General features: G+C 44.4%; 2 protein-coding genes across 2 annotated transcripts; one reads left to right on the forward strand and one right to left on the reverse strand.

Moving 5' to 3' along the window:
• The first annotated feature begins 26,405 nt into the window (after window positions 1–26,405).
• LOC146062678 (albumin-like) lies at window positions 26,406–47,220 on the forward strand. Its single transcript, XM_083174747.1, has 15 exons — window positions 26,406–26,561; window positions 27,369–27,432; window positions 28,003–28,135; window positions 30,913–31,118; window positions 31,321–31,453; window positions 34,672–34,769; window positions 35,736–35,865; window positions 36,921–37,135; window positions 38,790–38,922; window positions 39,035–39,132; window positions 41,112–41,250; window positions 42,019–42,242; window positions 43,438–43,570; window positions 44,786–44,840; window positions 47,092–47,220. The coding sequence occupies exons 1-14, from the start codon at window positions 26,483–26,485 to the stop codon at window positions 44,828–44,830; spliced, it is 1,830 nt and encodes a 609-aa protein (XP_083030873.1). The 5' UTR covers window positions 26,406–26,482; the 3' UTR covers window positions 44,831–44,840; window positions 47,092–47,220.
• A 7,062-nt stretch (window positions 47,221–54,282) lies between these two features.
• Window positions 54,283–103,745, reverse strand: RASSF6 (Ras association domain family member 6). Its single transcript, XM_083174751.1, has 11 exons — window positions 103,602–103,745; window positions 100,214–100,307; window positions 88,784–88,862; window positions 82,959–83,107; window positions 79,075–79,172; window positions 70,149–70,342; window positions 67,808–67,909; window positions 67,239–67,290; window positions 58,242–58,360; window positions 58,046–58,143; window positions 54,283–55,207 (listed from the first exon to the last, which is right to left on the reverse strand). The coding sequence occupies exons 2-11, from the start codon at window positions 100,276–100,278 to the stop codon at window positions 55,132–55,134; spliced, it is 1,032 nt and encodes a 343-aa protein (XP_083030877.1). The 5' UTR covers window positions 100,279–100,307; window positions 103,602–103,745; the 3' UTR covers window positions 54,283–55,131.
• Between the last annotated feature and the right edge of the window lie 40,434 nt (window positions 103,746–144,179).

Genomic DNA, 144,179 nt, shown 5'->3' on the forward strand with positions numbered 1-144,179 from the left:
GTAAGTAGGTAACTGCCGCTGTGAAACTAAACAAGTACCCAAAAACCTTTCGGACAAGGTGCCAATACCAGATTTTCAGCTTAACCAACTAGTTGGATAGTTGGATGAAAGTTGTTTTAGTGTATGGCCAGCATAATACAATAGAGCAATTTAAACATGCTTGGAATTGACATAGGGCCATCCTTCCAAATAAAAAAAGGATTATATAGGGTTTGAGGTAACAATGGGGCAGATGTATTATAGCGGCGCTTAGCGTGCCGCTATAATACTTTCTGCTTCGCCTCATTAACGAAGCTAAGCAGGAGGGGAGACCGACAAGATGTATTAACATCTTGTCTGCTGAAGCAAGCAGCACTAACTCCCCCTCCGGCAATGTCCCCTCCTGGAGATAGCGCATCTCCTTCCCCTCGGCTGGCTGGACTGGGGTGGGATGCTGACCGTTCATACATTCGGCCTGCTGTCATTTAGATAGCAGCGCCAATATGGACAATAGGGGCGCATAGTCCTTTACTGCACGCTGGCTAGGTCATACACAGGTGAGAAGCTGAATCAGTGCACATAACGTACGCTGATATCCCTTCTCCCACATAACGCCCTGTCATACATCTGCCCTTATATGCTTAAAAAAAGGGCAGAGTGAATGAGCCAAATGGTTCTTGTATGTTGGCAAAATGACCACCTTCAAAGTTGGCAAATATGATTGCACAGTAAAATTGCTTTCCAATGCTGAAGATACTCCACATACTTCTATATCCAATATACTGTAACTGTACCATGGGTAAAATGATCATTAGAAATGGTCCCAAATGAAGCATTACATTTATAGGCATTATAGATGTGTGAACCATTGTATTTGTCTAGACCTAGATGCAAAGTAAATATAATATATTGTTTACAATTGCATTCTCTTTGTATAGTTTAGCAATTCAGGGCAAAGAACAGGCAGTGATATCTAAGAATAAACATGGACCCTGTATTTCAAAACTGTCATATTTACTCTGCAAGAACTGACTTTGTATTTTAGCAGTGCCAACTCAGTATAGGTTATTTTAGGTAAAACTTAATTTAAGCAATATTCTTGAGTTCATACATTATACAAGAGCAGATTTTATATTATCTTATTATATTCAGTGGTCGAAGTGGGGCGGTATACGGGGGTATGGCATACCCCCACTTTAATCTGAAGATAAAAAAAAAAAGTTTTTTTTCCCCCTCAGGATGCTCTCTGATCACTCAGCAGCACATATTGTGCTTTTGTAATACCCCTGTACATCGGGGCAGTCTGGCAGGGGACGTTGATGGACAGGGGGGTGTCCGAAGGTGCGCACTATATTCACTCTTTACTTTTCCATACCCCCACTTCAAAATTTCCATACCCCCACTTCAAAATTTCCACTTCGACCACTGATTATATTCATATCACATTTAAAATAAAACTTTAATCCAATTGAAAATATCAGTGTTACTTAGAGTTGACAGTGCATCAGAAGCAAAGTGACTGTAATAACCATACAGCATTATTGCCTACTCTCCATCAAGGCTTCAGAAATTCTGATAGCACTCCCGGACACCCATAAAAGTGGGAAAGTCTCCCGCAACCACCTACCCCCCACCTCCAGCATGCCTCTCACCATGTTCATTGTCGCTCACTGAACAAAAGTAATTGGGGCGATGACATGATTTGCGCTAAATTGCATCATTTTAGCCCTGCCATCCGCTTTACAATCAGCGGTGTAGCTAGGTGCCATGGTGCCCGGAGCAAGGGCATATTTCGCGCCCCCCCCTACCCCGGTAATGAATTGGGGGCGTGGCTAACATGTGTTTGCATGTTACATTTGAAAAGAAAAAACTTAAAAAATAAGACACTATATAAGACGCTGTAACGGAATCTGCTGCGCTATATAAGACACTGTAACGGAATCTGCTGCGCTATATAAGACGCTGTAACGGAATCTGCTGCGCTGTATAAGACGCTGTAACGGAAACTGCTGCGCTATATAAGACGCTGTAACGGAATCTGCTGCGCTGTATAAGATGCTGTAACGGAATCTGCTGCGCTATATAAGACGCTGTAACGGAATCTGCTGCTCTATATAAGTCGCTGTAACGGAATCTGCTGCACTATATAAGACACTGTAACGGAATCTGCTGCGCTATATAAGACGCTGTAACGGAATCTGCTGCGCTATATAAGACGCTGTAACGGAATCTGCTGCGCTATATAAGTCGCTGTAACGGAATCTGCTGCGCTGTATAAGACACTGTAACGGAATCTGCTGCACTATATAAGACACTGTAACGGAATCTGCTGCGCTATATAAGACACTGTAATGGAATCTGCTGCGCTATATAAGACACTGTAACGGAATCTGCTGTGCTATATAAGACGCTGTAACGGAATCTGCTGCGCTGTATAAGACACTGTAATGGAATCTGCTGCGCTATATAAGACACTTTAACGGAATCTGCTGCGCTATATAAGACGCTGTAACTGAATCTGCTGCACTATATAAGACACTGTAACGGAATCTTTTACGCTATATAAGATGCTGTAACGGAATCTGCTGCACTATATAAGACGCTGTAATGGAATCTGCTGCGCTATATAAGACACTGTAACGGAATCTGCTGCGCTATATAAGACACTGTAACGGAATCTTTTACGCTATATAAGATGCTGTAACGGAATCTGCTGCGCTATATAAGACGCTGTAATGGAATCTGCTGCGCTATATAAGACACTGTAACGGAATCTGCTGCGCTATATAAGACGCTGTAACGGAATCTGCTGCTCTATATAAGACACTGTAACGGAATCTGCTGCGCTATATAAGACGCTGTAACGGAATCTGCTGCGCTATATAAGACACTGTAATGGAATCTGCTGCGCTATATAAGACACTGTAATGGAATCTGCTGCGCTAAGACACTGTAAAGGAAGCTGCTGCGCTATATATAACATGCTGACAGCTGTAAATAAAGATAAATGAATAAAGATAGCTAAATATATATACAGCAGAAATAAAGATATATACAGCACAGCAGGCCAGGGCAGCAGCAGAAGCCAGAGATTCACTAACACCCCCCCCACCCACCCACCACCACTGTCAGCCCGCCGCCCAGCCTCACCGCCCGTGACGCTTGGCGGCGGGGACCGGGCGAGCAGCCTGGGCAGGACTGGAGGGGAGGCAGGAGCCGGGCAGGGCAGCCGCAGGCGCTGCCCGCCCCGGGCGTACGCGTACCCGCCACACTAGTAGTAGCAGGGACCATTTGCGGAGGGGGGGCGGGCCGGCGGCGCCAGCCAACCAATCGGCGCCCGGAGCAGGAGCTCCGGTGGCTCCGCCCTCCCTACGCCTCTGTTTACAATGCCAGTAATATGGCATTGACGGGGGGGGGGGTGAGACCTCAATGATGCAATCACGTCTCCCCACCTCCCTGGACTGCATCCCATCATGCCACCCTGCTGTGTGTCTTGGCTGCTCCATCCCGGGAGGTTGAGCCGCATGTAGGCAAGTATGTTATTCAGTAGATAGATAGATAGAATTCCTTTATTCGTCTCACAATGGAGAAATTTCAGTGTTACAGCAAGGTTCAAGCACAGATAAGAGTAGTAGCATAATAATAAGAACACACATAATAACATAAGATCCAAACAATATAACTAAAGAATCTAGGAACATGCAGGTCTTCTTCAGAACATGACAGTTGTACATTCTAATTGCAGCCGGAAGGAACGATCTGCGATATCTCTCCGTTGAGCATCTAGGGTGAAACAACCTATCACTGAAAGTGCTACACAGATCTGTCAAAACGTTTTGAGCGGGTGTGAAGCATTATCCAATAATGATGTCATCTTGTTGATCATTCTCCTCTCACCCACAATCTCTACAGAATCCAAAGGCATTCCTAGGACAGAACTGGCCTTCCTTACCAGTCTGTTTAGTCTCTTACTGTCAGCTGTTGAAACACTGCTGCCCCAGCAGACCACTCCATAGAATATGGCTGATGCCACTACACAGTTGAAGAAGGTCTTCAGGAGCACTCTCTGCACTCCAAGGGATCTCAGTCTCCTCAGCAGATAGAGTCTATTCTGCCCCTTCCTATACAGAGCAGCAGAATTATCAGACCAGTCCAGTTTATTGTTAAGGTGAAAACCCAGATACTTGTAAGTTCTTACGATCTCCATATCCATTCCCTGAATGCTCACAGGAGTTGGGGGGGTATGCTGACGTTTCCTGAAATCAACTACCAGCTCCCTAGTTTTCCTCGTATTAAGTTGAAGATGGTTCCCCACACACCAGGTAGAAAAGTTCTGCACAAGTTCTCTGTACTCCCTATCGTCCCCATCTACGATAAGGCCCACAATAGCAGAGTCATCAGAGAACTTCTGTAGATGACAGGTTGATGAATTGTATGTGAAATCTGCAGTATAGAGAGTAAAGAGAAATGGTGCCAATACTGTTCCCTGCGGCGCCCCTGTACCACAGATAATAGTATCGGACTGGCACTCCTTGGTCCTCACATACTGTGGAAGGTTTGTAAGGTAATCCAGGATCCAGGTGATTAGATGATGATCCACCCCCGAGTCAACCATTGCTCCCCCAGGAGCATGGGCTGAATGGTATTAAAAGCACTGGAGAAGTCAAAGAACATTATTCTCACGGTGGCCCCAGCTCTCTCCAGATGAGGCAGGGCCCTCTGCATCAGATGTATGACAGCATCATCCACACCAATTCCAGGCTCATAAGCAAACTGCAATGGGTCCATAGAAGATCTCACTAGAGGTCGAAGATAGCCAAGGACCAGCCTCTCCAGGGACTTCATCAGCTGAGATGTCAATGTTGTAAAGGACAGGGTGGAGGTGGAACTATGCCCAGGCTTTGGTGATAGAGGGCCCCGCTGTTGGTGGTGACAGTTTACCGGTGGTGAGGTAACAGTCTGATCAACACTGTATACACAGAACACTAAATATAAAGCAATGCCGAGATGGTGCCTGTGACATAACACTTTTGGGGAATGTATCAAGCAGCAATGGATGCAAATTGTCTGTTTTTGTTGTGAAGTTAGGTTATTGTACAATTACCAGATTCAAAGCAATACAAACAAAAAAATTATAACAAAATGCTATTTCCAAAACTAACCCGCGTTAAAGCACAATACTCATTAATAAATAAAATATAAAAATATATAGCAATATACAGTAACCTCCCATAAAACAGTCCTACAACTGCATCCAAATAACCCCCAGTGTTCCTTTATATTACTATTTGAGATACCTGAAACAGTAGTTATCTTGACTGTAAAAAATAACACATAATGCTTGTGAGGATTCATAAAAATACAACATGCGGCAGCAGGCTGTGGGGGAGGGTGGGCCCATCAGCACATCACTATTGTGTGAGCTACTAACACAGTGAAGCGCTTGCACATTACCTGCTGCGCCCTAGCTGTGCAGCCTAGTTGCAAAGTCAAGTGTGGGACGGCTATTTTTTGGGGCTCAGCGGCTGTGTGTGATGTCATGCAGCCGTGGTGGCCCTCCAATTCTGAATAGATCCATGCCCAAAAATGCTTTGTTGCCATTCTGAAATGGTCGGTTGCTTCCCAACCGTCGAGCCGGGTGTTGTATGGCGGTCCGACAGGGGGGATTCGGGCTGGAGGGGGGTGCAGTGGTGGCAGTGACAGTGTACTCTGTTCACAGCCACCACTGCACATCACTGACTGATTTATGTGGCCATGGTCTGGGAACTTCTGCTACTTTGCGATAAATTATGTTCTCCATGATCATAAACATTTTTGGGACTTATTACAGTTCCATATCATGCCTATGTACTTTTTCAGCTATATTGCTGGCCTCCACACCAACTTTGCACTAAGATTATTGCTTCTTATATCACTTGGGTGCCGGACGGCTCCCCGACAGTCAGGATTCCGACAGTCATTCCTCCGACATCGGAATCCCGACTGCTCCCTCGTGGGGGCCCACGACCCCCATAGAGGGAGAATAAAATCGGTGGCAAGAGCAGCTCGCCACCGTGCCCGCAAAGGGCTTCATTGCGCTCCCCACGCTGTGCAGTCGGAATTCCGACGTCGGAGTACTGACTGTCGGAATCCCGACTGTCGGGGTAATATACCACACCCATATCACTTAGCCATCACTAGTGGGTGCGACTAGCACAGCTTTGTGTACTTCTATATGCTTTTCTGTATTTGTGGTCGATGTTTATTACTATATTAACCTATCAATTAAGGTCACCCTCTGATTTGAGTAGCTTTATGGACAAAATATGGGGTTGGTTGTTTTTGCGCTTCAACACAAGCAGATAAATTCCTGCGGATCACCACCGGCACTAATACAACATGAACCAAAAAAAAATGAATTTGGAAGATGCGCTTTCAATTGGGATACGTATGGGAAATGAAAGAGTCTGTTGTAGTCCTGCAAACACAGAGAATTCCAATGTATTCAACTGTCCTTGTACCTCAAAAATAAAATGAAGAATCTTATGGTGCAGTATTTCTCATAAACTTTCTTTGGTTCATGTTGAGCAGCTTTATGGCTTTCTCTTTGCAGGTAGGTGTGCATTGTAAGATACATGGCAAGCGAGAGAACAAAGGTTGGCTCTATCATTCCCAACTTTGACCTGCTCACGGGTGTGGATAATTTAGTCAACAGTGTCTAGGTCGACAGTCAACAGGTTGGCCATTATTGGTCAACAAGCAGACGGTCGACACATTAAAAAGGTAGAAGTGGTCAAAAAAGTCGACACATGGAAAATGTCGACATGTATCAGATCGACATGAGAAATAGTCTAAATTTTCATTTTGTTGGGGACTATGTCGATATACTGTAGGTCGACATGGACATTGTATTAGTGTACCGCGTCCCCTCTCATGGCTCACTGAGCTCGGCACACTATTAAATTCTCCCTGTATGCCCAATGGAATAGTAAAGTATGAACAAGTCCTTTAAAAAACAAAATTCCATGTTGACCTTTTGCTTGTGTTGACATTTTGACCATGTTGATCTTTTGCATGTGATGACCTTCTGCCTGTTGACCAATAGTGGTTAACCTTTTGAAAGTCGAACTTCTGACTGCATACCCCTTCTGACTGCATACCCTATTCACTGGGGCTGGTTTGGGTGCCCACTGTCCTTTTAATCCATTCTATTGTTTCCCAAAGTGGGCTAGATGCTGTAGTGTACTCCCTAGATGACATCGCAAATGATGTGATGTTGTCAATTTCCCTTGAAATGCCCTGATAAACTATACAGTGCATAAACACTTAACAATGTTACAAACAATATAATTCAGTGGCAACATCCAGGAGCATGCTGTCATTGTCGTAGCGGCTAATTCGGCATGGATCGCTAATCAGAGAAGTCACAATTCGGTACTGTGCATGCATACTGTATACATCACACATGGGCTAGAATAATTAGCTAAATAAAAAATCAGTTTCAGCATGGCCACATAGCAAAACTAATGCAAAGCATCCTGGGATGTGTAGTTCATTAACATCTGGAGGGCCGGTGTTGCCCAGCCCTGGTCTAATGAGTACCCAACTTTAGACAATGTCCAGGTTAAAAGATCCATTAAGTGGAATCGGTACATCTGTCAGACCACACTTAGGTCTACAGTCATTAGGTCGACCCCACTAGGTCGACTGGCAGGAAGGTCGACCTGACTTAAGGTCGACATGGGCCAAGGTCGACATGAGTTAAGGTCGAATTTGCATAAAGGTCGACATGAGGAAGGTCGACTGGTCATAAGGTCGACATGGGTTTTTCACTGTTTTTTGACCCGAATGTCGACACAGTCTACATGGACACAGTTGGCAATGAGAATCGGACCCTCGCATTGCTCGCTTCGCTCGCAATGCTTCGGGCACGGTGGCTCGCTTCGCTCGCCACAGCTTTAATAACCTCCTCCACGCCCTAGTGGATGGTAGGGCATGAAATACCGCCTGTTGGCACATGTCGGCTCAAAAAACAGTGAAAAACCCCACGTCGACCTTATGACCAGTCGACCTTCCTTATGTCGACCTTTATGCAAATTCGACCTTAAGTCATGTCCACCTTGGCCCATGTCGACCTTAAGTCAGGTCGACCTTCCTGCCAGTCGACCTAGTGGGGTCGACCTAATGACTGTAGACCTAAGTTCATTCTAATAGATGACCGCTTCCCCATTAAGTTTGTGGGCCAAATGCAGTAGGGTGTGAGAATTAGAAATTGAGAGATTTAGGGGGAGTTACATTGACAAACCAGGTTGATTTTGCCATGTAAATGATTGCCGCTTTAAAAAACTGTGAAAACTCTCCCAAATTCTTTCTGATTTTCACACCCCATTACATCTGGCCCTCTATGTTACAATGTGAAGGGTTTATATACTTCTATTTAACCCCTTCATGACAGAGCCAGTTTGTGCCTTCATGACAGAGCCCTTTTTTTCAAATCTGACATGTCTCACTTAAGTGGGGATAACTTTTTTTTGCTTTTACTTATCCCAGTGATTTTGAGATTGTTTTCTCGTGACACATTGTACTTCAAGTTAGTGGTAAATTTTCGTCGATACAGTATGTGTTTTTTTGTGAAAAATACCAAAATATCGTGAAAAAATGGAAAATTTAGCAATTTGCAAAATGTTAAATTTTCTGCTTGTGAGACAAATAATCATACCACTCAAAATAGTTAATAACTAACATAGACCATATGTCTACTTTATGTTTCCATCATTATTTCAACTTCCTTTTAATTTTTTTGGACACTAGGAGGCTTACAATATGAATAGCAAATTCTCAAATTTTCATGAAAATTTCAAACACTGATTTTTTTAGGGACCAGTTCAGTTCTGATGTGACTTTGAGGGACTTGTATGTGAGACACCCCCATAAATGATGCCATTTCAAAAACTGCACCCCTCACAGTATTCAAAACAGCATTTTGGAAGTTTGTTAACCCTTTAGGTGTTTCACAGGAATTAAAACAAAGTGTAGGTGAAATTTCAAAATTTCTTTTTTTTTGCAGAGTTTCAATTTTAATACATTTTTCTAACGAATACAGTAGATTTTACTAGAGAAATGTGACTAAAAATTGATTCCCCCAATTCTTTTTTTTTTTTAAATATCCTATATGTGGCCCTAGTGTGCACGTTGACCAAACCACAGGCTTCATAATAGAAGGAGCACCTACTTGATTTTGGAGCCTCCTTTTTATGAGATTTTTTTTTAGGCACCATGTAGGTTTCTAGGCACCATAAGTGCTAAAAGTTAGGAACCTCCCCCACAAGTCACCACATTTTGCAATCTACACCCCTCAGGGAATTCATCTAGGGGTATAGTGTACATTTCAAACCCCCAGGGGTTTCACCAATTTTGGTACAACTGGGATGTGAAAATGGAAAATTACATTTTTTTACACAAACATGCAGTTCTGGCTCAAAATTTTTCATTTTCACAAGGAATGAAGGAGACAAAGCACCCCAAAATCTGTGCCCCAATTTCTCCCGAGTACGGCAATGCCTCACATGTGACCAAAAAATACCAGTTGGGTGCATGGCAGGACTTAGAAGGGAAGGAGTGATTTTTGGATTTTGCAGCTCAGATTCTGGTGGAATTTTGGTGGGTGCTATGTCGCATTAGCAAGACCCCCCAAGCACCAATACAGTGGAACCCCCCCACAAGTGACCCCATTTTGCAAACTACACCCCTCAGGGAATTCATCTAGGGGTATAGTGTACATTTCAAACCCCCAGGGGTTTCACCAATTTTGGTATAACTGGGATGTGAAAATGGAAAATTACATTTTTTTACACAAACATGCAGTTCTGGCTCAAAATTTTTCATTTTCACAAGGAATGAAGGAGACAAAGCACCCCAAAATCTGTGCCCCAATTTCTCCCGAGTACGGCAATGCCTCACATGTGACCAAAAAATACCAGTTGGGTGCATGGCAGGACTCAGAAGGGAAGGAGTGATTTTTGGATTTTGCAGCAAAGATTTTGGTGGAATGAATGGTGGGTGCTATGTTGCATTAGCAAGACTCCCAAAGCACCAATACAGTGGAACCCCCCCACAAGTCACCCCATTTTGCAAAGTACACCCCTCAGGGAATTCATCTAGGGGTATAGTGTACATTTCAAACCCCCAGGGGTTTCACCAATTTTGGTACAACTGGGATGTGAAAATGGAAAATTACATTTTTTTACACAAACATGCAGTTCTGGCTCAAAATTTTTCATTTTCACAAGGAATGAAGGAGACAAAGCACCCCAAAATCTGTGCCCCAATTTCTCCCGAGTACGGCAATGCCTCACATGTGACCAAAAAATACCAGTTGGGTGCATGGCAGGACTCAGAAGGGAAGGAGTGATTTTTGGATTTTGCAGCAAAGATTTTGGTGGAATGAATGGTGGGTGCTATGTTGCATTAGCAAGACTCCCAAAGCACCAATACAGTGGAACCCCCCCACAAGTGACCCCATTTTGCAAACTACACCCCTCAGGGAATTCATCTAGGGGTATAGTGTACATTTCAAACCCCCAGGGGTTTCACCAATTTTGGTATAACTGGGATGTGAAAATGAAAAAAATACATTTTTTTACACAAAAATGTACTTCTGGCTCAAAATTTTTCATTTTCACAAGGAATGAAGGAGACAAAGCACCCCAAAATCTGTGCCCCCATTTCTCCAGAGTACGGCAATGCCTCACATGTGACCAAAAAATACCAGTTGGGTGCATGGCAGGACTCAGAAGGGAAGGAGTGATTTTTGGATTTTGCAGCAAAGATTTTGGTGGAATGAATGGTGGGTGCTATGTTGCATTAGCAAGACTCCCAAAGCACCAATACAGTGGAACCCCCCCACAAGTCACCCCATTTTGCAAAGTACACCCCTCAGGGAATTCATCTAGGGGTATAGTGTACATTTCAAACCCCCAGGGGTTTCACCAATTTTGGTACAACTGGGATGTGAAAATGGAAAATTACATTTTTTTACACAAACATGCAGTTCTGGCTCAAAATTTTTCATTTTCACAAGGAATGAAGGAGACAAAGCACCCCAAATCTGTGCCCCAATTTCTCCCGAGTACGGCAATGCCTCACATGTGACCAAAAAATACCAGTTGGGTGCATGGCAGGACTTAGAAGGGAAGGAGTGATTTTTGGATTTTGCAGCTCAGATTCTGGTGGAATTTTGGTGGGTGCTATGTCGCATTAGCAAGACCCCCCAAGCACCAATACAGTGGAACCCCCCCACAAGTGACCCCATTTTGCAAACTACACCCCTCAGGGAATTCATCTAGGGGTATAGTGTACATTTCAAACCCCCAGGGGTTTCACCAATTTTGGTATAACTGGGATGTGAAAATGAAAAAAATACATTTTTTTACACAAAAATGTACTTCTGGCTCAAAATTTTTCATTTTCACAAGGAATGAAGGAGACAAAGCACCCCAAAATCTGTGCCCCCATTTCTCCAGAGTACGGCAATGCCTCACATGTGACCAAAAAATACCAGTTGGGTGCATGGCAGGACTCAGAAGGGAAGGAGTGATTTTTGGATTTTGCAGCACAGATTTTGGTGGAATGAATGGTGGGTGCTATGTTGCATTACCAATACAGTGGAACCCCCCCACAAGTGACCCCATTTTGCAAACTACACCCCTCAGGGAATTCATCTAGGGGTATAGTGTACATTTCAAACCCCCAGGGGTTTCATCAATTTTGGTACAACTGGGCAGTGAAAATGAAAAAAATACATTTTTTTACACAAAAATGTACTTCTGGCTCAAAATTTTTCATTTTCACAAGGAATGAAGGAGACAAAGCACCCCAAAATCTGTGCCCCCATTTCTCCAGAGTACGGCAATGCCTCACATGTGACCAAAAAATACCAGTTGGGTGCATGGCAGGACTCAGAAGGGAAGGAGTGATTTTTGGATTTTGCAGCACAGATTTTGGTGGAATGAATGGTGGGTGCTATGTTGCATTACCAATACAGTGGAACCCCCCCACAAGTGACCCCATTTTGCAAACTACACCCCTCAGGGAATTCATCTAGGGGTATAGTGTACATTTCAAACCCCCAGGGGTTTCATCAATTTTGGTACAACTGGGCAGTGAAAATGAAAAAAATACATTTTTTTACACAAAAATGTACTTCTGGCTCAAAATTTTTCATTTTCACAAGGAATGAAGGAGACAAAGCACCCCAAAATCTGTGCCCCCATTTCTCCAGAGTACGGCAATGCCTCACATGTGACCAAAAAATACCAGTTGGGTGCATGGCAGGACTCAGAAGGGAAGGAGTGATTTTTGGTTTTTGCAGCTCAGATTCTGGTGGAATGAATGGTGGGTGCTATGTGGCATTAGCAAGACCCCCGAAGCACGGTGAAATGATGAACCTAATAATCCATAGATGTGTGGTATATTTTGAAACACTCCTTTATACATAGGCCGGGTTTGTCGGGGCAAGTTTCACAGTGGAAAATAGTTTCCTTTCTTATTCCCTTTTTATAGCAAACTTTGCACCTTTTTTGTGTCCTGCCCTTTCTTGCAGTGGAGGGGATTTCGTTGGGAAAATGCTGCCCTGGTACAATACGGGGGCCAGTACTAGAAGTACTGGGGCCCTCTGCCTGCTGATTCCCAAATGTTAGGCTCTTTATGACTTCCTCTTGAAAGTGCATAAATGTCCCCCTCTGGCCGGTAGAACGGAATAGCACGTAAGCGTTATACAGTGCCATCTGGATGATATACACGGCCAGCTTCTTGTACCAGATATTTGTTTTCCGCAGGGCACTGTACGGCTTCAGTACCTGATCTGAAAGATCCACTCCGCCCATGTACTTATTGTAATCTAGGATACAATTTGGTTTTGAGGTGTGGGTACTGGTACCTCGTACAGGGATGGAGGTGGTACTGTCTCCATGAATTGTTGTCAGTATAAGGACATCCCTCTTGTCCCTATATTTGACCAACAACATATTTTCGGTGCATATTCCCCTGCTTTCACCCCTTCTCATTACTTGGGCAATGTGCGTTTTGGGGAGGCCTCTTTGGTTCTTGCGCACAGTACCGCAAGCTGCTGTACCTCTTGAACCAAGGGCCTTAAACAGGGGGATGCTGGTGTAAAAGTTATCCACATAGAGGTGATAACCCTTATCCAGGAAGGGGTGCATTAAATCCCAGACAATTTTTCCACTAACACCTACGAGGGAGGGGGGGCATTCTGGTGGTTCAATTCTTGAATCCTTCCCTTCATATACCCTAAACTTGTGGGTGTACCCTGTGGTGCTTTCACACAGCTTATACATTTTTAGGCCATACCTTGCCCTCTTACTGGGAAGGTACTGGCGGAATTTAACCCTTCCTTTAAAATGTATAAGGGACTCGTCGATACTAATACATTTATCAGGGATGTATAGCTCTGCAAATTTGGCACTGAAATGATCAATGACCGGCCTGACTTTGAATAGCCTGTCAAAGGTGGGATCATCTCTGGGTGGGCACTGTGCATTATCGGTGTAATGTATAAATTTATGGATTGCCTCAAAACGAGCCCGGGGCATGGCCATACGGTGAAATGGGGTGCTGTACAGAACATCTGTACTCCAATATTGCCTAATTTGTGGCTTTTTTACTATGCCCATATGTAACACCAGACCCCAAAACGTCATCATCTCTACTGCATCTACAGGGGTCCACCTAGCAAATGATGACGTGGGGTTTTGAGCAATAAACTGCTGGGCATATAAATTAGTTTGGTCCACCATTAAATTTATAAAATCATCAGAGAAAAATAATTTGAAAAAGTCAATTTCTCTGAGACCTGTTGAATCAAATTGGATTCCTGGGATGGCCAAAAACTCAGGAACCTGGGGCTCAAAATTGTCTGGTGGTGGGGTCCATACGAGATCAATTATTGGGGGGGGGGTCTCAGCTGCTCTACGGGGGCGTCTTTGAGGGGGTCCCTCATCATCAGAGGAGGAAGAGGAGCTTAAGACAAATCCTTCAAATTCCCCGCTTGCCTCACTGGCTGTGTCAGAGTCAGAGGCAAGCATGGCATATGCCTCCTCCACCGAATACATTCTCCTGGATGACTGGGACGACATTTGGGATGACATTTGGGATGCCATTTATATTTTTGTGTTACTGGTAGTGAAATGTTTCAACACGTGTATAGTGTAGGGGGGGGGGTACAAACTTTATTTCAACCCGGGGGGTATGTAGTGTGTAGTGTGTATGTAGTGCAGAAAAAAAAAAATACAAAAAAAAAAAAATTGAAGGGTTCAAAAAAAAAAAATGGAAGGGGTTCAAAAAAAATGGAAGGGGTTAAAAAAAAAAAATGGAAGGGGTTAAAAAAAAAAAAAATGGAAGGGGTTAAAAAAAAAAAAAGGTCCTGCGCCAAAAATTGAGCACAGATGTTGGTCAGTAACGTCCGTCACTGAACAGCGCTCAAAGGCAACAGGAATTTGATCCAAAAAAAAAAAAAAATAGATCAACCCTGTGCCGAAAAAGCTGATCAGTGATGTACGTCACTGATCAGCGCACAGTGGCCACAGGACACACACAAAATCACAGTGTGTGTAAAAAAAAAAATGTAAAAAAGACCCCACAGCACTCACAAAAAATAAAAAAAGGTGATCAGTGATGCGACACTGATTACCAGTGAGGGGCAGCAGGTGCACAACCTTTGGTGGTACTGACAGGTATATATATAAAAAAAAAACCTCTGTACCCCCGAAAAGTTGCTGATCACCTCAGATATAGTGATCAGCACAAAAGGCGGGGGCAGCAGACACAAAATTTAGCACTCTCTATCACTCTCTGTCACTATCTCTCTCTATCTCTCTATCTCTCACTATCTATCACTCTATGACACTGCAGCAGCAGCACTGACAGGTATATCTATATATAAAAAAAAACCTGCGCCCCCAAAAAGTTGCTGATCAGTTAATTTATACTGATCAGCACAAAAGGGGGGGCAGCAGTCAGTTATATAAAAAATATATAGCACAATCTGTCACTATCTCTCTATCTCTCTCTCTCTATCTCTCTCTATCTCTCTCTATCTATCTATAGCTCTATCACACTGCAGCAGCACAAAATATAGCACTAGGCCTCTCTATCTCTCTCTATCTCTCTCTATCTCTTTCAGTTATATAAAAAATATATAACACAATCTGTCACTATCTCTCTCTCTATCTCTCTCTCTCTATCTCTCTCTATCTCTCTCTATCTCTCTATCTATAGCTCTATCACACTGCAGCAGCACAAAATATAGCACTAGGCCTCTCTATCTCTCTCTATCTCTCTCTATCTCTCTCTCTCTAACTCTCTCTCTATCTAATAAATCGCAGCAGCACAAGATGTCACAGGATGTCACAAGATGTCACAAGCATAAGCAATATCAATGATCAGGTAAGTATTTTGGATGGGTTCTGGTCAGTATAGGCGGCAGCTGGGCACGGTGACCGCACTGCACGCTATTCCAGACCGGAATGGCGTCTGCAGTGCAGTCACCGTTAGTTTAAACCCCCCTCCATGGCTGTGATTGGTCCGTCGGTCCGACGAACCAATCACGGCCTTTGGGGGCGGGAGGGGTGAGGTGGGGTGACACCAGTGTCACCCTTACACCCCGCGGTGATTGGTGCTGTACTTTACAGCACCAATCACCTCCGATCCCGTGTCACCGGCGAACGTTATTCGCCGGTGACACAGAAAACGCTGTGAATGGCTGTTCACAATGAACAGCCAATCACAGCGATCGCCGACGGGGGGGCGGCATCGCCGCCCCCCCTGGGCATGCACGGACATGTCTGCTGTCAGGGACAGCAGACATCGTCCCTCTGTCACTGCGTCTCTAGACGCAGTGACAGTTTTAAGCCATGACGTATATATACGTCAACGGTCGGGAAGTACTTCCCGGCCATGACGTATATATACGTCAAATGTCGTGAAGGGGTTAAAGACATCAAATCATGCAACTATTGAAGAAGATCCATCCAGACATAACTTTCCTATCATTGGAAGGCTTTTAAAAATGTTTTGAAGGGAAACTGGGTTGGAGCCTTTAAAGGGTCTTCTTCCACACCAAAAACAAGGGGAGTACTTATATTTTTTAATAAGTCTATTCAACATGAAATGCTATAATTAATTCTTAAATTGATACTTGATAGGGAGAAACTCCTAATAGCTAATGTTCTCCTGGGAGGTGATTTTAATATAGAAGTGTCTCCCTCATTAGACATGTGCGGAAGTTCAGAAATGTCTGAGATCTGTGCAACTTATATTTCCTTATGACTGACTAATTACAACTGATAGACCCTTGGAGATTTCAGCAGCCCCTGCACAGGAATATTCTTTTTACCCATTCCCTCTTGATACCAGAATAAATCCACGGCTGAAATTTCCACAATCACTTCACAGAATGTTAGATTCAGGCATCTGTAATATAATGGGTACTTGTTTCCTAGCATGGCGCCAGCGCTAAAAATGTATCCATCGGGTCCTAAAAAATTGCTTCGATCGCGTCGCATGCAACCAAATCGCATGCGATGCGATCGACGCAATTTTTACATTGGAACCAATGTAAAATGGTCCCTGAGACCCGATTTTACATTGGCCTCAATGTGAAAGGCACCCCAGACCCCAATTTTTATTGTATCCCCACCCTGATGGGTAAAATGCCCCCCCATTGTTAACGCCACCCCACGATGAACGCCAACCCGAAGCGTGGCGAGCGCAGCGAGCCCCTGAGGTGCGGCATTACGCGTCCTCCGACCTTTTTATACCCCCACTATCCACATCGGCGTGGAGTTGATCTTATATAGTGTGGCGAACACAGCGAGCCACCGAGCCCGAAGCGTGGCGAGTAATGCGAGCCCCGCGAGGGGACGCGCATTACTTCACAGGTATTAACTTAAGGTATGCCATGACCCACGATAGGCGCCGTGCTAGGAAACAAGTACCCTATAATGATCTTAGACTACACCCCTATTTGGTTAAACTTTAAAGTGCAATAAGACCCCCCACCCCCTAAGAGCCCTTCTAATTGGTAACTCCCCTCCTATCTAAGAGGCTCGGAAGAATTACAAACAAAAAATTTACTAATTATACAAACCAACTCTGAATCTTTAATCTACCACTTTAAGCACCTAAATTGTTTTTATTACTAATGTAACACTTTTTACGCTCTAATTATTACCTGTCAATTACAGTATGTAACATTCCTAATACATATCTGCTGCTTCTTACTAATGTAGCACTTCCACCGCTTTAAATGGTAATTCTCATTAGTGTGATTCATTTGGGGTGGATGGAATGTGTGTAGATGCCCCATGCTCTGGACTTGATCCTTAGGAATGTTAGAGACCCGCATGAAGAGGATACCTAGTTGCAGTATTATTATTATTGTTCTGAGAGAGAGATAGAGAGAGAGAGAGAGAGAGAGAGAGAGAGTATGTGAGGTTTGGCAGGGACTCCTAATAGTCATTTTAAAAGATTTCTAACATAATATACTGTATGACACCCTTATACCCCTTTCCCACTGCAGCCTTTACACGTAATTTGCCATTTTTTTAGGCTTTTTAAACGGGTACAGCTGCAGTGGGAAAGCTCCAGGTTGCTGTACCCGCTTAAAAATACTGTGTTTTTTTAAACGTGTAAAAAGCAGTGTTTTACCCGCTTAAAAGCCCTTTTACCCGTTAAAAAAAAAACGGCATGGGGTCCCCCCCCACTGCCGTAACCAGCACCAGGCTGAAGGAGCCGGGGCTGGTATTAAAAAAATCAGGAAACCCGACAAATAGGGGTTCCCTGATTTTTTACAACCAGCCCCAGGCTCCAGGTCCGGGGCTGGTTCCCAAAATACGGGGGACAAAATGAGTAGGGGTCCCCCGTATTTTAAGAACCAGCCCCAGGCCAAACCAGCCAGCAGGGTAATGCCACAGCCGGGGGACACTTATGATATAAGTTCCCGCAGCCAAAGCATCACCCTACTGACCAGTCAGCCTGGCCAGGGGCCCTGGGGGATGTGGGGACCCCCCCAATGAAGGGGTCCCCCCCTCCAGGACTTACCTGACCAGGCTGAAGCCTGGTGCTGTCCCCGATGCCCCTGTGCGGTGGGCATCGGGCTGATTAAAGTGTAAAAAAATAGAATAAACTAGCTGGTTTAATGTCCAGCCTGCTGGACATTAAAGGGCCCGCTGGAACTTGTAGTTCCACAGTAAAAGAAATAGTACAATAAACACACTGACACACATGAAAAATAAAAGTTTAATACATCCACAGCCCACACATACTGATACTTACCTATCTTGAGCCCGTAGGTAGCCCTCGGTCCTGGTCCGGGGGTCCGGTGTCCTGGTCCGGGGCTCCAGGGGTCCGGTGTCCGCGATCCGACGAAATCCATGGTGGAAGCTGTGGAAGGAAACTATACTCACCTGTCCCAGGGCGACGTAGTCCAGGGAAGGGGTCTTTGCAAAATAACAATCGACACGCGAACCAAGCGAACAGCTGAGAGCCGCACGGTGTTTGTGTACATCGTGCGTCTCCGCCTCCCGAATGCCGCTATTGGCCGCCTTGCAGCCTAGTGGCCAATCAGGAGCCGCTAGGCCGCAAGGCGGCCAATAGCGGCATTTGGGAGGCGGAGCCGCACGATGTACACAAACACAGTGCGGCTCTCAGCTGTTCGCTTGGTTCGCGTGTCGGTTTGTTATTTTGCTTTATTGGGGGGGTCCCCACTCCCCCAGGGCCCCTGGCCAGGCTGACTGGTCAGTAGGGTGATGCTTTGGCCGCAGGAACTTATATCATAAGTGTCCCCCGGCTGTGGCATCACCCTGCTGGCTGGTTTGGCCTGGGGCTGATTCTTAAAATACGGGGGACCCCTACTCATTTTGTCCCCCGTATTTTGGGAACCAGCCCCGGACCTGGAGCCTGGGGCTGGTTTAAAAAAATCAGGGAACCCCTATTTGCCGGGTTTCCTGATTTTTTATTACCAGCCATGGCTCTTTCAGCCTGGTGCTGGTTACGGCAGTGGGGGGGGGGGGGGGCACGCCATTTTTTTAATCCCCCCCCCCCATCTTTACACTGCTTAAACGGGTTTTTAAACGGGTAAGTGTGAATGTGACAAAAACAGCTTTTAAACTGTAATTTACCGTTTAAAAGCTGCAGTGGGAAAGGGTCTTTATGGCTCTTACCCGTTTAAAGACCCGTTTAAAAAAAACGGGTCATTAACCGTGTAGGCAGTGGAAAAGCAGCATTATAAAAACAAAATGGTATTTATTTTATAAACCACTTGCACTTAGTTTAAGAAGCACAATTTACAATCAATAAATGAAACATAAAAGAATACTGGAACTGAGCATGTACAGGTCACCCTTTTGCTGGGGTCAATTTACACATTTTCATATTTTTAGAGTGGGTACTGTGAACAGTTACCCTACATGTTTCGTCTCCAAGATACATCTTCAGGGGTTAATCTCAATTTGGTTACATGCTGCAGACTATTGTCAATCAAATTGCAATTTATGCAGTAATATCCTGAACACATATAGCAGTGATTTTCAACCTTTTTACCTTGCGGCACACTAAATAGGACTTTAAAATTGCCAAGGCACACCATGAGATCCCCACAGGGCAAAACACATTGGCCACCACAGGGAAAAAACAAACCTATTGGCCCCCACATTAAAAACAATCACACTGATCCCCATAGGTAACAAAAATAAAATACATTGGTCCTTTACATGAAAAGAAGAGACCAGTAAATAACATTTGAACTGGTGGTGGCTGTAAATGGGTTTGGGCATCTCTAGATCTGGGGGCACACTTGAGAACAGCTCAAGGCACACTAGTGTGCCACGGCACACTGGTTGAAAAACACTGACATATAGTCTCACATAAAATACTGCTGATACAAACAAATTGGAGGGCATTATACTTCGGCAGTTGGCAATTTGCAGCGTATTGTTAAAGCGTGATATTCCTCCTAAACCATTATAGATGTTCGAAGGAAGCAAGAAAATCTCTGACCTTCCCATTCATGGATATTACTGCACAATTTGCACTTTGATCCACCACTCATCCTACCCACAAAAGTACTCTCAGCATTTAAATCCTTTAATTCCTCCCATTGATATATCTATAATGGTTGCATGGCTTTCAGTAAACATGGGCTCCTGGGACTAGGGGAGCCCACAATGCATACCCTGCATCCATATTATTATACTTATAACTTCTGTGGTCCAATTGTAGCTGCCATCGCAGAAGACATAAATCAGTGGTAAGTTGGTGCAGTGGCCATTTTCATGGTGATTTGTGCATATGCAGTAGAGGTGTCCTACTGGGGACACACAAGACACAAGTGCCATGTTCCTGGAGCATTGCACTTGTGCAGTAGACCCTTGCACAAAGCCAGCTGCCAGAGTCTACAGTGCTGCTGTCAGAGAGGATAGGGTAAGCATGGAGCATGCACACAGGCCCTCTCTTACTTAAACTGCCCCTGCTTTCTCCCATAGTATACATTGGCTGCTGAGACCACAGAAGAGCTATGGGAGAGGGGCAATGAAGTTGTACAGAAAAGTGGCCTACCATCGTGTTTCATCAGGGGCGTAACTAGTACTTTGAAGGCCCCATAGCAAAGTCTTGAAACGGGCCCGTTCCCCCATTGTTACTACAGGAGAGTGAGGGAAATGAGCAAAGTGGTCTATGTAATTCAGCACGCTGTGAATAATGATGTGAGGGCTTTCCCGGGGCTATTCAAAAGGGGAGAGGGGACGGGAGGGTAGAGCAGGGGATTGAAAGCTTGTAACAGCCACAAATATTCACTTTGTCCCATCTAATCCACCCCACCTTCCCCAAGTACAGGGGGAGTGTGTAGCTGCATGTACCTCTCAGTCCAAGCAGGCAGTGCAGGGAATCAGCTCTTCCTCTCTCTGGCATGGCCTTTCCTGCTCCTGCTCAACATGCCTCCTTCTCCCTAGTGCAGTGTTTCCTGGTGCCGCTCACATGCCCGTCCTTCCTCTCCCACACGCGGTATTACCTGTTTTAGGTCAGTCACCATGCTAGTCTTCCTCTCCTTGCCACGGCTATCCATGCTCCCTCCAGCGACTCCCTCTCTATGGTGCAGTAACCTTGCGTCACTCACCACGCCGGGTCTTCCTCTCCCCGGCGTGGCCTTTCCTGCTCTGTCCAGTGACTCCCTCTCTACGACGCAGTCCCCTTATGTCACTTACTGCATCGGGTCTTCCTCTACCCAGCACGGCCTTTCCTGCTCTGTCCCTCTCCTCCTGCTCTGTCCCCCTCCTACACCTCCCTCTCTGGTGCCGCTCACCATACTGGGCTTCATCTCCCCCGCGTTGCCTTTCCTGCACCATCCCACTCTCAGTGTCTCTCTCCATGGTGCAGTCTCCTGATGTCGCTATCTGCGCTGGACTTCCTCTCCCCGGTGCGGTGTCTCCTCCATTGCTCACCAGGGCTGCAGGCATGTTAAATGCACAGCTGGGGGGAAAATAATCAAAAGGGTGCAGGGGATTGCCTTGGGCCCCCCCCAAGCCGCCGAGCCCCATAGCAATTGCACCCCCTGCACCCTCCATAGTTCCGCCACTGTGTTTCATACATAAATGTATATGAAATGATTGCCATACACAGGGCTGGTACAAAGTTTCTTGGCACCCTAGGCAAAACTTCTGCAAATGCGCCCCGCCCCCCACCCCAACGCCGCTAATTACCCCTTTTCTCAGTCAGTCAGGAGAAAGTACATAGGATGTAGGCTGTGTCATATATATATATACATTTTCCCATAATAAAGTCTTGAAAGGGCCTTACATATATTAGAGAAATAAAAAACACATATGCCCCCACATAAAAAAACAATTAATACCCAGCACATCAGGTCCAACCCCTTACCACCACAATGTAGAATATTCATTAGCTTCTGGAGGGGCTAGAGAGGCAGAATGTAGAGAGGTGAGGTATAGGGGCCCATTTATCACGGAGCACATTTACAATGCAATCTGGGCGGAATGTTACCACCCAGGATCGCATTGTAAAATGCAAACCTAATGGCGGGATGTATCATCCCTGACACGCAGGGACAGGGCTCCAAAAGGAGCATGTCCCTGCAATGTGCTGAGCCGGGCCTGGGGGCTCTGCACATGTGCGGTTAACGCTGACCCCCTGCTGACCCTGCCCCGGCAACAGTTGATCTGTAGCACATTGTACCGCCCAGGGACCCAAAGTGATGCTGCCCGATGTTGATACTGTACATCGGGCAATAGGGAGGGGATAGAGAGAAACAGGGCGGTAGGGAGGGGATAGAGAGAAGCAGGGCGGTAGGGAGGGGATAGAGAGGCACAGGGCGTAAGAGAGGGGATAGAGAGGCGTAGGGCGGTAGGGAGGGGATAGAGAGGTGCAGGGTGGTAGGAAGGGGATAGAGAGGTGCAGGGCGGTAGGGAGGGGATAGAGGAGCAGGGCAGTAGGGAGGGGATAGAGAGGCGCAGGGCGGTAGGGAGGGGATAGAGAGGTTCAGGGTGGTAGGAAGGGGATAGAGAGGTGCAGGGCGGTAGGGAGGGGATAGAGGAGCAGGGCAGTAGGGAGGGGATAGAGAGGTGCAGGGTGGTAGGAAGGGGATAGAGAGGTGCAGGGCAGTAGGGAGGAGATAGAGAGGTGCAGGGTGGTAGGGAGGTGATAGAGAGGTACAGGGCGGTAGGGAGGGGATAGAGAGAAGCAGGGAGGTAGCGAGGGGGAAATAGAGAGGCATGGGGCATTAGTGAGGAAATAAGACACCAGGCAGCAGGGAGTTGACAGAGATGTAGAGCTGCAGGAAGGGAATAGAGAGAAGTGGGAGATAGGGAGGGGAGACACCACAGGTACCACAGCACATTTGAATAAATGCAGTGACAGTGAAAAAAGGCACATAAAGTATCAGCAGAAACAGCAGCTGGTTAATAAGCCTAACATGAAAGCCTGCTGCTTACTATATAGCGACAATGACATCAAGGAACTTTTAAATACTGTAACTCTCCAATAAGAGGTCGGCTGAAAGGTAGGTACAGAGGCACCAATGTGTTGTCCTGCCCCTGCAGGTGGCTGTGCCCAGGCTATGGGCACCATGTGGGCCCTCACCTGCTGGTTTCCCTGCATACAGGAAATACAGTACATTTATCCATCTATCTATACACTGCCTGCCTCATAGAGTGGGCTGTATTCAATGAGAAATATTCTCCGTGCATGGCGAGAGATTTTTTCTCTCACCATGCACTCGCCCTGTTCCGGAGGGCTCGCTGCCACTCCTGCTCCCACTATTCAATGTGGTTAAGACTCTTAACCCCTGCAGCGGAGGAGCGTTCGCGGCAGGGAGCTGGCAGGGAGCCGGGGGACGGTAGCAGCCAGGGAGATTAAAGTCTCCCTGGCTGCCCCAGAACATATGTGGAGGGGAGGAGGGCTCCCCGGGACCCAGGCAGCACAAGCTGTCCCCCCTATAGCCTGCGGGGGACCCAGTATTCACTGCACCCGATCGTGCATATGTAATGATCGGGTGCAGTGAATATATGAATATCTAATGAGCGGCTCGAGAGCTCCGGCCCCCTGCTGGCTGCTCTGTGAAAAAAAATATATATATATTTTTTAAATTAAATATATATTTTTTAAATTAAATATATATTCATGTGCTATAAGCACATGAATAAAAATAACATGCCACTTCACAGAAAAAAATTCCTGATTTTTTTTACACCAAAATTAAAAAAAAAAAACCTTTTAGTTTAAAAGTTTACATTGCAGTTCTCCATGATAAGATGGAGAATTGCTACACGGAGAGACGCGGCGAAAATCACTTAAAAAGACGGCGAAAATAAATATCACATTGAATAGGGTGGCTCACTTTTGGAGAGCAAAATGCTCCTTCCAACGTGAAAATAGCACAAACTCGCCATAAAACATGGCAAATTTTTCTCATTGAATATGGCCCATAAACTGCCTCCCTTATACATACATACACACACACATACAGTACATACACTGCTATACATGTGCATACATCAATACATACAGTGCTTACATACATACACACATACAGTACATCAATCAATCTTACCGCTGCCCGGCATGGCGTAGAAGATTACTGCACCCCGCTGCTGACAACATCGCCCGGTCCCGGTAAGCTTTGAGAGGTTACTGCAAAGGAAATGATGGGGAATCACTGTCTGCTGATGCTGCCGCCAGCAGAGGGTTACTGCACCTGCATGGCCGTGTGGCTGAGGAGTTATTGCACAGCGGCCACTGATTTTGCTGTTGCTGGTGGGGAAGCCCTACTCTGTCCATGATGCTGCCGCCGGCAGAATGCACAGCCACTGCCTCTGCTGATGGGGAAGCCCTGCTCCGTCCCTGATGTTGCCGCTGGCTCCATAGCACAGTTAGCGCTATTGCTGATGAGGGCCAGACGGCTGCTGTTTGATTGCTGGGCACTTGTCCTCAATTTCCCCACCCTGAAATGACTTCAAAAAGTGGCGGTCGCTTAGCCACAAAGAAATATAGTTCGTTTAAATGTTGTGCTGAAATAGGGGCGCCCTCCAGTGGACGGCACCCTAGGCAGCTGCCTAAAGCTGCCTAGTGATAGCGCCGGCCCTGCCCATACATTTACAGAGCTGGAAACATTAATTATAAGCTTTTAGGACATGAACTGTGAGGGTTCTAACACTGAACCGATGTTAGTAACTTAGGGAAGGCAGGGCCGGCGCCACCACTAGGCAGCCTTAGGCATTTGGAGGGTGTAAGTTGGAGAAGCTGTCCCCCCTCCACCCCTGTCACTGCCGCATCGCCCATTGCTGCCCCCCGTGGAGTGACACTCTCCAGGCTGGGGTGAGTTCGCAAGCAGAGCATCCCCCCCGTTTAGAAGACGCCTGACAACCCCCCTCCCCCGGATACTGTGTAGCACAGTAGCTGGGTCTGACAAACTCCTGGCACCCCCCCTACCCCTCTGTGTAGCAGCCGCCCGGCACCCGGCCAGAATACGTAACGATCTGCGGTACGAATGGATACGACCGGGATTGCCCATATTCCGGCGAAAATACGAATCGTGAATAGGGCAAATTTACTAATCTGCCCTATTCATCTGATTCTTATTTTCTGATGTCGTAACGGCTGCCAAATACATACAATGTGGCAGCATCGAACATAGTCAGATCCATGCAATACAGCCCTGTGTAAAAAAAATAGAACCAATAAATAAATAAATAAAAAAACGCCTAGTCCTGGTTACAGGAATACAGGGAGAAAAAAAGGATGGACTCCCTGTATTTCTATAGCACCAGGCTCATGACCCGGTCCTGGTTCTCAGAATATGAGGGACAAACAGAGTAGGGGTCCTCCATATTTTAAAAACCAGCCAGCAGGCTAATGCCACAGCCGAGGGATACTTTTTATAGAAGTTCCCCCGGCCACAGCATTAACCCGTGACTGGTCAGCCCAGGCCAGGAACCTAGGGAAGTGGGACCCCCCCCCCCCCCCCTTCCCCACAATAAAGTTGTCTGGGAGCTGTCCCCAGTGCCCCTGGGTGGTGGGCCATAACTGTGTAAAAAATAGAATAATAAACTATTGGGGTAAATTGTGGAATTATGGGGGGGGGGGGTCAACTTTGTTCCTCCTGTATTTCTGCAACCAGGACAAGGCTCAATGAGCCCACGGCTGATAATTGCTTGAATCATTTTTTCTATTTTATTACACATAAAAGCCTGCACAGATCTGTCTGATCCATGCAGGCTTCAGCCAAATATGCCTGAAAAATTAGGAGTATTTTCCAGGCGTATTTTTGGGACAATTACCGGCTTTAAATAGCATACGGCCCTATAGTAAATTTAGATTCACCATTCCAATAAATGTAAAATTCATATTCTTTCGATGCTGTATTCATTCATATTTTTGAAATGCTAATGAATATATGTATATATCCTTTGTAAATTCGGAAATTTGGAATTTACCACCGTATATAGCTACGAATAGCTACGAATACGGGCACCTGTTGCCATTCGTCCTTAGTAAATGTCCCCCATTGTGTGTGATAATAATATACACAGCAAAACCAACATAATACAGTAGTTTAGTTTTTCACTGTTTGACCTATGCATGCATTTGGAAACTGTTCAGACTAGGAACACAGACTATAATGCTGACATATCAAGGATCACTTTGCTTAACCTTTTGTTCATAGCCTAATTACCAAAGACTCATCTGTAAAATCCTATCTGATACACAAGGACTTTCAAGGACTTTCAATGAGATCATCGCCAGCACTAAGATCATTTACATTGATTAAACAAATGTGTTTTGCCATCCCTCCATTTAACGGCAAGGTAAATATTAATTAATTATAAAAAATAGACTGGTTAATTATTACTAACTGTGATGCAGAAAACTCATATAAATTCACTGGATTTTCTTACCTTCTGTAGGCTCCCAAGAGGTCCTCCCCAAAACACCTACAGCCATGAAGTGGGTCATTCTGATTTGTCTGTTCCTCTGCTCCACTCTTACTGAGTCAAGACATCTGCAAAAGCGAGATGAAGGTAAGAGAAGCAAAACAATCTAGGATAACATTCATTCATGTAATTGTGTTGGAAGCAGTAGCTGTAAACCTTTCATGTCTCTTTATCCCTATTGACATCTCTGAATAGAGGATGGAGGAAGAATGGAAACAGAGAGGCATAAAGTATTTTTCTTTATTTCTTTTATTTCTATTTAATGCAGCCATGTCCAAACTATGGCCCTACAAGTCTCATCATGCCTTGCCACAGTTTTGCTATTAGGGAATGCTAAAACTATGGCAAGGCATGCTGGGATGTGTAGTTTCTCAACAGCTGGAGGGCCATAGTTTGGACATGCCTGATTTAATGCCTCAAATAACATGACAAATAAAAAACTAATACATCTGTCAAAAGTAGAGATATTTGAAAACTTGATGACAGTTTAAAAATGTTATTGAACCAATCAGAATAGAGCATCTCTTTTTTTTAAGTTAAAATGTACTATTTTACACTATTTTGTTGAGGACCCCCATCAAACTGGTCTTTGCCTTTCTGTACTATAAAACAAGCATTTACAAGGGGAGAAATCTAGACAGCAAGGGTTATTTGCTAATACTGATGCTAACAGTGCACTAACTACTACCAAGTAGTGGTTGGCACCTCTTAGTATAGATACCTTGGTAAGGCTTCACTAGTACATGATACATACCGGTAGCTTATTAGAATTTTGAAAACAATAACAGTGGCAGAGAAACGCATATGGTAACTTTTATAAGAATTGTATCTGTAATATTTCTTTCTCAGACTCAGCACTAGATTTATTCCCTCTACTTTATCCTATTTTTATAGAGCATCATTCCCGCCACCTTGCTGACATTCTCACTGTAGTAGGAGAGGCTAACCTTGGTCATATGTAAGTACTTTTATCAAAATAGTATATTGATAGTTTTATTATTTTGCACAGATCAACAATTTAATTACGTCCAGGTTTTCAAAAGGTTGCATCAAAAGATGCTAAGGATGCAAATCTATATTAAAATCTCAGAAACAAATCACACATTAGCTATTATTTGACTGACAAGTTTGACTGTGGCAACAAAGGTCTGATTGGCCTCCAGTGGTCAAATGAAATAACCATTCATTGTTCCCAAAGGAAACAGTCAACCAATTACTGTATTTTTTTGTCCTATGGTTGTCAGGGTCTCAACTACACACACACACACACACACACACACACACACACACACACACACACACACATATATATAAAAAGACATAAAGAACATTAAAAGTACACAATGAATATAATAGTGATGATAAATATACTGCAAGAACTAACCTTTCAGTTTTGGGAACCAGACAGCTGTTACATATTAACATATACTAAAGGCAATGTATTAAAGTGTTACAGTAAGTAGTAATCATTTGAATAGGATACATATAGCATCCCTAACCTTTTCAATTATATTCTGTTATTTTGCAGAACGTTGATCATTCTTTCACAGAACTTACAGAGTTGCACACTTGAACAACATAATAAAGTGGAGGCTGAGCTCATTAAATTTGCTAAGCACTGTGTAGACCATAAGGATGAGGAAGACTGCAAAAAGCCTGTGGTATGATTTAATTTGTGTTCAAATTAAATTCAATTTTTATACAGAAATGTCAAATTGACCTTATTATAAGCACAAGAACATAACTCAGTAGAATATCAATTATTCCTGAGAAGATTTGAGCAGTTACTGTACACTTTTTCTTCTTTCAGAAAATAATGTATACAACTGTAAGACAAGTCTTTTGGGCCCTACACACATAGCGATGTGTGTAGGGCGACCTAGCTATGCTAGGTAGGGCACTGCTGCACCACTATCGCTCAGCACACAGCGCTGACAGCCCACACACAGAGCGAGCAGGCAGCTCTGTGTGCTGAGCGAGCGGACAGCGCCAGTGTTCTCTGGTGAGAGAACACTGGCTATGCCGAGATTGATGGACACTGCTCATCAATCTCGGCCAGCTACAGCGACGCATGGGGACGTGCATTGCTGTCGCTATAGCCCCTACACACACAGATGTAGGGGCATTTGCTAAACGACTTTGCCAAACTTTTCGCTTAGAAAGTGCCTTGATATCGGTATGTGTGTAGGCCCTATTTGAGTCTTTGTGAGGAAAGATATAACAAAGCAATGCTTAGTCCTGCATTATCTAACATAAAAGCTGCCATGAAAATCTATTATTCCCAAAGCCACTTCTGGTGACAAACAGCCAGATATTGGGATTAATGACAGATGATCAATATCACGGTATCCAATTAGTGGCTGTTTTTATGGTCTGTGAACGGATCGGCAGCTCCTTAGGCACTTAGCAGGAAGGGTTAGGCTAGGCTGTGGGCAGGGGGGTTACAGTTAGGCAGGGCAGTGGAGTATGAGGATGGATAGGCTGTAAGATGGGAGGGTTAGATGAAGGCAATGGGAAGCTAAGTATCCTGTCGGACCCCTGTTGAGATTTTCTTTATTGGGATGCCGATTTTGGCATCACCACTGCCTGCCGGCATCTCATCCATGTGTTTTCATGCCAAACATGTAGAAATGGCGTTTCTATTGGCATTATTTTAGATTATTTTAAACATAATGGGTGAAATTTAATAGATTCAGGAAATTTGGTAAGAAATCTCCAGGTTTTTTTAAAGCGGCAATCATTTACACTGCAAAACCAGTTTGATTTAGCAGTGTAATTGCCGCTTTAAAAAAACTGGAGATTTCTTACCAAATCTCTCACTTTCTGATTCTCTCATCCTATTCAATAGGATGCCAAACTAAGCAAAGTCTTAGAAAATGCCTTCATATCGGCATGTGTGTAGGCCCTATTACAGTACAGATAATTGCAGGACATAGAGGTCGTTCATAAACATTGCAGTATCAGTAGTCATAATACTCAGATAAGTAGCTGGGAGGGCAGAACCAAAGGTGGTAGCAGGGTAGATATGCGGATAGGAAAAGGTGCCATCGTAGGTAGCGGGGAAGGGATGAGGGCCCTGCGCATGAGAGCTTATAGTCAAAAATGCAGTGTATATAGCGTTTGCCTGTGGGGATGAAGAAACAAATGAACTGATTTTCAATAGATATACGTTTATTATACACCTATAAAGAGGTATAAATTTACCTCCCAGAGCCCTGGTGCAAATTTTCAAGTTTATAATATACTGTAGATACATTTTTGCTCTGGAATTAAAGTTTTATACACCATAAATTATATCTAACACAACATAAGTTGCTTAAAAATAAGAATACATACATATTTTTTGTATATCGTCTATAAATCACACTTAGTTAAAGCAACTATTAGCATTCAAGCATTAGTATGATCATTCATTTATTACATAGAAGTATGTTTGAATTCTTAATTATTATTATTATTATTAATAATTCACTTTTTGTAGTTGTAGCAAAACAAACTAAGGAAAACAAGATCATTGTAGTTAATTGTATCATTATGCATGAGAACTATGGATACTTGTACAAAAAGAAAACCCTGTAAAATGTATTTTCATTATTGATAGGCTATTAATGAGTCACAAAGGGGTACCTCTACTAAGGTGGGAGTTCTATTAAAGATGGGGTGTTGCCCATAGCAACCAATCAGATTGTACTTCTTATTTTTTTAGTACCGTATAAGATAATTCATAGAATCGGATTGGTTTCTATGGTCAACATCCCATCTTCAATAAAACTCTCCTCAATTTACCCCAAAGATAACAATATTTTTACCTACAGTCACAGTGTTTCATCATCATGCTTGCTATCAGCCCCATCCCAGATCCTCTGATGTGTATCTGTCCTGTCTTCTCACCAAGCATCAGCTGCCTCTTAAAGGGGCACATAAACTTGTAATAAAGCTCACCACAGCCAGAGCCATCCTAATGTATGGTCTTACTGGGCAGCTGCCCTAGGGCTCCACAATGCTAGGGGCCTTCGAGCAGGGGTTTGCTGGAGTTTCTTGTGATGCTAGTAGAGATTGTTGACCGGTTGCTCTGATTGTAAATTACACAAAATCAGAGCTCTACCGGCCTAAACATTCTCTACCGGCCTGCAGCCAAACAGTTAATGCTAATTGCTGGATGGCTAGTAGCAGGTGGAGAGACTGTGTGAAGTTATGAGGGGCCTGAGTGCATGGAACATACGTGACCAAAAAAGACTACCCATAGCTGATCAAGGGATACTTACAACCAATCCCGGTACACCCTATTTGCTCAGATACACTTTTGTGCTATGGAGCTTAAATACTACTGTATATTAAGACACAACACAAGAGGAGTATAAGACAGTATAGAAAAGATAATATATATAACAGGCCTGTCTATTGCCAGAATTTAACTATATTATTTCATTTTTTGCAGATAACTCTGCTTTATGACCATATTTGCAAAATCCCAGACCTAGATCAGAGTTATCCATGGACCAAAGACTGTTGTGCCAAGCACGATCCAGAGAGATATAAGTGCTTTGATGAGCACAGAGATACCAAAATACCTCCATATCATCTAGATGATATTCCATTAGCCTGTAAGGAGCAGAAAGAAAATCCAATGCATGTCTATGAGCAGTAAGTAATATTCATCATCTACGGGAAAAATGCAATAATGTCATTCATTTGCTATATGTATGTGAAGTCAACGATGGGGCTTATTTCTGGAGGAAAAGGGATTTTATTTATGGTACCTGTTTAAATAAATTTTGGAAAATGATAGAAGCATCAACCAATAATAATTTACCCTTAAGTAAGTCTTTCATTTATATTTTTTTAGCAATTTATATGAAATTTCAAGGAGACACCCAGATATGTACCCACCAGCAATCATGGGACTCGCTATGCAATATAGTAAAATTGTCGCTGAATGCTGTGTAGCCGAAGACAAGCCAAAATGTTTTCAAGATCGGGTATGGTCTAGAAATCTATTCAATTTAACTTAAATTGATAGCAGAAAATGAAATATTACTGTACATAGATGTTTATTTACTAAGATTCCAAAAATGTTATGCCCAAAATTAAAAAAAGGGCAATGCTTTAACTAACCTGGTTTACTAGGAAAAATCATTGTCCTTTGAAATTTGGAGCATAAACACGATTGGAAGCTTTTAGAACCCAACGCTAGTAAGTTAACCCCAAAGGGCCAGATGTATTAAGTTTCAAAAAGTGAAAAAAGGAGACTGATAACAACAAGCCAATCAGCTCCTGATCTGTCATTTTTCAAACCCAACCTGTAACATTGCAGTTATGAGCTGATTGGCTGGCTGTTTATCACCCTCCATTTGATCACTTTTTGAAGCTTGATACATCTGGCCCAAAGTCTTTTTGTCTCTAAAATCTAACCTCACATATTGTTCATAAAGTGGACATATCGCTAATATACATAGTATGTAGTTATATTGATCTATGGTAGGATAACTGTAACACTGGTGCATTCTGTACTAATCTGGTTTTGTCTCTTGCACATTGATGAAATTGGCAATTACTAATGTCAAATGTTTGCCCTACTGATGCAGATATGCTGTATTAGCACTGCGGGCAGCATCTCTGTAACTTATCTGCAAAACTATCACCCAGGCATATTACAATATACTAAATTGTACATAAATGTATTTATTGATAAGAATATATCAAATTAAAAATTTAAATTTATTTTAAATTTAAAATTTAGGTACTTATGTAGTATCTGGGCTGCCGATTTCTAAATCGGGTCGGATTGGGCACATCGCATCGCATCGCATGCGACCATTGGATGCGATGCAATGCGATGACCCGATTTTTCCATAGGAATCAATGTTAAAATGGACTGAGTTCATTTTAACATGGAATTCAATGGGAAAAAGGGGTCATTTTCATACCCCTACTATCCAAGTGGGCATGGAGTTGGATATAAACCTGTGGCGAGCGTAGCGAGCCACCGAGCCCGAAGCGTGGCGAGCGAAGCGAGCCCCGCGAGGGGACGAATACCGTCCCCTCGCGCGGCTCGCTTCGCTCGCCACGCTTCGGGCTCGGTGGCTCGCTACGCTCGCCACAGGTTTATATCCAACTCCATGCCCACTTGGATAGTAGGGGTATGAAAAGGACCCCTTTTTCCCATTGAATTCCATGTTAACATGGACTCAGTCCATTTTAACATTGATTCCTATGGAAAAATCGGGTCATCGCATCCGATGGTCGCATGCGATGCGATGCGATGCGATATCGAATCGCATCGCATCGCATCTGATTGTATGCCTTAACTTAAGGCATACAATCAAAAAATCGGCAGCCCAGATACTACATAAGTACCAAAATTTTAAATTTTAATTTTTAATTTGATATATTCTTAGCAATAAATACATTTATGTACAATTAAGTGGTGAGCGTCAATTCAGTCATACATGCACCTGGTTTTTTATAAGCGCAGACTTTTTTGTTCAAATCTTTTGGAGTACAGGTGAGGTACACGTAAGTGCACCCGACACCTGAATAGGTGTGAGATCACAATCACACCATTTAGCCTGCTGCTAAATAGAGTATACTTTGTTGCAAAATTATATTAGGATATTTAAATTTAAAAGTAAATTGAAATAAAACATTTTTTAACCAGCGACTATCACAAGGGGAGATTTCTTCCCAAAAGTCATATTACAATATACGTCTCATACATACTGAGTGCAGATAGCACCAGCACACCACTTAATAAAACATAAAGAATATAAAATCCACGCAGGATTCAATGTAGCAGATCACATGATATGGACACCGGATACTGCAGATAAATGAAACTTTGTTGTTAATGTGTCAATTTGAAATATTTTCTTGTAATTCACTTAAGTTTTACTTTAAAGCCGAAAACATCTGCAAAAATGATAATTGTGTTTATCACTAATTGTCTTGCACAAGTCTGTGGGGTACAAGACAATGTAGAGAAATGGTGGCATCACACCTAATTGACTCGATCCCGTAGTATTTTCAGAATAAGGAAATAAAAGGATATGGTAAAAATTTGGTAACCGTTTTAGTGCAATGTCTACCAACTATTTAGTGTAAAGCCAGGTAAATAAAATGATATTTGTATCAGGCATACCACTCATTGTGTATGCCCGTTATGTGGGTGCCCACGGTCGATAGTAAAGTTGTCCGGTCGACCCAGCTGGACAGCACACCGGGCGATAATGCTAACAACTGCAGCAGGTGTCATAAAGGAAGATGTAATATGTTGCTCCAACCTTCATTACATTGCTCAATGTGTACTCAGGATCCAACACGTCCGCTTATCCCCTGGTTGGCATATAGTCCCAGTGTCTACCCAACTTAACTGATTATGGGCCTCATCGCTGCTGTGCGACTTTGCAGAGGCCTGCGATCAGATGGTCGTTACCCAGACTGCCCTGCGCAAGTCTGCAAATGACTTGCTGAAAAATTGCTAATCGCCGGCCAGCTGCAAATCCATATGCAACTCACTCACCATCAAATATTTCCCCAGTCTGTGCGATTAAACCTTCCACAACTCTGTGACAGAAACAGGCTGATCAAGGCCAGAGCTGACGTCACACACCCTCTTTAAAACACTTGGGCACGCCTGCATTTTTCCAGACACCCCACCCCCAAACAGTGGCTTCCTGTCAGTCAAGATGCAAGGGGATTGTAAAAAAAAGGAATCACGGATTCTCATTCACTTCTTGGCCTTGTGCATGCATGCTACAATCTGTATGCATGCTGGTCAATAATCAACCACCTTGTGAGTTCGCACAACAGCGATCAGCTTTGTATACCTCCCCTATGTATTTTACCTTCATTGCTAAACCAACCACATTTGTATGCTCAAATGAGTTTAGTTAAAAAGGTGGTCACGTTACAGTATGCAATAATTAACTAGCGTTCCAATTATAAATCTTTAAATTTAGAGGCACCAGTGGAACAGGATGAAGTCTTATACCAACAGCGCTGTACTGAGGGGCATTCTTTAAAACAGATAGTTTCCATTAATAATATTTATTTACTTGCAATTATCTGAAGTGCTAATTTGTGTCATTTTATGATGATATCCATTTTGTACTTGATATTGTAGAGTTATTTATAAATGAATTATTTTTAAATGAATATTTATTAATTCTACAATGTTGATGTTTTTTTTCTTTTGTAGATGTTAGATGTTTATAAGGCAACACATTATATTGAAAGCGTACAGAAGCAAACATGCCGGATTATTGACAATTTTCCAGAAAGAGTCACGCAGGCCTAGTAAGCATTGACAATTTACTGTAATATTCCAGTACCTTTTTCCATGTAAATTATCATACAACTTTCTCAATAAATGAAAACCCTTTTAGTAATTTCTTTATATGAGCAGATGAATGTTGCTTACAATATTTCCTTGCCAGTACATGACAAACAACTCTTCCTTGAATACATCTGTACCCAGAGACCAGTGTTGAATGCATAGGAGACCATAAAGATAAAGTAATTTGTATATTAAAATTGCATAAGTGCATGAGCGAAGATGATGCACAAGGGCCTCCTCCTCTCTTAAAAAGCCCCTGGATGAATCTATACCGTTTTAATATAGGCAGAGCCGGTGTAAGGCTTCTCATACCCTATGCAAAGCTACTGTCCCCATCCCATAATGACACCAATACACACATTCCAGCCCCTCAATAAATAAAGTGTGGTGGTGGCATCTCAGAGGTTCCAGAGCAACAACCTGCATTAAGTACAACAAGGATGTCTTCTCATAGACATTCTTAAATTTGTGATAGGTAGCCTCAGTGGCGCCCCTTAATCCTGGCCTAGTCATCTGCATAAAGCTACCTAATGGTAGAGTCAGCCCTGAATATATGCAGAAAAGTAAAATGGGATGTAGTTGGCATCTCATTGCTCAGGATGCTAGCAGCTGGAAAACTGTCAACGGAGTCCAACACCTGTTAGTATACCAACACCGGAATCCTGACAGATGTCATTCCAAACAAAAGTATCAGGGGTAGGTTGGGTTGTGGGGAGTAGGGTTAGGGTTTGGTTGTGGGAGGGTAGGTTAGGTGTAGGCTATGGAGAGAGGGGAAGGGAAAGGGAGGGGGGAAGGTTAGTATACTTAAACTAGTGGGGATCATGGCTGTCGGCATTCTCAGTGCTGGGGATCCCAACCTATTCAAACAATCTTGTGTTTTGAGCTGTATCAATTAACCAATTATCACTCTCTTCCTTTATTTCCAGCACACTAGTAAAAATTGTCCAGAAATATCCTGCTGCTAAATTTGAAGATGTACAGAAACTTACCAATGAAATTGTACATTTGAAAAAGGACTGTTGTCATGGTGACATGGTAGAATGTATGATTGAGAGGGTAAGAACTCTGCCTTTGTTTCATGATGAAATAAAAATAGATAATGAGTGGCTGAGAGGTCTTTCAGCCAATTGCTGATTGGCTGAGAGAGCTCTCAGCCAATCACTGGCTGCCCATTCATTTGTATTGGGGTTTTTCTTCCTTGCAGCTGTGGCTCCCTGATCTTCCTGCTCAGCTCGTGACCCATTCCCCTCGCCGGTTCGCCGGCATCCCCCTGCCCGCTGCCTATGTGTCCGTTGCCCCACTGCCCCTGCCAGCCTCTTCCCATGCCCGGCTCACCGGCGTCCCCCGCCTGCTGACTATTTGTCAGCTCACCCTGCCCGACTCTTCCCTGCAGCTCCCCAGCGTCCCCCACCTGGCTCTCCCCCTGCAGCTCGCATGCGATTTATCATATGCAAAGCTTGGCACATCAAGTGCCTAATTGTGTGTCCCCCTCCCGGGGAGCTGCAGGGGAAATCCGGTACGACTTGTCCCTAGGACAAGTCGGACTAATGTATGGGGGCCTTAAGCTTCAAAAGTGATAAAATGGAGAATGATAAACAACCAGCCAATCAGCTCCTGCCTGATATTTTTCAAACACAGTCTGTGACATGGCAGGTAGGAGCTGATTGGCTGGCTGTTTATCACTCACATTTTTTCACTTTTGAAGCTTAGTGCTTCTGGCCCACACTGAGATCCGTCAATATGGATAGATGAGGTGGCACTCCCCGGGTTTCAAAAATTTACTTGCAGACAAGTAGAGGTTTTCAATGTTTCAATTACACAACAAAATTTTCGTTAGGAATACAAATTGTATATATCTGTATATATTTTTTTCTATTATTTCATCGACCCACAACAGGCCCTGAGTTCCTGGACCTATTTTTCCAGAGAAATAGTAACTGGATGTCATTATTATACATACCCATTGAATACTTTCATTTTGATGAAGAAATGTCTCTTAAAAGAAGGTTTAAAATATTTTTTTATGGTTCTAAGCTCAGTTTCAGAGTAAGTGCATATAACATTATATGACAAATATAACATTTTACATGTAAATGTCTCTTTGTTAACAGATGGAAGTCACCCAACATACTTGTGACCAACATGAAAAGCTATCAAGCGAACTGAATGCTTGTTGTGAGAAGCCTCTTATTGAGCGTACAGGCTGCATTCTGGCCCTACCTAATGGTGAGGTTCCATCAGACCTGCCCAAGGAGCTGACAGAGTTTGTAGAAGATGAACATGTGTGCCAACATTATGCAGAAAAAAAAGACGCATTCCTGGCCCAGTAAGTCAACTTTTTTGATACAGCTGTTTTCTATTTGTGATCGAATTGCATGGTGCAGTATATAGTACAGATCTGTACTATGTAGTGTTGCCTGCACAGTCTATTTTTCTATTTGATTTCGATGCCACGGGGCCGTGCATTGGGATTGAATCAGCATCGAATGCGACTGGAAATCATTTGATGTCTATTCGATTTCAATTCAATTTTGACTATATAGTCAAAATCAAATTTGAAACCTAACCCTAGTTGCATTGTGTGCATGGAGCAATACAATGTACTTCATGATAGTATGGTACAAGTGACTTGTGCTTATTTAGGCAAATTCTATACTGTATGTGTGTGGCGTGCATAAGTAAAATAAAGGAAGTTCCATAGTATCCAGATTATGAGTCGACATGTATTAGGTAGACAGCCAATGGGTCAACCCTATTGGACACCATGGTCGACACAAGCAAAAGGTCAACATGGTATTGGTCACCACGTGAAAAGGTTTATATGAGTTTTCTTTCAATTGGATACTTTGCCATCCACATGAACTATGATTGCAAGTGTAAAGCATGGCCTGAAGCACGGTGCGTGAAGTGCTAAATGGGGGTACACGTGCTGAAATGTACAAATTGACACCCAAAAAATGTAAAAAAAAACATCATGTTAAACTTTTCATGTGTGGACCATTTCTGTGTCAACCTTTTGTTAGTGTAGATATGTTTGCCATGTCGACCCTCTTGAGTTGACCTAGACACTGTTTAGGGACCTAAGTGTTGACCATTTGTACCACACCTAGCACCACAATATTTTGTTTTTATCAATGAACCTCAACAACTTGTTTTGTAGGATCCCTCTTGTCATGTCATCTAAAACATACTGTACTTACATTACATCAAAGCTGGAAATAACGTATCAACCAATCAACACAGCCTATAAACTGACAATTAGAAGCTAGCTAGTTAGTACTTTGGGGCAGATTCATGCAGATATAACGCTTCCTGCTTTGACTCTAGGGAGTCGAAGCAGGAAGCAACAGGGTCAAGATGTAGGAACATCTTGGATGCCAAAAGTGGGGGAGTTAATTCTCCCCCCAGCCAGCGATCCATGTCAAGCCCTCACAGCACATTAACCTAGTGCTGATGCACTGTGTCTCACCCCTGGCCACTCACTGGGCATGCACGAGATCTAGCAAGCATCGCAAGATCTTCGGTGCAGCCAGGAGTCAGCAGCCACCTAAACCAGTGCCCTTACACTTCAGCAGGCAGAGCACTGTCCCTGACTGTGGTAGCTGCTGACTCCAGACTGCACAAGAGATCTCATGCATGCTGATTAAGACAGCCAGGTGATGAGACACAGCGCATCAGCACTAGGTGCACAGAACCGGCAGTGATCGCCAGAGGCAGTATTTTCACTTCACATTTGAGGTGTCCCTACATTTTGGCGCAGTAAAGAAGTGAAGCAGGAAGCATCATACCCTCAAGGTATGGGTGGATATAATACATTTACCCTTAACTTATGTGAATGTGTATGTGCTGGTGCTCCCCACACTTGCTAAAGTAATTAAAATTACTTTTCTATCTATTGAATAATTCTTATGATATTTAAAGTTTATTAGACTTTCTGCCACTGCTGTTTTCAGCATATTGTAATATTTCCAATTTCACAGCTTCACCTATGAATTTGCAAGAAGGCATCCTGATTTATCCGTACAATCAGTTCTACGAGTTGCTAAAGGATATCATGGACTGCTGGATAAGTGCTGTGTAACTGAGCACCCTGTTGAGTGTGTCAAAACTGCGGTATGTCTACAGGCACAATACCTACAAGAAGAACGTTAATGTAATAATTGAATAATATATATGTAATGAAGCTGTTCATGTTCATAGCAATTATATTTCTCGTTTTCTGCAGCCACAATTGCTGGAAGCTGCAATCACGAAGGTCCATGCTTTAGAAAAGGCAAACTGTGATCTCTTTGAGAAGAAGGGTGCTTATGGATTCCAGCTTTAGTAAGTTCTTCCTGAAGTCATAGCTCTGTATTTGGGAGTATGTGCACGCTGCTATGATTGGAAAGATTTTAATTGACTATCATTAGATATTGTTTTTTGGTAGAGCGCTGTATGTATTGTGTAACAGTACATTACTTTATGTAACCTATACCGGAATGTCAAACTGGCCCGTGAACATTTAGGAATTCTGTAAAACCCCACCGGTACTAGGTATGAATACCTGCAGTCACTGTGTATAGTGCATCACACTTACTTTCCTCCGGCTGGTCATGGGTAAGGCACAGGTACCAGGGGGTCCCCTGAATAATCAGGAGTTTAATTACAGTTGCATTGTGGGAGTGGACTACAGGGGTGAAATGTAATAGGATGAGAGATTCAGAAAGTGAGAGATTTGGTAAGAAATCTCCAGTTTTTTTAAAGTGGCAATCATTTACACTGCAAAACCAGTTGGATTATGCAGTGTAAATGATTGCCGCTTTAAAAAAAAAACAACTGTAGATTTCTTACCAAATCTCTCACTTTCTGAATCTCTCATCCTATTACATTTCACCCCATGTGTATATCATGGCCATGTTGACTTTTTGCTTATGTCAACCTTCTGTCATTTCCGACCTTTTGTCAATGCCGACCTTGTGCATGTTAACCCTTTGGTGTTGACCTATTGTCTGTCAAGATAGACATTGCTTCCACATTGATTTCTTATATTATACACTATCCTCTTTTTCCACTTCACTTGAAGGCACTCTGTTGCATGTGCTGCTGGCTGCTCACTGTGGGCCTGATTCTGATTCACTTGCAAAAGCAAATTCATGTGCAGAGAGTGTTAGATTTGGGTGTGGTTTGTACTTCAAACTGGAATCTATATATTTCCGTGTGAAAATAAATCAACTAGTATTTACCCTACAGAGATACAATATAACACCCTTATGTAACTCTCTCTGCACATTTTGCATCTGCCCCACCTGCAGTGCAAATGGTTTTGTCCATTCGTGAGATAATTTGCTTTTGCAAGTGAACCAGAATCAGGCCCTGTGTGAGAGACTGCAGGAAAGGAGTCAAGTGCACTGCTGGTAACAATATTGCAGCAGGAACCCAGCAAATGAAGATCATGGCAGCCAGATCTGCTCCCAGGTTGTTTTGCACTCTGTGGGCAGTATTCAATGAGAAAAGTTCTCCGTGTTTTGTGGAGAACTTGTGCTTTGTTCGCCTTGGACGGAGCATTTTGCTCTCCAAAAGTGAACCACCCTATTCAATGTGAAATATTCTCCGTCTTTCTAAGTGATTTTCGCCGTCTCTCTCCGTGTAGAAATTCTCCATCTTTTGATGGAGAGCTGGAATGTGAACTTTTAAACTAAAAGGTTTTTTTTTTAATTTTGGTGTAAAAAAATCAGGTTTTTTTTTTCTGTGGGCATGTTATTTTTATTCATGTGCTTATAGCACATGAATATATATTTAATAAAAAAAATATATTTTTTTTAATTTTTTTTTTTTTTTTTACACAGTGCAGCCAGCAGGGGGCCAGAGCGCTCGAGCCGCTCATTAGATATTCATATATTCACTGCACCCGATCGTTAATATGCACGATCGGGTGCAGTGAATACTGGGTCCCCCGCTGGCTATAGGGGGGGGGCAGCCTGTGCTGCCTGGGTCTCGGAGAGCCCCCCTCATCTCCACATTCCTCTGGAGCAGCCAGGGAGACTATAATCTGGATGCTCCATCCCCCGGCGAGTGGCGGCGAGTCTTAACCACATTGAATAGAGGGAGCAGGAGTGGCAGCGAGCCCTCCGGAACACAGAGAGTGCATGGAGAGCGAAATAAAACGCTCTCCATGCACGGAGAACTTTGTCATTGAATACTGCCCTGTGTGGTGGCCCCAGCCACACCGCCTTAGTTACACCCTAGTTACTAGTTAAAGGGAACATGGACTTTTTCCACACATACCTATTTGAAAGACTTGAATAGGATTTCCTTTATTTCAGTCTGATTTATAGCTATACAGCGAAAATACCACAGCTGAAAGACGAAACAATACTTGAGATCACAGGTAAAATGACAAAAATTGGAGCCAAGTGTTGTGCACTACCCGAGGACCGTAGAATACCTTGCGCTGAGGAAAAAGTGAGTTTGTTTCCTTACCTGATTTCCTATATTCTAGGTTAAACATTTTGGAGATTATTTAGACTTGGAGTCCACTAGCCGGGGTTTAGACATTTACTGATCACAGTGCTGACTTTACATGTTGGACAGATCAAAAATATATGTAGCAACTTCACTGGTCTGTGCAGCATTTGGTGTCAGTGCAGTGAGTAGTGATAGTACTTTCCTTGTAGGATAAATATTTTGCTAGTTTGTGATCCACAACTGTTGCAACCTCTGATTAAATTAAAATACAATTATAATCTGTATACAATAGTCATAGCCAGTGGTAGGCAGTTGAAATGTGGGTCCCCACTATCAAATTATCTTCTAATAAGTTTTTCATTTTACCAACCAAGAGGTAAATTTACAAAGATGGGAGTTCTATTAAAGATGGGATCAGATTCTACTTATTTAATTAGCACCTTCCAAAAGATAATGATTGGTTGCTGTGGGCAACATCCCATCTCCAATATAACTCGCATCTTAGTTCATTTACCCCCTAACAGTCTACCATCTGGAAAGTAATGTGAATCTGATGCCTATGGTTCTGTAGTCTTTAATGTAAAGTTTTCAATTCTTTGAGTTGATTTCTTTTTTCTAAACAATTTAAGAAAGCGTGATTGTCTTTTTCTTTCCAGATCAAATCAATATTATTTTGATTCCTATTTGGTAATCTGGCACTGATCATAGCGCCACTCACTATGTATAATATAACTTCCTTTCTCTTCTGTTTGTTTTGCCATGCAGCTAGATTTATTGCTGGGTGAAATGTGTGAAAGACAGGAACACACACCTACCAATGATCACGTAGCTCACTGTTGCAAGGACTCATATTCTGAAAGAAGACCGTGCTTCACTGGACTTGGCCCAGACACATCCTACCATCCTCCAGCACTGGATGAACATACTTTTGATGTTGGCGCAGACATATGTGAAGATACAGAGGCAGATCAGCAAACCAAGAAAAAGATGTAAGAGCTGGAAATGTTTAGTGCAGAGCTAAATGTCAGTTGAAACCTTAAGAGGACAGGTGTTGAAGTTGCCTATGGCAACCAAATAGTTTCTAATTGTTATAAAGGATTGTTATAAAAAAAGGATAGCTAGATAGATGTTGGTTGATTATATGGGCAACTTCTCTACTTGTCCACTTTAGATGGCTTGATACATCTCCACCCAAATATTAAATACTTCTTCCAATATTCTCTGTTATTGTCTAAAGCTGAATGGAAGATACAATGTGGGGTTCAGTGTTATGACACAATTTCATTGTATTTGGACACATTTACATGGTTTTAGTGTTACAAAATAATATGCTTTATAAAAGTTATTCTGTAACTTAAATCACTGAGATGCCCACTTTCAGCATCTATATACAGTACATTGTACAGTGGCATATCTATAATAGGTGCAGTATGTGTGACGCACAAGGGTCCCTGATTCCAGGGGCCCGGTCCACACCATACATCCTGCATCCATTTATAATACTCACCTCTCTGGAGTTCCCCTTTGGTGACAGCACCTCTCTACAAACCACTGGGGAAATGGCAGGTTGGCCTTTTTCCCAATGTTTTGCACACGTGTAGTAAGCAAATCTTTGAGAAAATGACTACCATGCTATTTTCCCAGAGAGACATGCACTCTGCCCCTAGTGCTCAGACTCTAATGTGCTGACTGCTAGAGAGAAGGGGGCCAGGGCGAACATGTCCTCCTACTCCTCTGTTAATATTCTCTTGACTCTGTAATATTGTTGATGCTTCTATAAATGCATACACACTATGCGCCTTAGTTTTCAGGAATCACTCAACTCATTCGCATTGGGGGCTGCTCTGAATCATTAGACTCACAGGGGTAAATGTTAATGAATTGACACTGTAAAAGTGTAAATGAATCATTTCTGCAGTCTGCATTGCTTTTATAAGATAAAGGGGGGAAGGGGGCAGATCAGGCTGCTGTTGCTGCCATCGAAACACCACAGCAACGACAATTGTCCCATTTGGCAACAATTGAATTCCCCCTCTTGTTCAAGTATACCATTTTTTTCTTACAGAATCTTTATGCCTGTCCATTCCTTTTCAATGCAATATTAAATTATCCTGCACAGTTCAATATTGTAAAGTTGCAAAACAGGTCTTTGCTGAAACTTAATCTGAAATTGTTTATTTACAGATTGCTTGCCCACCTTGTGAAACAGAAGACAGACTTATCACATGAAAAACTGGCAGAACTCATCAATGAGTTCACCAAAGTAACACAGAAATGCTGTGCAGCAGCTGATCACAAGATATGCTTTGACATAGAGGTAAGTGATGCTGTAAATCATGTGAACCGATGCATCATACTTGCCTACCCTCCTGCATTCTGCAGGAGACTCCCTGAAATAACAGCAATCTCCCTCTCTCCCTCATTAGTCTAGCAATCTCCCTCATTACACCTAGCCCACATTACTCTGTTACATGTTTAGGGAAAAAAGGAATGAGCGCTAGATACATTTACATTGAATCATCAGCACCATTTCCCAGCACTTTACCAAGTATAGTATCTCTTACTTATTGCTTTGGGGCTCATCTACATTTGGATATACTGTAAGTCATTTTAATAGATTCCTCTCAGATGTAGCAGTACACACCAAAATTCTAGGTGCCACAGTCACAATCTCTTTTCACAATCTCTCCATATATATAACTAGACACACCCTTTGGGTGGAGCATGACATGCCCCCTCAATGGGTCACCGTGCAAAATTCTACTACCAACTATAATCTCCCTGAAACTAGTTTTCAAAAGTAGGCAAGTATGCGATGCATGGACATAAACAGAACTCTATGGGCCCCATAGCAACATAATGCAATGATCCGTGAGAAACACCTCTATGCATCAGTTATTATTTTATGCCCCATAATAGTTCCCTAGTTCATTTTATTTTACCATAGTAGTACCCTAGATTATTTTATAAACCATTGTAGTTCCCTAGTTTACATTCATATTGTAGGGCTGTCAGTACACATTAGGCCACACAATACACCGCATTCATACTGTGACAGTTTTCCCAGTTCATATTATGCCACATAACAGTGGCCTCTGCTCATACTGTGCCACTTTAGAGGCGAGATAGTACAGTGCCCGAGTTCATAAAGCCTTTATTTCATACACATTACATTGACCCATTCTATTTCTGCAACATTATTGTGCCCTCTATATTATATTGAGCAAATCAGACTATAACACGTTACAATGGCCTCCAGTTCAAATAATGCAACACTACTACTGTGCCCCCTTACCATTATAACATTTCATACACTCACATCTCACTGAAAATGTAATGTCACACAATTCAGGCCAGTCAAGAGAACAGACCCAACTGTATAACTGAGGTCCAGGACACCTGAGACCTTGGGATCCCATAGAAATGGTACCCAGTACACCCACTATAGTAAACCCCATGCAAATGTGTCTCTATCTAAAGAAATGTTTTTTATAATTTATTTTGATGAATGTTTTATATTATTATTTTTTAGAAACCAATACTCTTGGCACATGTGAAGGCAGAGATTGGACATTAAGAGAGAAAAGGTAAAACACTCACACTTGTACAATTTAGAGACTATATTACAATTTAGACAATCTGCATACAATATATACAATTTAGACTATCTGCATACAATTTAGACTATATAGTGCAGATCTGCACTATATAGTCTATGCAGCCAAGACTTTCTGGCTGCGATACGGGAGAGCGCATAGAGATCGCATCTGGATCGCAAGGGATAAAACCCATACAATCTGCATGAGATCCAGATGAGATTTTGGCTATATAGTCAAAATCTCATCTGGATCTCATGCAGATTGTACAAGTGTGTACACAGCATTACTTTAAATCTTTATTATTTCTATACATTATGGGCAGTACCCATAAACCCCCCCTAATAGATCACATGTTTTTATCAGAGATGGAGATGAAAATACACAACTTGTGTACACAAATTCAATTTATTTTTTCCAGGCAGTGCAGAGCACTAGCAGCGCTGCCCAACAACCAGATTGTGTGGCTGTGTTGCATGATGATAGAGGTCATGCTGCATAGCTATGCCAGCCCGCTTAAGGACTGCTGCACAGCAGTTCCCTGCAAGGCATGGCGATAGAATGCTAATGTCGGAATCCCAGAATTGAGAGTTTTTCTATATCGAATCCCAGGATTGCAAAAAAATGGCCCGCGATTGGCCTCCCTAGTATGGGTACCATTACTTGCGCTACAGAAATGAAAAGTGATGGTTTATTAGGTTCTGTGTTTTTTTTCACATACAGTGTTGGACTGGAGCATAAAGGGTCGGACGGGGGAATGCAGTGGTAGGGGTCCATTCTTAAGGGGTGTGGCCATTTACCATTATGTGAGATTAGGCCCCATCAATACTTGGACAGCCTTTAGAGACCATGTAACTGATCACCTAACACAGTAACAATGTGTAATTTGAGTGCACTATCTGAAACTAACAATGGAGAAAGTAGTGTGGCCCCCATGAAGTAGGGCCCAGCAGGGATTTCCACTGTACCCCTATGGGCCAGTCAAACCCTATTCATATATTCAATTTTAAACTTTTTCAGTATATAATGCTCAATATTTTCTATTGATATAACTGAATGCAATAAAGATGTTGAAGAACCTCTCTTCTTTGACATGGTCTAACCACATGGTGAGATATTGGCTAATGGACAATTTTGACAAAGCAAATTTTGACAAATATTTTGACTAGATGCCCTGGAGATTTTGACTAAGCAATTTTGTCTAAGTAATGATAGTCCATGATCTAGTCAACATTGCCTTACCTGCACAGTCAATCTATGCTAAGCAATCTCTGCATGACAATATTGACTAAGCAGGAGAAAAATAGTGAGATTTTGGCTAACTTTCTAGGAGATTTTGACTATCTGGTCAAAATCTCCTGTTAAAAGTTCTCCGTGTGTACACCCCTTTAAAATAGTGTGCTAATATCCTGTTGTTACATACCCAGAAACAATCATTCCATTTCTTTAAACCAAACAGTAATTAGGATTATTACTTTAAGAGCAATGATACAATGTAAAAATATATTTGTAAAATTAGTATTTAGCAAGTGCTTGCATGTTCTCCAGAGTGCCAATCTTAAATACTACCTCTATCTTTTAATTAATATACACTAGATAAATACAAATGAACACAGATTTCTTGGAATGTAGTAATGTTTTTACGTTTATAAAATAACTGTGACACATTAATTTAGTAGATATACTAGGCAACATTTATGTAATATGTTCTAAAGATAATCATGTAGAACATGAGGTGTTGGGCAATGTAATTATAAACTGAACCACACATTTACTTTAATTTTTAAAAGGGCTGTAGAAAAAGGGCATCGCCTGATTGTTTCAAATGGGCAATGCATTCATTTCTACATGTGTGGAGTAAGATTCACAGATGCATAGGTGCCGATTCTGTGTGTTCTCAAGGGCCCGAGCACCCACAGGAATTAAGGAGCACCCACGTGCCTGTAACTCCAGAGTCCCAATGCCGGGCCACTGTATTTGCTTGTTGAGCCTTTCAACAGGCCTGAGCACCCGCCAGCAAAAACATAAATCGGCACCTCTGCATAGATGTGACTATGGGTCAGATGCATCAAGCTTCAGAAAGTGATAAAGTGCCAGTTAGGAGCTGATTGGCTGGTTGTTTATCACTCTCGCCTGTATCACTTTTTGAAGCTTGGTGCATCTGGCTCTTTGTGTCTTTCATATTTTGCTGCATTTCCTATTTTTCTGCAGTACATAATCAGTATTTCCTTTCTTTATGCAGATTACTACTTCACTGTGAAAGATCAAGAACTTCAATTAATTTATATCCAACTGTTGAAGTTGCAAAGAGAAAAGTTTCCAAGCTGAAATCATTTTACAGCATTAAATAAAGCTCTTGTGAATTAAATTACCTCTGTGTCTAGCTTGCTTTATTGCACTGATACATAATTATTGGGATATTATTATGTATAGCCATTATATTACAACTACTAACATTTTCAGTTTAATATGACAAACTACATTATATTTTTCAGTAATTAATTCAGTCAACTAGTATTTACTTACATTCCCAATTATCCAATCCTTAACTAAAACATATAGAAGAAGAATAACTCTAGCAAACTTTCTAAAGAGGACAAGCGAAGAAGTTGCCCACAAGATAACCAGAGATTAGCTGGCTGTTTATCACTCTCTATTTTATCACTTTTGAAGCTTAGAGAATCTGGCCCATAGTAACATAGGCCCTTATTCTGGTTGGTGCGGTAATATCCGCGTGCGTTCGTGCCGCCGATGTTTTGTGTCTGCGCATGTGCAGAGGCGTCTCTGCGCATGTGCGAGCGGGACGCACGGCCACATTCCACATAAAATGTGTACACTATGAACAGGAGGTGGAGAGGGGTGTGAAGGGCTGTTTGGGCTCATTACCATATGTTTACACCCCGCGTTTCATGGGCGTTCCCATGCAAACGCTGGGCGTACGTATGGTAATGCGGCCGTGACGCACGTGTAGGGGGCGGACATATGACATTGCCGGATGTCAGCTGCCCGCCCAGATCCCTGCTTTTGCACGGAGAGGTTGCGGGAGCTGCCTGGCCACTCGGTCCTGCATTCGAATGATGGGGGAGGTTCCCTGAGATGGAGGAGGTGTATTCATGAGAAATACACTTGCGGTCCGTTCGGACAGCTTCTTACCGCGTACGGACGGAGTTGGCGATCCGTATGGAAGGCGGGGTTTAGGACGCACGGTGCTGGCCGCATATTCGGATCCGGCCGCACCGATCAGAATAAGGGACCTAGTAACATAGTAATTAAGGCTAAAAGAAGACCATCGAGTTCAACCTATATGACTTGTAACTACTTACTTGAATAAGTCATATCTATAGGATTCCCTTAGTTGGCAAAAATGCATCCAGTTTTGATTTAAATTCATTAACAGTAGTTGCTGTAATCACCCCCACCGGCAATGAGTTCAAGAATTTTACTGCTCTAATGTTTAAGAATCCTCTTCTTAACTCAGTACAGAATTTATTTTCCTCGAGCCTCAGTACATGCCCACATGTCCTAAGTATAGGCCTGTTAGTGAACAAATCAACTCCTAGTTCCATATGATTCCCAATCCTGTATTTGAACATACTAATCATATCACCTCTCAACCTCCGTTTCTCCAGTGAAAACATATTCAGCCTGGTTAACCTATCTTTGTATTCTAGTGATTCAAGACGTTTTACTAGCTTAGTCGCTCTTCTCTGTACCTGTTCCAATTCACTTATGTCCTTTTTAAGGTGCAGTGCCCAGAACTGAACACAATATTCCAAGTGTGGTCTCACCAATGCCTTGTAAAGAGGCACTATCACATTGGCATCCCTTGAATCCAAACCCCTTTTAATGCATGCCAGTGTCCGGTTTGCTTTTGCTGCTGCACTTGAGTAGTGTGCACTATTACCCAATTTTTTATCTATGATGATCCCCAAGTCCTCCTCTACAGCAGAATTTCCTATAATAACTCCATTTAGCCTATGAGTAGCTTGTTCATTTTGTTCCCATAATGAATTACTTTACATTTTTCAACGTTAAAATGCATTTTCCACCTTTCCGCCCACCTTTCCAGTTTATTTAAGTCCCTTTGTAGTGTTTCCACATCCTCTCCTGAGTTAATTTCCTTACTCAATTTCGTGTTGTCTGCAAATATTGAAATTTTACTCACTATGTCACTTCCAATATCATTAATGAATATACGTATTAAACAAGGTGGGTCCCAATATTGAACCTTGTGGGACTCCACTTTGGACCTTACCCCAGCTGGAATGTATGCCATTTGCTACCACTCTCTGTCCCCGATTGTGCAACCAATTTTGGTACTTGTTTCCTAGAACGGCCACAACGATTTAGATCGTTGTGGTCGTAAGATAAAAAATCGGATCGATCGCATCGCATGCGATTTGGTCGCATACGATGCGACCGATCCGATCGACCGATTTTTCACCCGATTTTTTTTTTTTTTCACCTGATTATTTTGAATTGCCCCCACAAATGTTACTAAGTGGGCTAGACCCCACGATAGACGTCAACCCGAAGCGTGGCGAGCGCAGCGAGCCCGCGAGGGGCGGCGGTGCGCGTCCTCCGACCTTTTCATTCCCCTACTATCCACTAGGGCGTGGAGTGAGAATAGAATAGTGTGGCGAGCGCAGCGAGCCACCGAGCCCGAAGCGTGGCGAGCGCAGCGAGCCCCGCGAGGGGACGCGTCTAACTTCACAGGTATACGCGTCCCCTCGCGGGGCTCGCTGCGCTCGCCACGCTTCGGGCTCGGTGGCTCGCTACGCTCGCCACACTATTCTATTCTCACTCCACGCCCTAGTGGATAGTAGGGGAATGAAAAGGTCGGAGGACGCGCACCGCCGCCCCTCGCGGGCTCGCTGCGCTCGCCACGCTTCGGGTTGACGTCTATCGTGGGGTCATGGCGGGCACATAAAAAATGTGAAATGGGTCATATTGGCCCATTTCACCTTTTTTAACATTTTTCCCTATGTGAGATGGACTTAATCAAGTCCATCTCATCTTGTGCCATTATAATGGCACAAGACCGACAAGATCCTCCCGATTTCAATGTTAAAAGATTTTTTAACATTGAAGTCTATGGAAAAATCGGGTCAATCGGTCGGTCGCATCGCGGCCGATTTTAATTGGTCGCGACCGACCGATTGACCCGATTTCTGTCAATCAAAGTGAAAAAAGTGTAAAAAATCGGCCACATCGTGAGGATCGTGTCCCTTAATTAAGAGCCACGATCACTCACGATTGTGGCCGTTCTAGGAAACAAGTACCCCAATTTTTAATCCAATTCTAAATTTTATCTCCTAACCCTAAATTACCTAGTATCATTAATAACCGTTTATGAGGCACCATGTCAAAAGCTTTAGCGAAATCAAGCTTCATTTATACCTTCCTGTTTTGGGCTTGGATGGATCTGCAATGTGTAATGTACTGCTCTGGATGCCCTGGCAGGTCTCCTATGAACATTCACTTGAGTCCTCACCACTTGACTGGCTTACAGGAATGCTCTAGCCAGTTGTCCATAAGCTGATCTGAGAAATGTAATACAATTGCGGGTTTTTTCTGGCCCTGCTAATTTTATAATGAAATAATGCATATGGCAGCATGGAATATTTAGTATACAGAATTTGGTCATCACTGCTGCCTTAACTATAAAACCCACTTTTAGGGGAAATAAAAAAAAACTATGTACAACAAACACATTGCAAGCCTTCCAATATTATTATTATAATTTTATTTATAAGGCGCCACAAGTGTTTCGCAGCGCCGTACAAAGGAACAGTACAAGGAGACAAAACTTGGCATTACATTGAATAAATAACAAAAATAGAGAACAAATAAAGAGCCCCAGAGTTCAGTACACATTATAGCTTAAATATAAGTAGTGAGGACTCAATTAACATACAACTAGAGGCTTGAGGCCAATGATGGAGATAAGTATGCAGACGAAGAGGGTCACTGAGTGTTTGAGTATAGGAGAGCTGTGAGTGAAATGTGAAGAGAAGAGGGCTTTGAAACCAGGAGGGAAGAGGGCCCTGCTCGGAGGAGCTTCCAATCTAGTAGAAAGGGGAGACAGACAGATTACAAGAGGTGCAAGCAAGTGGGTGGTGACTAGATAGCAGGATGTAAACAGGCAAGGGGTCATAGAACCAGCTAGTTTATGCAGGACTAGTTCATGCAGTGGAAGGGTACGCTTTGATGAATAGGTTAGTTTTCAGTGCCCGTTTGAAGCTTTGCAAGGTCAGGGAGAGTCTAATGGAGTGAGGGAGTGCGTTCCACTGAAGGGGTGCAGCATGGGCAAAGTCCTGTACTCTAGCGTGGGAAGCAGTGATCAGGGTGGAGGAGAGATGACAGTCGTCGGATGACCATAGAGGGCGGGAGGGCGTGTGAATGGAGATGAGGTTGGAGATATATGGAGCAATGGAATTAGAAATGGTCCTGTATGTTAGTGTGAGGTGTTTGAAGAGGATTCTGTAGGGAAATATATATATATATATATATATATATATATATATATATATTGCTCATTGCCAAGGGGGACTAAAATTGCTAGTTGCCAAGGGGGACCGAATTCTGCTGCAGACCACTCTCCTGCCCAGCTCGCCTGCTTCCCCGCTGTGCCTGGCTGTCCTCTGCTATTTTAAATTCGTCTCCCGTTGGACTGCTAGCCAAGAGGCGCTCACAGTCCAGCAGCCACCAATGCTGCTTCTGACTGGCTGCTGGACCGCAAGCACCTATTGGCTAGTGGTCCAGCGGGAGACTTGAATTGAAAATAGCAGTGGACAACAGCTGGGCACAGCGGGGAGCAAGCTGGGAGCAGGCGGTGCACGCACGGCTCCGGAGCCCTGTGATCTTTTGGCGCACAGAGCTTGTGCTCCGCCCACACTACGCCCCTGCTTGGGACTCCCTTTTGCCATCACCCAGCTGCGCTCTGGGAACTGCTGGCCATGCCCCCAGCCTAACTCTTTCCCATAAATAAACATAAGTACATGTTCCCTTGCTTAGCAGCAAACATTATGGGTAACAAGTCTCTGTTTATCAAGGAACAATTTGGCCTAATTCACTAATGATCACATAAGTCATCAGTAGCACAGTTTATTATTATTGGAAAACTGCGCACACACAAGACCCATTCTCAAAAATGTGTAAATCAGGCATAGGCATTCATGAGGAGAGATGTTTCCCAGGTGTGGCGAGGCCAAGGAATGAGTCACATTCACAGTTTCCTTGGCCTTGCAATGTCCCCTGTGACTGCAAGTGGTTGTGATGTTCATCTAGAAATGCAATTGTATTTCAGTTTTAGCAATCGCAAACTCACGCAAGCATGGAGAGAATATACAAACTCCACACAGTTAGGGCCATGGTGGGAATTGAACCCATGACTTCAGTGCTGTGAGATAGCAATGCTAATCATTACACCATCCATGCTGTCTTAGAATAGCGACATACAGTACTGTTGTCATAATGTGAATATTCATCATGAAGACAGTAATGAAATGTTGACATGTTAGAATGTTGACATTTCTTCCGGATGGCCCAGCGGTGACTTACCTTCTTCTGAGTCCTGTGGTCATGTGACCACCACTTCCTGGTCAGAGCTGTGATTCACCTGCGTTCTAGTAAGTATTTATCTGCTATCTCTGTAGTCTAACCTTAATGTTTCCCAATGCACATGTTAACATTCTGAGAATGCCAACATTTTAAGAAATTAACTAAATTATGAATGTCAACATTTTTATTTATCAAACATTTGACTACATCTGCACCTCTTCTCACACTGTCAGCTTACAAAAGTATGTTGCTCCTATAGCCTTTAGTGTAGACCTTTTCAATTTGTATGTCTGAAAATTAGATATACAATAAAGCAGTAAGTCAAGTTTTCTGAGTACATTTTCTGCCAGTCTTAAGGTGTGTACACACGGTCAGATGTGCCTTAAGATGCGATCCACGATCCGATCAGATCGGATCGGGATCGGATCGCAAGGCACATCCGATTTGCATACAATCTTGACTATATAGTGCAGATCTGCACTATATAGTCAAGGCAGCCAAGACTTTCTGGCTTGCGATACGTGAACGCAAGGGTTAAAACCCTTGCGATCTGCATTCGATTCCGATCCGATGCTGATCCGATGTTGACTATATCGTCAACATCGGAAAGGAAATCGGACCGTGTGTACACACTATTACTCTATAGCATTAATGTAAAATTTGCAATGCAAATTTTTATTCCTTCTGCTTTGAAATAGCTAACTCAAAATGGGCTTAATGTAGAGTTAAAGAAGATAGAAGATCGTCAATAACGAAAGTTAGACGCAAGTGTTAGGTTGACGGGAGCGTGATGGACAGTCACATGGTCAACATGAGTTTTTCAATTTTTTGGGTGGCTATGTTGACATAGGTCGCATGGTTTGCTACGCTTGGCACACTATTATACTCTATACTATAACTCTATGCGAACTTGGATGGTAAAGTGTGAACCAAGCTGATCTAAAGCATAAAAACTTGAAAAACTCATGTCAACCTAGTGTCAATTACGTTCCCGTTGACCTAACACTTGGGTCTAACTTTTGTTACTGTCCATCTAGACGCTGTCTACTATCTTTAGGCATCTAGACACATTTGAGTAAGGATGGTCGACCATAACATGGTCGATCTACACATCAATCCATCGACCGGATACACATTTATATCACAATGATTTTCTGTGGGGCTTGTAATTATATTGTTTGTGGATCGGTGGCCTATAGCACATATTTTATTTCACTAGTGTGTAGTGTGGCGATGTCTTATTAAAAAATAATCTGTTTTTAAATAAAAATCAGGTCTGTGGGGCAGAGGAGAAAGGAATGGGGACCAGAGCAGTGGGTTAATTAGTGCAGCATCTGGCGCTGAGTCACCCCTGAGGACACAGCCGCAGACAGTGGAGCTGCGGAAGACTGTGCCCCAGAATAGAGAGAGGAGCCATGCTGTGAGGTCTGCAGTCCTGGCACTCCTCCTAGCTCCTGCTGCTAATGAAAAATATACCTCACAAAATGTCCGCCCCCTAACAGCAGACTGTTTTTAAGGATGCTAGAGGAGACCGCCGCCTCTCCGCCCCCCATGAAGTCTGTGGGGCTATTGTTACGCCACTGTATCCACCTGTCTTTTTAACTGATATTGGAGATCAGTGGTACATATAGGGGGGTATTCAATGTCAGGGGTACGGCTGTCGAGCAAGCTCGACAGCCGTGCCCCTGTCCCGTTCTCGCTTTGCTTGACTTGAGCTCGGCGGTCAGGATTCAATGTCCCGGCCGCTGAGCGTCGAGAAAGGGGCGTGGCCACGAGCTGACGGAAATAGACGAGCTCCGGCAGGGAGCTCGACTATTTCCGGCTTTTCTCGGCAGAACGAGCCCGACAGCTTGTGATGTCGGGCTCGTTCTGCCGAGAACCCCTGTTCAATGCTGTCGGGGAAGACAGCATTGAATAGGGCCCCGCAGCCATCTCCCCCATCGGGAAATGGCTGCGGACGCACAACACACATTGAATACCCCCATAATTGTAATTTTTAAGGTATATTGCTAAAATTAGACATGTCATTTTTTTAGTTTTCAATAAAAAAATGGATACTCTATTTAACGTGGTTAAAAAAATACAATGAGCATTACAAATTTCAAATAAAGGAATCCTTATTGTTGAGTAGAAAACTTTTATACTCCCAAGCAGTGGCGTAACTATATACATGTGGGCTCCATAGCAAAAGTTTGTAAGGGCCCCTATTCCTCACCTAATGCTGAAAAATGTATGTAGCACATTATACTTTGACAGGCAAGGTGGGCCCCTCTCAGCTCTGGGCCCCATAGCAGCTGCACCCTCTGCACCTATGGTAGTTACGCCCTTTCTCCCAAGACAAGATTTTATAAATATTTTTTAGCATATTGTTTGTTAGGAGTGCTAAAAATCTTTACAGACATGAAAATTGGTAACATACTGTATAAATCAAAAACACATAACTGGTAAAATATTTGACTATTTTTTTCACAATTTAAATGATTAATATTTGTGCAAGCTATAGTTAACATGAAAAAAAGGTGTGTCCACATCATTTTATACACTTTTTGAATAAATAAATTAATCAGATTGTTGAAATATTCAAAACAGTATGCAGTGCTTTTACATGTAAAGTTCCATTTGCAACAAGCTTGCATTTATGCTGTCCATCGGCAACTTTATAATCCAATCCTTTATCTCATGTTATCCAGATTTCCTTCAAAAATTCTTTAAAAAGAATTTAAACAGTGGTCTCGGTTTTTTTAACAGTTTTTGAATTAAGATATTGAAGCACAATGGACTTTTCATTAACATACCTAAAAATAAAGAGAACTGGTTAATATAAACAAAGAAGAGGGTACATAAAGTTAGCTGGCTTGCTATTTTTCATTAACTATAGTTAGTCCTAAAGAGATTTCAAGGTCTAAGGGATGCAGCAGCTGTGTGATGGTTGGGACGTTCACACAGGTTGGCTGTTTACACTCCTGGGGACAAATAATTCTGTGTTGGATGAAGCAGACACTGGCATCATAACTCCCAGAAAATGGGGCATCTTGGGAAGCCCAGCTCTGCATCCTCCGTGTCCAAACAGTCGAGGCCTGGTAGGTGTGCAATGCACGCAACCAATCAGTTAACATCATCACACAACCTCCACCACCCTGAGGGGCAGATTTATTAAGTTCGGTGAAGTGATAATGTGGCTGGTACTTTATCGACGGCCAATTAGCTCCTAACTGTGAAGTTAAAGGCTTGGTTTGAAAAATGACAGGTACGAGCTGATTTGCTGGTGATAATGACAAGAAACTGTATCACTTCACATAGCTTAATAAATCTACTCCTGAATCACTGTCACAAGGCAGTACAGATCTATGCATTTTTTCAATCTTGACTGTCAAGTTTTGGCAAGGCTTCTGTGTCCCCTTCACTTTAAGTTTCAACATGCTGAGCATTCAGAGATGCTCTTCTTTTGCCTTCGTAACAGTTTACATCATTCTGGCCATATTCCTCTGACTTCTCCAATTAAAGATTACAACACTGTGGCTCACTGCAAGTTTTGTTCACCTATCGCTGAGATGATCTGATATGGATGTGCATCTTTAGCAGGGGTTAAAGTGAGGAGGAACGGGGTGGTACTGAGTTCCACCACCTCTAAAGGTGAGGTGAAACATTTTAACCTGCACATTGGCCCTGCACAGTAATCCTCACATAAAAAGCATACGTTTGCAGGGGGTGCCAAAAACCCTACCACTGTCTAATGGGGGTAATTAGGTTGCATAGAGAAAATTAGTTCCCCCCACCTATGAAGGACCTATTTAAGCCCTGATCTTTAGCAGTTTCTGATATTATCAAATTCACCCCATCTGACACCAACAATCAGTTTGCACCCAATGCCACTTTATTCAAATGTCTTCCCCCATTTTAGTGTTTGGACTGAAGGATAACAGCCTTTTCACTGTGTATGCATGCTTCTGTACATTGAGTTGATGTCCCACTATTAGCATAATAGATATGTGCATTTACCAAGAGGTGTGAATGTAAACCAAAAAAGTAGCTACCGAGTGCAGATAAAGATATATTAGGAGGAACCCTGGGATTAGCAGTGATGTACTGTAGTACTGGAGGCAGAGTCAGCAACAGAAATCTGGGGGTCCTGTAATCTATAAATTCCAGGAAGAGAGAGAGAGAGAGAGAGAGAGAGAGAGAGAGAGGGAGGGAGGGAGGGGGAGAGGGGCATACAGACCAGAGCAACAGAGAGAAAGAGACAGAGACATACCAGGGCTAGAGAGAGAGAGAGAGAGAGAGAGAGAGAGACCTACCAGGGACAGAGAGAGAAAGAACTTCCTTCTTAGTGAATAAACCCCTTTATATTCCAATACTTTACAGCAACATGTGCACGGTCAGATTTCCCACTAGGCACATGAGGCACCTGCCTACGGGCGGCACCTGCTGGGGGCGGCATGACATCTCCCCTTCTTGCGGGGGTCCACGAATCAAGCAAATCTTTGTAAGGGGGGTTGCGGGGGTGTCTGCGAATCTCAGGAGGGGGGTCACGGAGGGGTCCGTGAATCGCGGGAAGGGCAGTCGCTGAGGGGGAGGGATGCTGCTCCATATTCCAGCAGCACTATGGCAGCAGCTGTGGAAGTGACTGGAGCACCAGCTGCAGTGGCAGCAGCGACATCTCCAGCACTGGGGAGAAGGAAAAGACAGGATGCCGGCTACATCAGCAGGTATGCGGGGGGGGGGGGGGGGGCACACAATGGGCGGTATTCAATGAGCCTGATTCGCCAGGTTTTTATGGCGATTTTGTGCTGTTTGGCGAATTTCTGTCAAAAACGGTGAATCACCCTATTCAATGACCACATGGCGAATACATTTCTAGGTTTTTTTCACCATGATTCACCGAGTAGCAATCGCTATCTTTTTATGGTGAAGTGGAATGTGAACTTTTAAAATAAAGTGTTTTGTTTTTTACATTTGGTGTCAAAAAATCAGGAATTTTATTCTGAGGAGGGGCATGCTATTTTTATTCATGTGCTGTAAGCACATGAATATATATTTAATTTTAAAAATAATATTTTTTTTTTACACAGCATCCAGCAGGTGGCGCCAGAGCGGAGCCGCTCATTACATATTCATATATTCACTGCACGATCATTTTGATCGTGTGTAGTGAATATACGTGAGCCTGCTGGCACCGCCGGGGGGGCAGCCTGTGCTGCCTGGCACCCGGGGAGCACACCTAAGCCCCCACAAAGGTCTGGGCTAGGCAGAGAGACTACCATCTCTCTGCCTGGCTCCGTCCTGAGGCTCCCTGCGGCAATCGCCGCAGGAGCTCATATTCGCCTGTCAGGGGCAGCGAGCCCCTGACACGTTGAATACCGGAGCCCGCTGGCTCCGGAACGTGGCGAATGTGCAGCGAATCCTAAAAAGGATTCGCTGCACCTCGCAGGTATTCACATTGAATACCGCCCAATGTTGTGCCTATGAGCGGCCTGCTACTTAAATCTGTCCCTGAAGATGTGCATTATCTTCCTAGTAAAAACAAAATGAACAACTTGCAAACTTAACTTTAAAAATTCCTATATAATGCACAGTGTATTTGTCTGTGTAATATTTGAGAAAAAAAATAGAACAATGAAAGTATTGTTACTAACTTTGCAATAGTTCTTTGAATTTCCTTTTCTTCCTCCTCATTTAATCGCTGCAGAATTGATTCCAATAGTGGAAGGTTAAATTTAATATATTGTGCTACCTGCCAGGGAAGGAAACAAAGCATATATTGTAGACATCTATATGGCACATGCTACAACAAGAATACCATCATACAGTATATGAAATCAGGTTGCATACATCACTGCTGATCTCTTCTGCTTCTCTGTCCATAAGGAACATCCTTGCTATGTTTCCTGAAGGACCTTGTAAGAGTCTTTCCCAAAGAGGACAGTCTGTGCTCTTCAGCTTCTTCTTTTCTGGAGATAAAATCATTTACTTTTCAATTGTCAGATTAATTTGCTAATTTATGCTTGAATGATATACAACATAATTAAACAATGACCTCCATTGTTATTGTGAGTTGATTTCTTATAATAAGATAGACAAATGTAACTTTTATAAGCACCATACATTTTTCTATTTAAAAGCAAATAAAAACAAAATAAATAAAATACAAAAGGATTTACAAGCAAATGATTTTGGAAATGTAAATCAGTCCTATCAGATCCTTGTCCTACTCAGCAGAGCAGAATACTGCCTTTTGTAATTATTTGCTTGTCTTTGTAAATACTTGAAACAAATGTCAGTGAGGCATATTAATGTAGGTACACTGGGTTGTTGTTTGCATGATCAAACACAGTGTAATTGTTATCTCTCAACAACTATACATCTGCCTTGCTGGCACCCTGTGTAACTGAACCATCATTTACATACTTGCAAATCCAGTGTGAATTACCTCGGTACTACTATAACCTACATTTCTGCAATTTTAGTGCTCTGTCTCTCATTCAACTAGCACTCCTACTCAGAGCTGGATTAAGTGAAGGGGCTCTGGGGGAACTCCTGCTCTGCCCCAATCCACCTCCCCTCCTCTCCTCACTCTCTGCTTTTGACTTTGCCACTTACTGTATATAACATCCATACATCAGGACATCACGTCAAACCAGACTATCATGTCTGCATGTTCCCATCTAGCCCACCTCCTCAATCTCCCCATCTCATACCTCTGCCTATCAGCATGCTCTTTTCTACCCTATACTTAAAAAGCCTACAGATGGGGCAGGTCCCATCTTGGCTACCTATGGCGAGAGTTTCGCCAGCTGGCCATGGCTGGCCACGGCGCCCGCCATCGCAATACATTTTAAATGCTTGGCGATTCGCCGTGGCGTCTCCGGATGAGGGCAATACCAGTGATCATCCACCAGATGTCACTTTTGAAAACCTCTTTGCACATGCGTAAAATTTATGCTGCAGCGCGTGCATGAAGCGCAGGAACTACAGTAAATAATTTATTGTCCCTGGCAAGCCTAGTCAGCGCCTCTCTCACACCACCGGCACGAGCATGATCCCATCTCTTTGAAGGAGAGGATCATGCTGATGCGGGCGGAGAGGCGCTGCATTTGTTTGACACGAAGGAGCGTCTCTGACGGACGCTCTTACGACCCAGTTGCACAGACGTTCCAGTAATGAGATGCTTTTGCGTCTGAGTTGTTATTATGGCAGGGTACTACAGTAAAGTACTTTACTACTATTGTGCTGTGTCCAGCAAGCTGTACTGTTCTATAGATAGTGTACACACTAATAAATAAAATTACATTGCATTGCGTACAGAATCATTACATTAAATTATACTGTACTGTATTGTACGTCTCATTGGTTTTTTTTGACAGGTGCTGGCCTTTGGTTAGTACAGTATTGTAGTTTTAACACACATAAAAAATTCCGGTTACCAATAAGGCTTTCTTGGCGTCTAAATTTGCATGGGCGCTTGAGCGTCTGCACGGGTCGCTAATGCATCTCAGTATATGTTCTAACGGTGGCCACATTTTGGTGTTATGACATTCACAGTAAGTTACTGATTCGTATAGTGATCATTTTACTTTTGCACACAGTACGGTTACAGTCATGTACAGTATACAGTGGAACTGTAGATTTAGTAAGCTCGTTGAAGTGATACAATGTCTGTAGTTTCACAGGTTCTACGCTCGCCACGAAATATGTCAAAAAAAGTAACTTAACTCCATGCCAACATGGATAGTTCATACCCCCACTATCCATGCGTGGCGAGCGTAGCGAGCCACCAAGCCCCGCAAGGGGACTCAGACGCACGGTGCCATAGTGTTGCCATGAAACTACAGAAGTACTGTACAGTACCTCTGGTTTTTATCAGTGGTCATTCAGCTGCTACTGTATACTGTAGTACAGTACATTGCTGTGCTGTACAGTACAGTAAATTCACAGTTACTGTAGGAGCTGATTGCCATGTGATAAACTACTCACTGGCAGGCGCGCAGAATGCGACGCTTGTTCCGCACAGGACGCACGTGGTCTGCAGCCCCATTGGCGAAACCCGAGTCCCGGCAGCGTCTGAGACGGTCCTTTAAAGAATTAGCGCTGTAATGTACTGTACTGTATTTAAGGTCAAGTCAACCCCCTCCTCCCCTGGAAAGGGAGGAGGCGATTGACATACACATTATGCACAGTACCAACAGTTCAAAATATTCAGCATCGGCTACGTGAACGTGAAGGTAAATGCTTGTATACTGTAGGATCATGACACTACAGTACACGGCCCTTTTGCGCGCTTCGATGTTCACGAGCGACTCATTTGCACGAGCGTCTCATTTCCTATGAGCAGCTCATCACGCACGAGCGTCTCATACTGTAAGCGCGCTCCGTACGGCGAATGGCGGGTTTCCATTGGCACATTGCAGTATAGCACTCCGACTCTAGCTTGATGGAGCATTAGCCACCCAGTGGTGGCGGATTGTATTGCATGGCGTGAACCCACGCCCCTTGGCGGACGCCGGCGCAAGAAGAATATCCGCCATGGCGGCCTGGCGGCCAAGATGGGACCTGCCCCATCTGTACCTTGATTCAAACACCCTCTCCAACTCCTTGAGCATACTGTCTACAACTGCCTTAGACCCTTTCTCTCCTTCCACTCCCCACTTGACCCATTCCAATCTCCACTCCACTGAAACTGCCCTCACAAAAGTCTGCAATGATCTCCATGTTGCAAAATCCAAGGACCACTACACTTGCTTATTCTTCTTGACCTCTCTGGTGCTATTGACTCTGCAAATCCTTCACTCCCTGTGTGGTACTGCCCTCTCCTGGTTGTTCTCCTACCGCTTTGATCAATTTTTTTGTCTACTGTCATGACTCCACCCCCCCACTTTCACTAACTGTAGGCGTCCCTTAAGGTTCGGTTTTTAGTCCGCACCTTTTCTCTCTATATATATGTTCTCTTTAGGTAAACTCATTAGCTCTTTTGATTTCCAATACCATCTCTACCTAAAGGTACTAAAATTTTCCTTTCCTCCCCTAACCTCTACCCTTCTCTCCTCACTTATCTCCACAACTGTCTCTCTGCTATCTCTTCTTGGATGCCCCAGCACTTTTTTAAACTTAAACTTAATGGGTGACATTCTATGGGATGAGATAATCTGACTTGCGATATTTTTCGCAAAAACGGACGAAATCGCATTTTTTCCATTTTCGCATATTTAATGAGCTGCGAAAATGTGAAAAAAGTGCGATTTTTGCCAACAAGTTGGACACACTGGAAATGCGATGGCTGCTTTTTGCAGCACATCGCATCCAGATGTTTTCACATGAAAAAGTATACAAATTGCATATTTAATGGTATGCGATTTGTATAAAGTGTGTCTATAATTCGCCCAAAAATCAGACCAGGTTCTGATGGGCGAATTAGCCAGAACCCTGCACAGATCGCAATGTTCTGTGCAGGGTTCTGGTGTAAAAAAAAAATTAAACAGCTAAAATAAAAAAAAAAACAGCGCGGGGTCCCCCGCCAGAGCATAACCAGCCCCTTTAAGGCTTGCTGGGACTCATAGTTCTACAGTAGAAAACAATAGTTTATATTCTTTTTTTTACACTTTACATCAGCCCGATGCCCACCGCCCAGGGGCATCGGGGACAGCCCCGGACTTTCAGCATGGGCTGGTAAGTCCTGGAGGGGGGGGACCCCTTCTTTGGGGGGGTACCCACTTCCCCAGGACCCCTGCCCATGCTGACCAGCCAGGGGGTTAATGCTTTGGCCGCGGGACCTTATATTATAAGTGTCCCCCGGCTGTGGCATTACCCTGCTGGCTGGTTGGGTCTGGTGCTGGTTCTTAAAATACGGGGGACCCATAGTCATTTTGTCCCCCGTATTTTGGGAACCAGCACCGGACCTTGAGCCTGGTGCTGGTTTCATTAAATCAAGGGGACCCCTATTTGTCGGGGACCCTGATTTTATGTCACCAGCACCGGCTCAATGAGCCCGGGGCTGGTTATGCTCTGGCGGGGGACCCCGCACTGGTTTTTTTTATTTTAATTTGCGCTTTCCTGCAAACGTGCGATTTTCAGACATGAAAATCGCACATTTTCAGGACCAAAGACATTGTACCACCTCGCACCTATTCACACTATTTGGCCTGTTTTTCGCATCTCATTAAATATGCGAAAAATGGGCCAATCTTGCGATTTTAAAAAGGGCGAAGTGGTGCGATAAAAAAAATGCGCATTTATCTCAAACCATAGAATGTCACCCAATATGTCTAAAGACTCACATACACTAGTACAATATGGCCTTTTTCACACAATTTTAACCCATCAGGTCTATAAATCATGTGAAAAGTACCACATTGTATGTGAATTAACTCTGATTCTGATCTGATGCATGGTGCCTTGTGCATCGGATCTGGAGACTGCCATGGCTGTCACAAGGGCAGTTTCTGAGGTGTTGCATGTGAGGCTGCATGTTATACCTCAGTATTTAGCATGGGGCCCTAAAACTGAGTTGATCATCTTCCTACTCTCCAAACAATTTCATCTCCCACAATCACATTATATATTGATAGTATTACTATATGCTCTAGCCCCCGAGTGAGCTGTCTTGGAGCAATTGTTGACTCATCACTCTCCTTCAAATTGTATATGCAACATTTCTCACAAACCTGCCATCTTCATCTCAAAAATATTTCCAGGATCAGACCCTTTCTCACCCAGGATGCTATCAAGACCTTATCCACTCTCTGATTAACTTCCGACTGGACTATTGTAATCTCCTAAGTGAAATCCTTAACAAATGTCTGTCTTCACTCCAATCTATCCTCTATGCTGCAACCTGGCTCACATAAAATGTACTACATCCCCCTCCTCCCTTCCTTTTTTTATTTTAGAATCCAATTCAAGCTTCTCCCACTCACTTACAAAGCCCTTGTCACACCTGAGGTTTCTGTTGTTAGCTGGAATGTAGTGGAAGCTGGGTTCCCTCAGGAACTTAGAACACATGTGTGTGAAACCTCAGGTGATGGACCAATGAGAAAACAGGAATATAATGTAATTGTTATTATTGAACAGTAACTTAGACAATGGCAATTATTGTTAGGAAGTCTAGACTTAGCAGAAAGAAACAGAAATAACTGTAAAGTTTTTGGACTCGGGTCTGCCCAAATAGAGTCTCTGACAGGAGTGGAATCGGTAGGGAAAGGAATCAGTGAGAGCTGAAGGAGTGGCTCGGATATTATCCAAGTAGAGTCTATGGCCGGAATGGAACCGATAGGGAATGCAATCAGCGAGAGCTGAAGGAGTGGCTTGGATATTGTCCAAGTAAAGTCTATGGCTGGAGTACTTAGACTTAGGAATAGGAAGCAATAATAATTATGAGTTTGTGGACTCGGGTTTGCCTGAGTAGTGTTTATGATCGGAGTGTAACCGGTAGAAGCAGGAACTAGCAGTAGCTGAAGAATGGATGTCTTCACTGATAACTAATGATGACCATTAATGGATGAAGAAGAGGTGAGTATCTTGGAAGTCCCTGGCAGGTAATATGCTGAGATCTACAGAAGACATGAAGTACTGATACCACAGGCACAGAGAAGAGTACACTTGATGATGGATACCGATGGTAGTTGATCAAAGTGGACTCTCTGAAGGTGACTGGGAAAGGGAAAGTACTTGAGAGTGTAGCACTGTAGACATTCAGCAATGAACTTTAAAATCACCAGATGTCAACCATAGCAGATAATCAATAGAATCGATGCTAGGGAATGGAGTTAAAGTGCAGTGCTAAAGAGCGATGCCTTTGAAGCTAGCGGTTGGTGGTAATTACCAATGTTCAACCATCAATGTTTGGCATTCGATGTTTGCAAATGATGTTTGAATAATCGACATGACTATCAATGATGGCAATCTATGTTGGAGATCGATGTTGGAGATCACTGTAACTGTAGCTAGAGTTCAATCGTAGCAATCAATGATAATGATGGTACTGTAACAACCTATGTTTGACAATCAATGTTGGAGATCGATGTTGGAGATCAATGTTGGAGATCGATATAACTGAAGCTATTAATCGATGGTAGTGATCGATTATATAGATGGTTATAATCGATGCTTGACCATCGATGTTGGCTATCGATGTTAGAGATCGGTGAAACTGGAACTAGTGATCGATGGGAAAGAGAGTACAGACGACTATGCAAGAATGGTATCAGGGGATACCAATAGGTCTCAGTATTGACTGAGTGTAACCTACAGGAAGAATGGAGGGAGTTTACAGAGATAGCAGAATATTGCAGTAGCTGTGGAGACGCACAGCTATACTGAAGACATCACACAAGTATCAGAAGAACTTGGAATCAGCTGGAACTGAATGGGTTAACCAGCAACACTGGTATGAGCCGGGCTGTGCACCTCAATGGAAATGCACACGCAGGCACTGCTGGAGATTACTGGAGTTGATGAGGAGCTATTCTGGAGACATCATACAGGTAACAGCAGTGCTTGGAATCAGCTGGAGCTGAACAAGTTAATACCAGCAACTCTGGTAGGAGCCAGACTGTGCAACAGGAAGTAATCAGACAAAGTCTATGCAAGGAAGCAGCTAGGCTGTAGACTTCATTGAAATGGCAATTTTCCAGTTCTCAACCCAGTATACTTATATGGACTGCTGCAAGGTGATAGGCTAGAATATGTGATGTCAGTAACAGTGGTAACAGGATTGGCTGAAAGTAATCATGTTACTGAATCCAAGATGGCCACACCCATACATGAAGAATGGAGGGAACTCTGGTTTGAATGCAGCATGGCTGCAGCCTGCAGTAATGGCGGAGAAGAGTACTCTGGAACACAGAGAGAGACAGCCACAGATGAGACAGGAGAGAACCAAAGTATTGCAGAGAGATCTACAGTATGGAGCGCAGGTGTGTCAAAGAGATGCCAGACTGTCCGCAGTATTTATACCTGGATGCACCCTCCTGGGAGCACAATGCAGAGCAAGCCCAGAGAGACACTTGAGTTTCTAACATCCCAATACATGACAGTCCTCACCCACTCCTCTTGCATTTATATCTCTAACCTCCTCTTCGCGGGTTGGGATTATTTGGTCCACATTATAATGGTCGACAGTCATTATGTCGACACCATTAGGTCGACATGGGAAAAGGTCGACACCATTAGGTTGACATGGGAAAAGGTCGACCTGGTTCTAGGTTGAAATGTCATTAGTTTCACAGGTCGTTAGTTTGTCAGGTCATTAGTTCGACAATGTTTAGGTAGACAGTCAAAAGGTCGACATGGGGTTTTTCACTGTTTTTTTACCTGAATGTAAACACAGTCAACATGGACACAGATTAAAGTGTACCGCATCCCCTTGCATCGCTCGCTGCGCTCGCAATGCATCGGGCACGGTGCCTTGCTGCACTCGGCACACTATTTTATTCTCCCACCACGCCTTAGTGGATGGTAGGGAATGAAATACCACCTGTCGGCACATGTCAGCTCCAAAAACAGTGAAAACCCCCATGTCGACCTTTTGACTGTCGACCTAGACAATGTCGAACTAATGACCTGTCGAACTAACGACCTGTCGAACTAATGACCTTTCGACCTAGAACCATGTCGACCTTTTCCTATGTCGACCTAGACCCATGTCAACCTTTTCCTATGTCGATCTAATGGTGTCTACCTAATGACTGTCGACCATGATGATGTAGACCAAATGACCGCATCCCCTCTTCCCTCCACTAATGGACGCCAATCGCAATTTGCTATCTTCAAGACTTTTCACATGCTGTTCCTTTTCTCTGGAATTCTCTCCCTCAGACTCTCCATAAAACTTCAAATGTGCTTTCAAGTCACACTTCTTCACCAAACTCAGCCAAATCTCACTTTAAGCTTCTATTCATGCTAACTGTAAACCACATCTGTGTCACTCCTGCCTGCTTGTCTGTATCACCCCTGTCTTACAATATAAGCTCTCACGAGCAGGGCCCTCTTCCTTCATAAGCTTTTCCTTCTCTTACTTAAACCATCTTTCATGGCACCAAATCCTGACTCACAGAATTGCTAAAATCGCAGTACAACAATTGACCAATTCTGGGCATGTGCGCACATGGCAGTACGCATACATGACTCCTTAAACTGTGGTCACATTCAAGAAGATGCAACCACATTCTAAGTGCCTGCGAGGGGCAGCAATGTTTGGTAGGCCTGGACCGAACAACACCAGTGTGCTCGGACCTACTTCCAAAAGACCTAGAGCCTGATTCAGATTTGTACTCAGATGAACATTTATCAGAAGACTGTACACGCGCCAAGGCTGTACACTCTATCGATGCCGCCTGGAATCAGCAGCAAAAATATAGTGCTATGGATTGTTTGAAGGAGGAGGGCCACGAACTCTGATCATGCCAAGGGCCACATAAGATGTGAAACCAACTCTGATCTTTAGGACTAAGTTATTTTTTGCTGTCCAAGATGAATTTGTTATCTTCTTTTATCAAGGAAAAACATATTACATTCTTTGAGGTGTGATACAATATTAACTTAGGCTTATGTGCTGTTACTGCTATCATCTAGGAGGGTTTTCTGTTTTTCTGTCTTGAGTGAGCTGTAGTACTGGTTACTTGAGTCCACACATGGCTTTCTTTTGTATATGATTATTTAATGTTGGTCACATATGAATGTTTAATGTTATTTATATTGCATTTATTAGAAGTGTTACTTACATGACAAGTATGTATTGCAGTGCCTTTACTTTATATTTTCATTTGTAATAACTACCATGTTTTTATTAAAATGATTTGGAAAAAAAAGAAAAACGAAACTGAAACATATACCCACCTCCTGAGGCATGAATAATGTATAGTGCAAATTCATTTGGACTAGTTTCTATCTGTAAAAAAAAAAATTAAAAAAATCATCATCATCAATAACAATCAACTAGAACATCTTTAAATGCTCTGTAGTTCACTGAAATTTTGGGTTCCGCCTGTAAGCATCAGAGTTCCCACCCTTTCTAATTAACAACTCCAAATGTGTATTATAAACCTTTCAAAATGAGCATGGACCTAGGAAAAACACAGGTCATTTGTCAGTGTGAATGGGTCTACCAGGGTCACGAAGCAGGATCATAAATGACCTGGGGTTTTCCCAGTTCCCTGTCTTAGTGTGAAGGGGTATTAACACAAGTTCGAACAGTGTTGGTTATCCTGGCTTGGACCCACGATTTCAATGTGAAAATATTAAAGTGTTGCAAACTCAAATACATCTTGGTTACAATTTGAAACTTAGAAGTCATTATGGCGAGGCAATCCCTAACTTTTTAGTTCAAATGACATGGTATTAAAACATTGTTACAGATGTACCCTGCCTATGAACAATTAGAATAGGAGCAACAGATATACACTAACCTTAAACTTATGTAATAACTGCTCAATAACTTCTTTCGTTGTCATATTGCTGTTTATCATAACTTTAGTTTCTGAGCCAAAAGCTGGTGTAAAAATCGATGTCTGAAAATTAGAAAAATGAGAGAATAGAAAAATAAAAATACAAAGAAATATATAAATATATATTTACAGTCCATGACCCCCATAAAATAGAGATTAGAACCTGTGACCTGAGCCACCGAGTCTACAGCGTGGCGAGAGCAAAGAGCCTGTAAGGGGCTTCATTGTGCTTGCCCCTCTGTCAGAATACCGGCTGACGGGATTCTGATGTCAGCATACTGACTGTCGGAATCCTGACTGTCAGACCAGATATATCAATCAGACTCGTTACCACAGATGTATACAATAAAGCACTGATCCATAAAGTCTCCATTTGCAAATACTTTTTACACAAAAAAAGTTTTTTTCTGAAAAGCTCAGATACTTCAAGTGTGGCACTGTGATAGGATGCCACTTTTGCAAGAAGATGGTTCGTACTTAATATTCCACGGTTAAATGTAAATTCTATTATTAGAAAGTGGAATAATTTAGGATCAACAGCAACTCAGCCAGGAAGACGGTAGACTGAAATTCACAACATCAATGACTGCAAAGCGCTTGGTATGTGCAAGTTGGCAATGCTCTGGTGATTCCATAGCTAAAGAGATCCGAAATTCCACTGGTAAGCACAAAAACTGTGCGGTGGAAGCTTAATAGAATGGCTTTCAATGGTGAAGAAGCTGCAAGCAATCCTCATATTACCAAATACAATGCCAATTGTCAGAGTGATATAAAGCAGACAGACACTGGACTGTGGACGTTCTGTGGAATGACAAATCACGCTTCTCTGTGAGATGCAGTCAGATGGGTGGGACTGGGTTCAGCGACTGCCAGGAGAACATTACCTACCTGAAAGCATTATGACAACTGTGATGTTTAGTGTAGAAGGGATAATGGTAGTGGGTGTCTTTTTTTTAGTGTTTCCAGTGAATGGCAATCTAAATGCTTCAGAATACCGAAACATTTTGAACAATGCAATGCTCCTAACTTTGTGGCAACTGTTTGGGAAAGGTACTTTTCCATTCCAACATGATTGTGCCCCAGTGGACAAAGCAAGGACTATAAAGACATGGTTAAAGGTAGGGGTCCTCAAACTATTTTTTTTCTGGGACCCCATCAGACAATAAAAATAATTACAGGATTCCAGCAAGTTACCGCAGAAGGTCATCACATAACATGTGTGGTCAGCAGACAGCACACACATGGCAGCATTGTGGAGGCACAAAATGATGGGAGGAGTCTAAAATAACAAACCATTCAACAGATTTTTTCAGACTCCTTGCATCAGTGACTGAGATTAGAAAGTCATCAGCCTAATGGTCAGCAACATGGAGTCGTGACCCGAGGAGGAGAAGGTCGGGACCCACTTTGGGGTCAGGACCCACAGTTTCAGAATTGCTGGTTTAAGGCGTTAAGCATGGAACAACTTGACTGGCCAACACAGAGCCCTGGCCTCAACCCTATAAAGCACCTTTGGGGTGAACTGGAATAGTGATTGCGAGGAAGGCCTTCTCATCCAACATGAGTGCCTGACCTCATAAATGCCCTACAGAATGAATGGCCATAAACTCCCACAGAAACACGCCAACATCTTGTAGAAAATCTTCCAAGAAAATTGGAGGCTCTTATGGTTGCAAAAGGGGAACCAAGTTCATAGTTCCCACTCCCCTATCTTGTTCCAATTAGCAAAAAAACAATCTATGCAAAATTTTAGCTCATCTGCAACTGCAAGGCGACCCTCATCGACCTCGAAATTTGTACGTTTTTTTTTTTTTTTTTAGTCTCATATAATTTTATCATAAAGTAAAAACATTTTCAAACTTATTCTTGGTATTAGAAGGATAAGTGACAATAAATATAATGGGGAAGGTAACTTGCAAAGCTGGGGGCAGAGTGCAGGTACTGTATAGGTCAAAAACCTATTTTTCATCCGCATTTGTAAATAAAAGTTATTTTAGTTGTAATAACTTGTGCTTACTTGTTCATTTTATTGTGGCATTATGATATAGATCTTCCCCTGTTGTGTTGGTAGCCCTAACAAAGTTGGAAAACCATGTTTATAACCTCCCTGTTTTTATAATGTTATGTGCTTTATATACTTTTTTTTTTGTTACCAAATACAGTATGGAGCGAAATGTAATAGGGTGTGATTTTTGAGACAGGTTAAAAATCACATCAAAATTGCTTCTTATAGATAATAGTTTCAGCTGTTAAATATAGTTATTTTTCTTAAGTTGAAACTGAGAAGGATAACTCTTCTTACTTTGAAGTTGTAGAAGTGTCCATTAATAGAACATCTATGAAGCTGTAGTTGAGCTCTATCTGGTGTGTCGGGACGAATTCTTTTTTTCACTAAAGCGGCATCACTCATTGTGCGATATAAAGATGGCGAGTCCGGTGCATGATCACTAAGTCTAGGCTTGAGGGTACTTGTGTCATATCCATATGTTGAATAGTCTAAAGGAAAAATAACAAAGAACTACATAGAGAATTCGCAGAAAAAGAAATAGAATTAAATAAAAAAAATCTTAAAAAGAATAACATGGATTTCTTTAAAAACCATAATGACAGACATAGACAATGAAAAAAAAATGCTAAATGTCATCTAAAAAACCCATAAAAATGCTAAGGAAAAATCATCTAAATAAACCCTGATTATTTTGAGATCAGTGCAAGAGACAAATTATCAACATAAGAACAGTAGATGTCAGTAATACCCCTTTTACACCAAAATCCCTGGTCGGACCCTGGTCTTTAAACACAAGAGTTTCCAGGGTTGGACCCAGGTTCATACCCCATTTACACAGCACTGTGACCCAGGTCGGACCCAGGTCTGCGCCGTTTACACTGAACCTGGGTCAGCACTGCTTTTCCCTATGGATGACATTAAAAATGTCCATTTTAGGACTGAAACTGCCATCCAACCTTCCCTCAATGATTTAAAATAAAAAGTAAAAGACCTGACAAGTTAGCACTGAAAAATGTTGGTTTGTTTATTTTGTAAAATATTTTTCAAATTTTTTTTTATTCAGTGCTCAAGGACAAACAGCGGTATAAAAGTGCAGCATCACCCATGTGCTCTCCCCAGCCCCTTCCCCTGCAGCAGCAGACCTAATCTCCCATGTGCTCCACCCAGCCCCCCCCCCCCCTCTCCCCCCAAAAAAATAATAACATAAATGATACTGAATCCAATTATGATTTCTGTGTGCACTGCCCGTATCCTTCCTGTCTTTTGCCACTGATGCGCACTGTGGAAAGGCGTCCAGCACTTCTGGTATCCTTTCAGCACTACCTTGATGTCCCAACCTGGGTTAGGACCATTTACACCGTCCATGACCCAGGTCCAACCAGTGTTCAACCCTGGTCAGGACCTGGGTAGGAGACCAGTGTTACTGGACCTGGGTTGGCCCCTTTTTACACCAAAGCTGACCTGGGTCCGACCTGGGTCCAACCTGGGTTATTCCTTGGTGTAAAAGGGGTATAATAGTGGTCTTTAAAAACACCTAAATAAAGCAATAAACAGCAGCACAACAACCAATGGTAAAAGGACATCAACAATACTGTAAAATTAGCTATAAAGCATAACTGGAGAGATATGTAAACCAATATTCATACTGTAGTGGATTTTGATAGTTTGGCAGAATTGATACATACTCCAGGTGTATAATGGATGGAAAAAAAGGATCATGGATATACAGTATGTAACAAAAGGCATAGACATAGCCATCATTTCCACCAACTCAACAGAGTTGAAAAACAAGAACCAGGAGGGTGTGGCCTGGGGGACCAAGGCAGATGTGTCCTACTACAGCTCTGGACCAGCACTCTCCTTACCGAGGCTATCTGTGACCTCACCTTGGTAATGCCCCGGCTGGGTAATCTGTTCCTCTGCACCCGCAGCCAAGGTGGGGGAGTAGCGCTGCAGAGCCGGGGAGTGTTAAACCACTCCTGCAGATTGTGGCCTGCTTCCCTCTGGCAACTCGGCACCCTCCATGCAGGGGGCACCCGGCGCAACTACCTGAAAGTGCACACTACAGACAGTGCGACTGCTTCAGTCCGGCGGTGCTCATGTATAGTCTCCTGTATGGGACCCCCACTGCACCTGTTACCAGCGCCTGTTACCTTCTTTAGAGAAAAAGCTATGGTTGTCACTCCTCAGGAAACCCACTTTCCCTCGTGATCGCATCCTTCTCTCCAAAATGCCCGTTACCCCATAGCTTACTATGCTAATGGCCCATTTAAAAGGAAGTGTTTCAGCTGTTGATGGCAGGTATTTGGTCTTGGTCGGAAGTTGGAAGATAGAGATATCACAATAGTAACCGTCTATGTCCTGAACTATCTGTTAGGCGCTGCCTAAATTTCAAGCAATTTCCTTGTAGTCAAGGGTTTAGAGGTCAGTTGACCTCTCCTCAAGGGGGGTTCTGTTAGACGCCATCGTTGCTGTCCCTCTGCCTCCAGCAGCGCTGCTGTCAGTGACGCAGCAGGCAGTGGCCATGTTCTCCGGCAGTAGCCGGACGGACAAGTAGGAAGTGCCTGGCCCATTGCTAGGCAACGGCCCGAGCTTCTGTCCTGAGCTGACGGCCGCTCACGTCAGGCAGCGGCTGACATCAAACGCTGCAGGGCGTCGATTTTGAAATATAATGCCGGTGTCTGCTGGGCACAGACGCCGGTTATATTTCTGTGTGCCCCAGTGGTTACTATTGAGTGTTCCTGGTTCCCAGGTTCCTGTCCTGCATCCTGTGTGCTTCCCAGTGCTGTTCCTCAGTCAGCTTGCCCAACTCCTGTGAGCATTTATTATTCTTTCTGGTACTACCTTGTGCATTGTTGCACTTATTGCTTTGTACTTACTTTCACCATCTTGTGTATTTTTACATATTCTATTTATTATTTCCTGGTACCATCTTTTAGCATTGTTGCTATTCCAGGGGGTCCTGTGGAGACTGGCTCCCAGATTCCTCCCAGAGGCCGTAGACTCTAGGGGTATTCTACTCCTTCCCCTGTCTTAGATAGTTCTCCTCTTGCCTTCTCTCCGCCTCAGTGGACCCGTTGTCCCTCAAAAGACCTGGCAGCATCGGGGTTGGAGCAGGCATAACCAGCTCCTTCGAATGCGGCTGTTAAAGGTGAAGCCTAGCACTGCACGCGTCCACCGACCACGGGTAGGGGCAACAGAGTATAGGGTTCCAGCTTGGTGGTATCCCCCTAGAGTCCTAACACTATTGTCAAATTCTGTTTTTAAAAAAGCTTCTAGAATTGGTCCAACATGTACAGAAGGGACATTTAGTTCTATTAGGTGATTTAAAACTGGGGATGGATAACAAACTTGATAAATCACATCCCTCTAGTGATCATCCACAAACCCAATCTCCTTCAGTCACCATGCGACACTTGCTAGCAGAGTTTGATCTCTATGGTGTGGGGTGAGTTTCTTCCCAGCCCGTCAAAGATTATACCTTTTTTCCCTATGTTCATAACTCTTACTAATGTAATATCTTCCTATATGGCTACTAACACTCCTTCGGACACATCACTTCCCACATTTTGCTTTGCCCTCAAAGCAGTGCTTAGAGGGGTAGCTATTCAAATAGGTGCACACCAGTGACGATTATATCCTAGTCAGCAGTCTGACCTTGAACAGCGTCTGCTTCAGGTGGAATCCTTGCATCAGTCTAAGCCCTCTCAATTATTGAAACGTGTATTGATCTCTATCCACAACCAACTCCACAAGTTATTTCTGAGGGTGTGGTATGGGACTCCGACAGTCGGGATCCCTACAGTCATTAGCCCGACGTCGGGATCCCGACTGCCTGGACTCAGACAACATGGTGAGCAGCATTGCGGCTAAATGACTGTCGGGATCCCGACTGGCGGGATCCCGTCCGGCACCCATTTCTGAAAGGTATGCAAGGTGCATACACTAAGGGGGGTATTCTGATTCAATAGGGGGATTGATTGTTTGTGAGTGCACATAGTTTTTCATGCGCATGTGCAGCCGCTCGCACACAGAAGTCCGGGTGGGGGGCGTGGGGCGACAGGCCGGGCAATTTGCATATCAAAATGCCCAGCATTTCATGGGCATTCCCATGAGAATGCTGGGCATTCCCATGAAAAGTGTCCGGTGTCCACCATAGAGGTGTCTCTGATCTGCGAGCGCTGAAGAAATTATTTGATGGTCGCCGAACATCAAATGATTTCTCCCTCGCACCCAAGGCTGCGAATGGATGATTATGCAGGCAGCACTTGGTGGACTCCCAAGGCTACAAAATTTACAGCCTTGAGAGTCAACCAGAATAAGGGCCTACGTTGCAACAGAGGGGGAAATTTACTAAAGGAAATTTGTAAAAAATTGGTGTATTTGTATCCAGAAATACACTTAGTTTTGACATTTACTATCCCGAAAATACGGCAATTCGTATTCGTATTGATAGCACATCAAAACGACTACGAATTGTTGTATTTTCGGGATAGTAAATGTCAAAAATAAGTGTATTTCTGGATACAAATACACCTATTTTTTACAAATCTCCTTTAGTAAATTTCCCCCAGAGGTTCTACTTCCTAGGTAATCAGTCTGGTAAATTCTTGGCACGTAAACTAAGCTAAGAATAGAATAAAGGCCATACAGACTCCATATGGGGACTTGCTCCTTAACTCCTCCTATATTGCTAATCCCTTTGGTAGGCATTACAAAAAATTATATCATCTGAAATCTGACTCCAATACCCCTCAGCACTCCCCCCTCGCTTCTCTCTTCTGTATCCCTCCCCCCCTGTTCCGCAGTTTGTGGAGCTATATATTCTAAATCTTAATAAAAATTATTAATGTAAAACAAGAACCAGTAAAAACTATGGAATTTGCCCCTTTACACAGTGCAATGAGTAGATGCGTTCACACTCAAAAGAGATGGAGCGATGTGACTATATTGAGACTGATAATCTGCAGGTACTGAAGGGAAGCAACTAAACAATGTAGAAGCAAATTCTCCTGATGTATGCAAACATATATTGATCTTCTGAGATGACCAAAACTAGGCTATGTGACCAGACAATCATGGAGGAGATAATGGTTGATTCCGGACCAGAAAAATAAAGAAATAAAGAAAAGGAATATTTTTATAACAATAAATCCCTATTCCAAAACCGGCCCTAGCCTAAATGACACCCTAGGCAAGATTTTGGCTGGTGCCCCCTAGCACCGCGACTAGTTCCACCTCTGACCCTGCTCCCCTTTCCCAGCACCATCAACCCTCATCATAGCAGTCATCATTTTGGTGCTCCTACCCGCAATATTTTAAATAGAAACAGTGCACACATTCGGTGCTCAGCCCAAACAGGGGTGTGTTTTTGCTGGGAAGGGGCATGGCCACACAATAGTACCCCCAATTCAAAGTATGCCACACAGTAGTGCAACTTTATTCACATTATATATTGCGATTGTGTCCCTTATTCACATTACATCACACAGTAGTACCACTTTACCTTATGTACATTACTCCTCACATTATTCACATTATACCCTTAGAAAAAAATCCTGAGAAAATATTGTATTTTAAGCACCTCCATGGCCACACTGCAACCCAGCACAAAGCAGTGTGTGCTGGGCAGAGGAGAAGAGCTGCTGTAGCTGCTGCTGTCACTTAAGGGGAGGGGGCCCAGGCAGAGCCAGATTAAGGTCTAAATGGGCCTGGAGCTGAAAATGATCAAGGGCCTATTATGCGCAATAATAGGGGTTGTGGCCAGCACCTAATAATGTGGGGGGCGTGACCAGTGTTCTGGTTGGGTGGTCTGCTCATGGGTGTGTCTCTATTTTTGTAAATACTTTCAACTAATTATATATGCCTGGAAAAAGCAGGGGGCTGACATAGGAAAAATGCAGGGAGATATCCAAAGGTGCACCCGCAGGATGCCGATGTCCTAACATACTGGCACTCCAGTCAGAATAAAATAGTGTGCCGAGCGTAGCAAGGCACTGTACCCTCTGCTTGGCGAGTGCAGCGAACCCGAAAGGGGGAGCGATCCACAGCCCCCCCTTGTCGGCATTGCGGCGGTCGGGAGTCCGGCGTCGGTATTTCGACCGCCAGCATATCATACCGGACCCCATATATCCCTTAGACAAAACACAATAGTAACCCCTTTATACTGTACACACCCCTTTATACTCTTACACATTATGCCACATGGAATGAGAAAAAAATTCACACTGACTGAGCCAAAATTCACTCTATGGTTCACAGATTGAGTCAAAATTCACGTTATGCCACACAGATTAAGGCAAAAATTCACATTCTGCCATATGGATTGAGCCAAAATACACACTATACGAAACAGATTGAGCAATAATGCACAATATGATTCATAAACGGGCATTGCGCGCCAAAGGTGTGCATTAAAAATTACACCATAATATCCATTACATGTTAAGCCACACACCATAATGTCCATTACGTATTAAGCCAAACACCATAATGCCTATTAAAAATTATGCTACATAAGTGCTGCTTACCTATATGCTCATTGCCAGGGGTTCCATGCTCATTGCCAGAGTTTCCATGGCCATTGCCATGTGGGATTACATGCTCATTGCCAAGGGGGAATACATGCTTGTGGTAACTGAGGGACAGCCGCCGCCAGGCAGAAATGACAGCCATTGACAGCCGGACAGAGAGCAGGGGGCTGCCCGGCTGTATTCAGAGCAATGTAGGTCCCAGCTATTTGATATAATACCTCTTTCACACCAGTAAATACCAGGATTTACCCAGGAATATTGACCCAGGATCATGCAGGGACATTTCCGGATTGGCCCCTTTTACACCAGCCTAGTTCCTGCATTTTCTGGCGTGAGGAGGAGAGAAAACTACCCTCCCCCCTTTAAACCACCAGCTATATCTTCGGAACCAACTGACCCATTTACACGAGGGATTTGAATTATTTTCAAATTAATTTGGTCCTGTGAAACTGGGCTATTTGGTTCCAGAGAAATCTGTCCTCAAACAACATGAACAACCACAAAATTACATTTCAAAAATGAAAAAAAAAAAAAGAAAAATCAGTTTACAAGAAATATCTCTAGAACCAATGAACCCACCTGGACCAGCCTGGTATCAGATTGAAGGCCCAGCAATTTGGGTTAGACTGAGATCAACCTTGAGCTTCTGTGATGCCATTGGAACCAGGTGGGAGTCGGAATTTGTGGGTCTCATGTTATCCTATGGGGGAAACGTTCCAGCTTTGCCTGGCAGTATCTCCGGTTCCCGGGGGGCTAGAGACGCGGGGCTGGGCTCGTTGGAAAGCCCTGACCCTCAGCTACAAAATGGGCCTATTTAGAGAGTGGGCCTGGAGCTGTAGCTCCATCAGGCCCATTGTTAATCCGGCTCTGGGCCCAGGGCCCCCACTGGGCCCTTCCATCAGACTTTGGCCTGGGTAATTTGTACCCCCTACCCCTTTCTCTCTGTACCCCTGATAATACCACACAGTAATGCCCCTTACACATGACACACATTATTAATGTCCTTATAACCATAATGCCCCTTACACATTATGCCAACCTTTATTAATGCCCTTCATACACATAATGACACACATAATGCCCCTTACACATATGTTGCACATTATTAATGCCCTTATACACATGACACACATAATGCCCATTACACATATGTTGCACATTATTAATGCACTTATACACATGACACACATAATGCCTGTTACACATGTCGCACCTTATTAATGCATTTATACATGACAAACATTATGCCCCTTACACATATGCTGAACACTATTGCACAAGCAACCTACCCGCAGATAGCACTCGCACAGCCGCTAACACTGTGACCTCTGCCTCTGCTTGGATACAGATGTTTCCTCATACATTTTGACTTAATAAGCCATGCAGCTCCTGGCCAGTTCTGCTAACATTGGGTGCCTTTTTTGCTGAAAATTCATCTTATTTGCATTGTTATGACCAGCCTTCACAAGGAGCTTCCAATGATTAAAATGATATGTGGCATGCCTATATTCTGTGTGCGACTGTGGCTGTACCTGCATACGGAATGCTATGTTACAGTGATTTCCATGAATACACTATTTCATATGCAGATTCAGCCTCACTCACACACAGAATATAGGCATGCTGCATATCATTTTAATCAGCAGAAGCTGCTGATGCCCCTATGCACTAGGCAATTGCCTAGTTTGCCTATGCCTAAGGCCGTCTCTGCCCTGTTCCCTTTATGTCAAACCTCAAGGGTAGACTGAACAGAAAGCTGTGTGTAGTCTGAGGCTGACCTACAGTTTCAAGGTAGATTATTCCCATATTGGGGACCAGTGGCGGATTTTACCTATGGGCTGCAGGACTGCATTGCCAACCAGTCGTTTAAAACTTTCCATGTGTGGGCATGTTCATGATCCAATGCAGGTGCCTGCCGACCATTCATCAAGCCGGCAGATCCCCTCTGCAGGCAGAAGGATGAATGAACCATTATGCAGTGTGTGAACGATGTGGCAATGATGTGGTATACGGTTTGCCGTCCTTAAACGACCCATCTTTACCTTCAGATCTTTTACTCAATCGCTCTGTGTGTGGACATGATCAGGAGTGTTTGGATTTCAAGGGCAATTGGATAGACATTGGATTGTACATGATATCTATCAGTGTGTGGGCAGCTTCAGGTGTACTGTATATGTTTGTATGGTATATAATCAAATAATATTATGTAAAAAACAACTGGTTTTATGCAGTCCAGTGTGGAACCAGGAATCAGTAACACCCAGTAATGATTCACACCACCAGTGAGCCACCACTAATTGCAGTGGCTTCCCTTTAGAAATACTCAGAGATTGCAGTGGCTTCAAATGGGAAGCACTCGCTTGCCTTTCTGCCAGTTTTAATATTTATCTAGGGAATGCAGCTGATGTATTCCCTAGACACTATGGGAGATGGTTGTCACTGTTCCCCACAATCCAAACTGATAATCGACTTTAAAGTAAAACAAATGACCAGAATATCCATCACATGTTAAAGTTGCACTACTACCCACATATTTTATTAACTCCATTTACATTTACTGACTGGATTAATAAAAGATTCACCCTTAGGAAATAAGTTATATCACCAAAATAATATTTCTGCCCCAAGGTTGTCTATATGATTTTCTTTCCTTTCCTTTAAATATTTAAATACTGCTATTTAGTTACCATTTTTGGAGTTGGATTCATCATCTGAATTCGATATAGGCTCCTCTATTTCTGCAATGTGATAAAGGTCATCAAACTCTCCCCACCGCATCATCCCACTGGAATAAAAAAGGCAGAAATATAAGATTTTAAACTGCAAACTCAATGAAAAGCAAAGAACAGCAGGAATTCAAATGAAACATATGATACTGTGATGTGTGTGTATATATATATATATATATATATATATATATATATATATAGTTTATTTACTGTACTGTTGTGTACAATAATAAGGTTTTATGTAGACTAGAGAAAGAAGATGCACAATAGTCTTCATGAAATAAATGTTTGATAGAGCACACAATTACTCCCAAGCTTTGATACAGTGACCGACTGTGCTTTCTGTATAAATCTGCACAAGCAACAAAATATCATTTGGGCCCCCCCCTCCTCCACCTCTTTCCAAGTTTACAACATTCAACACGCCAGTGGGTGACAGAGAGAGGCAGAGGGAGACAGGGAGAGGCAGAGGGAGACAGGGAAAAACAGTCGGTGACAGGTAGAGGGTGACAGGGGTAGTCCTCAGGCAGGGCCGGCAACAGAAATTTTGGGGCCCTGTACACTGATATTTCTGGGGCCCCCCACGTAATTCCAAACCCACACATTTTGCAATGCAGTGGTACAGAGAGTGCAAGCTAACTTTCCCTTACTATTATGACGCCTCCGGATCCACCATTATCTGCGGCTTCTACTGCTGGGCGATTAACAACAGAACATCTATTGAAAATACAGTATCTGCTTTTTGGGATTCACAGAAGTTCCTATAAAAGTCTCCTGTTGTGACAAGAAGGCACTAGGCAGGGCAGGAGACAGCCACAGCATCGAGTGCGGAGCATATTTCACAATAGGGCCGTACATGCGCAGTAAGGTCCGTGCACAGTGCAGACAGGAGACAGCCTCCGAGCGCTGAGTGGCTGCTGCCTGCTGCACTGTATGCGCGGACGGTCACAGACAGACACTAGTCTCCAATCCACACACACGTCACTCAGCCAGGGGTGGATCCAGGAGAAAATGACAGGGGGCACCATGAGAGGGAGGGGATGGGGGGTGGTGCCAGTGTGCCCGCTCAGAGAGAGAGCGAGAGAGTGGAGGAGAGCAGAGAGAGGGGGGGGGGGGATGGAATTATACATAGACACTGGCCTTTAAATTACACAGGCCCATATTGGCATCAAAAGTGAAGGATGTAGTTGTGCGCTCTGGGAATGGGGTGTGGTCACAGAAAAGGGGGCATGTCCTTGAGTGTAGTATACCACACCATATACCACTTCTACACATTATGCAACAAAATACTAGACCCCATTATACTTGCCCCTTACACATGATACCAAATGAAATGAGCCCAAATTCACATAATGCCACACGGATTGAGCCAAAATTCACATAATGCCACATGGATTGAGCCAAAATGCACAATAAATTTCACAAACATGGACATTGCGCTCCGAAGGTGCGCAACAAAAATTTACATCGTAATGCCCATTACATGTTAAGCCACACACCATAATGTCCATTATGTATTATGCCAATTATAAATCATGCAACATAAATGCTGATTACCTACATGCTTGTTGCCAGGGGTTCCATTTTCATTGCCATGTGGGATTACGTGTTCGTTGCCATCTGGGATTACATGCTCGTTGCCAGGGGTTCCATGCTCGTTATCAGGTGGGATTACATATTTGTTGCCAAGGGGGAATACATGGTCGTTGCCATGTGGGATTACATGACCATTGAAATGGGGGTTACATGGTCATTACTATGGGGGTTATATGGTTGTTGCCATGTAGGAATAAATAAATGCTCATTGCCAAGGGAATATATGCTCCCAGTGAAGTGATGGGCTCGTTGCCAAGGGGTAATATGCTCCCACCACCACCCACGATGTCTGTGTGCAGCCGCGCACCGTCACCTGGTCTCTCCGGCTGCTGAGTGCATGGGCGGATTTAGCAGGGGGGGAGGAAGCACCCGGACACACATTTCTAACACACATCCCCCCCCCTAACACGGACAGCCGCCGCCGGGTCTTCAGTGTAATCTCATGACAGCCGGGCAGACAGAGAGCTGCCGGCTGTATTCACAGTGCTGCATGTTCCGGGCTCCCGGCTATTTCAAATCTCGCGCCACTGCGGCAGCGCAAGATTTAAATAGCCGGGAGCCCGGAACATGCAGCACTGTGAATACAGCCGGCAGCTCTCTGTCTGCCCGGCTGTCATGATATTACAGTGAAGTCCCGGCGGTGGCTGTCCCTGTTAGGGGGAGGGGATGTGTGTTAGAAATGTGTGTCCGGGTGCTTCCCCCCCCCCTGCTAAATCCGCCCATGCACTCAGCAGCCGGAGAGACCAGGTGACGGTGCGCGGCTGCACACAGACACGGGCGGGGGCACAGATTTACTGCACAGTAGACAGTGGGGGTAACACAGCATACAGACGGGCCCCGGCCAGGATCTGGGGCCCTTCAGATTGCTGGGGCCCGTCACACATGTCCCCTTTGACCCCCCCTGTCGCCGGGCCTGTCCTCAGGGGCACTGGTGCATTGCCCCTGCTGCACCAATGGTAGCACCAGCCTGGAGAGACAGTCCAAGTCATGAATATTAGCATTTATGTGGGCTTCCAGTAATGGCACTGATGACTGCAGGAACTCCCTGCCAGTCATCTGGATCAGTGGAGACATGGCAATTCATTTTTGGGGGCACACTACCTGCCACTGAGCAAATTGAGAACCATATTTCGACCGAAAGTTGGAACATTACTATGGGGACATACTTTTGTAATAGATCACTGTTCAATTACTGTTCAATTACTGAAAGGGGTTAAGTGAGCTGTATGTGAAAGTAACTGCGACATTCATACAGTATGTGATTGTTCACAGATACTGGGGAAAAGAGGGATGATTGCGAGAGACACGGACAGGTCCTTAGCAAAACTCAGGTGTGATGTATGTGCCCCATAACCAGTCCAGAAGTTGGGTATGGGATGCTGTTTGTGCATGTGTATGTGAAAAGTGATTACTCCTTTGAGTACCAAGTGAATTTGCCAAATTGGTGTGAACATTGCCAAGCAAACATTTGTATTCACCATAATGACCTGTAATAATTCCTTATATAGGAAGTATAATCTTTTTTTTTTTTTACAAAACTTTTTTTATTTGAATTTATATAACAAATATGAGCGACGCTGGCATTTTTTTGTGGATATTTTGAACGTCTCAAAGAGATGTTGGCACTCAAAGGGGTAATGAAATTTGAAACACCACGCAGATATCATATTATTATTATTATTATAACTTATTTAAGTCGACATAGACACAAAAAAAACATGAACTCATGTCAACCTTTTTCATGTTGACCTTTTCCATGTTGACCTAATGGCGTGTGTCGATATAAAGCATGTCGACCTATTTCATGACCTAGTGACTGTTGACCTATAGTGGTCCACCTAATGACCCATACCCATGGTTAGCATTTCTGCCTCACAGCGCTGAGGTCATGGGGTCGATTCCCGCCATGGCTCTAACTGTGCAGAGTTTGTATATTTTCCCCGTAATTGCGTGGGTTTACTCCGGGTACTCCGGTTTCCTTCCACAATCCAAAAATATACTGGTAGGCTAATTGGCTCCCAACAAAATGAACGCTAGAATGTCTGTGTGAGTGTACATGTGGTAGGGAAAATAGATTGTAAGCTCCACTGGGGCAGGGACTGATGTGAATGTTTGAATATTCTCTGTAAAGCGCTGAGTAATATGTATGCGCTATATAAGAAACTGCTAATAAATAAAAATAAAAAAAATACCCCATCAGACACCTATCAAACAGCAGAGCTGTGCTTTCACCAATCATACAATACCTTTTTGCTATGCTTGATCCAATGACCTCTGGAAGTTGGATCGATTCTGAGGAAATACATTTTTCATCTTGAATTTGGAATCGGATAGGCCGCTGAACTCCCCAGAATATCTCACTAAGTCCAGATAAAACAATCTGTCCACGGTCATTCTATAATGAGATACAGTATGCACATAAGATTTGGGTAACGCTTGCAATGACCCTACATGACTACAATGATTATTTAAAAAAAAAAACAATTAAAGAACATTTTAATTATATCACCAAGGAAGACAAGTCATAGAATGTATTACAGGTCTAGTACACACTGGAGGCTATTCTGGTTGACAAGCAGCGCTGTGAAGTTTGCAGCGCTGCATGTCATTTTTTGCCCGCCCGCTGCTCACAAAAGACGGCACCTCCTTCGCAGGCCGAATTTGGCCGCACAGCTGCGAATGGATGTTTTACATTATCAGCCATTCGCAGCCCAGGGGGAAACACCCACATCATTTGATGGTCGCCGACCATCGAATAATGTGGAGGGTACACGCAAAATGAAGTCAGTTGCCTGCCTCTGGCACCCACATCACAGGGTGATCTCCAGGCATTTTCATGGAAACTGCCATTGACATGCGAGCGCACAAACCAGAATAACCCCCACTGAAACAGTTGTATAAAAGAGCAATGCTACCTCTCACATACAAAACAAATAAAACAGTGTGTGGCTCTGTAGAGTCAATACAGAGTACTGAATACATAGTTTAAATGAGAATTTATAACAACACAAGTTAAATAAAATATTTTGTATTAACGCTAAAAGAAAAAGAATGGTAAACCTAAAAACAATTCCATTTCATTATTCAAATGTACACAAACCCTTAACTATGCTTACTGGCTATGAGAGATTAGTTAGAACCTAACAATTCATTACAAATTACAATGCAACATAACAAAGGCCCTACACAGATACAGACAATAACTGTTTAATAGGTTATCAATTTATTGATAACTGAATTAGTATAAGAGCAAAGTATAATGGCAAGAAAGTGCTGAAAGTCGATAAGAAGCATACTAATAAATCTGAAAAAGAACATTCGTTCTGGTATCTATCAAAATGGTTTCCACTGGATTATGGTTCAGTAGAAATAGATAGAAGTCTGGGCAAACTTTAATAATACATGTATTTGCTAATTATTATTATTACAGGTCGAGTATCCCGTATCCGAATATCCGTTATCCGAATTATTCCGAAATACGGACATTCCAGAAAGTGAAAAAAAAAATTTTTTTTGCTAAAAACTCACTGGGGACATTTGTAACAGCATCACTGGGGACATGATATGTAATTGGCACTATATATGTGCAAGACAATGATTGCTTGGCATTCAAATTCAATATCTGAGATAGTACACACATTTTGTTTCACGTTTTGAAACCTTGTTTTTTGAACAATTAAAATATATGTGTGTGTATTTTATGTGGTAATAAAATATATTTGTGTGTATATTATGTGTTTATACAGCATAAATGCAAGATACTTCAAAATACATCATTGAAATATTAAAATATTCCGAAATACGGAATAATCCGTTATCCAAAATTCTCCTGGTCCCGAGCATTTTGGATAAGGGATACTCAACCTGTATTAGTATTATTATTATAAAAACTTCCAGCGGCAAAACATGCCCTCTCTTTATACTGGGCCACAGTTTGAGCTCACTAAAATACTCCCCAAGGACCTAACTTTGGGCTAGATGCACTAAGCTTCAAAAGTAATAAAATGGAGAGGGATAAATAGCCAGCCAATCAGCTCTCCATTTTATGCACCAGCAGAGAGGTATCATATATTATATATACGGCAGTAGATGCACCAGTAGACTGGTATTATTTATACGGCAGTAGTTGCACCAGTAGACTGTTATTATTTATACGGCAGTACAGTAGATGCACCATCAGAGAGGTATTATATATATTTATACGGCAGTAGATGCACCAGCAGAGAGGATTATTTATATATGGCAGTAGATTCACCAGTAGACTGGTATTATTTATATGGCAGTACAGTAGATGCACCATCAGAGAGGTATTATATATACGGCAGTAGATGCACCAGCATCATTCTGATTGACCCGCAAAGCTGCAAAATTCACAGCTTTGTGGGTCATCTAAATGCCATCCGCTGTCTGAACAACCGTCCGTCCCCTGCACGCCGATTTCTCAGTACACATGAGAATGGATGTTTAGCATATTTATTCAGTGCCCCCTCCCCCCCCACACCAGTAAAGTGAAGACCGGCCAACACTCACTCATCCCTTAGCTTGCCGCTGCCGGGTCTATGGCCAGGACCTGCAGATCTGCTTGTCTGCGGTCCCAGCGCTCCTCCTGCTAGGCTTCTGCTAATGAAAAATGCCACATACAAAATAGCTGCACCCTTAAAGCAGACCATTTTTAAGGATGCTAGAGGAGGCTGCCTATCTAGCATCCTCAAAAACGGTCTGTTGTAAGGGGCGGACATTTTGTGAGGGCCATTTTACATTAGCAGCTGCCTAGCAGGAGGAGTACCGGGACCACAGACAAGCAGATCTGCAGGGCCCGGCAGGTGGCAGCAGTGCAACGATAGCACCCACAGCCCCCCAGCGTCCACACTTACTTAGCACCTCCCTGACGGTCTGCGGGGCTATTGTTGCACCACTGCATACAGTAACCAGCAGAAGTAGGGACACGGGCTTAACCAGGTGTTGGGGAGTCTGCAAATGGCAGTAGCTGCAGGATTCAATGCGATGCTGTCTGATATTAGTACATCGGGCATCATCACATCCCATGTAGAAACCTATGGAGGATGAACTGCTGGCGGGGCAGGTGGGATCGCAGCAGGTATAGGAGATTCCCGATGTGGACCCGTCGTCATACATTTTGGAGGTATTTAATATTTGCGACTAACCCCCAAAAATAGGTATATTCAGGGAATTAGACACAAATATAACATGATAAATGGGCCCCTTTGTCTCCTCCCTGGGTTACATAGGGTTATCTACTCAGAAGCTAGATGCCATGGTGCCACACACACACACTAGATGCCATGGTGCCACACATACAGCAGGGTACAATCAGGAGGCAATGGCTAAATGGGACAGAACTATAGCTCTGTCCACTTTGGTGCTGATGCAGAACCTCTTTTGCTGCAGTCATGTGTAACCTTCCCCTCCCTGCAGCCTACCCTGAGTCCCCCCACTAGTGCCTAAACCTCCTTTCCACATCCGCATGCTAGCTAGCCCTGCGTACTTACCAATTGAGATTCCTGCTGGCAGTATTCCAGCATTGGAATTCTGATATACTGTATTCAGAGTTTCAGTGCTGCACTTGTGAGGGCAGCCGGGATGCTGGCATCAGTATACTGGTAACCACATCCCATCACACCACCTGCAACAACATGCAGGCATTTCAGGTCCAGGCCCATGTGCAGGCCCAGTGACAGGGGGTGCAAAGGTCCTGGGCCCCAAGAATCAGAGGGGTCCGTGGTCCAGAGAAACATAAAATGGGGCAGCATTACCTACATATACATACTGAGTGTGCTAGACGCATATCCATCATCGCTCAGTTAGACATAAAATCTCAAATGGTCTGAAACATGTACACAGTTAAGGAAGACTTAACCCCCCGGCCTCCATCACCTGGACTATGTAAGTCATTATGCTGCATCCGTGGCTCCAGCCCTTCCCTTCTGTTCTGGCCACCGCAGTCACCTAAGAAGAGCAGGACTGCACCAGGAGGCACAATCCGCAGCAGTTGCCGAATCTGTTGCCTGGCACCATTTCCACCCATGAGAAGGCTGACACTCACTGGCATCAGCCTGTGTCATCAGAGATACAGTGTATTAACTCCTTTAGAGGTACCCCTGAGAATTTTCTATGCTCCAGTGCCCAGCCTGGCAAACCCAGAAAATTCTCGGGATTGCCACTGTCTGCGCTGCCCTGGATCCTCCACCCACCGGCCTAACATCACGCCGCACACAGCCAGGTTGCCAGGAACAGGGCTGGGCATCGGCTGATGTAGTGCTCAGCGGCACTGCCCGGCCCCAGGGAGACACAGTGGTGGGTTTTTTAGGTAGCACTCCCTAAAAAAACCTCGCCAGGTGGGGGGGGGGGGGGGGGGGGGGGGCGCTCCATAAAAAAAAAACACCACTGAAGGGGTTAACTGCCAGTATATTTTTACTACTATATTCCATTCTAATAAAATCTCTCTCTCCTCCTCCTCCCGTCTCTCTCTCTCTCTCTCTCTCTATCTCTATCTCTCTCTCTTTCTCCCTCCTCCTCCCCCCTCTCTGTGAGGGTAATTCAACTAGCCCCACAGATCTAAACATCATTGACTTCTGGAGATCCGCACATGCGCGCACATGCTAGTAAACATGCATGACCACAGTTTAAATAGTGATGGCGGGAGGTGATGTGAAGTAATGATGATGGCGACGGGGCAGGGACTGAGCATTTGTGGGAGCAGTCTGGACAATGCAGACTTGTTCAGACCATTCTGGGGCGAGAGAAGGGGAGGGGCTGCAGCAGTTGTGTATTACCACACACAGCCGCTGCACCCACAAACATGGCCGGCCTGTTGTCTCTCTCAATCTCTCTCCCTCTCTCCTCTCTCGCCATTACACTCTATATCTCCCTCTATCTCCCCCCTCTCATTCTATCACTCTCTATCACAAATATTAGCTATTGTCATCTGAAGATGGCACTACAGTAGCTAATGGGAACAAACCGGGGGTCTGTGGGGCTATTGTAATGCCACTGCCACCGTCGCCTGCCGTGATCTCACCTGCCGCCTCTGTGGCCGGTGGCTGGAGCCTGGGACTCCCTTCTGCCTTCTGCCTCTAACTCCAAAAGCCGCTGTAGCAGCTGTACCTCTGTGGTCCCGGCTCCCCTGTCTGCTCCTGGCTACTACAGCTTCTAATCTAAATGGACCATCACAAAATGTCCGCCCCCATACAGCAGAAAACTGTCATTGGACACTGTAAACATTGGACACTGTAGTAGCCAGGAACGGACAGGGGAGCCGGGACCACAGAGGTACAGCTGTACTGCTACAGCGGCTTTTGGAGTGTGTGGGGGATGTTAACTTTGCTGTGGGGGGAGGTGCTGAAATTTCGGCGGGGAACTCAAAATTTTTAGTTACGCTACTGCATATCACCAGGGCCGGCGCCACCACTAGGCAGCATTAGGCATTTGCCTAGGGCGCCGGCCACTGGAGGGCGGAAGAAAGGAGCAGGAGGTCCCCCCCATGGAGGTGAGCAACGCTCCCCCCCCCCGAGCGATGCTGTGGGGCCTGTCTAGCATCACCCGGCACCATCCCCCCTGATGGAGCGGATGTGCGCCGGGCCTAGATGGAGGTGAGCGTCGATCTCCTCCCCCCCCCTCCCCTCCCCACCCTGTGGAGCAATGCCCGGGCTTTACAGCACCTCACCCAGCACCGTCTGTCCCCTCCCCGCATGGAGTGACGGCCGCAAACCCCCCCCCCGCACGGAGCGATGGCCGCACACACACACACACACACACACACCCCCCCCCGTGCACGGGGCGACGGCCACATTCTCCCCCCCCCCCCCAGCCGCACAGAGCGACGGCCACATTCTCCCCCCCCCCCCCAGCCGCACGGAGCGACGGCGAGCGCCAGGTGGGTGAGCACCAGGGCACCCCCCACCCCGCCTGGTGCGCTCCGGTGCCATGCATATCACCTGCATATAAATTGCCCCACTTCTCAAACCATGCACGGCTTAGTACTGACGAACAGGCCTTTACATACTGTGACTTACGCTACAAAAAATGATGTATACAAAAAAGGATCACTTACCTGGTGGTATGTTATCTGTAGGTTCTTTTGGTCCTTATAATAACAATTATAGGATTTCAGAAGTGATTGTAGCTGGCCTCTAAAGTAAGAAAAAATGACACTGTTTAGATGTATTGCATGTGAACGCAGCAGACTTCATAGACACAATTTCTACCATTTCATACAGCTGTATAGTGAGGAGGCTTTTACGGAAAGGCCAGCGCCACGTGTTCTGATTCTACTCAGTTGTGTCATAATGACAAATCCACTTTTAAACTTGGTTAGTTCCTTTTGTAAATCCATTTTGCTATCAAATTATATAATAAACAAATATTAATAAGGGGCCTGAGGCAGTATATTGCATAGGCCATGTAGGTTTTAATCCAAGTTGCATTTTCTGAAATGTTAATGCACAGAGGGTAGTGAGCCATAGTGAGCTGAAAAGGGACTCATAGTGGTGGGGGGCTGCCTTACATATACATCTACTGTGAATATTTCAGAGTGATTAAGGGGTATTGCTTAGTATATCTCAGGGTTGCCTACCCTCCCGGTATGGCCGTGTTGGTCAAATGATGTGAATCACGTTATTTAGCCCTGCCCACCACATTGCAATGCCTGAAATAACGGCATTGCTCGGCGGGGGGAGCAGGCCACAAAGACGCGATAATGGTGGTCACACCCCCAACAAGTTCCATCAGTGGCCCCGCCCCTTTTTCATCCCATCAGTGGCCACTTCCCCCCTGCTACACTGAACTGTACCCGGAGAAGGCAGACAGAAGGTAGGCAACCCTGCTCTATCTATCTATCTATCTATCTCTCTCTCTCTCTCTATCTCAGTGGCAAACGCAGGATTTTCAGAAGGGGGTTTCCAGAGGGGCGGAGCAAAGCACGGAGATGGACACTTAGGTGACCCAGTATATGCCGGGTCAGTTAAAGTAGTATTATAGATAAACCAAATGTATATTAATAATAATAATAATAAATATATATACACACACACACATATATATATATATATATATATATATATATATATATATATATATATATATATATATATATATATATATATATATATATATATACCATATATACTCGAGTATAAGCCTCTGAAAAAGCCCCCCTCGGCTTATACTCGAGTGAGGGTCCCACTTGAGTCAATAAGGTTTCCCAGTTTTTTTGTTGTAAAATTAGGTGCCTCGGCTTATATTCGGGTCAACTTATACTCGAGTATATAAGGTACATATATATATATATACATACAGGGGCATCAACAGCAGTGTAGACCCCTGGACATAGCAATGTATTGGGGCACCTACCGATCCTCCAGCGGTAGGTGTGGGGGAAGCTTTGATGTCCCCCGGGTGGTAGGGGGTATTATATCAACCGCTCATCATGTAGGGCCTGGATCAGTAATTTCCACTAATTACCCCTTTACTGCACAGATGGTGGGAGAAGGGGGCATTGGGTTGAATGAAGGGGCCCTGATACATAACTTCCAGGGTGGTAGAGGATGTTTAATATGCAGTGGAGGGGTATATAGTGGAGTGGGCTTATTATACATAATTTTCTGGTGGGAGGACAGCTTGCTTGACTGCAGATATCTCCAGTTCCCAGAAATAGATTTCTTAGATTTTAATGGAATTAAACACTAGAGGATCCCACCTACCAAATGGTATTGGGGACTAGGGGATCACAGTTCAGGAGGCAGAGCAATCTGTCAACAAGGATATAAAACTACATACCAGGTGTGTGGAGCTGGAGCAGTAACCAGCTGCTGGAAGGCTGATATCTCTGGTTCTGAGAACAGTAGAGACAATCTACAAATATACCCTCAGAAAAACTCTAAGTCAGACAGAACCTGAAATATCTGACTGGGAAGAGCAATTAACAGGCTTGGATGGGGACCACTGCTTTGAAGACAGATATCTCCGGTTCCCAAGGGCCGATTTTAAAAATTCTTGTACCCATGGAAAGAGGGGACCCTCAGATTTCAGCCTAAGGCCCTTAGACTCCTGGGGGGTTTCTGGGTACTCAGAAACCCCCCCTGCGTGCGCTACTGAATTATCTCCACACTGTGTGGTGCTAGAATCTTCTCAGTAGCTGTGGCATTCCCCCTTTAAGCCATCCAATACCAGTTGAACTTACTGTACATTAGTCCCCTTTTTGCTGACATTAGCTAAATGTGGGGACAGGGTGGGAGAGACAGGGGAGCGTTTTACCTCAGTGGAATTGTAAGCTTAAACCAGACTGCAACTTCCATGCCAGCATAGGTCCCAGGTAATACTTAAAAGAGGAGCACATTCATTCAGATTGATAAGCATAGTAACTTGCTGACTACATCACCATTTGACTACAGATGGTACCCAGATGGTATCAAGCAAATCCTTTTGTTTTCATGCAGATTCTTAAGGTTTATATAAGTGTACTACTAAGTGTACTGTTTTACACTATGAGAAGCTGATTTTTATGTTTTTAAGGGTACTGCCAAGAAATTGGGCTGTTCTTAGCTGTAGAAGAAAAGAATGGTGTACTACTACATTTCTCCACCTATTCATACTGGCCTGGAGAGGCCAGATAAGGGTATGAAGGGTTAATGCATATAATTATACTGTCATTCTGATCCACAATACAGACATCAGGATATGTATGAAGATTGTTTATTTATGTTGTTGAGGTTTCCACGACTACAGTAACATCTAGTGGGAGGAACCTCACCTGGGGCTAGATGCATCAAACTTCAAAACGTGATACAGTGAAGAGTGAAAAAAAACCCCAACCCAATCAGCCCCTAACTGCCATTTTGCAAACCCAGCCTGTAACATAACAGAATGGAGCTGGACGTAGATACGTCAGATTGTTGAATTGTTCTTCTTATCCTAATGGTAAGCAGGTGGTGACTATTGCTGGGGACTTAGCTATTGAAGCGCGGGGACCTATACTTTATCATATACAAATAGCCAGAGATTAAAACATTACAATTTCAGAGAGGATCATCTTATAAACTTCCAAAGAAAAACGAGATACAGTACAGTACATTTTATATTAAGCTCCATATTGCAGCTGAAAAAAATGTATATACATTTTATTTGCTGATATTTCTTTATATGTATTATTACTGCATTTGTTCTATCATAACTGTGTATTAAATGGCTTATGTTGCTAAATTTGTGCCATTTAAGGTTTTATATTGCAATGTTATCCCAGATTTTCTTTAAAAACATCAACAAAGCATCAAACACTCATTTCACACCAGTAATCTATGCTATACACACTATTCTAGGCTCCACATATGCTTATACTGTACGTCATAATTAAAGAAGAGGATTGATTTATTTGTATTTGGTTTGCTTGAATTATATTTATATGCATTTGGTATAATTAGCTATTCAGATGCTTTAAGCCAATTAGGTAGTTATTATGTGTACCACATAGCCATTAAATGAAATGTGTATAGTTTATGTACAGTGATTTTTATCTTTTCTATCAGTAAAGCCGTGTACACACGGCTGCGATAGGATCTGATATTGCCAGTGATGGGAGTGTGCCCCAGCGATAAATTGCCGTTTTCAGCCCTGTTCTAATCTCTGGCCGCAGGAGCACCGCCGGCAGAGGTCTATTTTCATCAGCGACCAGTAGAGCACGCAGGGGGGTTTCTGAGTACCCAGAAACACCCCCCCCAGGAGTCTAAGGGCCCTAGGCTGAAAGCTGAGGGTCCCCTCTTTCCATGGGTACAAGAATTTAAAAAATCGGCCCTTGGGAACCGGAGATATCTGACTTCAAAGCAGTGGTCCCCATCCAAGCATGTTAATTGCTCTTCCCAGTCAGATATTTCAGGTTCTTCTGTCTGACTTTTATGGACACCAGTAGCTTGTCTCTACTGTTCCCAGAACCAGAGATATCAGCCTTCCAGCAGCTGGTTACTGCTCCAGCTCCACACACCTTGTATGTAGTTTTATATGCTCATTGGCAGATTGCTCTGCCTCCTGAACTCAGATCCCCTAGTCCAGCGGTTCTCAAACTGTGGGTTCTGACCCCAAAGTGGGTCCCGACCTTCTCAGCATGGGGTCACAACTCCATTTTGCTGACCATCAGGCTGATGACTATTCTAATCATAGTCAGTGATTCAAGGAGTCTGAAAAATCTGTTGTGCTGTCTGCTGACCACACATGTGATGTGATGGCCTTCTGCAGTCACTTGCTGGGGTCCCGTAATTATTTTTATTGTCTGATGGGGTCCCAGAGCAAAATAGTTTGAGGACCCCTGCCCTAGTCCCCAGTACCATTTGGTACAGTAGGTGGGATTCTCTAGTTTTGAATTCCATTAAAATCTAAGAAATCTATTTCCGGGAACTGGAGATATCTGCAGTCAAGCAAGCTGTCCTCCCACCAGAAAATTATGAATAATAAGCCCACTCCACTATACACCCCTCCTCTGCATATTAAACATCATCTACCACCCTGGAAGTTATGTATCAGGACCCCTTCATTCAGCCCAATGCCCCCTTCTCCCACCCCATCTCCCACCATCTGTGCAGTAAAGGGGTAATTAGTGGAAATGACTGATCCAGGCCCTACATGCTGAGCGGTTGATATACCCCCTACCACCCGCGGGACATCAAAGCTTCCCCCACCCCTACCGCTGGAGGATCGGTAGGGGGCCCCAATACATTGTTATGCCCAGGGGCCTACACTGCTGTTGATGCCCCTGTATGTATATATATATATATATATATATATATATATATATATATATATATATATATATATATATATATATATATATATATATATATGTATTTATTTATTATTATTATTTATATACATTTGGTCTATCTATAATACTTTAACTGACCCGGCATATACTGGGTCACCTAAGTGTCCATCTCCGTGCTTTGCTCCACCCCTCTGGAAACCCCCTTCTGAAAATCCTGCGTTTGCCCCTGGCGACCATCTCTGACTGATCATACTGTACTCTATAACCGGGCCTGGGTAAAGCTGCCCCTCCCTATCTCTATTACAGACAGCTGCACTTTGGGCAGGGAGAGGGAGGGAAAGGGAAAAAAACTTGTGGTACTGATGACTTATCAAAGATATCATAAAGCTATAGAAACGTTAATAGGGAAATTATTATATCTCCCCTTCTGCTACCCACTGCAGCTGCCTTCAGTTAACTATTGCAGGTTGAAATTAAAGAAGAAGCATCTGGGTATAAACTGCTCTGGGTACAGAGTAGGAAGATTTTTGTAGATTCCAATAAACTGGTCTGCACAATGTTTCCACAATATGGAAAATATACATTTAATAAAAACAAATAAGGAGTGTACAAGATAAAAAATATACAATTATAGAATATATCTGAAATACTTATAAAAAGATAAACTAAAATAAAAAGATTGGCATGCAATATGGATGGTTATATGAAGCGATGAGGTACTGTATATGGTTTGGAAGAGATGAGTGAGGGTTCCAGTTTCTCTTATAAGTACCTTTAATCATAAAGTTAAAATAAGTCCACTGGATGCAGCCACCCAGTGTATGCTGCAAAGGTCCGGCACATAATTAGTGCAACAATGGGCTCCCAATTATATTAAGGTTATCACTTTTTGCTGCAAGCAACAAAGAATTACAGGTGTGTGTGGTTAATAATTGGAATAATATATTGACTGTAATGGATTGTATTGGTAGGGACCAGCAGTTCCAAACTTGTTTATGCAACCTGAATATGTGGAAAAGAATTCAAAATTCTTAATATGTATTTTGGTATTCCATTTGGTGAGATGTGATCAGTGAATATCATCTCCTGAGATACTGCTATGCAAATAGAAAAGGGTATGGATCATTGAATAGACAGCAACTAGGTTGATAAGCATTAGGTCAACACCACTAGGTCGACTCTATCTCTCCATATTAAGATAATCAGAAAAATTATTCTGGTGCAGGAATCCTTTATATTAAATATATAGATTTGTTACACTACAAAAAATATATTTGCTCTACTTGATAAATTCCAGTTTGAGTTATTTTTGTTACATCGTACGCAAATGAGTTTCATGAACATGCCTTGCAATCTGTATTGAAACTATAAACATCAGCCAGATAATATGCAAAATCTGTGCCTTAGTAACGACTTTGCATTGTAAATATTTTGTAGTGTAATTTAAGTTTCAAGTGAAGTAGCAAAATTGGTGTCACAATAATACCATTTTAAGCAACCCAACACTAACCAGGGTTTTTTTGGTGATCTGAAAGAAGTATTACAGATCCAAATAAGTTAAGGAGCCCATACACAGTCCGTTTTCGCCGGCTCCATTTTGTACTATGCAATGTGCGCTCCCGCGCATCACATAGTACGGTACAAAAAGTATGTGCTGCACATACTTTTTGTACTAGGTACACATCGTATCGGATCGCAGTGCATGCACAAAGCATGCACAAGGCATGCGATTCGATACGATGTGTACTTTAAAAGTACAAAACGGACTGGCAAAACTGGGCTTTAAGGCCCAAACACACTAGAAGATTTTCGTTTCCAAAGACTTTGCCAAAATCTTTGATAGATATATCTTTTACCAAAGTAGTGCGTACACACTGAGTTATTTTCCCCAAAGAGCAAGAGATTTTCAGGAGGCGAAAGACTTTGCTGAAAATCTTTCACATAGAAGAATATTTACATAATGGGCTGGGTTAGAATTCCAAGGGTGGGAGCAGCGTCCATGTTATTCAGTGCATTTATTTTCTTGGGGCCTGATTCAGAACTGATTGCTGGGCTGCGTATATTCGGAGCCCAGCGATCAGGTAAATGCCGCCCTGCCCAGGGAAATCCCGCCCATGTGCATAGCTACGATTTTATTTGCAGCCGTATTGCCCATTACTTGTTATACACACCAGTACACCTTATGCCACACACCACAATTCCCATTACACATTATGCCACACACCATGATGCCCATTAAGCCACATACCATAATGCCAGGGACTTAATGCTTGATGCCAGGGGCTTAATGCTCAATCCCAGGGCCCTTCATGATCGATCCCAGGGCCCTTCATGCTCGATGCCAGGGGTGGGGGTGAAGTGCTTGTTGCCACGGGGGAGTTTAAGAGCATTGAGAGTAGCAGCCCAGTCGAGAGTGAGTATACATTGCTGCCAATATTCATTGGTGACCAGTATTGCCAGTAATATATACATTGCTGGCATGTTCCAGCAATGTATATATTACTGCATTTAAAATAACATATGTGCCCATTGGTGCCAGATTGTTATATATATATATATATATATATATATATATATAACAATTGTGGTATGGCGCCTAGAGTTAATATATAAAGTCCATATATATGGTGATCCCAATAAGCAGTGAAGCAGACCAGAAGATTTCATCCAATTTCTTGTTTATTTACGTCAACTTTGTCATCGGCAAAACCGTGAGAAGTATCCCAATGCGTTTTGTCTAGAGCGACTTCATCAGGGGTAACATCATAATATTCTCTTCTTTCCAAAAATAGGAGAAAAAGTGTTTTTACTCCTCCAGTAAAATCGGGGAGAAGGAGCTGTTCTTCCTGACCAATTATCGAGTGGAATAGAAGCGGGTGATACGCTTAACAGTATACGTGTGTGTGAGCACCAATAAAATTCTGGGAAAATACTTTTCTTCCCTGTGCAGTGTACCTCTTTCTAAGGCAGGGGTGGGGAATCTTTTTTGTGCCGAGGGCCGTTTGTATGGGGAAAAAATCCTTCGGGGGCCAAATGTAAAAATTTATCTTACAAATTGTCCTGATGCAGCCGTCCCACGCTCCGGCGGCTGCCGCTGAATAGGACTGACAGTCTCCGGCTGCTGTTGATTAAGAGGAATCTCATGAGAACTACCAACCTCTCGCGAGAATTTCCCTGTACTTGACTCCCGGCAAAGCCGCGGGGCGGGTGGGCGGGCCACTCAGACCGGCTATGGGGGCCACATATGGCCCCCGGGCCTGAGGTTCCCCACCCCTGTTCTAAGGGATCTATCTCCAACAGGGAAGAACCTGCTGTTCTATAGATCCCTTAGATAGATCCCTTAGAAAGAGGTACACTGCACAGGGAAGAAAAGTATTTTCCCAGAATTTTATTGGTGCTCACACACACGTATACTGTTAAGCGTATCACCCGCTTCTATTCCACTCTATAGAGCTAAAGCGATAATTGGTCAGGAAGAACAGCTCCTTCTCCCCGATTTTACTGGAGGAGTAAAAACACTTTTTCTCCTATTTTTGGAAAGAAGAGAATATTATGATGTTACCCCTGATGAAGTCGCTCTAGACGAAACGCGTTGGAATACTTCTCACGGTTTTGCCGATGACAAAGTTGAGGTAAATAAACAAGAAATTGGATGAAATCTTCTGGTCTGCTTCACTGCTTAGTTGGATCACCATATATATATGGACTTTATATATTAACTCTAGGCGCCATACCACAATTGTTTTTTCTGTTGTTCTCTTTGTCCCTGAACCCTCTAGGGATTTTTGTGGTTAGGCAGCCCTTTACTACAGTATCTGAATTAGATTTGCATATATAGCGCGGAGAGGATTATTTGTACTATATATATATTTATTTATTTATTACTGGCTTATTAATAACATTGGTGCCCAGTGGTGCCAGTAATATATACATTGCTGGCATGTGCCAGCAATGTATATATTACTGCATTATATATATATATATATATATATATATATATATATATATATATATATATATATATATATATATATATATATATATATATATATATATACTACATTATAAATATCATTGGTGGCCAGTGGTGCTATTAATATATACATTGCTGGTATGTGCCAGCAATGTATATATTACTGGCTTATGTGTCATTGGTGCCCAGTGGTACTGTAATATATACATTGCTGGCACATGCCAGCAATGCATACATTACTGCCTTAAAACAACTTCATTGGTGGTCAGTGGCATTATCTCCACACAGCAGGAGCAGGAGCAGGGAGCACGCAAGTCAGCCGGGGGGCGGGGCTTTCTGCTGGGCGGCGGGGCGTCCCGTCGGGCTGTATGTCCGGGCGGGGGGGGGTGTGTGGAGCAGAGAAGCTGTCACTGTGCAGCCGCAGCGTTGGAGCCGGAGGAGAGGCAGGCAGCGTTGGAGCGGGATGGGGTGAGTATGAACAGGAGGGAGCTGGCTGTCAGCTGGACTGAAAGACATTCATCTTTCAGCCGGCTGCTGTACACACTTGGCGATGATGGCTGAAAAACCAACCATCATCGCTAGGTATGCTGGTAAAACCAGCAGATTGCCCACCTAACTAGCGATGATGCGGAGCGCGCATCATCGCTAGTCGGCAATCTGTGGGGCATACACACTAGGCGATTTTCAGCTGAAAATCTCTCAAAACGGTTGTTTTGAGCGATTTTCAGCTGAAAATCGTCAAGTGTCTATGGGCCTTTAGTGCTTTACTATGGACTGTTTATAAATTTTTAATAAAAAAACAAGTTGGAATACTTCCAAATACAATATTTGGAATGCTCTCCTGTAGACTGAAATGATAGTGTTGTTATTTAGGGGTTTATTCTGCTTGGTGCGGTGGGACCGTTTGCGGTCGGTTCGGGGTTTTTTCAACTGCGCATGCGTAGCTTTTGCTATGCTCATGTGCGGCGACCTCACACCGCTCACAGACAGGTCTCTCCGTGCGAAAAAACCTGTCTGCAAGAGCACGGTCATTGTGGGCGGCATGGGGGCGTTTTAGGGGAGCGGCCAGAATAATGAGGAAAACTGGGCGTAAACATGGGCGTACACGGGGGTGTGCACCAAAAATGTACAGTGCTACAACCGCCTCGATCGGCAAACGCACGTGCATTTTGGCCCAAAAACAGGCGGACGCCAAAGATAGCTCCAGACCACCCCTAGAGATACTGCATGAGAGCGGACGCCTGGGTCTGCTAATTAACGCTGTTTACTACACAAAAACATACACCTGAATGTAATAAGCAATGCTGCAGGCTATTAAGTGAAAACCATGATTTCACTACCTGCAAGCCACACAGCCCTCAAACACATTGGAAGCATATCTTTCTACACTTCTCAACATGTAAAGGTTGGTTTAATTTTAGGTAAGATTCATTCAAAGACCTGCTTATATATGTCAAGGTAGTTATTTTATAACCATCTACACCCATTCAGAAAGTGTTTTTGTATACTTTAAAAAGCAGGACACTCAATTCACAGAAGTCGACATGTGTCAACTTTTTCACTGTAGCATACCAGTTTTTTTATATGGAAAAAGACACATAGACTACTTCTAAGAGCAACAATGATGTTTTTGGACTCAATTTCTACTTGCACTGTGGCGTACGCTCAGATATACGGAAGGTGTCGGTGTGAAAACGGACGGCTTGCTCCTCCACCAATGCACTGGCCAGACATTGCTATTCCCAGTTTTTGTCCACATGGACAGTATATCAAGTAAATGTTGTAAAACATGTGAAACCCCCCAGAAAATGTTTCAGCTATTGGCGACCTTTTTGTAACCGTTGACCTTATGGTGTTGACTTTTTGACTGTGTATATACACATTGTAGCTCTTTCATCCTGATACTGAGTTCAAGTGTACATTTTACCTATTTTTAATCATCCATACAATTCATATATGTCCCTGATTAAAAGATTTTATAGCAACCATATGTTGTGCTGTTGATAGTAAAGAAGATTGGAGTCAACTGGGGCCAGGAAAGGACAGAAGACAGATTAATAATTAGAAGACAATTAAAGAAGAAAAAAGAAAGGGGATAAGAGCACTTAAGCTGCTGAAGCATCAATGGCAGTGGCGTAACTATGGTGTGGCAGCCCCAGTTGTGGCTTTGGGGAGCCAGTGGTCTCGGGGCGCACTCACAAATACCTGCTGTCCTGTACGAATACATAGTTTGCTGTCACTCATTAGTAGTGGGCAGCGGTGGCTGTGTACTGTAGCTGCGTATCATAGGTGACAACACCCCCCCCCCCCCCCCGCTCCCCAGTCTCCCCACCTCCTCTGCGCCTGGGGGCATCCGGTGTCATTACCTGCTCACACTTCCACTTATATTCCCCAGATGATGAAAGGCTACAGTATGTCAGCGCCGTGGACGGGATGTCCTCCCTGTTACAACACATGGGCGCAAGTCACTCCTGAGGAGCTGCAGCACTATACATGGCAGCTCACAGTGGCCCAGGTAACCAGTGTGCACCATTGTCATGTTTTACTGAAGAAGGTGGGTGGTGGAGGGACTGGGGGGGGTGCAACATTTTTTTTGGCAGGGGGAGCTAAATTTATAGTTATGCCACTGATCAATGGATGGGGGAAGGGGGCAGCAGAGGCACCAGATAAAGGAGTGGACAAACATCCAGGTAGGTTATTCAGGTTTGGTTCATGGTACTGTTTGTTAATTGATATTAAAGGGAAATGTTTGTAACACTTACCTAGTGACGTACTTTGATTCTTTATTCAAAGCTATTGGGGATTCCAAGTGTGAATGTTTAGCCATTTTAAAATTACTCCAAATCAGCTACAAACCTACAAAACAAAATGTTTCAATTCATACTGTCTATTGACTTAAAAAAAAAAAAAGTCAATAACAATTACTACTGTTAACTGTCTGGCTCTCATTAATTTATGCTGGCTACAACAGTATGGGGTGCAATTCAATTATTTGTGTGACCAGCACAGAGGCTGTACTTACCTGCATAAAGTAGGGATTTCTGGCTCGTCATGAGTGGCAGGCACACGGTTACTGCTGTTTGCCTGGCACGTAGCACAAGGAAAGTTGCTGTCAGGTGTGGTATATTTCACCGACAGTCTGGATTCCAACAGTCATTACTCATACGTCGGAATCCCGACTGCACAGCGGGGGGAGCACAATGAAGCCCCTTGCGGGCTCACTGCGCTCGCCACGCTGCACTCACTATTCTCCCTCTATGGGGGTCATAGACCTCCACGAGGGAGCAGTCGGGATTCCGACGTCGGAGTAATGACTGTCATAATCCCGACTGTTGAGGAGCCGTCTGGCACCCACTGCTGTCTAATCCTATACATCCAGGTGTGAAAAAGTGCCTGTCACAGGAATGAATATTCCCTGTGCAAGAAATGCAGAAACTATTCCATTCAAAGAACAAGCCTGAAGCCTAATTTGTAAGTGGAATGGAATGTTGTTGGTTGACAGTAAAATAGTCTCCTGCTGACTGCAGCTCTAGTAGTGCAGCAAAGCGCCAATGTATCTTTGACATCAGGGCATGCAGAATGTCCAATAGTAGTGGCCAGGAAGGAAGCATTACTGTATTGAGCACTGGCATGCACTAGACTTGATTGCTCCTTCCCCCTGGATCTACCACTGGTGTGGGGTATGTAATTTGCAATTGAATCATTATGGCTCCAAACCTAGTTGTTCTAATGTAGTAATTCAATAAATTGTATAGTGAGGACTAGGCCACAATAATGCAATCTAGTGCAAACAGGGCTGGAAACAGAAATCTTGGGGCCCTGTACACTGATATTTCTGGGGCCCCCCCATCCTGCTACCTAATCCCAAACCCACACAACCCTCTTCTGTATGAGCTTCACCTAACCTTTCCTGGCTCCAGATCCTGCTTTCAGGTGCGAACTTCTCTTGTTCTCCATCCTGCTGGCCTGCACTTGAGCAGCGATTGCCCGTACACACTAACTTGAGTTAATGAGGGACAGAGCGATACTGTTCTGTCATTCATCAGCATTAACTGGGTGCCCAGCATTATCGCTAGGATTGATTTACAGCATACCAAACCTAGCGACTGCAGGAGCATGCAATCACCCGAACACACTGGCCCTGATTCTAGTTGCTTCGCTCCCCTGCGCATTTGCGCAGAGGAGAAATATTTTGCAACTGCACATGCGCATAAACAATTCTGCATATGTGTAGCCACTTTGTGCCAGCATTCACAGCGAATTGATTATTTGCAGGCCACTCGCACACAGTAGTGCGTATGGGGGAGCGTGGGACTGCGGTCGTGGTCATGCCCATGGGAACGCCCAGTGCTTCATGGGCGTTCCCATGAAAAAAGCTGGGCATTCCCATTCTGATACACCAGTGACGCGTGTGCAAGGTGGTGGGGAGCGGATGTCAGCGGATGTCAGCTGCCCGCCCGCTCGCTTCCCGTACAGGCACCCGCAGATCTAAGACACCAGAGAGGTATGCACTTGTGAAATAATTGTATCCATCGGTCATTGGTGACCATCAAATGATTGGTCGCAAGACTGCGAATGGATGTTTATGCTAAACATCCAATCACGTGTGTGGGGAGATCGGCGTGCAAGGGGGGTGGGCGTTCGTGTGGGCAGCGTTAAAAGGACTCACAAAGCTGCAAAATACACAGGTGTAGTGATAGTGAAAGCCATCACTATAGTGAAAAGTTTCCCCAAAGAATCTTCTCTTATTATTCCATGTAAAGTGAAGATTTGATAATATTGGGGCAAATGTATGATCTATGATAAATATTTCCCTAAACCTCTTTGTTTGGAACTATATGCCTTAAATGATTGTTTTTATTAGTAACCAGCTGTTCTGCCTGGGAGGATTTTATATTTCATTTTTTTACTTTCTCTGCTTTTCGCTTACCCCTCTGCCACAGCCATATGTTCTGTGCAGAGTAAGGATAAAATTAGGCTCAGACAATGAAAGTGGCATGCATACAGTGAGCTGCACAGGGTTATTTTCTGTCCCCCACCAGAAACTTTCTGTAGACACTGAGGGGTAGATGTATGAAGCAGTGATAATGAAGGAGAAATGAGCCAGAGGAGAAGTGGCCCATGGCAACCAATCAGCTGCTCTGTATCATTTTATATCATGCTAATTATAAATGTTACAGTACAGTCATCAGTGCTGATTGTTTGCCGTGGGCCACTTCTCCTATGTGTCATGTCTCCTCCCTTATCCCTGCTTCATATATCTACCCCTGAGGACCAGATTTATTAAGTCTGGTGAAGTGATAAAGTGGCTGGTGATAACACACCAGCCAATCAGCACTTAACTGTCACTTTTCAAACCCATCCTGTAATTTGAAAGAGAATTCTCAGGGTATTTTACATTTCAGGGGAATCCCTTCATCTCATACTGTACCTCGTGCTTTACACACACATTAAAACTGCTAGGTGACTTTAAAGATCCGTAATTAAATGCATGGCAAATGTTATTCCTCACTATACAATGAAAGAAACACTGAGCGTCACAGTATAATCTTAAACAGTAATGTACAGGAGCTCAATCATATAGTATGGTACATTCACATTGTTATTATAAGTGCCGCTATCACCATTTACCATTTATCGGCTTAAAAATATATTTTTCAAGTTTTTAAGCAAATATAGAAGGAGCACCTAATCATATACAATGATAAGCATGCCACAGCAGCAAAAACTCTAATTGGTATAACAATAATGCCTATGAAAGCGGGCTGCCCAGTCAGTATGTCAGCACGTCACGCATGGTTTCATAACAAAAGAGAAAGCACAGACCTTCATCTCTTTCCAGTAAACGTTTGCTTAGTTAAACATTTGTTCTAAAGGGCTGAGTGCTGTAATAAGTACATAAAGAGAAGCTCAGTAAATCTTGTATCCTGTTTTCCTATATCACATACATAACCTTAGGGCTGGTTTAGACGTATACATTGGCACATTAACTCAAAACATTCACCTTTCTGAATACAAAATGAATTCTATACTATGTATAGAGGAGTGATGATAGTGTCAGGGTATTTTAGCAGAATTCTATGATAATTTTAGTGACCCATAGAAAGTTATTGACTATAGTGCACCTTGACTACGACTATTCTTACTTACCTGGTTCTTTTAAGAAGCTGCCAACACATTTCATTGCTTGCGTCGCAGTGTCCCCAACACAACATGACAGTGTTCAAATGAACTGATGACTCATCTGTAAGGTTTATAAAAACCAGTGGACAGTTAATCATTCTCCAGCCGCACAGGTATGGGAAATGTAAGCCACTCCTTTCTGCCTCAGTGCATTTTGGGAGTGTTTACCTGACCTGACGGCAGTAGATGAAGAAACACACCCTTGTGCACATTCATCCATACCTGTAATGAGGGGAGGGGGCTCTGTCTGGATGAGATGTGACACTGCAGGGCATGTACTCTTGTCTTGAATAGATCACTTTTTTTTTTGTTTAAAGAAAGTTTAAAGTCCCTGATTTTAAGGAAGTCAATCGTGTTTAATTAGATTAACGTATATTTTCTTCTTGCAATAGTGTAGTAATTATGGCAAATTTGACTTAAAAGTTTAAACTCCATAACCAGGTGTTTCACTGGTAGTTTATTATTATGTAGATCATTAAATTAAAATGATGTTATTGCATATTACTCATCACAAAGCAATATAACTGACTTTTACAGTTAGATTACTGTATAAAAGATAAACAATGATTCAAACCATTACTTTATTTGCATGATGATGATGATGATGATGATGATGATGATGAATAAAAATAAAATCGGTACTTGTTTCCTAGAACGGCCACAATCGGGGGTAATCGTGTACCTTAACTTAAGGTACACGCGTACCGCCGCCCCTCGCGTAGCGCCGCCCCTCGCGGGCTCGCTACGCTCACCACGCTTCGGGTTGGCGTCAATCGTGGGGTGCCGTTGAGGGGGTTAAAATTGGGGTCTGGGGAAACTTTTACATTGAATCCAATGTAAAATAGGGTCCCAGGGACCCCATTCACATTTCAATCAATATACCATCGCGTTGGTCGCATCGCATGCGATCGATGCGATGCGACTGACCCGATCAACATCGGTGTGGCCGTTCTAGGAAACAAGTACCATAAAATCTAGGGTACTTGTTTCCTAGCACGGCCACAATCGCGGGCATCGGGTGTAATTTTTAGTGGTATACGACGCGACTGACACGATGCCCCCGATTTTCCCATTGAAATGCATTGAAAAAAGTCAAAATCGGGTCGGTCGCGTCGTATGCGGCTAAAAAAGCTTAAATGGTCCAAATGCGATTGCCCCCGATTTCCCCATAGGAAACAATGTTAAATGGCTCAATGTACCCGCGATGCCCCCGATTTCCCATAGGGAACAATGTTAAATGCCTCAATTTCACCAAATCATCATAGGGAACAATGGTAAATGGGCCAGAAAGCCCCAAAAACACCCCAGAACAGTGAAATGTCCCTCCAAAAGTAGTTTACGCCACCCCACGATCAACGCAAACCCGAAGCGTGGCGAGCGCAGCGGTACGCGTCCTCCGACCTTTTCATACCCCCACTATCCACGTCGGCGTGGAGTTGAGAATAGAATAGTGTGGCGAGCGCAGCGAGCCACCGAGCCCGAAGCGTGGCGAGCACAGCGAGCCCCACGAGGGGACGCGGATACCTTCACAGGTAAACGCGTCCCTTCGCAGGCTTCACAGGTATCCGCGTGCGCTCGCCGCGCTTCGGGCTCGGTGGCTCGCTGCGCTCGCCACACTATTCTATTCTCAACTCCACGCCAACGTGGATAGTGGGGGTATAAAAAAATCGGAGGACGCGTACCAACGCCCCTCGCGGGCTCGCTGCGCTCGCCACGATTTGGGTTCGCGTTGATCGTGGGGTGGGGTTAAATACTTTTGGGGGGACATTTCACTGTTCAGGGGTTTTTGGGGGGTTTCTGTTCCATTTACCATTGTTCCCTATGATGATTTGGGTAAATTGACCCATTTAACATTGTTTCCTATGGGAAATCGGGGGCATCGTGGCTAAATTGAGGCATTTAACATTGTTCCCTATGGGGAAATCGCGATTTTTCCTCACGATGCCCACGATCATGATCGTTGTGGCCGTGCTAGGAAACAAGTACCAAATCTAGTTTTAATAAAAGCACCTGCTTACTTTGCAAAAGAATTTCCTAGAGTTGTAGCTCCACCTGCCTGATTTTGAATCTTGCCCTGTTAAAATGATGTACGTATACATTACAGTAGTTTATTGTTTGCCTGAAATTGAGTATGTATGTGTTTCATGTTAGCAATTGCTTAACATTCACTAGAGAAGAGCAAAATGATACATCTGGTAATTTTTTGTATTTTGCAGCAGATCTTAGAATTGTGTATTGTTTCAATCACACTGTGCAGCAGAATTAACCCTTTGAGTGGCAACGTTGCTGTGAGAGATGTTACAAATATCTGCTAAAAATGCAAGCGTCAAAGTCAAGGAATATGAATCCCATCAGGACTGTCTTGCAATCTGGTGGGACTGCTATGCTGTGGAATTCTATCCTTATGTATCCCTCTTATTATCCCTATAGATTGTAAGCTTGCGAGCAGGGCCCTCCTACCTCTATGTCGGTCTGTTTCTACCCAGTTTGTTTTATCACTGTTGTTTTCAATTGTAATGCGCAACGGAATAAGCTGCGCTATATAAGAAACTGTAAATAAATAATAAAATAAATAACCTGCCGGCAAATGATCTGAAGTCAATCAATTGAAGTTTTGTTGAACATTGTGCCAAAAAATAACAGTCGTTGTGAGCAAAACTGACATTTGTAGCAGCAATTTTGCACATCTCTCATAGCAACATTCGCACTCAAAGGGTTAATAACCATTGCTGTCACAGCTCTAGTATGAAAAGGGTTGTGCTTGCCAATTTGCAGGCCAGGCAATAATCGAACGATTGCGCATGCGCACGGCTTGCAGTACCCATGCGTGAGGCCAACCAGCAATAGAATCCAGTATCTTTTTTAATCGCTGGCCATACACAAGTTGATTGACAGGAAGCCAGCGTTTGAGTATTTGAGTATGTCACCCACCTGTTTTCTGGAGTGTCAGGAGAAACACAAGTACTGTATGCCCAGGAGGGTGCATGGCGTCATCTCCGGCCTCCATCAGCCTGTTTTTAAAGGACGGTGTACTTGCAATTGGGCTCTTTTCCTGTGATTGAAGCAATCAGAGAGCCTGTAGGTGACTGTCCGCCGGTCTGATACAATGCTTGGTCCCAGGTGCACCAGACCCTATGAGTTGCCCCGGCTGGATAAGTAATGTGCAGGATTGTTTGCGACTCTGAGCATGCTCCGCTGGGCTTGCATTCATGTATATCTCATGCAAAAGGACCGCATACGATCCTGCTGCCTGAGAAGGTCCTGGGAGGCTCAAGGGGAGACTTTTCTGCAGTGTAGTGCCTTAAGTCCTTGATCCCTCTCCAGGGACTTATTGTGGAAATAAGCTAATAGTTTTATATAGGCAGAAGCTCTGGAAAGTTACTCATTCCATATCATACTGCATACAGACACAAGGCTGTCCCACAGCATTTTATGGAACGCTGCCCAACAAGCAGTGATGTGTGGTCGGGGTAAGCAGGGGTGGCAGAGCCCAAACTGTCAAACTGTAGTGTACTCCGCTTTTTTTAAATATAAAAATTATAACATAGTACAAAGCAAATATTTATAACTTAAACAGTATTAAGATTGACCCCAAAAAGTTGACATGGACACAGTTAGTCTGGCAAAGAGGTCAACATAAGCAAAAAGTCCACACAAATGTTTGGGATGCTTTTTGTGTCAACTTTGTGCATTTCAACCTATGGACCCCCAATTAATGCCCCGTGTACCCACGCATGGCTCGATTCACTTACGGTACCTTGCTTTGCTTGCTGCTCTCAGCACACTTTACTATTACCGGTTGTAGTCCACGTGGAAGGTAAAGTTTGAAAAAGTTAAGAAGATGTAAATTGTGAACACATGTCAACCTTTTCATCTGTCATCCATTACCATGTCAACCTTTTGCTTGTGTTCATATATTGACTGACAACCTAATGCATGTTGACCCATAGTCCGGATCCCATATTGGGTAACAAAAGCAAATACTGTACTGCTGCATCTTTTTTTAATGCCCATGTAAAATCTTAATAAATGTGTGTAAATCTGGCTCTGATTCTGGCCAATGCCATTTACCTCACTGCATATCATGACCCGCACATCTACAATTGTAATTTTTTATATCTGTTGTTGAATTTTTTAAATATGTATGGTGATCTAAATGGTTCTCAGATGAGATCATCTCCCAGCACTGATATTTCACTACCATGAACGGGCCCAGATCACATCGATCCATTTACACAGCACCATAAACTAGGTGGAATCCATGTTCAACCATGCTTGACCAGGTATATATCAACTGGGTGCATTTCCACTGCTGGGCATTCCTGTGCAATAACCCGGGATTTGGGTTAAGACAAGGTGTGGGAGTTGAAGGCATCACAAGTGAGTTGCAACTAGATATTTGCACCTGTGACTTGGAAAAATGCAAATGATACTTTCCTTGTTCTTCAGTTTCCTCTCTGGGAAAATCCAGGAGAGGCGACTCTCCAGGGTACTTCAGAGGTGGGGTCCAATGGTCTTGTCATTAGGCTTCAACCCCAGCATAAGGAAAAACCTGCGATTTGCACAGTGTAGATGGTAACCGGAGCAGGATAGGGGTGAAGCCAAATCACAGACACAGTAGCTGACAGCCAGGCAATCCAACAAATGGCCAGAGTATCCACAGGATGAGCACAGGGTGCAGACACATGGACCAGCAGTTCCCAACAAGGCACAACCTATAAGGCAATGCTGGTCTGAAAGCCTTTTAAAACAACCAGGACCAATCAGCAGAGTTGAAGGGCAGAGCACTTTTGACCTAATCCTGTGCAGCTGCTATGCTCCATGTTTCCCTTTATCTTGGATGACAGCTGAAAATAGCCCCAGGATCCTTAGAGGCTGCCTGGCACCGCCATTGCTTAGTTACCGCAAAAATTTGTGGGACAGCCCAACAATGAAACGAGTCAAGCCTATACAACACTATTAGGACCTTAAACTTCATTTGGACCTATTTTATTATTCCAGATCAGCATATCCATGTACATATTATTGTGGCTTGCTAAGAAACTGTTAGACAAAATTACAATGTGAGACCATCTTGCTTATGGACTGTATGGATTTTACCTACAAGGGGGTAATTTCCATCCTTGCTGGTTATATAAGCAGATGTACACTTGGGCAGGGCCGGCGCTACCCACTCAGCAGCTCCTGATTTCGGATCGCATTGCACACACATTGCATGCATGCCGTGCGATGCGATCTAGCCCATAACATATGCGATTCTCGCAGCGTGTATGGGCACCTTTAGTGCCTCCAACATTTTGCGGACACAGCACTGAGATGGTGTATGCATACATGTACATGCACCCGAGATCCTCCATAGGATCGCATGTTGCATATGCTCCCACAATCGGGCGGCAGCTTGTTGCAATGGCAATGTGAAAGGGCGCAAAATTTATGGTTTGCAGGAGGGCGCCGGACACTCTAGCACCGGCCCTGCACTTGGGACACATATGATATCCTAGCAGTCAGGATGCCGGCATTCAATAGACCGACCATGTCATGCCGATAAAGAAAATCCAGACAGGCCCTCCATATACATCATAACTCTTTCCTCCTGATTCCCTCACCCAAACCTTACATTGCAGCAGCCTAAACCTAACCTCCTGCAGCCTGACATTTACCCTCCCCATAGCACTTAATCCCGATACCACGCTGCAAAAACCAGACAATCCCCCCCTCTCACCTAATCCTAAATCCCCCCACTAGTGGCTAAACCTAAATCTCCCCATCTCCGCCCTGTCTCTAACCCACCCTGGCATCCTGATCTCTTTTGTCCTTGATCCCTCTCCAGGGATACTGAAGTATACTGAACACCACATCTTGACTGCCAGGATGCTGACCGTATCCAGTTTACTTAAGTGTGCTCATTTGAATTAAATACCTTACGGTCCTATACCAATATGAACCCACACTGGTGCTTATAAATGGATATTGACTTTTGAACCATTACTGATGTATGTAACATTCCTCATCCTGTTTCAGTTATGTTTTCAGTTTGAGGCATATTAATGTTTGTATGTTGACTACATGCTTTAACTATATCAGCACAAGGTTTCAAACTTCTAATTCAACAGAACAATTTACATTAAATATTTTTGTATCATTTTATTCCTATGGTATAAATTCTTCTATAAAAGATTATCGTTGTTCCTATTTATTATACTATACTATAATAATCTACAGTATATGCTATTTTCTCCTTGTTGTAATCTCCTAAATAAGTTTATCTTATTTGATTGTATTGAATCAATGACCGGTTATTCTAAATATTACCTCCTATACACTATACCGCCTATAAGACCTTTCATTATTCTTCATGTTGGATTTTGTAGCCTATCCATGAATAACTCCAAATGACCACATGTAGCAAGTAAATGACAAGATCTGGTAGATGTTGCTAATCTTAGGAGGGGTATTCAATGCTCTGACGGCGAGCCATGACAGCGAACAGTGCCCATAGCTCATTGTCAGAGCATTGAACTCCCTCCCCTTCACTCAACATTTCTACCTCGCTGGTTCTTTTCAGCTATGTGGAAACGACAAGTGTGGCCAAGAAAATGGCAAGGCTCAGGCAGGCATGCAGGGAGGTGGGGGGGGGGGGGGGGTCCAGAGTATCTAGAAACCCCACCTGCCAGCCTAGTGGTGCGATTTATAAACAGCCTTTGGCAGGCTGTGCATGCGGCTCCCGGCAGCTGCCTCGGCTCCTAGTAAAGAGAGACAGGCTGTTGCTGGGGCCGGGCTGGCTTACAATAGGGGGAGATACTGTAGCTGCAGAGGCAGTGTGTATTTCCTGAAAGGCTGAGCTCCACCCACATGACTGTGCTGTGAGGAGAGCTGGCCGGAGGAGGCAGGGACTGTGCTCTACGGGATACGGTCATTGGGTCACCAGCATACCTCCCAACTGTCCCGATTACAGCGGGACAGTCCCGATTTTCGGGTCCTGTCCCGCTGTCCCGCCCACGGCAGGCATTGTCCCGCTGCGGGGGGTGGCAGTTGGGAGACCCCCCAATATAATAGAATAGACGCTGTGCGCACGCGCACAGCGTCTATTCTCGTATAAAAATGAGGTCACGGCTAATTAGCATAAGTCGCTCACTCATTTGCATACGCACCGCCCCTTTTCGGGGAGGTATGCACCAGCATGATGGTAGACAAGCATTAGGTCGACAGTGACACCATTAGGTCGACATGCATTTAGGGCAACATGGCTTAAGGTAGACATGCAGGAAGGTTGACATGACTTAAGGCCGACATGGGTTAGGTCGACAGGGTCATTAGGTCGACAGAGTCATTAGGTCGACAGGGTCATTAAGTCAACATGGGTAAGGTCGACAGGGTCATTAGGTCGACATGGGGTGTTTTACTGTTTTTTGAGCAAAAATGTGCCGACAGGCGGTATTTCATGCCCTACCATCCACTAGGGCAGGGGTGTCAAACTCAAAATCATCGGGGGCCGCATCAGCAGTTTGGTCACTGTCAAAGGGCCGGTTGTATCTGTAGGTCCCCCTGTATAATTATATTGCCATGACACCACAGGCTGCTCCCCCTGTATAATATAAAATGAATGCCATGACACCACAGGCTGCTCCCCCTGTATAATAATAATGCCAGGACACCACAGACTGCTCCCCCTGTATAATATAATAAAAGTAATGCCATGACACATAAATGATTATACAGGAGGAGCAGCCTGTGGTGTCATGGCATTATTATTATTATACACGGGGACACCTCAGGAAACAGCAGATATATATATTTTTTTTATTGTGAGTGTGATCCTCATCCTCACTTACTGTTTCTCCGTCTGTCCTGCAGCTGCTGCGGCTTCCAGCTTTTCTTCACTGCTTGCTGCGGCCACACTGTCCCCGACTCCAGGTCCAGCTTCCCTGCCTGCTCCTACTTCTCTACAGACGCATGGGCGGGCGGCGTCATCGTCATGACGTCCCCACCCAGTGTCTGTCACTGCCGGGCATCAGAGGGAACAGGCGGCCGGGCCCTCCTCCACGTAGCCGTGGAGGCCGGCGGCCATGTTTCTGTAGCCGCATACATATGTGCCTACAGGAACATGGCCGCCGACAGTGGAGGAACAGGTAAGGCGGACGTGGACGCGGCTCGCAGCACTCCTGTTTTAGACACACTGCCCCTGCGTGCTATCTCCTCGCGCGGGCCACATGACGAGGTCTGGCGGGCCGGATTTGACCCGTGGGCCTTGTGTTTGACACCCGTGCACTAGGGCATGGTGGAAGAATAAAATAGTGTGCCGAGTGTATGTGTGCACATGCTGTGAATATCTATGCCAGGGGTGTCAAACTCAAATTCATCAGGGGCCGCATCAGCAGTTTGGTCACCCTCAAAGGGCCGGTTGTATCTGTAGGTCCCCCTGTATAATTATATTGCCATGACACCACAGGCTGCTCCCCCTGTATAATATAAAATGAATGCCATGACACCACAGGCTGCTCCCCCTGTATAATAATAATGCCAGGACACCACAGACTGCTCCCCCTGTATAATATAATAAAAGTAATGCCATGACACATAAATGATTATACAGGAGGAGCAGCCTGTGGTGTCATGGCATTATTATTATTATTATACACGGGGACACCTCAGGAAACCGCAGAAATATATATTTTTTTTATTGTGAGTGTGATCCTCATCCTCACTTACTGTTTCTCCGTCTGTCCTGCAGCTGCTGCGGCTTCCAGCTTTTCTTCACTGCTTGCTGCGGCCACACTGTCCCCGACTCCCGGTCCAGCTTCCCTGCCTGCTCCTACTTCTCTACAGACGCATGGGCGGGCGGCGTCATCGTCATGACGTCCCCACCCAGTGTCTGTCACTGCCGGGCATCAGAGGGAACAGGCGGCCGGGCCCTCCTCCACGTAGCCGTGGAGGCCGGCGGCCATGTTTCTGTAGCCGCATACATATGTGCCTACAGGAACATGGCCGCCGACAGTGGAGGAACAGGTAAGGCGGACGTGGACGCGGCTCGCAGCACTCCTGTTTTAGACACACTGCCCCTGCGTGCTATCTCCTCGCGCGGGCCACATGACGAGGTCTGGCGGGCCGGATTTGACCCGTGGGCCTTGTGTTTGACACCCGTGCACTAGGGCATGGTGGAAGAATAAAATAGTGTGCCGAGTGTATGTGTGCACATGCTGTGAATATCTATGCCAGGGGTGTCAAACTCAAATTCATCAGGGGCCGCATCAGCAGTTTGGTCACCCTCAAAGGGCCGGTTGTATCTGTAGGTCCCCCTGTATAATTATATTGCCATGACACCACAGGCTGCTCCCCCTGTATAATATTAAATGAATGCCATGACACCACAGGCTGCTCCCCCTGTATAATAATAATGCCATGACACCACAGACTGCTCCCCCTGTATAATATAATAAAAGTAATGCCATGACACATAAATGATTATACAGGAGGAGCAGCCTGTGGTGTCATGGCATTATTATTATTATACACGGGGACACCTCAAGAAACAGCAGATATATATTTTTTTTAATTGTGAGTGTGATCCTCATCCTCACTTACTGTTTCTCCATCTGTCCTGCAGCTGCTGCGGCTTCCAGCTTTTCTTCACTGCTTGCTGCGGCCACACTGTCCCCGACTCCAGGTCCAGCTTCCCTGCCTGCTCCTACTTCTCTACAGACGCATGGGCGGGCGGCGTCATCGTCATGACGTCCCCACCCAGTGTCTGTCACTGCCGGGCATCAGAGGGAACAGGTGGCCGGGCCCTCCTCCACGTAGCCGTGGAGGCCGGCGGCCATGTTTCTGTAGCCGCATACATATGTGCCTACAGGAACATGGCCGCCGACAGTGGAGGAACAGGTAAGGCGGCCGCGGACGTGGACGCAGCCTGCAGCACTCCTGTTTTAGACACACTGCCCCTGCGTGCTATCTCCTCGCTCGGGCCACATGACGAGGTCTGGCGGGCCGGATTTGGCCCGCGGGCCTTGTGTTTGACACCCGTGATCTATGCTATGTGTGTGTGTGTCTGTGTGTACATGCTGTGTGCATATCTATGATATGTGTCTGTCTGTGTATCTATGCTATCTGTGTATATCTATGCTACATGTTTATCTATGTGTACATGCTGTGTGTATCTATGCTATGTTTATCTATGTGTACATGCCATGTGTGTCTATGCTATGTTTATCTATTTGTATATGCTGTGTGTATCTATGCTATGTTTGTCTATGTGTACATGCTGTATGTACCTATGCTATTTGTGTGTATCTATGCTATCTGTTTCTATATGTATGTTATGTGTGTATGCATGCAGTATGTACATGTATGCATACCTCCCAACTTTTAAAATCAGTGGGGTTGGGACTCCTGCCTGCGCATCATTTGGGTGTGGACTCACAAAAGGGGGTGTGGCTTCCCCATTTTTCATCACTGTGGGGACCATGGCCAGCGCTCTATAAGCTGCTGGCCATGCTCCCATGCTCTCTGTCTCTGTAAATAGGTGCTGTGAGCAGCAAGACATGAGGACTCCTAACTGCACCCCACCCCCCACTGTAGGACACTCATACCTCCCAACAGTCCCGATTTCAGCGGGATAGTCCCGATTATCAGGGCCAGTGTCCCGCGGTGAGGGGGGGCTGTTGGGAGTCCCCCCTGTCGGCAGCTAAGCAGCGGGGAATAAACTGCGATTATAGGCCACGCCCCGAAATTAGGCCACGCCCCCAAAATTTTCGGCACGCCTCCGGCGCGCAGCAGCTGCGTCCCGCATCGAGCACGGCAGAAGTTGGGAGGTATGGGACACTCAATGTACGCACAAAAACACCCCCCCCCCCCCCATGGAAATCTTGCGTTTGCCACTGGGGCTCACCACAAAATGCAGCGGACTCACAATTTAAGGGGATCATATCTCCCTAACATTGAATACGGCAAGGGAGTTTGATGGCAAGGATGGCTTTTCCTCACTGAAAAAAAGCCACCCTTGCAGTGGTTTGAATACTACCCTAAATCTCCAAGTAATCTTTAAGTGCAGCACCTGATCTGTTTGTGCACCATGGCCTATCAGAGGGAATGAGGATTTCACAGCAACTGTATTCCTGGAACAGATCCCTGAAATGGAAAAACCATAGCAAAAGAAGGATTACATTTTGGATAGCTTAACATGCCTCTCCCTGAATGTAAACATACAATGTTTCTATTGTACATATGCCAACACATTATAAATATAATGTTTTAAAGTTCTCAATGTAAATTCAAAAATATAATATAACTTAAAAAAAATATTGATCATTTTAATCTGTTTTCTAACTAATTTCATTCAGTCTTGATGCTGCACCTTATTGTGGCATCTACACAGTCTCACTCAGGGCATAAAGTGGTCATGCAGAAGTGGGGGAACTCATTTCTCTATGCCACCTAATTACATCCCCTCTCCTCCCCTCATTAGGCAGAGACAGGGCCAGTGGTAGGGTATTTGGCATCCCACTGCAAACTAGAATGCTTTGCTGTGAGAATTACTGTGCAGAGCCAATGTGGAGGTTAAAATGTTCCACCTCACTTTAAGCCCTGGTCTCACTGTCTACAAAGATACAGTATACCTGCATACTGTAAGTCTATAACATGAATTGATATCTTACAAGTCACTGAGAGAGAGATACTTCCAACTAATCATCTCCTGTCTTATTTTAAACACTGTCTGCAAACTGTAAAGTAGAAGCTGATTGTCTAGTACTCTCATAATCTCTCATAATGTTATTTCCCTTGGCTTTTGATAAATACACCCATTTGTGAGCAAGGCCATTGATTGCCAATTAGACATATGCACCGTCATGTCTTCCTTAGAAACTACAGGAAACATCATGCATACCCTCCAACTGTACATGCACATTGCTACAACCATTTTGTTATGGCCTGTAACTTTTTTTGGGTCTCCAATTACCCATAGTAATTATAGGAAAGGGGGCATGACCATGCCCCTATTACCCATGACCACACCCCCTTTCCGAATTTGTACCGGTTCTTGCTCTTCAGATGTTGGAGGATATGTATCATGTAATTATTAGAGATGTGTGGGTTCGGATTTCCCAGATCCGAGTCCGCACGAATGTCATCAATCCGAGCCCGGATCTGAGCGGCGCTAGGAGCTTCCCGCCTGATTCGGATCCGGGCGCCCAGGCACAACGTCATTGCCTGGCATCGGATTCTCTCGAGATCAGACACCCTTAAATTCCGCCTCCCCACTCCGCCATCTTCACTCCAGTGTTCTGTCTCTGCTGGGGCTGCTGTGTACTGTGTCTCTCCTCTGTGCTCAGTGGGATCATCACCATTGCAAGGATGACTGCTGTCTACTGTCTCTCCTCCTTTGTGCTGGGGCCTACCTCTGCTACTACTAGTCCACTGGTGCTGCTAGTGCCTGCCCTGCACTGCCTAGTGGCTGCCACTACCTACCTAATGCAGTATATAATTCCAGTCTGCTGGTGCCCTGCCAACCAGTACCTATTGCAGTATATAATTCCAGTCTGCTCTCTGCTGTTGCCATTGGCTACCAGTACATATTGCAGTATATAATTCCACTCTTTGAAGGGAGAAAAGGGAAGGGGGATGGCGACCGGTGCACAGGTAGGTATTACAAAAAGTGATAACCTATGATAACGTATCGGTTCCACAGTAACTGCTGTATGTCAGGAGTGATACCCTCCGTTTATTTAGGAGTGTAGAGGTGCACCCAAGAGAGTGGTTATAGTTGCAAAGAAGAAGAAGGAAAGACTCTCTGTTTTTTGGGGCACTCTTTTACTTCAGATTACGCATGGTAATCTATACATATTTTAATTTGGTCATTTAAGATAAGTACAAAGTTTGGCGAGGTACACACTATTTCACCTGTCACTTTAATAGTACATTCGCAGATTAAGGCTTCTTATATGAGAGTGAATATCTGCAACTGGAAAAGCAGTACCTGTAGTAATTAGGCAACTGTGGGTAATTATTTCTAGTTCACAATGTGTGGGGGAGAATTGGGGACCCTGTGTGGGGTTCCCACAGTTCTCCTCTTTTGAGTGAGTTTATTAAAATATAGCTTTTAATCAAATACCTTAAAAAATTGGACTAGACAAACATGTAACTAAACTTGGACACACATACATAAATGACATGAAAGAGAGACAGTATACGTTGGTTAGTCTCCGTGGGTTAAGGTCTGATGCAGTCCCTCCTCTATAAATTCCCAAAAGGAGATTTAGTGGCAACTAGTATCAATCTGACAACTTAAATAGGTACAGAAAGAATATTGTCACAGAATATCTCCCAAAAATCAACTAAAGGCAGAGTGATGTATCTACTTATTAATCTTGTAGAATTTATATTTGCAACAATTTATTCTGCAACATTGTTTACTTGGTGGAGAGGAGACCAATTGTCATATGTGTCTCTAGGGGTCACCCTAGGAACAAATGATCCTGTTTGTTACCACGGAGAACGTATACATACACGATTTGCTGTCCTGATACAGATAAAAAGTCACACTAAACAGTGAAGTTTGTAGAATGCATATAACTAATACCAGTATACCTGCCGCTTTATGGTGCTCTCATACTTATAGCATCCAGTATCTGGTATGGGCATTTGTCATATCACATTCCATTTTTGCAGCAGATCAATAATGTAATGACAGCTGTGGTGAATCTGAGGGGTGTCGGTATGATGTTGCCAGAGGTTTGTTCTGGTACTTGTATGGGTTTATAGTAGGGTTCTGGGTAAAGAGGGGTTAGAGGTAGAGTGTCCAAGTTTAGTTACATGTTTGTCTAGTCCAATTTTTTAAGGTATTTGATTAAAAGCTATATTTTAATAAACTCACTCAAAAGAGTATATAATTCCAGTCTGCTGTTGCCCCTAGCTACCTGTACCTATCGCAGTATATAATTCCAGTCTGCTGTTGCCCCTGGCTACCAGTACCTATCGCAGTATATAATTCCAGTCTGCTGTTGCCCCTGGCTACCAGTACCTATCGCAGTATATAATTCCAGTCTGCTGTTGCCCCTGGCTACCAGTACCTATCGCAGTATATAATTCCAGTCTGCTGTTGCCCCTGGCTACCAGTACCTATCGCAGTATATAATTAGCTATGGTAATATAATAATCATTACAAACAATATTTTTTAACTTGCTCTTTTTCTATACAATGTTCATAATAAAAAAAATCAACTCTTAATTAAATAATCCAAATTTGCTTTGGTAGTTTAGAATAGGAAATTATTCCCAATGGAAAGGTTGCAGAACAGAAAATAATGAGATGCAATTTTTGTGCATATAATTGACTATGTACAGGAGACTATGGCCCTTCGCAAGGGCATTGATGATGGGCATTTGCGCATGTGCAGTGTCATTTCTGTGCATGTGCATACTCCGGGTGCGTGCGTTCATGGTGAAAAGATTGTTTGCCAGGCGGGGGGTGGAGATGGGCGTGGGGCTGTTCCATTTGCATATGGGAATGCCTAGCTTTTCATTGGCGTTCCCATGAGAATACTGGGCATTCTCATGCTAATGAGCCGATGACGCAGGTGCGGCGGGCGGGCAGCTGACATCACCGGATGTCAGCTGCCCGCCCACTTCCTTCTGAGTACACATGAACATCTAAGGTTGCTGTGAGCAACCTTAGATGAGCGTATGCCTTCCACATCATTCAATGGTCGGTGACCATTGGTGACCATCAAATGATGTGGGTGTTCCCCTGCACGCTGTGAATTGATGTTTATGTCCATGCGCAGCCAGTGAATGTGAACACACGCTGCGAATGGGTCACGGCCAGGCCACCATTCGCAAGGCAGAGTTTGGTGGACTTGCAAGGCTGCAAATTCGCAGCCTTGCAAATTCACCAGAATAACCCCCTATGTAAGGAGACACAAACATGAAACCTGACATCACAATGGAAATACACACGTACAGCAGACATATGTTTTCACTGGAAAAATTGACATTTCAGGTTGTTCCAAATTCTCAGGAATGTCTGTCATTCACAATCCCTACATGTCTTCTTTATGTGCAATGTGGCAAGCTGCTGCCTGCTAGGAATGTGACAGTCCACGGAATGAGTGGGAATTATCAAATCCAGTTCACTGTTAGCAGACAACTGACTGCATTGTTTACATATCTTTTTTCACCCCTACATAGCTAATTTTCTTTTTTAAATGTTTCCTCAACAACTTAAAATGTTTCAGATGAATAGAAAACATTTAAATTAATTGTTCTCAATTTTACACTTATTATTTTACACTTATTTAATAACATATGAAAGTTTATATATGTTGTACCATTCAGTAAATGTATTTTTATTGATCAACCATGACTTGATAAACCTGTGGATGCACAGTAGCTTCTTCGGTACCCCTATGGGCTGCTTCGGCAGTAGTCCACAGATGCATATTCTGGGTCCCGGGTCCGGTGCATGCACAGTATGGTGCTCGGGACTGCGCATGCGCAGAACCCGGTTTTATAGTCTGCCGCGCAGCAGCCCATGGAGGCAGGAGGGAGGGATCACTGGGTGACTGGCAGGTCAGACTTCCAATAGGAAGTTACTGCCAGTCACAGTGAAGTCCGTGCAGTCTCACAGACTGCGTCTGGCTTCACACAGTGGCGGATTTTACCTGGGGAAGCTGCAGCCCTGCAGCCCATAGGTAAAAACTGCCACTGGTCACTAGCATAGGTGCACAGCTAGCAACCCCGCAGTTAGAGGATAATCCAATGATTCACAGCAGAAAGCACAGCCACAGAGAAGCATGCTATTGTAAAATGGCGCAGAGTTGTGGGACTCCGCACTTTAGATAGACTCAAAGTCCCGCGAGAATTCAATGTCAGGAAGAGGATGTTCGGCCTCGCAGTGGGATTCAAGTCTGCATATTTCATTTAGCATCACTATGACACAAACAAATATGCAGTTGGTTTTTAGCACTACTTACCTAACTAGCAAGGTACAGAGATATCTCCATACTCAGTGGTATCGCCACTATACTGATGGCACTACACTGTGTGGCATGGGGTGTGGCTTGGTGAACTCGGCCTTGTTCCCGCTCCCCCCTCTTCCGATGTGTTGCCTCTCCGGGCTTCTCCCGAAGAGACAACAATAAAAGTAGGCAAGTACGGGATGCGGTCATTTGGTCGAATGCATTATGGTCGAATGTCATTACATCGAATCCATTAGGTCGAATTGCTATTAGGTCGACATGATTCTAGGTCGACATGGGAAAAGGTCGAAATGATTCTAGGTCGAAAGGTCATTAGTTCGACAGGTCATTAGGTCGACAAGGTCATTAGTTCGACATTGTCTAGGTCGACATTCACAAAGTCGACATGGGGTTTTTCACTGTTTTTTGAGCCGACATGTGCTGACAGGCGGTATTTCATGCCCTACCATCCACTAGGGCGTGGTGGGAGAATAAAATAGTGTGCCGAGCGTAGCGAGGCACCGTGCCCGACGCATTGCGAGCGCAGCGAGCGATGCGAGGGGATGCAGTGCACTTTAAACTGTGTCCATGTCGACTGTGTTTACATTCAGGTAAAAAAAACAGTGAAAAACCCCATGTCGACTTTGTGAATGTCGACCTAGACAATGTCGAACTAATGACCTTGTCGACCTAATGACCTGTCGAACTAATGACCTTTCGACCTAGAATCATTTCGACCTTTTCCCATGTCGACCTAGAATCATGTCGACCTTTTAGCAATTCGACCTAATGGATTCGATGTAATGACATTCGACCATAATGCATTCGACCAAACGATCCCAACCCGCAAGTACATATATATAATATGGCTCCAGAAAACCTTAATGCAGTGCTCCAACCCTTCTTTCTACAGTGCCCATTTATTCCCAGCTATTAGCTGCACAGGAGAAACTTCTCAGTATAATTGTGATCTAATCGCAGGGACCATTTTAGCAAAACTGTAACTGCTGATGAATACAAAAATATGATGAAAGAACCTAATAAAAATTTTGGAAATGTTGAAATTACTTCTTGAGGTTTCAAAGTGATCCCTTAACAGTTGCACGGAGAGCCACCTAGAATTATGCTGTATTGCTGTATATGGATTGCAATCAATGTAGTTGATCACAAATATCTAATTCCACCTCCACCGAAACTCTGCATAGTAATTCCAACAGAAAAGCCTGCCCAACGATCCACAAGATTAGCTGATACAAGAGTTGCTAGTGCCACTGAGGACCTGCAGCCACTTCCCCTTCCACAGGTCCTGGTAGCTCCACGGTTCTCCTCCACCTGCAGCTAGCCCCTCCTATTACCAAGGCGGCATTTGTTCCCTCCACAGGTCCCTGTGGCTTCCTATTCCGCCATGGCATATGTGATGTCATGCCATCACCACCCCTGAAGTGAAAAGAGCCAATAAGAGGTGCAGGCTAAAGACAAGTTGAGAGGAGGCTGGATGGGCACAAAGAGGCATGGAGCTGCTGGAGAGACAGTGGCAGAGATGTGTGTAAGAGGTACTACTGTGGGTATTATGTTTATAAGGTGAACTACTACTACTACTGTACTGTATGTTAATTTTGTGTAAGAGCCACTAATATTGTAGGCCTGATGTGTACAAGCAGCACTACTACTGTGAGATTTGTGTAAAAGGGGCACTATAGTACAGTGGCGGCACTTGTGGGTGGTAAGCTCAGGTGCAAAACTATAATTTGGGCCTGCTCCACCACACTAAACCAAGTTCACAATATGTAACATGGCAGTGGGTGAAAGGGAGAGGCAGAGAGTGACAGGGAGAGGCAGGGGAAGGGAGACTGTGAATGGGAAGCGGCAGCAGTGGGCCTCTTAGTCCTCAAGGGCCCAAGTAAACTGTACCTGCTGCAGCAATGGTTGTTCTTCCTCTGCTACAGTGGGTATTGTGTAAAAGGACACTCCTATGTTGCATAACAAGAACAAGGGGCACTAATGAGTGACACAACATGAATAAGGGATACTACTTAGTGGCATAATATGAATAAGGGGCACTTCTGTGCATTGTTACAAGGGGGGTTAGAGTTAGGCTGTGGGAGGGGAGGGTTAGATTTAGGTTGCTGCAAGGGATGGTTAGGGTAAGCGTTTCAGGAGGAGAAGGTTTGGATACGTACATTGCCCTTTTCGAGTTTCCTTCCTTCGGGATGCTGGCATCGGTATTCTGACAGTCATCCATTTGTATCTCATTTTGTGTAAGTTCTTCTGAGAGCTTTTGGTAAGAACCAGATTGGGGTCCTGGTGTTCAGAAGTGAGAAGAGAGTGCAGGTCTGCAATCATTTAGGCCTGGTTATGCATGTGTTAACCCCTTCCCGACATTTGACGTACATTTACGTCATGGTCGGGAAGTACTTCCCGACACATGGCATAAATGTACGTCATGCCATTTAACTGCCACCGCGTCTATAGACGCGGTGACAGTTTAAACATGTCTGCTGTCCCTGACAGCAGACATGTCCCTGCATGCCCAGGGGGGGCTGTGATGCCGCCCCCCCGTCGGCGATCGCTGTGATTGGCTGTTCAGTGTGAACAGCCATTCACAGCGTTTTCTGTGTCACCGGCGAATAACGTTCGCCGGTGACACAGGGATCGGAGGTGATTGGTGCTGTAAAGTACAGCACCAATCACCGCGGGGTGTAAGGGTGACACTGGTGTCACCCCACCTCACCCCGCCCGCCCCCAAAGGCCGTGATTGGTTCGTCGGACCAACGAACCAATCACAGCCATGGAGGGGGGTTTAAACTAACGGTGACTGCACTGCAGACGCCATTCCGGTCTGGAATTGCGTGCAGTGCGGTCACCGTGCCTAGCTGCCGCAGTATACTGACCTGAACCTTGCAAAATACTTACCTGATCACTGCCTGGATCTTGCTACTTCTTGTGACTTCCTGTGCTGTGTTGTGCTGCTGCAGTGTCATCGAGTTATAGATAGAGAGATAGAGAGAGAGAGATAGAGAGAGATAGAGAGGGCTAGTGACAGAGAGTGCTATATTTTGTGCTGCTGCAGTGTGATAGAGTTATAGATAGAGAGATAGAGAGAGATAGAGAGAGATAGAGAGAGATAGTGACAGATTGTGCTATATATTTTTTATATAACTGACTGCTGCCCCCCCTTTTGTGCTGATCAGTATAAATTAACTGATCAGCAACTTTTTGGGGGCGCAGGTTTTTTTTTTATATATATATATACCTGTCAGTGCTGCTGCTGCAGTGTCATAGAGTGATAGATAGTGAGAGATAGAGAGATAGAGAGAGATAGTGACAGAGGGCGGGATGTTATAACATCCGCGGCCCCCCTTCGCCGGACATCGCATTTTTAATAACGGCATATGCTATAACATATGCCGTTATTCATGCAAGGGACAGCTCTTGCGGTAAGAGCTGTCCCTTGCGATGCGGTGCCGGCACTGGACTTCCGGGTCTGTGACCCGGGAGTCCATCTGCGCATGCGCAGACCCCGGCGCCGGCCGCAGGGCACGCTGGGAGGGATCCGTGACGGATCCCTCAAACAGCGCTGCGGTAAGAAGCCCATAGGCTGACACTGCGGAGGCGCCATATAGCATATAGAAATGCGGTAGAAACCCCGAAAACGGGGTTTTTACCGCATTTCTGCTATATAGCATCCCGCTGAGAGAGTGATAGAGACTGCTATATTTTGTGTCTGCTACCCCCCTTTTGTGCACCCCCAGCAACTTTTTGGGGGTGCAGGGGTTATTTTTCATATATATAACTGTCAGTGCTGCTGCTGCAGTGTCATAGAGTGATAGATAGTGAGAGATAGAGAGATAGAGAGAGATAGTGACAGAGAGTGATAGAGAGTGCTATATTTTGTGTCTGCTGCCCCCGCCTTTTGTGCTGATCACTATATCTGAGGTTGATCAGCAACTTTTTGGGGGTGCAGAGGTTTTTATATATACCTGTCAGTTGCTGCCAGTTGCACTGTCAGTTGCACCAAAGGTTGTGCACCTGCTGCCCCTCACTGGTAATCAGTGTTGCATCACTGATCACCTTTTTTTTTTTTGAGGGTGCTGTGGGGTCTTTTTTTAATTTTTTTTTTACACACACTGTGATTTTGTGGGTGTCCTGTGGCCACTGTGCGCTGATCAGTGACGTACATCACTGATCAGCTTTTTCGGCACAGGGTTGATCTATTTTTTTTTTTTTTTTTATCAAATTCCTGTTGCCTTTGAGCGCTGTTCAGTGACGGATGTTACTGACCAACATCTGTGCTCAATTTTTGGCGCAGGACCTTTTTTTTTTTTTTTAACCCCTTCAATTTTTTTTTTTTTTAACCCCTTCAATTTTTTTTTTTTTTATTGGGATCAAATTCCTGTATAAAGTATTTTTTTTTTCTGCACTACATACACACTACACACTACATACCCCCCGGGTTGAAATAAAGTTTGTACCCCCCCCCTACACTATACACGTGTTGAAACATTTCACTACCAGTAACACAAAAATAAAAATGGCATCCCAAATGTCATCCCAAATGTCATCCCAGTCATCCAGAAGAATGTATTCAGCGGAGGAGGCATATGCCATGCTTGCTTCTGACTCTGACACAGCCAGTGATGCAAGCGGGGAATTTGAAGGATTCGCCTTAAGCTCCTCTTCCTCCTCTGGTGATGAGGGACCCCCTCAAAGACGCCCCCGTAGAGCAGCTGAGACCCCCCCCCCCATAATTGATCTCGTATGGACCCCACCACCAGACAATTTTGAGCCCCAGGTTCTTGAGTTTTTGGCCATGCCAGGAATCCAATTTGATTCCACAGGTCTCAGACTTTTTCAAATTATTTTTCTCTGATGATTTTATAAATTTAATGGTGGACCAAACTAATTTATATGCCCAGCAGTTTATTGCTCAAAACCCCACGTCATCATTTGCTAGGTGGACCCCTGTAGATGCAGTAGCGATGATGACGTTTTGGGGTCTGGTGTTTCATATGGGCATAGTAAAAAAGCCAGAAATTAGGCAATATTGGAGTACAGATGTTCTGTACAGCACCCCATTTTACCGTATGGCCATGACTTGGGCTCGTTTTGAGATGATCCTTAAATTTTTGCATTACAACGATAATGCACAGTGCCCACCCAGAGATGATCCCACCTTTGACCGGCTATTCAAAGTCAGGCCGGTCATTGATCATTTCAGTGCCAAATTTGCAGAGATGTACATCCCTGAAAAATGTATTTGTATTGACGAGTCCCTTATACATTTTAAAGGAAGGGTTAAATTCCGCCAGTACCTTCCCAGTAAGAGGGCAAGGTATGGCATAAAAATGTATAAGCTGTGTGAAAGCACCTCAGGGTACACCCACATGTTTAGGGTATATGAAGGGAAGGATTCAAGAATTGAACCGCCAGAATGCCCCCCCTCCCTCGTAGGTGTTAGTAAAAAAATTGTCTGGGATTTAGTGCACCCCTTCCTGGATAAAGGTTATCACCTCTATGTGAATAACTTTTACACTAGCATCCCCCTGTTTAAGGCCCTTGGTTCAAGAGGTACAGCAGCTTGCGGTACTGTGCGCAAGAACCAAAGAGGCCTCCCAAAAACGCACATTGCCCAAGTAATGAGAAGGGGTGAAAGCAGGGGAATATGCACCGAAAATATGTTGTTGGTCAAATATAAGGACAAGAGGGATGTCCTTATACTGACAACAATTCACGGAGACAGTACCACCTCCGTCCCTGTACGAGGTACCAGTACCCACACCTCAAAACCTAATTGTATCCTGGATTACAATAGGTACATGGGCGGAGTGGATCTTTCAGATCAGGTACTGAAGCCGTACAGTGCCCTGCGGAAAACAAAAATCTGGTACAAGAAGCTGGCCGTGTATATCATCCAGATGGCACTGTATAACGCTTAAGTGCTATTCCGTTCTACCGGCCAGAGGGGGACATTTATGCACTTTCAAGAGGAAGTCATAAAGGGCCTAATATTTGGGAACCAGCAGGCAGAGGGCCCCAGTACTTCTAGTACTGGCCCCCGTATTGTACCAGGGCAGCATTTTCCTGATGAAATCCCCTCCACTGGAAAAAAGGGCAGGACACAAAAAGGTGCAAAGTTTGCTATAAAAAGGGAATAAGAAAGCAAACTATTTTCCAGTGTGACACTTGCCCCGACAAACCCGGCCTATGTATAAAGGAGTGTTTTAAAATATACCACACATCTATGGATTATTAGGTTCATAATTTCACCGTGCTTCGGGGGTCTTGCTAATGCCACATAGCACCCACCATTCATTCCACCAGAATCTGAGCCGCAAAATCCAAAAATCACTCCTTCCCTTCTGAGTCCTGCCATGCACCCAACTGGTATTTTTTGGTCACATGTGAGGCATTGCCATACTCGGGAGAAATTGGGGCACAGATTTTGGGGTGCTTTTTCTCCTTCATACCTTCTGAAAATGAAAAATTTTGAGCCAGAACTGCATTTTTGTGTAAAATTTTTTTATTTTTCATATTCACTGCCCAGTTGTATCAAAATTGGTGAAACCCCTGGGGGTTTGAAATGTACACTATACCCCTAGATGAATTCCCTGAGGGGTGTAGTTTGCAAAATGGGGTCACTTGTGGGGGGGTTCCACTGTATTGGTGCTTTGGGGGTCTTGCTAATGCGACATAGCACCCACCAACATTCCACCAGAATTTGTGCTGCAAAATCCAAATATCACTCCTTCCCTTCTGAGTCCTGCCACTTTTTGGTCACACATGAGGCATTGCCGTACTCTGGAGAAATTGGGGCACAGATTTTGGGGTGCTTTGTCTCCTTCATACCTTCTGAAAATGAAAAATCTTGAGCCAGAACTGCATTTTTGTGTAAAAAAATGTAATTTTTCATTTTCACTGCCCAGTTGTATCAAAATTGGTGAAACCCCTGGGGGTTTGAAATGTACACTATACCCCTAGATGAATTCCCTGAGGGGTGTAGTTTGCAAAATGGGGTCACTTGTGGGGGGGTTCCACTGTATTGGTGCTTTGGGGGTCTTGCTAATGCGACATAGCACCCACCAACATTCCACCAGAATTTGTGCTGCAAAATCCAAATATCACTCCTTCCCTTCTGAGTCCTGCCACTTTTTGGTCACACATGAGGCATTGCCGTACTCGGGAGAAATTGGGGCACAGATTTTGGGGTGCTTTGTCTCCTTCATACCTTCTGAAAATGAAAAATTTTGAGCCAGAACTGCATTTTTGTGTAAAAAATGTAATTTTTCATTTGCACAGCCCAGTTGTATCAAAATTGGTGAAACCCCTGGGGGTATGAAATGTACACTATACCACTAGATGAATTCCCTGAGGGGTGTAGTTTGCAAAATGGGGTCACTTGTGGGGGGGTTCCACTGTATTGGTGCTTGGGGGGTCTTGCTAATGCGACATAGCACCCACCAACATTCCACCAGAATCTGAGCTGCAAAATCCAAAAATCACTCCTTCCCTTCTGAGTCCTGCCATGCACCCAAATGGTATTTTTTGGTCACATGTGAGGCATTGCCGTACTCGGGAGAAATTGGGGCACAGATTTTGGGGTGCTTTGTCTCCTTCATTCCTTGTGAAAATGAAAAATTTTGAGCCAGAACTGCATTTTTGTGTAAAAAATGTAATTTTTCATTTGCACAGCCCAGTTGTATCAAAATTGGTGAAACCCCTGGGGGTATGAAATGTACACTATACCCCTAGATGAATTCCCTGAGGGGTGTAGTTTGCAAAATGGGGTCACTTGTGGGGGGGTTCCACTGTATTGGTGCTTGGGGGGTCTTGCTAATGCGACATAGCACCCACCAACATTCCACCAGAATCTGAGCTGCAAAATACAAAAATCACTCCTTCCCTTCTGAGTCCTGCCATGCACCCAAATGGTATTTTTTGGTCACATGTGAGGCATTGCCGTACTCGGGAGAAATTGGGGCACAGATTTTGAGGTGCTTTGTCTCCTTCATTCCTTGTGAAAATGAAAAATTTTGAGCCAGAACTGCATTTTTGTGTAAAAAATGTAATTTTTCATTTGCACAGCCCAGTTGTATCAAAATTGGTGAAACCCCTGGGGGTATGAAATGTACACTATACCCCTAGATGAATTCCCTGAGGGGTGTAGTTTGCAAAATGGGGTCACTTGTGGGGGGGTTCCACTGTATTGGTGCTTGGGGGGTCTTGCTATTGCGACATAGCACCCACCAACATTCCACCAGAATCTGAGCTGCAAAATCCCAAAATCACTCCTTCCCTTCTGAGTCCTGCCATGCACCCAAATGATATTTTTTGGTCACATGTGAGGCATTGCCGTACTCGGAAGAAATTGGGGCACAGATTTTGAGGTGCTTTGTCTCCTTCATTCCTTGTGAAAATGAAAAATTTTGAGCCAGAACTGCATTTTTGTGTAAAAAATGTAATTTTTCATTTGCACAGCCCAGTTGTATCAAAATTGGTGAAACCCCTGGGGGTATGAAATGTACACTATACCCCTAGATGAATTCCCTGAGGGGTGTAGTTTGCAAAATGGGGTCACTTGTGGGGGGGTTCCTAAATTTTAGCATCTTATGGTGCCTAGAAACCTACATGGTGCCTAAAAAATAATCTCATAAAAAGGAGGCTCCAAAATCAAGTAGGTGCTCCTTCTATTATGAAGCCTGTAGTTTGGTCAACGTGCACACTAGGGCCACATATAGGATATTTATGAAAACAAAAGAATTGGGGGAATCAATTTTTAGTCACATTTCTCTAGTAAAATCTACGGTGTTCCTTAGAAAAATGTATTAAAATTGCAAATCTGCAAAAAAAAAGAAATTTTGAAATTTCACCTACACTTTGTTTTAATTCCTGTGAAACACCTAAAGGGTAAACAAACTTCCAAAATGCTGTTTTGAATACTGTGAGGGGTGCAGTTTTTGAAATGGCATCATTTATGGGGGTGTCTCACATACAAGTCCCTCAAAGTCTCATCAGAACTGAACTGGTCCCTAAAAAAATCAGTGTTTGAAATTTTCTTGAAAATTTGAGAATTTGCTATTCATATTGTAAGCCTCCTAGTGTCCAAAAAAATTAAAAGGAAGTTGAAATAATGATGGAAACATAAAGTAGACATATGGTCTATGTTAGTTATTAACTATTTTGAGTGGTATGATTATTTGTCTCACAAGCAGAAAATTTAACATTTTGCAAATTGCTAAATTTTCCATTTTTTTACGACATTTTGGTATTTTTCACAAAAAAACACAGACTGTATCGACCCAAATTTACCACTAATTTGAAGTACAATGTGTCACGAGAAAACAATCTCAAAATCACTGGGATAAGTAAAAGCAAAAAAAAGTTATCCCCACTTAAGTGATACATGTCAGATTTGAAAAAAAGGGCTCTGTCAGGAAGGCAAAAACATGCTGTGTCAGGAAGGGGTTAAAGGCTGTCAGTCTAATAATTTGTGGTACACTGTTTGGGGAAAGAAGAGAGATATGGCGTCTCAGGAGGAAATTTACTTAGATGGGATTTCTATCACATGGGATCTTGCTATGGGCAACCAATCAGAATCTACTTTTTACACCTTGTAGACAGGGGCGGATTGGCCCACCGGGAAACCGGGCCGCTTCCCGGTGGGCCGGCACATTTTTAATTAATAGCGGCCGCCCACCCTCCCAGGCTGGGCTGCGGACCGCCGAACCGCCATCTCCGCGGTTACCGGCCGCAGCAAAATGCTCTAATCAAAGATGGCTGCGGCCGGCCTCGGCTGTGACCATAGTTAAAATGGCCGCGGGAGGGCTGGTGCGCATGTGCGGCCGCACGCAGCACCTCCCGTGGTGCTTTCAGCCCGATTCACAGAGCTGACAGATTCGGCTTCTGCTTCCTCCTAGTGCCGCTGTTCTCATGGCTGACAGCAGGGAGAGCTAGCTGCGGAGGCAGCGTGCAGCTCAGTCAGCTCCTCTCAGGCTGTACTCCATGTGGCCGGGGGATGCAGGAAGTTTCCTCAGAGCCTGAAGCAAGCAGGGAAGGGGTGAGTGTTAAATGCCTAATGATTTTTTATACTGGCATTTGCTCTCCTGATATTTGCATGAGAGGGGAGTGTGTGTGTGTGTGTCTGTATGCTATATGTGTCAGTGTGTACATTATGTGTGTGTCTGTGTACATGCTGTATATGTGTGCTATGTTATGCTTTGTGTGTGTCAGTGTGTATATGCTGTGTCTATGCATGCCATGTGTATATGCTGTATGTATGTATGTATATGATATATGTAAGTAATGTGTGTATATGCTATGTGTGTTTTTGAGTGTATGTACTGTATGCTTAGATGTATATGTTGCGTTATGTTTTCTATGCTAGTGTGTGTGTGTGTTTGAAGTGTGTATATATGCACTGTTTGTGTCTGTAGTGTGTGTATATGTGATGTTTTTGTAAGTATGCCATGTATGTATGTACAGCATGTTTGTACAGTATGTCTGTGTACAAAAGTGTGTGTGTAATGATGTACAGTGCATGCAATACATGATGTACAGTCACCCCCCCCCCTCCCCCCCTACCACTCCCAACATAATTCTGCATTTGCCCCAGTTCCAGGGGCGGGCTGGGCCAGGGGGCAGGGTGCCATGTGCCCCCCGGGCCGCTCTAAAAGGTACTACTTTTACGGGCCGCCTTGTATTTTACATTGTGACCTCCTGTAGGCCGTGCCACGGCTACAGGAACATGGCCGCCGGCCTCCTGCATGAGGACATGATCACATGTCCCGGGTCGGCCGCCTGTTACTTAAACATTCCTGTCTTGAATGATTCCTGGCCAACCACTCGTGCGTCTAGGGGGGAAGGGGCGGGCTGCGGTGGAGACAACAGCTACTCAGAGGACGGAGCCGCAGCGTGGGAAACCAAGGCAGGGCACAGCGAGACGGGAGCCGGACCCGGGCCTAAAAGCAAGTAACAACAGTACTATGTATTGGGTGTTATAATGGGGGCGGGGGAGCTGCCTGTGGTGTCCTGGTATAATTATACAGGGGGAGCATCCTGTGGTGTCCTGCCAGGACACCACAGGCTGCTCCCCTTGTATAATTACACCAGGACAGTCTTGGTATAATATATACAGGGGGAGCTGCCTGTGGTGTCCTGGTATAATTATACAGGGGGAGCAGCCTGTGGTGTCCTGCCAGGACTCCACAGGCTGCTCCCCCTGTATAATTACACCAGGACAGTCTTGGTATAATTATACAGGGGGAGCTGCCTGTGGTGTAAGGTATAATTATACAGGGGGAGCAGCCTGTGGTGTCCTGCCAGGACACCACAGGCTGCTCCCCTGTATAATTACACCAGGACAGCCTTGGTATAATTATACAGGGGGAGCTGCCTGTAGTGTAAGGTATAATTATACAGGGGAAGCATTATACAGGGGGAGCAGCCTGTGGTGTCCTGCCAGGACACCACAGGCTGCTCCCCCTGTATAATTATACCAGGACAGTCTTGGTATAATTATACAGGGGGAGCTGCCTATGGTGTAAGGTATAATTACACAGAGGAGCAGCCTGTGGTGTCCTGCCAGGACACCACAGGCTGCTCCCCCTGTATAATTATACCAGGATAGTCTTTGTACAATTATACAGGGGGAGCTGCCTATGGTGTAAGGTATAATTATACAGGGGGAGCAGCCTGTGGTGTCCTGCCAGGACACCACAGGCTGCTCCCCTTGTATAATTACACCAGGACAGTCTTGGTATAATTATACAGGCGGAGCAGCCTGTGGTGTCCTGGTATAGTTATACAGGGAGAGCAGCCTGTGGTATCCTCTTCTTTTAATATAGGGGGTTCTTGTTATTGTGCGGGGGGAGCAGCCTGTGGTGTAACGTATAGTTATACAGGGGGAGCAGCTTGTGGTGTCCTGCTATAATTATACAGAGGGAGCAGCCTGTGGTGTCCTATTCGTTTATTTAATACTGGAACATGGCCGCCGGCCTCCTGCATGAGGACATGATCACATGTCCCGGGTCGGCCGCCTGTTACTTAAACATTCCTGTCTTGAATGATTCCTGGCCAACCACTCGTGCATCTAGGGGGGAAGGGGCGGGCTGCGGTGGAGACAACAGCTACTCAGAGGACGGAGCCGCAGCGTGGGAAACCAAGGCAGGGCACAGCGAGACGGGAGCCGGACCCGGGCCTAAAAGCAAGTAACAACAGTACTATGTATTGGGTGTTATAATGGGGGCGGGGGAGCTGCCTGTGGTGTCCTGGTATAATTATACAGGGGGAGCATCCTGTGGTGTCCTGCCAGGACACCACAGGCTGCTCCCCTTGTATAATTACACCAGGACAGTCTTGGTATAATTATACAGGGGGAGCTGCCTGTGGTGTCCTGGTATAATTATACAGGGGGAGCAGCCTGTGGTGTCCTGCCAGGACTCCACAGGCTGCTCCCCCTGTATAATTACACCAGGACAATCTTGGTATAATTATACAGGGGGAGCTGCCTGTGGTGTAAGGTATAATTATACAGGGGGAGCAGCCTGTGGTGTCCTGCCAGGACACCACAGGCTGCTCCCCTGTATAATTACACCAGGACAGCCTTGGTATAATTATACAGGGGGAGCTGCCTGTAGTGTAAGGTATAATTATACAGGGGAAGCAGCCTGTGGTGTCCTGCCAGGACACCACAGGCTGCTCCCCTTGTATAATTACACCAGGACAGTCTTGGTATAATTATACAGGCGGAGCAGCCTGTGGTGTCCTGGTATAGTTATACAGGGAGAGCAGCCTGTGGTATCCTCTTCTTTTAATATAGGGGGTTCTTGTTATTGTGCGGGGGGAGCAGCCTGTGGTGTAACGTATAGTTATACAGGGGGAGCAGCTTGTGGTGTCCTGCTATAATTATACAGAGGGAGCAGCCTGTGGTGTCCTATTCGTTTATTTTAATACTGGAACATGGCTGCCGGCCTCCTGCATGAGGACATGATCACATGTCCCGGGTCGGCCGCCTGTTACTTAAACATTCCTGTCTTGAATGATTCCTGGCCAACCACTCGTGCGTCTAGGGGGGAAGGGGCGGGCTGCGGTGGAGACAACAGCTACTCAGAGGACAGAGCCGCAGCGTGGGAAACCAAGGCAGGGCACAGCGAGACGGGAGCCGGACCCGGGCCTAAAAGCAAGTAACAACAGTACTATGTATTGGGTGTTATAATGGGGGCGGGGGAGCTGCCTGTGGTGTCCTGGTATAATTATACAGGGGGAGCATCCTGTGGTGTCCTGCCAGGACACCACAGGCTGCTCCCCTTGTATAATTACACCAGGACAGTCTTGGTATAATTATACAGGGGGAGCTGCCTGTGGTGTCCTGGTATAATTATACAGGGGGAGCAGCCTGTGGTGTCCTGCCAGGACTCCACAGGCTGCTCCCCCTGTATAATTACACCAGGACAGTCTTGGTATAATTATACAGGGGGAGCTGCCTGTGGTGTAAGGTATAATTATACAGGGGGAGCAGCCTGTGGTGTCCTGCCAGGACACCACAGGCTGCTCCCCTGTATAATTACACCAGGACAGCCTTGGTATAATTAAACAGGGGGAGCTGCCTGTAGTGTAAGGTATAATTATACAGGGGAAGCAGCCTGTGGTGTCCTGCCAGGACACCACAGGCTGCTCCCCTTGTATAATTACACCAGGACAGTCTTGGTATAATTATACAGGCGGAGCAGCCTGTGGTGTCCTGGTATAGTTATACAGGGAGAGCAGCCTGTGGTATCCTCTTCTTTTAATATAGGGGGTTCTTGTTATTGTGCGGGGGGAGCAGCCTGTGGTGTAACGTATAGTTATACAGGGGGAGCAGCTTGTGGTGTCCTGGTATAATTATACAGAGGGAGCAGCCTGTGGTGTCCTATTTGTTTATTTTAATACTGGGGGGCAGCCTGGGGTGTCCTGATATACTGGGGAGCAGCCTGCGGTGTCCTGTTATTATACAGGGGAGCAGTCTACGGTGTCCTGTTATTATACCGGGGAGCAGTCTGTGGTGTCCTGTTATTATACAGGGGAGCAGTCTGTGGTGTCCTGTTATTATACAGGGGGAGCAGCCTGTGGTGTCCTGTTATTATACAGGGGGAGCAGCCTGTTGTGTCCTTATTATGTCGTTATTGGTGTCATTATTATCTTTTTTTTCTTAATACATATTTTTTTACCGCATACCACCTCCCACTCTGCCTTCCCCCCCCCCTCCCTACCTGAATCCTCCGCCACCCCACATCCTATGCCATGCTGCGTCTCCCCTCTGTCACCCTACGCCACCCTGCACCCCCTCACATGCGCCTATTCTGCAGCCTGTGGGGCTGGGGACATAGCCAGCAGTTCAGAGAGCCACTAGCCATGCCCCCACAGCTGCTAAAATGGGGCGTGGCCTTGTTGAAATAGACCACACCCCCATATCAATAGGCCACGCCCCCAAAATTTGCGCGGTTGCCGTCTCCCTGGGGCTGCTTCAACATATTTCCCCGGGCTGCTTTTAATTCCCAATCCGCCCCTGGTGTAGTGTAATGATGTACTGCAGAGTATAGGGGTATATAGTGTAGGGATGTTCTGAGGGGGATGCAGTTAAAATCCCGACGGTCGGGATCCCGGCGTTCAGAATCCCGACGCCGGAATCCCGACCGCCGAAATGCCGACACATTCTCCCTCTTGGGGTGTCCACGACACCCCTGGAGGGAGAATAAATTAGTGTGCCGAGCGTAGCGAGGCACCGGGCCCGCTGCGTGGCGAGCGCAGCGAGCCCACAAGGGGGGGCGATCCACGTCCCCCCCTTGTCGGCATTTCGGCTGTCGGGATTCCGGCGTTGGGATTCTGAACGCCGGGATCCCGACCGCCGGGATTCAATACTGAATCCGTTCTGAGGAATATGGGGGTATATAGTGTGTAGTATAGGGCTATTTAGTGTAGTGATGCAGTATGGAGTATAGGGGCTATATAGTGTAGTGATGTAGTGCGGAGTATAGGGTATATATAGCGTAGTGTGGAGTATAGCGGTATATAGAGAATTGTTGTAGTGCGGAGTATAGGGGGTATATAGTGTAGGGATGCAGTGCATAGTATAGGGGTATATAGTGTAGTGAAGATTATATGGTCTGCTGTATCAGTCAGCGGGTGCCCAGTCTGCTCCGCTGTATCAGTCCAGGGGGTTCCCAGTCTGCTCTGCTGTATCAGTCCAGGGGGTTCCCAGTCTGCTCCGCTGTATCAGTGCAGGGGGTTCCCAGTCTGCTCTGCTGTATCAGTCAGGGGGTAGCTATTCCTTTATAAATGTTCAGGGTCCAGCCTGATAGCCGAGGTCCTTAATGAGAAGCAGCAGAACCCGATCCTCTTTTCTCATAATACCCCTTTCACACTAATTATTGTACATGGTTACATGCCCTGTCTCAGCAACTGATTCCCTGTTCACACTGCCGGCTGGACCCGCAATATTACCAGGTAGAACCCTTTCAGACCACACCCGTGTGTAGCCTACCTCATCTGCCGGTACTTGTAGATGAGGTCATTCCGCTCTCTTGTCCTTTTAGCGTGACCCAGGTTGCACTGTTCACACCAAAGGCACCCCGAGTCCCCCCCATGGTGGGGACCAGGGTCAGATTCCTGGGTAGCGGGAAAGCCAGAGACTTCTATAATCCTAGCTTTCCATGCTGCAGTATGCAGAGGACATAGAACCCTAGTTTCTGCACATTGGATCTGGCAGTACCGCCACATGAATGCAAACATCTATTTAGGTATTTATAAATCGGGACCTGTCTCGGCCGGTCCAGAAAAGGGATGGGGCTAAGGAGCAGTTGGGCGTGGCCTATCATCGCAGCCTTTTTTTTTTTCATTTTCGGGACCATGCCAGCATTCCCCTGGAAGCTGGGCAGCTCCGGGTTTGCTCCCTCCCTTAGAGATGCAGTGCCATACAGAGTTAAGCAGCGGTAATCTCCGGCTCCCTACAACTGCCCCTCCCCCTCTCCCCACCAAGGGTACATTGCCACTAGCGGGAAAGATAGCGGCACAGTCTTCAAATAGCAGGACTGTTCCGCTGTAATAGGGACAGTTGGGAGGTATGCAGGGCATGCGCACAAATACTGACTTCTAGGGAATGCATCACTCATTATTTTGTATACTGAGCGTTGGCACTACCAATTTTTTTTTCTATACATTACAACCTTTTTATAAAGGTTTCAAGTTTTTAATCACTGTAGGAGATACTAATTTACAGATACCAGGGCATTCTGGAACTTAGTGAAATAAATACACATGCAAAACGGTTTGTTTGTTTGTTTGTTTATTTATTGCAATATTTATTTACTTAAATTGCAGCATTGCAGACTTATTCAGACACTACTTCTGTGGCATCACAAGTCGGAGAGAATTTGGCTGGTCTGATGATAAAGTCGGTTACGTATGTGGAGCAGCATTTTAGATAACAGACAAGTTGGGTAGTTGGTCAGTTGGATGGTTGGAGGAAAGTAAAGCCCCATACACACTTAATGAGTCCCCAATTACGGCGATATCGGCAGCGGCGGGGATGCCGACTCCGGCAACCTGTGCACACTTTCCAATGCGGGAGGGGGATAGAGCTACGGTCATGCTACAGCTGCAGCATGACCGTCAATATTGAGGACTCCCCCGTCTTCGTTAAACAATGAAAGGGAGTGAGCATCATTAACAATATGGAGTAGACACATTAGGCAATATTGATTGTGTGTGTGGGGCTTTATACTTTCCCCATCACCTTCTCACTTTACTACCACCGCCTGCTTCAACCCTTTCCCCCGTCACTTTCTCTCTTCTTTCTACTGCCAGCACATGCTTTTTTCATACCATTCCGTCACCTCCTCTCTATGCCAGCACTGCCTGCTTTCTGCATTCCATTCCCTAACACTTCCTCTCCTCTCTCTGCTGACACCACCCGCTTTCTGCATTCTGTACCCTAACACTTCCTCTCCTCACTCTGTTGCCACCACCTGCTTTCTGCATCCCATTCCCTAACACTTCCTCTCCTCTCTCTGCTGCCACCACTTGCTTTCTGCATTCTGTACCCTAACACTTCCTCTCATCTCTCTGTTGCCATCACCTGCTTTTTTGCATCCCATTCCCTAACACTTCCTCTCCTCTCTCTGATGCCACCACCTGCTTTCTGCATTCGGGACTCTAACACTTCCTTTCTCCTCTCTGCTGACACGACCCGCTTTCTGCATTCTGTACCCTAACACTTCCTCTCCTCACTCTGTTGCCACCACCTGCTTTCTGCATCCCATTCCCTAACACTTCCTCTCCTCTCTCTGCTGCCACCACTTGCTTTCTGCATTCTGTACCCTAACACTTCCTCTCCTCTCTCTGATGCCACCACCTGCTTTCTGCATTCCATTCCCTAACACTTCCTCTCCTCTCTCTGCTGACACCACCTGCTTTCTGCATTCGGGACCCTAACACTTCCTTTCTTCTCTCTGCTGACACCACCTGCTTTCTGCATTCCATTCCCTAACACTTCCTCTCCTCTCTCTGCTGACACCACCTGCTTTCTGCATTCCATTCCCTAACACTTCCTCTCCTCTCTCTGCTGCCTCCACCTGTTTTCTGCATTCCATTCCCTAACACTTCCTCTCCTCTCTCTGCTGAAACCACCTGCTTTCTGCATTCGGGACCCTAACACTTCCTTTCTTCTCTCTGCTGACACCACCTGCTTTCTGCATTCCATTCCCTAACACTTCCTCTCCTCTCTCTGTTGCCACCACCTGCTTTCTGCATCCCATTCCCTAACACTTCCTCTCCTCTCTCTGCTGCCACCACCTGCTTTCTGCATTCTGTACCCTAACACTTCCTCTCATCTCTCTGTTGCCATCACCTGCTTTCTGCATCCCATTCCCTAACACTTCCTCTCCTCTCTCTGCTGGCACCACCTGCTTTCTGCATTCGGGACCCTAACACTTCCTTTCTTCTCTCTGCTGACATGACCCGCTTTCTGCATTCTGTACCCTAACACTTCCTCTCATCTCTTTGTTGCCATCACCTGCTTTCTGCATCCCATTCCCTAACACTTCCTCTCCTCTCTCTGATGCCACCACCTGCTTTCTGCATTCCATTCCCTAACACTTCCTCTCCTCTCTCTGCTGACACAACCTGCTTTCTGCATTCGGGACCCTAACACTTCCTTTCTTCTCTCTGCTGACACCACCTGCTTTCTGCATTCCATTCCCTAACACTTCCTCTCCTCTCTCTGCTGCCTCCACCTGTTTTCTGCATTCCATTCCCTAACACTTCCTCTCCTCTCTCTGCTGACACCACCTGCTTTCTGCATTCGGGACCCTAACACTTTCTTTCTTCTCTCTGCTGACACCACCTGCTTTCTGCATTCCATTCCCTAACACTTCCTCTCCTCTCTCTGTTGTCACCACCTGCTTTCTGCATCCCATTCCCTAACACTTCCTCTCCTCTCTCTGCTGCCACCACCTGCTTTCTGCATTCTGTACCCTAACACTTCCTCTCATCTCTCTGTTGCCACCACCTGCTTTCTGCATTCCATTCCCTAACACTTCCTCTCCTCTCTCTGTTGTCACCACCTGCTTTCTGCATCCCATTCCCTAACACTTCCTCTCCTCTCTCTGATGACACCACCTGCTTTCTGCATTCCATTCCCTCACCCTCCTCTCCTCTCTCTGCCGGCACCACCTGCTTTCTGCATTCGGGACCCTAACACTTCCTTTCTTCTCTCTGCTGACACGACCCGCTTTCTGCATTCTGTACCCTAACACTTCCTCTCATCTCTCTGTTGCCACCACCTGCTTTCTGCATCCCATTCCCTAACACTTCCTCTCCTCTCTCTGATGCCACCACCTGCTTTCTGCATTCCATTCCCTAACACTTCCTCTCCTCTCTCTGCTGACACCACCTGCTTTCTGCATTCGGGACCCTAACACTTCCTCTCCTCTCTCTGCTGACACCACCTGTTTTCTGCATTCCATTCCTTAACACTTCCTCTCCTCTCTCTGCTGACACCACCTGCTTTCTGAATTCCATTCCCTAACACTTCCTCTCCTCTCTCTGCTGCCTCCACCTGTTTTCTGCAATCGGTACCCTAACACTTCCTTTCCTCTCTCTGCTGCTGGCACAACCTGCTTTCTGCATTCCATTCCCTAACACTTCCTCTCCTCTCTCTGCTTTCACCACCTGCTTTCTGCATTCCATTCCCCAGTGCTTTCTCTTCTCTATACTGCTACCGCCTGCTTTCTATGTCCCATTTACTGTCACCTCCTCTCTCTGCTACCACCACCTGCCTTACGCATCCCATTACCAGTCAGTTCCTCTCTCTGCTACTACCACCTGCTTTCTGCATTCCATTCCCCAGTGCTTCCTCTTCTCTATAGTGCTACCGCCTGCTTTCTATGTCCCATTTACTGTCACCTCCTCTCTCTACTACCACCACCTGCCTTATGCATCCCATTACCAGTCAGTTCCTCTCTCTGCTACTACCACCTGCTTTCTGCGTCCCATTCACCTTCTCTCCTCTATGCCGCTACTGCCTGCTTTCTCCATCTCATTCCGTCACGTATTGTATCCTCTTTCTGCCACCACCAACTGCTTTCTAAATCCTAATCCCTATCTCTTCCTCTACACTTTCTGCTGCCGTCGCCTACTTTCTGCATCCAGTTTCCCATCACCTCTCTCTGCCACCACTGCCCCTTTCTTGTAATATTTTGTGCTAGTTTATTTTTTCATTATACAACATCACAAAAATATTAAACTGTACATAAAAAAAAACCTGGCCTCCAACCGTCCCCTCCAGCCGGTCCATCACACGCCTTTATTGTATTGTTGTATCATGAAAAAACAAATATTAAAATGTAAAAAAACAGTCTTCCACTGCCACTTCTAGGCAGACCATCACATACCTTTCTTTGTGTTGTTGTTGTTGTTGTATCAAAAACAATAAAAAAAATGTAAATTGTAAACAAAATAGAAACAGCCGCCAACCTCCCATTCTCCTCTTTCTGCCACCACCGCCTTCATTTCTGAATCCCATTTCTCCTCTCCTCCTCTCTCTGCTATTACTGCCTGCTTTCTGCCTCCCATTCCTCTTCACCTCCTTTCTCTGCTGCTACCACCTGTTTTCTGCATCCCATTCTCCTCCTCTCCTTTATGCCACCACGTCTACTTTCTGCATTCACTATTCACTAACACCTATCCTCGCTCTGCCGCCACCAACTGCTTTCTGCATTTCATTCCCTGACATGTATCCTCTCTCTACCGCCACCACCTGCTTTCTGCATCCCATTCCCCTACTCTCCTCTATGGTGCCATTGCCTGCTTTTTGCATCCCATTCCCTATCTCTTCCTCTACGCCAGGGGTGTCCAACCTTTCACCTTCCCTGGGCCACATTAGAAGATGAAAATTTGGTTTGGGCCGCACATAAAATAAAATAACAGTAACGATACCTGATCATCCAAAAAAAACATAGACAACATAGTTAACATATTAAACTTAATTGGAAATGAAGTTAGTGAGATGTTTGACATTGTTTCTCATATTCTGACACAGAGAATAAGCCAAAATTCACAATGTGACACAGAGAATAAGCCAAAATTCACAATGTGACACAGGGAATGAGTACAAATTCACATTCTGACACAGATAATAAGCCAAAATTCACAATATGACACAGGGAATGAGTACAAATTCACATTCTGACACAGAGAATAAGCCGAAATTCACTTTCTGACACAGAGAATAAGCCGAAATTCACTTTCTGACACAGAGAATAAGCCGAAATTCACAATGTGACACAGGGAATGAGTAAAAATTCACATTGTGACACACAGAATAAGCCAAAATTCACATTGTGACACAGAAAATAAGCTGAAATACACATTCTGACACAGGGAATGAGTAAAAATTCACATTCTGACACAGGGTGCCAGATAACACATATGCCCCCACAGTGACATATAACACATATGCCCCCACTGTGCCAGGTGACACATATGCCCCCACAGTGCCATATGACACATATGCCCCCACAGTGCCATGTGACACATATGCCCCCACAGTGCCATGTGACACATATGCCCCCACAGTGCCATATGCCCCCACAGTGCCATAGGTGACACACATGCCCCCACAGTGCCAGGTGACACATATGCCCCACATTAAGCTCCATTATACATATACCACACACACTGTCATGCACCATTATCTATATGTCCCACACCGTGATGCTCCATTATACATATGCCACACCGTGATGCTCCATTATACATATGCCACACCGTGATGCTCCATTATACATATGCCCCACAATGTGAAGCTCCATTATACATATGCCCCACAGCGTGAAGCTCCTTTATACATATGCCCCACACATTGATGCTCATTAAACATATGCCACACAAATGATGCCCATTAAACATATGCCCCACACCTTTATGCTCATTAATTAATAATCATCAATGTGTGTGGGGCATATTCACACTTATATTCATAATGCCCCCTGGTAATGCCACTTATATTCATAATGCCCCCTGGTAATGCCACTTATATTCATAATGCCCCCTGGTAATGCCACTTATATTCATAATGCCCCCTGGTAATGCCACTTATATTCATAATGCCCCCTGGCATTACTAGGGGGCATTATGAATATAAGTGGCCTTACCAGGGGGCATTATGAATATAAGTGGCATTACCAGGGGGCATTATGAATATAAGTGGCATTACCAGGGGGCATTATGAATATAAGTGGCATTACCAGGGGGCATTATGAATATAAGTGGCATTACCAGGGGGCATTATGAATATAATGCCCCCTGGTAATGCCACTTATATTCATAATGCCCCCTGTAGTGATTACTCACCACAGCTGATGGTAGTGGGGGTATGAGAAGTCACCGCTGGCCTGGCTGCCTGCTCCTGCCGCCGCCACCCATCAGATCATCATCCAGCCCTGCGCGCTGCTGGGATGAATCACGTGGGGGAAGCGCCAGCACAGACGTCCTTCGGACCGCGGGAGCAGCTGAGTGCGCCTGCGCATGCACACCAGCGCTCCCGCGGCCATTTTAGGTTTGGGAGAACTCGATGCTGGCCGCGGCCATCTTTACTTTGGGCACAGTGCCGCGGCCAGCACGGAGACGCTGCTGCGGGCGGAGTTGCCCTATAATTTATATTTAGAACTTCTATAAAATGCACTGGGCCGCATTACTACCCGACCTGGGCCGCATGCGGCCCACGGGCCGCGGGTTGGACAAGCCTGCTCTACGCTTTCTGTTACTGCCACTTACTTTCTACATTCAGTTTCCCATCACCTCCTCTCTCTGCCACCACTACCCCTTTCTTGCCATGTTTTGTGTTAGTTTATTTTTTCATAATATAACATCACAAAAATATTAAAATGTAAAAAAAAAACCTGGCCTCCAACCGTTCCCCCTCTAGCCAGACCATCACACGCCTTTATTGTGTTGTTGTATCATGAAAAAATATACTGACACAAAAATATTCGGGTGTGGTATAGGGGTCCGACAGTCAGGATCCCGACGACGGGATCCCGACTGGCCGGACCCAGACAGCATGGCGAGCGCAATAAAGCCCCTTGCGGGCTCGCTACGCGAGCCACCTATTCTATTCTCCCTCTATGCGGGTTGTGGACCCCGGCTGTCTGGGTTTTGACAGTCGAGATCTCAACGTCGGGTGAATGCCTGTCGGGATCCCGACTGTCGGGACCCCATCCGGCACCGAAATATTTGATATCACCTCCTCTCTTTCCTGACACTGCCTCCTTCCTGCGTCCCATTCCCCGTCACTTACTGTCTTTGCTGCCACCGCCTGCTTTTTCATCCCATTCCATCACCTCCTCTTCTCTCTGTACTTCCACTGCCTGCTTCCTGCATCTTATTCCACTTCACCCACTGTCTCTGCTGCCACCGTCTGTATTCTGTGTCCCATTCACCATCACCTCTACTCTTTGCTGCCACCACCTGCTTCCTGTGTCCCATTCCGTCACATCCTTTCTCTGCTGTCAGCGCCTGCTACCTGCGTCCCATTCCACCTGACCTACTATCTCTGCTGCCTTGGCCTGCTTTATGCATCCTTTTGCCTATCTCTTTCTCTATGCTTTCTGCTACCGCCACCTACTTTCTTCATCCATTTTTCCAATTTCCACCTGCTTCTCTCTATCCATGTTTTTTTGTTCGTTTATTTTTTTATTTTTTATTTTTTATATTCTTTATTAGTTTTGCAATTATAACATCCATAAAAAAAAGAAGAAAGAAGACATTTACATACATACAATTACATACATACATTTACATTTTTATTAGTAGGCACCTGTTTTAACTAACTCACAATATACCCTTGACAATGCTATTTATTTCCAGTCTCTCCCTACCTTAAATTCGCACTTGCTCAACCCTAGATCCCTAGGCCTTATGAGAGAATATGGATGATATTACTACTCTATCTTATTTGTGTTACCCTTAATCGTTTCTCAAGTGTACAACATTACTTTTTAGTGACTCTTACTTAATCCAATTCCTTATTTAAAGTGCAACATGTCAAAGAAAAAAAAAAAAAAAACTTACATAATACACTACTAACAAGGAAAATATCTATTGTGCACATCATTTATCATTTAACTTTTGTTGTAGTAAGGGGATTGTATCCAGTGATCCCAAATTAAGTGGTATTTATTTAATGTTTGATTTCTATGTGCTAAACGTCTTTCTTGATCTACAATAAAATTTACACGTGCTTTCCATGCTTCCACGTCCGGTGCGATATTTGACATCCACATTCTCCCAATAATAACCTTTGCAATCGATAATACATTAATAATATAAGTTCTATCCTTCCTGTCAATTCCTCCTGGGACTATACCCAATATACAACATCTATCCGATAACAGTTCACTTGGAATTCCCGTATTAGATATAACCCGTTTAACACTATCCCAGTACTCAGCTACAAGATTACACTCCCAGATTAGATGAATAAATGTGCCTGATATAGCTCCACATTTAGGGCAGGTAGTTGAACCATTGCCCTTAAATTTGCTCAACCTACTAGGGGTTATATATGACCGATGTAGTATAAACAGTTGTGTTTGTTGGATACGCAATGAATTTGTGGCCCTAGCCACTGCGGTTTTAGCTGACAACCATTCTAAATCGGTCAAAGCCCCTATATCGCCTTCCCATTTTTCCCTCACATAGACCAGGTCCTGTCCCAATTTACCTTCTTTTAGCAAGTTGTAAATCTTAGAGGTAAGACCTTTATTGTTATTAGATTTAAGAATCCTCTTTACGTCTGTTTCGCTAAACCTGGGTAATGGTTGTTTAATCTGCGCTATCAGAGCGCTTCTTAATTGAAAATATCTAAAGAGGTAAGATCTTGGGAGATCGTATTCTTCTTTTAACTGGGTGAATGTTTTAACCCCATTTAAATCGAAAAACTGGGAAACATATATCACTGAGTGGGAATGCCACACCTCGATTTTTTTTGTTTGCTATGTACGGCGCTGCGGACACTTTGCGGCGCCTTATAAATAAACGTACTACTACTACTATTACTATTCTA

The sequence above is a fragment of the Crinia signifera genome, chromosome 1, assembly GCF_055691185.1.
Source record: "Crinia signifera chromosome 1, ASM5569118v1, whole genome shotgun sequence".
Classification (NCBI taxonomy): Eukaryota; Metazoa; Chordata; class Amphibia; order Anura; family Myobatrachidae; genus Crinia; species Crinia signifera.

What these genes read in the sequence shown, in the direction of transcription:
- RASSF6 (XM_083174751.1), bottom strand. Translation starts at nt 100,278, where the DNA reads ATGGCTAAACATTCACACTTGGAATCCCCAATAGCTTTGAATAAAGAA. An exon ending in GAATCAAAGTACGTCACTAG is followed by an intron (nt 88,863 to 100,213) that starts GTAAGTGTTACA and finishes TTCTTACTTTAG; the next exon opens with AGGCCAGCTACAATCACTTC. An exon ending in GACACTTCTACAACTTCAAA is followed by an intron (nt 67,910 to 70,148) that starts GTAAGAAGAGTT and finishes TCTAATTTTCAG; the next exon opens with ACATCGATTTTTACACCAGC.
- LOC146062678 (XM_083174747.1), top strand. Translation starts at nt 26,483, where the DNA reads ATGAAGTGGGTCATTCTGATTTGTCTGTTCCTCTGCTCCACTCTTACT. An exon ending in GCTTATGGATTCCAGCTTTA is followed by an intron (nt 39,133 to 41,111) that starts GTAAGTTCTTCC and finishes CCTTTATTTCAG; the next exon opens with TCTGATTTATAGCTATACAG. An exon ending in TACCTTGCGCTGAGGAAAAA is followed by an intron (nt 41,251 to 42,018) that starts GTGAGTTTGTTT and finishes TTTGCCATGCAG; the next exon opens with CTAGATTTATTGCTGGGTGA.